The sequence below is a fragment of the Erythrolamprus reginae genome, chromosome 4 (assembly GCF_031021105.1).
Source record: "Erythrolamprus reginae isolate rEryReg1 chromosome 4, rEryReg1.hap1, whole genome shotgun sequence".
In the NCBI taxonomy this organism is placed as follows: domain Eukaryota; kingdom Metazoa; phylum Chordata; class Lepidosauria; order Squamata; family Dipsadidae; genus Erythrolamprus; species Erythrolamprus reginae.
The window spans coordinates 138,549,556-138,690,492 of NC_091953.1; the positions used below are offsets into that span (position 1 = coordinate 138,549,556).

At 47.6% G+C, this 140,937-nt stretch overlaps 5 protein-coding genes across 9 annotated transcripts in view; 3 read left to right on the top strand and 2 right to left on the bottom strand.

Moving 5' to 3' along the window:
* Nucleotides 1–1,125: 1,125 nt before the first annotated feature.
* On the bottom strand, nucleotides 1,126–28,060 carry LETM1 (leucine zipper and EF-hand containing transmembrane protein 1). 4 transcript variants are annotated; one of them, XM_070751454.1, is made up of 14 exons: nucleotides 27,824–28,060; nucleotides 24,177–24,234; nucleotides 18,845–19,271; nucleotides 15,848–15,991; nucleotides 14,793–14,930; nucleotides 14,408–14,611; nucleotides 14,065–14,184; nucleotides 12,720–12,851; nucleotides 11,690–11,860; nucleotides 11,331–11,471; nucleotides 6,795–6,929; nucleotides 5,081–5,250; nucleotides 4,164–4,302; nucleotides 1,126–4,010 (listed from the first exon to the last, which is right to left on the bottom strand). In XM_070751454.1, exons 1-14 carry the CDS (start codon nucleotides 28,020–28,022, stop codon nucleotides 3,861–3,863), a joined length of 2,328 nt encoding a protein of 775 aa, XP_070607555.1. In that variant the 5' UTR covers nucleotides 28,023–28,060; the 3' UTR covers nucleotides 1,126–3,860. The 4 variants fall into 4 exon arrangements, with proteins under 4 accessions (XP_070607555.1, XP_070607554.1, XP_070607557.1 ...); XM_070751453.1 differs by having other exon boundaries at nucleotides 4,164–4,320; XM_070751456.1 differs by lacking the exon at nucleotides 11,331–11,471.
* A 9,053-nt stretch (nucleotides 28,061–37,113) lies between these two features.
* On the top strand, nucleotides 37,114–92,502 carry NSD2 (nuclear receptor binding SET domain protein 2). Of its 2 annotated transcripts, XM_070751445.1 has the most exons (23): nucleotides 37,114–37,201; nucleotides 53,705–54,320; nucleotides 57,796–57,982; nucleotides 59,399–59,565; nucleotides 60,341–60,790; nucleotides 62,446–62,590; nucleotides 63,533–63,610; nucleotides 64,881–64,999; nucleotides 67,642–67,717; nucleotides 68,838–68,956; nucleotides 73,486–73,617; nucleotides 75,555–75,678; nucleotides 77,098–77,301; nucleotides 78,928–79,107; nucleotides 79,606–79,762; nucleotides 80,702–80,907; nucleotides 82,199–82,302; nucleotides 82,651–82,920; nucleotides 85,033–85,149; nucleotides 86,281–86,422; nucleotides 87,618–87,724; nucleotides 89,823–90,027; nucleotides 91,425–92,502. In XM_070751445.1, the coding sequence occupies exons 2-23, from the start codon at nucleotides 53,733–53,735 to the stop codon at nucleotides 91,679–91,681; spliced, it is 4,134 nt and encodes a 1,377-aa protein (XP_070607546.1). In that variant the 5' UTR covers nucleotides 37,114–37,201; nucleotides 53,705–53,732; the 3' UTR covers nucleotides 91,682–92,502. The 2 variants fall into 2 exon arrangements, with proteins under 2 accessions (XP_070607546.1, XP_070607547.1); XM_070751446.1 differs by lacking the exon at nucleotides 63,533–63,610.
* Nucleotides 92,503–95,046: 2,544 nt separating this feature from the next.
* On the bottom strand, nucleotides 95,047–116,769 carry NELFA (negative elongation factor complex member A). The gene is made up of 11 exons (XM_070751457.1): nucleotides 116,408–116,769; nucleotides 107,285–107,456; nucleotides 106,112–106,273; nucleotides 105,530–105,619; nucleotides 104,713–104,843; nucleotides 104,297–104,366; nucleotides 103,543–103,631; nucleotides 101,960–102,071; nucleotides 99,723–100,018; nucleotides 99,052–99,151; nucleotides 95,047–97,943 (listed from the first exon to the last, which is right to left on the bottom strand). Exons 1-11 carry the CDS (start codon nucleotides 116,615–116,617, stop codon nucleotides 97,759–97,761), a joined length of 1,617 nt encoding a protein of 538 aa, XP_070607558.1. The 5' UTR covers nucleotides 116,618–116,769; the 3' UTR covers nucleotides 95,047–97,758.
* Nucleotides 116,770–122,822: 6,053 nt separating this feature from the next.
* NICOL1 (NELL2 interacting cell ontogeny regulator 1) lies at nucleotides 122,823–128,984 on the top strand. The gene is made up of 3 exons (XM_070751459.1): nucleotides 122,823–123,030; nucleotides 123,777–123,865; nucleotides 127,758–128,984. Exons 1-3 carry the CDS (start codon nucleotides 122,910–122,912, stop codon nucleotides 127,827–127,829), a joined length of 282 nt encoding a protein of 93 aa, XP_070607560.1. The 5' UTR covers nucleotides 122,823–122,909; the 3' UTR covers nucleotides 127,830–128,984.
* An 8,659-nt stretch (nucleotides 128,985–137,643) lies between these two features.
* NAT8L (N-acetyltransferase 8 like) overlaps nucleotides 137,644–140,937 on the top strand; it is a 34,697-nt gene continuing 31,403 nt past the window's right edge. The window contains exon 1 of the mRNA XM_070751460.1: nucleotides 137,644–138,081. Coding sequence (XP_070607561.1) covers nucleotides 137,730–138,081 — 352 coding nt within the window. The 5' untranslated portion in view covers nucleotides 137,644–137,729. The remainder of the gene's footprint in view (nucleotides 138,082–140,937) is intronic.

Sequence of the window (140,937 nt, forward strand, 5' to 3'; positions counted from 1 at the left end):
CACGGACTGGTCACAGACAGCGGGCGGGCTGGATTTGGCCCGTGGGCCGCCGCTTGCCCAGGTCTGGTCTAACCTTTTTTTAAAAATCACAAAATGTACTCAGTGGTTGCTTTTTCTAGGACCCCTGGATGGGCGAGCCTATGGGACGCCTGCCACAGGTGGCATATGGGGCCCTATCGGAGGGCAGGTGAGGCGTTGCCCCGGGTCAGCTCCGGCACGCATGCGTGGACGCTAGCCAGCTGAGTGCAGGGGAGGCCTCACGGAGGGCGAAATGGAAGCTCTGAGAACCGGGCTGCTTGTCTCACTCTGGGGCTGCAGGAAGCGTCCGTGAAGGCTCCAGAGGGCGGAAAACAGCGCAACGGCCCGACCATAATCTTGCCCATTTTTGCCCCCTCCCAGGCATATGCGCGAGGATAGGGGGGGTGCACATGTGCAGGGGCAGCGCAGGGGGGTCACATGCATGGGGGGGAATGGGTCTGGGCACACGCCCACGCACCCCCTTTTGGCACGTGGAGCAAAAGAGGTCCACCCCCGTGTTCTGGGGCATCCTTGAACATTGATGGGATCATTCCGGCCCCCGACTCCGTAACGGAGGAAGGGAAGGGAACCCCTCTGGCTGGCTGGCAAAGAAACGGCGGCTGCAGACAGGAGGCGAGAATTTGGGTGCAGAAGTCTGTGAAAAGGTGGGGGAAGGGACGCCCTTAAGACTGCAGCCCCCTGGACTTCTTGGGGGGCTCTGCAGTGACCCCCAAGAGCTTTGGACGGCTGGGTTCAACCAGTGATGGGAAAAATGTAAGGAAATTCTACCTATCTATCCAAATACGGCCCAGAGACTCTGCTCTTCACCAGGAAAGGAGGGGCCTTGGGGATATCTGCCACTAAACAGTACAGTCTTTATTGTACATGTGAACTGGGGCAAATATTTATAATTTGATTACAGAAGATGAGGTACATTCAACTGTCCTGCAGGTGCCAAGCAATCCTTCCGTAATTCAGGGACTGAGATGACGCCTGGGACCTCCTCCCCCCTTCGGCCCCTTCCCCAGACGGAGGCTGCAGGAATAACACGGTGCCTTCTGGACAGAAATCAAAGCAAGTATTTTCGGAAATAAAGGGAGGGGGCAGTTTGCCATACGAAAATATCCAATGTTTAATATTCTGCATCTGAAGTTTAACATCAATCACCGCTTCTCAGATTTTATTTCTGAAAATTAATGTTTTATTGAAAATACCGCCTCTCTTTCCTCTTTCATGCCTTCAGCTCTCTAATCCTCTACAATTTTCCTTTTCAATCCAACTGACCTTCACCCTTATCCACCAGAAAGGGAGTGGGTGGGTGTCCATCCACATGTCCAAACTATACCTAATGGTATGTACATTTTCCTAACACCAATTTATCAGCCCATAAGTACAGAAAGTTTACCATTATCTGTCCACTGTCCCTTACGTATCCTAAACAAAGGCAGAAGCTGTGTTATATCGAGACAGGCGGTTAATTCATGTGAAGCTGTCAACAGTTTTAAAACAGAATCCTGGCCATTTCCATATGAGAAACAAGAAACCCACCACTTGCTCCCCTGTTTTTTTTTAAGAAAAAGATGTGCACCACCAGCTATAAAAAGTCCTTTGCTAAAGCTACAGAGGCCAGAACGAAAGAGAAGCCCACCTGGGACCAAGGGGACAATGTTTGAGAAGACACCTGATCTGCCTCCCTCTCTCTCTCTCCGCGATGGAAGGAAGAGGTCCCCATCGCTGGTAAAGGCACTGAAAGTCACCCGAAGGGACAGGAAGTCTTCTTCTCCCACCATAAATAGATTCCAAATCTCCTCTGAAGTTCATGCTCGTAAGCAACTAAGGGTCAGGAGTCTGAGTTGCAGCCGCCCCCGTCTCTTTTCCAAAAGATTAACTGGGTTACAAAGGCCGTCATGTTACAGCTTCCATCTCCCACCCCTTGCGTTGTTCACTACACACCATTGCAAAAATGAGAGCTCCTCACTGCATCCCTTGCTCCGTTCCTTCCTTCAGGATAGAGGTCAAGTGACACACAAGGTGAGCACCGGTCCTCAAGAATCTTAGTATCCACATTATGGACTTAAAAACCTGGACACGCCTCCGGACGTTGTGCATACACACCTAATCTTCCGGTCTGGAACAGGCAAGAGGGGTGTTGAGTTTAGGGGTGGCCTCCCACCTCCTCTGCAACAAGGCCAGGACACACAGGCTGGACCGATGTACTTTGTAGCCTGGCGTAAGCGCTTCAGCCTGACCTGCTGCGAGGTACAGCTGCAAGAGCCTTCAACCCTTCCTCTGCCCTCAAAGGAGGCACTTGGAGGGGCAGTGCACTTGGGGGCTTCCTTCTGCTAACTTGTGGCAGGAATAAACGGGCAATAAGAAAAGTGACGGCCACGGAAAAGGCTGATTTTCTAAGTTGCTGGGGAAGGTCTCCCCCTCCGATCCACATTCTCCGCACACCACGAAGCTGCCCGAAAGGAGCTCCCAACGTCAGCAGACGCGGCTTCAGTGGCGACCCCATAAAATCAACGCACATCACAGCTGGAAGAGGAGCGTGTAGGATTAAGGGGCAAAGGTGGGGACAAAATCCATCAATGGCCACGGTTCGCAATTCTACTTCCTCCAAACTGGCGTCCAAAATACATTTTCTGTCCATCCAAGAGGGCAAAGCTGGGAGGCCCAATCACGTTGCAGCTCAACTAAAGAGAAGGCCACACAAATGCCCCTTCTGAGCCCTGATAGCACCATAACTGAACTCAGAGCTGTTCCAGCTCACACCACCAGTTTCAACACGATGTGATCCTGGGAACAGACTTGGAATCACCTCCACCGGCTGCCAAACATAACACACACACACCCCTTCAGGGGGAATGCTATAAAGGGCTGCTTAAGAAACAACTACACAGCAGAAGGGACTAGGTCCAAAGCAGTAAGGAAGATACCTATGAGCGGCCTTTAATTGTCATGATTATATAGGCAACGTTTATGAAGTTTCCAGTATCTTGGATTGGTTATTTCATACCCGAGGTGAAAAAACCCTCTGATTAAACTACACCTATTATATAAACAGTGATTTTTTCTTTCTTTTACAATTTCAAAATCTCCTTGTAGCCAGTCTGATCTGCCCAACTCCAGGAGTCCAGTGGAACTGGGTAAATGGATCAAAATGGATGAAAGATTAATAAAGTTATAGAGAGGTGGGAGAATTTAAACCATTTTTAAACAGTGTGTATCGATAGCTAAATAGTGCAATATCTTTTTTCTCTTTTTTAAACACCAAGCCAAAATAAAAATGTTCAAGAAGGTTTTTGTTTTCTAAAATTATGGCTGAAGTGCAATTTTTACATACGTTAACATAAAATAATTACAAAACTTTCAGGAACCAATTTTCCTCTGGATTTGGCCATTTTTTGAGTGGTTTTAGTATCGGAGATTTTGCAGTAAAGATTTTCACTTTCCTCAAAAGAAAAACATTATTATCTCCGTGACAAGCAAATGTAACATCGTTTTAAAAGGAGCAGTGATTTCTTCTGCATTGCAAAGACTTTTCTGATTTGTATCACAACCGGGGGCCCAAGAGACCGAATCATCAAGGCCAACGGAGCAAAGGACCAACCTGACCGTAGGGGGCGGAGGGGGCTGGTCTCTTAGAAGACCCGAACGGTCTCTGTCGTGTCATGGAATGGTGGTCATTTGTCTCCCCAGGGCCCCAAAATGACTTCTTCTCTTGGATGAGTTGGAGAACTGCCAGGTGGCCTCACCTAACCCCTCCTACTAAGTGCTGACTGGGGGGCAGAGGAGGAGGAGGAGGCCTTCTTCCATCCGTCCAGCCAGCGTTGAAGCGGGGGCTAGTTCTTCACTTCCGCCGCTTCCTTCTCCGTGCTTCCTTTTGTCTTCTCCATCTCCTCCACCTTCTCTTCCTTCTGCAGCAGCGACACAATCTCGGCTACTTGCTTGGTGGAGATGTCAATGTCCTCCTTGTCAATCAGCTCAATCACCTAGGCAAGCAACCACAACAGTCCAAAGACAACTCACAGACGCATCCAAGCTTAAGGTTAAATCTGCCGCTACGCTGGCCACGGACGCTTCTGCCAGGCTCCCAGGGAGGTGAAAGCCGCCCCCCAGGTGGAACCGCCGCTCGGCAGACTCACCTTGACCACGTCATCGATGTTGATCTTGCCGTCCTTGTTCTCGTCCAGGGCCTCGGCCAGCTTGTTCAGCTTCCCTTCGGGGATCTCCTGGAGCTGCTTCATGGCGTGGATGAGGTCCTGGATGCTGATGAGGTTGTCCCTGGATGGGAAGCACAGCCTGCAGTGAAGCAAGTGGTTACTACCAAGGGTCAATCTCTGAGCGCGGGGTCTTTGTGTAACCCGATACATGGACTATACAGGACAGCCTGCTACCACGTACCTCCCAGTGGCTAATAAGGGCCCACAGAGTCGGCCTTCTCCAGGTCCTGTCCGTTGGCAGGGCCTCGGGGAAGGGCCTTCTCTGTGGTGGCTCCGATGCTCTGGAACCAACGGCCTCCGGAGATCTGTACCACCCCCACCTTATGGGCCTTCTGACAAGCCGTTAATACCTGGCTCTTCCCTTGACCCAGCCATGAATGGCTGTGAGATATGTTTGGTTTTTATCTAGGGTTATTCATGTTCCTAGAAACTGTATTAATTTGGGTTTTATTGTAGGCCACTCAGAGTCCAAGTGGAGTTAGGCAGCATATACAGTTTATAAACAGATAGAATAGATAGGATCAATAGATAGATAGATAGATAGATAGATAGATAGATAGATAGATAGATAGATAGATAGATAGATAGATAGATAGATGAGAGAGATAGAAGAAACAGGAGAGAGAGAGACTTAGATAGCCCACCTCTAACTCATTCCAGTTATTTGCCACCTGGGTTTTGTCAGGAGGAAGCCAAGAGCAACGGGGCCTCTCTGAGAGAGAGGAGGGGCCCCTTCGTGAGGCTGCCTACTTGTTCCTCCTCCTCCAAGCCTGCTCAACCAAACCCCCTCCCTCCCTTGAATGGACGTCCTCGTCCGCACAACCAGCCACCGCACTCACCCGCTCAGCTGTTCCCCAGCTGGTTTCTGGTCTGTCTCCAACTCCTGGATGATTTTGTCCATCTGCCCGATCATGCGGTTGACCCTCTTGGTCAGCCTCTTGCTGGCTTTGGACTCCTCCACAAGGTCTTCTGGCCCCTGCTTGGAGAGTTCCTTGATTTCTTGCAAATCCTACGGAGGGAAGAGGAACGGGGGAGTTTTTTACACCCTAAACCTTTGGATCTCCTAGGAGGGGCAGAGCTTGTGGGCAGCCCAGCCCAGCCCTGCCCACGCCACTGGGGCCCCTCAGCCTCCCCAGGAACAGCCTGCGGAGGCCGTTTGTGCCTGGGGCTGGGGCTCCACCTGCCTCTCAGCCCAGAAGCCCCGGTGGATCTCAATGAGGTGAGTAACTCAGGTGTGTATAGCTAGTTGGGTTTTCCAAGTAGTTATACATCGAAGGCATCAATGTAGGGTCAAAGGAATTGGCACACTACAGCTTTAAGAGCCGGTGTTGTGGTCAGCTCTAAGAGGGGGTCAGCGGCGTTTCTCTCTCTCGGAGCCCAGGGCTTTGAGACTCTCCCTGGTTTGTCTCTGGTGCTGGTTTGTCCATGGGACCATTCGGTTGTGGGAATTGCAGAGCTATGGGTTCTAATGTTGGTTTGTACATGTATTGAGAGAGGCTTGTAATATTGAATGTGTGTTGTGAATATTAACTGATGTAATTGTAAACGACTATGATATTTACCTAATGTAAATAAGAACCTAAGAAGAGCCCGGCTGAATCAGGCCAAAGCCCATTGAGTCCACCACTCTGTGTCCCACACAATGGCCCCCCAATTGTCCACGGGGATCTTGAGCAGAAATAGAAGGCAAGACCCTCCCTTTCCCTGGACCCCCAACACATGGGACCCAAGGGAATCCTGCCTGCCTCAACCAACACAGAGGTGGTATTTGGACATCCATTTCAATAACCACCCATGATAAACTTGGCCTCCATGAATCTGTCTCATCCTGCCTTGAAGCTCTCCAGGCTGTCACGACCTCTTCTGGAAGGGAATTCCGTCAACCCTCAAGGACCCTCTGGGTGAAGAAATATCTCCCTTTATTTGTCCTCGCTTTCTCACCTGTGAGCTTTAGGATGGGCCCCTCGTCCTAGTATTGTGTGATGGAGAAGAGAATTTTTCCCTATCCACCTTTTCTATCCCCTGCATGGTTTTATTCCCTTCGATCAAGTCCCCCCTTCAACGCTTCCGTCTCTCAAGGCTGAAGAGACCAAGGCCATGCTACCTGGTTTCATAAGGGAGGGGCTCTGTTTCCTTGACCATTCTCGTTGCCCCTTTTTGCACCTTTCCCAGTTCCATTATTTACACATTTAATGTATGTGGTCTGGTCATTTGGAATACTGCTCATATCCCTGGAATATTCGCTGGGCACCTGCCACCTCCACATTTTCCATTGCGCAGGGGGGACACAGCTTACTCCTTGTCACCTAACACAAGGCCCAGGGCTGAAGGGGATATAACAGAGCCAGTGGTTCTAGTCCACTCTGTGGTCTGAATTTCCAAGGCAGCTGCATTTTGAGCAAAAAGGCCACGGGAGCTGCCGGTCAAGATAACCGAGCAAAACCCGGCGTCTCTTGGGGCCGTGAATGGCCTCTGCTCCCGTCCATCCATAAGAGGGGCACCCGTCGGCAGCAACACCACCCAGGTGAGCGCCCCCTCCCCCTCCGCTCTCACCTCGCAGTACTCCTGCACGTCGTCCTTCAGCTCCTCCAGGTCCTCCTTCTCCTTGGTCAGCAACTTCTTCTGCCCCTTCAGTTTAGTGCAGGCATCGCTCAGCATGTCAATCTCTTCTTTTGTGATCTCTTCGCCCTGAATAAACGGAAAGGGAAGAAGAAAGTTGTGGAGCCTCCCTTGCCCTCCACATCCTCCTGCCCAGTAAAAGACATCGCGCCAGAGGCTCTACGGGACATTCCAGGGGTCAAGACAAGGTTTAAGGGCAAGGGATGCTACCGGGGGGGGGGGGGAGGCCCCTCATCCTGATGGATGCCGGTCCATGAATTCAGCAGCAATCCTCACCGTGCAACATTCATTTATATATGTTCATCCCATGCATGTTTCAATTCAGTGACTGTGGATGTACCAACCATGTCAGTAAAATAACATTTTCTCATGTTGCTTTTGATCTTCCCACCAACTCACCTCCGATTGTGTCCCCTTGTTCTTGTGTTCACTTTCCTATTGAAAACACTTCCCTCCTGAACCTCATTTAACCCTTTAACATATTTAAATGTTTCGGCCATGTCCCCCTTTTCCCTTCTGTCCTCCAGCTACTTCAGCTAACTGTAATTCAGCAGTTCGAATCTCGCCACCGGCTCAAGGTGGACTGAGCCTTCCGTCCTTCCGAGGTGGGTCAAGTGAGGCCCCAGATGGTTGGGGGCAAGAGGCTGGCTCTGTCAACCGCTTAGAGAGGGCTGCAAAAGCCCCAGGAAGCAGTATATAGGTCTAAATGCCACTGCTATTATGTATTCACTTCAACTGACCAATGGAAGTGCAGGTGGAAAAGGACCTCCGCCCCTTCCAGGAGAGGAAGGAAGCTCCCCGGAGGCCTTGGGGACGGCAAATGGCTTCCAAGGAACTGGGGGGGGGGGGGTGTTTCTGCTGTGGCTTTGGAAGGTGCCCTTGGCACAAACAGACAGAATGGAAGGGCCACTCCTGCTGGCCAAGATTATGAGCCACTTCCTGGGTCATTGAAGACCAGGCAGGGCAGCCTTGGAACAAAAAAAAAAGGTAGCAAAATAAGAGAAACTGAGAAAAAAACAGCAACAAGTACAGTTTTGTCAGAGTAAACTGAAGACCAGAAGGCAGCTGACTTATGAAATTTAGAGTCCACAAAACAATTTTTGTGGAAAGAGCGAATCGTCAAGTGAATATTAACAAAATTTCTCTTTGCCGACAAATATTATACAAATCTGGGTAAAGCTAAGTAAACACCTGGACCTTTGGTTAAATTGCAAATGTAGTTGACAAAGGTACTTTATGCTATGGCTACGTCCACCTACCTTCTGGCGCCTCTCCCACATCCTTCTGCACTACAAACTTTCACAGACTGAGTTACAACCTGGCTATCCTATGGGGTATGCTAGGCTATGAGGCAGATCACTAGGCAAGACAGGAAAAAGTTATAATAAAGTTTATCATTTGCTTACATTACATCCACTCTATCTGTGCCTGCAATATACACAGAAATATACAGCCAGCATTATAAGCACCAGTATAATTTTTTAGGACCCCAGGGGGGAAAAAAACCCCTGAGTATCACTGAAGGTACACCCAAATTAAGATGACGTAAAACAGCTTACAAAACAGAATTCTCACATCAACACTAGATGGCTGAATTTTTTAAAGGATATTTATGTTTTTAAAAAATTCATATCTTGCATATTCTTGATCTAGGTATCTGCATACCTAGATATACCTAGAATATGAATATCCTGCGTGTTCCATATCTAGATATCTTTAAAGTACACTGGTCAAAAAAAATAAAGGGAACCCTCCAAGAACAAACCCTAGATCTGAATGAACGAAATATTATAATTGAATACTTTGTTCTGTACAAAGTTGAATGTGCACAACAGCAAGTGAAATTGAGGGTCAATCAGTGTTGCTTCCTAAGTGGACAGTTGGATTTCACATAAATTGGATTGACTTGGAGTTATATTCTGTTGTTTAAGGGTTCCCTTTATTTATTTATTTTGAGCAGTGTACATATACATACATTCTATCATATTTCTTTCTCTCCTCTCTCTCTCTATCCATTAACAATCTATCTATCTATCTATCTATCTATCTATCTATCTATCGATCTATCTATCTATCTATCTAATCTCTATTTAATACCTATCATCTATCCATCCATCCATCCATCTATATATACTGCTCAAAAAAATAAAGGGAATACTAACACATCCTAGATCTGAATGAATGAAATATTCTCTTTGAATACAGTGATCCCCCGATTATCGCGAGGGTTCCGTTCCAAGACCCCTCGCGATAATCGATAACTCGCGATGTAGCGGCACGGAAGTAAAAACACCATCTGCGCATGCGCGTCCTGTTTTCCATGGCCGCACATGCGCAGATGGTGGAGTTTGCGTGTGGGCGGCGGGGAAGACCCCTTCGGCCGCCCAACAGCTGATCTGCTCCGCAGTGCGGCAGCAGCGAGGAGCCGAAGATGGGGTTTCCCCATTGCCCAGGCAAAGGGGAAACCCCAAGATCGCTTGCCGCTTGCCCGTTCGCCCGCCCGCCCGGCTCCTCGCTGCTGCGGCGCTGCAAGCGAGCAGCCGGGCGAACGGGCGAGCGGCAAGCGATCTTGGGGTTTCCCCTTTGCCCAAGCAAAGGGGAAACCCCAAGATCGCTTGCCTGTTCGCCCGCCCGCCCGGCTGCTCGCTTGCAGCGCCGCAGCAGCGAGGAGCCGAAGATGGGGTTTCCCCATCGCTGGAGAGCAAGAGGGGGAGAGATAGAGAAAGAGAGAGAAGGAAAGAAAGAGATGAGAGAGGGAGGAAGAGAGTGTGAGAGAGGAAGAAGCAAGATAGAGAAAGAGAGAGAGAAAGGAAGATGAGAAAGGAAGGGAGTGACGTCATCGGGTGGAAAAATCGCGATATAGCGATTCGCAATTATCGGGATCGCGAAACTCGGGGGATCACTGTACTTCGTTCTGTACAAAGTTGAATGCGCACAACGGTATGTGAAATGGATTGTCCATCAGTGTTGCTTCCTAAGTGGACAGTTGGATTTCACAGAAGTTGGATTGACTTGGAGTTATATTCTGTTGTTTAAGGGCTCCCTTTATTTTTTTGAGCAGTGTATTTTACCAAGAGGTGCTGACAAAATGAAGCGGAAAAAGTGAATCTGCATTAATTCTGAAAATATTCTACTTGGGTTTGTGAAACCACTCTAATAGGACAAATCCCCCCCCCCTTCCCTTCAACCTGATGTCCGATTCGCAGAGGCTGCCCTTCAGTGTTCTTCCAAAGGTTTTGCAAAAGACGGTTCGCCATTCCCTCCTTTGGGCAGGGGGGGGAGAGGGAGGGAAAGAAAGAAAGACACCCTGGCCCAAGATCACCCAGGCGGCTTTGGGCCTGAGATGGGACTCAGGACTGCCCGCTGATCCGCTTAGGGCGAGAGGCAGCCCCTCTGCATGTAGACTCCGCTTCCTGTGGCTAGCCCGTCCGCCCGGCCAAAGTCCCACAGCCAGGAGAGCTTTGGAGGCTCTGCTAGAGCAGATCAATTAAAGGGGGATTAAAGCCCAGATGATCCCCTGTCCAGAGAGAGGAAAAGGCTCACGCAGGAGGCATGGACGGGCTCCAGGGAGAAGCCAGCCTCGCTCCACAAACGGCCTGGGAGGGTTTCCCAGGAAAGGTTGCTGGCAGAAGAGCACAGGGCACTTATACACCCGGTGCCACTTGCAAATTCCTCCCTGAGAGAGATACAATCCTGCAAGAACAGGGATGGTTTTGCACCCATGGCTGTCAAATTACATGAAGCCATCGTATTTTTCAGTGTCTAAGACGCACATTTTCCCTCCCTAAAAGAGGCCGATCATTTGGGTGCATCTTATACTCTGAATGTAGCTTTTTTTTCCAGCCCTAAGTAGCTGCTAACGACCTTCCCTTGCAGGCTCTTTTGTTGTTTCTCTCTGCAAAGAAGAATGTTTTCCAAGCCCTGAGTTTTTGCAGGCTTTTTTTCATTGCTCTAACTTGCTCTGAGTAAGTTTCTTTCCAGCCCTGACCAGGTGCTAACGATGTTCCCAGCTCTTACCCGCTTGCAGGCTCTTTCATTGTTACTCTCTGCAAATAATATTTTCCAACCCTTAAGTCTTGGCAGGCTTTTTTTCACTGCTCTACTTGCTCTGATTGTTTCTTTCCAGGTGATAACAATGTTCCCAGCTCTTACCAGCTTGTGTATTTTTTTTCCCTTATATTGTGCTCCAAATTCTACCTTTTATTTCCTGGGGGTGCTGATACTTTTATGCAGCCCGGTTTTTTAATCTGCCAAAGGCTGCCCGGCCTTACTTTAAGTACCGGAACTGGAACCTTAAGTAACCGGCAGCTAATGAATTCAATAAGCCTGAGCTTGTATCTCCATCTCTCTTATAATTGGATGTACCAGCTCATCTGGACGGAGCCAGCGTGAACCGCTTCCCGATGGCCCTGGCAGCGTTGGTGCTGAGTTTCCCAGCGTGGTCAGTCTCCCTCCCGCCTAACCTTTTACCTTCGTGCCTTCCAATACCGGGGCCGTGTCTTTCAAGACCTCTGACTGCAGGGCTACCTTCATTTTTGCCGGCTCTCGTTCAGCAGGGGCCTCTAGAGAGACTCTGTTCAGGGCTGAAGGATCCAGATCTACTACCTCCTCCTTCCGGAACACAGGAAACACACAACAGTTAGGCACACTTCAGAGGCGGTTCCACATGTGGGGTGGCTAGGGGGACGCGTGGAGGAAGGGTCCCAAAGCCTTACTTAGCTTTCTCTCTCTTTGGCCCATTTGGAGGATTTATATCCTGCCCTTCCTCCGAGAGCTCAGCGTGGCAACCGCGTCGCTGCCTCCTCAAACCTTACGCCTTACTTACTCACCCTCTCCGGAGCCTCTTTGGCTTTTTCAGCCGCTTCGGAAAGCTTTTCCAGCTCTTTCTCGTGGTGTTCTTTCCTGATGGCCTCCTCTTCTTGAAGGGTTGCTTCCAACCTGGCTTTATTGTCAATCTTTTCTCCTTCCACTTCTGCTGCTTTCACCTGAGCCTCCTTGGCCTTTTTCATTTGGGGGAAAATAGATACATCAATAAAATGTGTACAGTGTCTTTCCAGCCCTAACCAGGTGCTAACAATGTCCCCAGCTCTTAGTGGCTTGCAAGCTCTTTCATTATTACTCTCTGCAAACAATAGTTTCCAAGCCCTAAGTCTTTGCAGGGTTTTTTCCCATTGCTCTACTTGCCCCAAATGTTTCTTTCCAGGTGCTAACGATGTTCCCAGCTCTTACTTGCAGGTTCTTTCACTGCTACTCTCTCTGAATAACGTTTTTTAAAGCCCTAACCAGGGGATAAAATAATGTCATGGCTAAGGACGCTAGCCAGAGGAATATCTGATAAGCAGATTCTTTTCCCTGTTTTCATCCCCAAAAATTAAGGTGTGTCTTATTCGCTTGTTTGTTTGTCTATCTGTCTGTTTCAGTTGGAAGGGACCTTGCAGGTCATCTAGTCGATTATACTACGGTGCGTTTTATGCTACAAAAAACACATTAATATCAGGGTTTGTCCAGCCCGTATTTTTAGTTCCCCCAGATCAGCTCTGCTAAACTTCAAGACAGACGCAGTTCCCTCACAGAAGGCTAAGCTTTCTTCCGTCCACTCTGTCTTGGGGCCTATGGCAAAGATACAGAAACGGCTCTTGGGGGGAGACACAGATGTCCCTCCACCAAACATGAAATAACGTGAAAACTTATTCCAAAATGACCAAAAGCATTTTAACACAGAAGTCAGAGGCAGGTGAGGACAGGTGAGGATATGGAATCCTGCAAAGGTGTACAATTCCCCAGGCTACAAATGGGCCACCTGCTTCCAAGGCCGCTATTTCGTAGAAAAAACAGCTAGCCAGGTAAAGCCAAGCGTACCACATTCTCAGGGAGGATTTGCAACGTGGTTTTCAGCTGGTCAGCCGGAGACAGAGTTTCTGGGAGGTAGAGGGCTCTGGATAATATAAGCAGCGAAGTTGGGATTTCTTGGTTCAGATGCAGGTCCAGCCACTGGAACCAAAAGATAAAATATCAGAAGCTTTTGATGCAGAGACCACCCGAAAGCAGTTACCCCCTTAAAAGAAGGTCTTTTGGGGAGAGGGGTTGAAATTAGATCGCAACCGGCAACACTGTTTCCAAGTGGGACACAACAAAATTGGAGAAACAATCATTCAGAACTGAAATACTGTAGAGCTACTGTATAATTTGCCTCAGAGCAAAACCTCTTCTCAAAATAAGGTATTTGGATAGCACAAGACCATGGCTGGAAAAATATTAGCAGTTATAATATACTACATAATGCAAATATTACTGAATATACTGAGTATTACAGTTAAAACTAAGCCTAGGGTAGCAAAAACTATGGCAATCTAAGTATTAAGTTGCTGGAAACACCATCATCTGGAGTGTTCCATTGTGTTTTTATAGATTTCATAAGTGAGTTTGTGAAAAGTTTCAGCATGCAATGCAAATTCCCAAAATTACTATTAGAGCTGACTCCTCTGATAAAAATCTCCTTCCAGATTTGATTAAAGGACGAGTGTCAAAATATAGATCGGAATTGTCAAGCAAAGAGACAGAATTATGTTCTGTGCATTAATTGTTCCCGTCAGGATAGAAACATAGAAGATTGACGGCAGAGAAAGACCTCCTGGTCCATCTCGTCTGCCCTTATGCTACTTCCTGTATTTTATCTTAGGATGGATCTATGTTTATCCCAGGCAGGTTTACATTCAGTTCCTGTGGATTGACCAACCACGTCTGCTGGAAGTTTGTTCCAAGCCTCATCTACTCTTTCAGTCAAATCATATGTTCTCACGTTACTTCTAATCTTTCCCCCAACTAACTTCAGTTTGTGTCCCCTTGTTCTTGTGTTCACTTTCCTATTAAAAACACTTCCCCCCTGGACCTTATTTAACCCTTTAATATATTTAAATGTTTCAATCACGTCCCCCCTTTCCCTTCTGTCCTCCAGACTAGACAGATGGAGTCCATGAAGTCTTTTCTGATACGTTTGATGCTTAAGACCTTCCAACATTTTTGTAGCCCATCTTTGGACCTGATCCATCTGATCCATCTCTTTTTGTAGGTGAGGTCTCCAGGACTGGTCACAGGATTCCACAGGATTCCAAATGGGGTCTCACCAGCGCTCTCTACAGCGGAATCCAATATGGGTTTTGGCCTAGTGACAGAAACCTTCCGATCCTCCTAGTGGATGACCCACCTGCTTCAGCTGGTCCTTCAACCGCTCTTCCGTGACGCCAAGGGCCCTCATGCCTCTCGCTCGGCAGGCTGCTTGCAACTCTTTCACCGTCAGGCTATCCGCGCCTTCCTCAGTTATCAGCTAGACAGAGCAAGAGATAAATATCTACAGCACATAGAAACCCATCCTCCAAATAGTATTCAGAAACAACTGTTACAATAAATAGCTCTATTGGTTTGGAACCCTTCTCCCCTTGAGCCCTCCTCCCTGGCTGGCCTTCCCCACCACATAGTGATTCTAAAATTAATTTTATTTTCTGCGACCGTTTCTTCAAATAAACTGCAAACCCAAAAGACCCCCTTACTTTATCATCTGCTTTGATGCTCCTCAGCCTCATTATGAGCTGAAAGCGGAGAAAGTTGTTTGTTCCAATCGACTGAAGCTCTAAAAGCCTGCACAGAGCCACCAGCTGAGGCCTGGTGAGGTTGTCCAGGGTCAGCTCATCCTCAAACAGTTTGGAGAACCGCAAAATCTCTTCGTTGCTCGGCCTCTCACCCGTCTCACGTATCTGAAAGTAGAAATGGTTGGCTAGTATAAAGCCTTAAGGATGCTGCTCTCCGTAATGTCGTCCTCAGAAGGGCAAGGGTTGGCTCCAACAAATGGTAACCGTTGCATCAGATGTGTCCATTGTTATCCGGAAACCTAAAAGTGCAGCAAGGGAATTTAAATTTCCGAGATAAATGAAATACCTTTTGAAAGAAGGTTGAGAAATCCTTGGTCGCATTCCCTTTAGCCGCTTTGTTTTTTAAGGCAATCTCCTCGATGGTATCTTGAAGGAATTTGGCCACCTCAAGCTTTACTCTCAGTTCTTTCTTCAACCTCTCTTCCTAATAAGGGAGAGAAAAAGGCATTTTAATAGGAAGGGGCTTCAGACAGAGGTTAAAAATTGATTTCCAGTTATCTCCGCTCTGGACCCTATTAAATATGGGAGGAATAAAAATATTTAGCAACATTCTTACAGAAGCTCTTCTAGCCTGGTAACAGTTACTGGGAACCAAGTCCAGATAAACGAAATGCCCTTATCCCCAATTAAGCCTCCAGCTTTGCATGTGACTATCTAAATAAATGAACCTCCGCTCTCCAACTGCTTCCTCAAGGTATTTTCTGAGCCCTCTAGCTAAAATTCAGTTCTTTCTCATTTAAGGTTGAAGGTTCTTCACATGCAAGTTTTCTGAAGCCAATCTCAGCCTAGGTCCAGGCCAGCAGTCACCAATTGGTTGTCCATGGACCTCTGGTGGTCCGTGAGAAAATTATTTCCATTTTTTATATATGGTGAGACCTCAGCTACAAAAAAAGATATTGATAAAATTGAAGGGGTCCAAAGAATGGAGGAAGGTCTTAAGCATCAAACTTATCAGTAGAGTCTGGAGGACAGAAGGGAAAGGGGGGACACGATCGAAACATTTACATATGTGAAAGAGTTAAATAAGGTGCAGGAGGGAAGTGTTTTGAATAGGAAAGTGAACACAGGAACAAGGGAACGACGATGAAGAAGTTAGTTGGGGGAAAGATCAGAAGCAGCGTGAGAAAATATTATTTGACTGAAAGAGCAGTAGATGCTTGGAACAAACTCCCAGCAGACGTGGTTGGTCAATCCACAGCCACTGAATGTAAACATGCCTGGGATAAACATTGATCCATCCTAAGATAAAATACAGGAAACACTATAAGGGCAGGCGAGATGGACCAGGGGGTCTTTTCCTGCTGTTTCTATGCTTCTACTTCTCGACATAACGGTGGTTACCTTCTTGGAGTTTGTCTCAAAGGTGGAAGGAAGCATGTTGGGGAACAACTTCAGAGCTACGGGAAGCAGGAACTCCATGAAGGGAACCACGATGAAGACGAGGAAAGGGACCAAGCGAAAGAGGTCGGCACAGATCCGAAGGAACTGCAAATAAAACAAACTTTTGTTTATCACAAGAGGAAAAGGAAGACAGGCCACAGCCTTGTTTTAAAGTGGTTTTAAAAGACTGACAGTCATATTATCATGCAACTAATTCTACAATATCTTTTTTGGAGCTTTTGACTATTAAAAAAAAACCATAATCAATTTTATCAAGCTTATTTCTTTTCAGACCAAGCGACACATCCTTCCTACTTTCAACAGAGAGAAAAACAGTATTAATAAGCTTGTCCCTTACTACAAATGGAAATTGCAATCTTTTTACACAGTCAATCGAAGACGTCTCTGAGCAGGCACAAAGAGCGCCATTAACCACAATCATCCCTGAGTAAAAGGGGATTTTTCTCTGCATTAAGAGAGAAATTGCAGGCTCTGTGCCTACGTGCGTCATTTTGTTCCATTTATGTTCGTGCCACAGCTGCAATTCTTGTTAAAAAACATGTTTTTCTTTGTAGTTTTCCAACCTGACATAAATTGGCTAGATTTTGCACTTTTGCAAGAGGTCTATTATGATGTTTAAAAAGCATGATTATAAAATCCATACAGATAGTCCTCGACTTACAACCAAAGTGGGGATCATGAAGTCTATTGCCACACCCAACCTTTTTGCCCATGGCTGTTAAGTGGTTCGCGTGGTCATTAAATAAATCCAGCTACCCCCATTGCTTCTCCTGGTCGGAAGCTACCTGGGAAGCTGCAAATGACCTGGGAAGCTGCAAATACATGCCAGGTGCCAAGCACAAGAATTTGGGTCATGTTATCATGGGGACGGCTCAGTGGTTGTAAGAACCTAAGAAGAGCCCTGCTGATTGGGGCCCAAGCCCATCGAGTCCAGCCTTCTGTGTCCCACAGTGGCCCACCAATTGAGCAGAAAGAGAAGGCCAGACCCTCCCTTTCCCCTGACCCCCAACCAATGGGACCCAAGGGAACCCTGCCTGCCTCAACCAACGGAGAGGTAGAACATGGACATCCGTTTCAATAACCACCTATGATACACTTGGCCTCCATGAATCTGAATCTGTACGTGTGAAGACCGGTTGAGGACTACCTGTATACGTGTAACATTTCAATCCCCGTGTTGCTGAATTATTCAGATCTGGTCATCTTTTTTTTTTAAACTAAATTAAAATTTTATCCTATTTATTTATTTATTTTATTTTATTTTTTATGCTGCCCCTCTCCGAGGACTCGGGGCGGATTAAACATATTTTTAAAAACACAATATACAGTACAAATATCTAAATCCAATTAACTTAACTAATTAAATTAAAAAACCCTAGTAGCATTTTAAAACCATTCATTCCCATTCAGAAACAGGCATTACCTACAGGGGCCTGAGCTCTAATCGCCCTAAGCCTGGTGGCCTAGATGAGTTTGAGACTCTTACGGAAGGCGAGGAGGGTGAAGGGGGGAGTTGATTCCAGAGGGCCGGGGCCCCCACAGAGAAGGCTCCTCCCCCAGGCCCCACCAAGCGACATTGTCTAGTTGACGGGACCTGGAGAAGGCCGACTCCGTGGGACATAACCGAACGCTGGGATTCATGCGGCAGAAGGCAGTCCTCCAATTAATCTACCCGATGCCATTTACTTTACTTGTCCTTTATATGTACGGAATAAGAATGTTCTGCAGGTTTTGTGTATAGAGAAACACACACACACCTTTATTCACTATTTCTTTGCATCTTTTAATTTCTTTACTGTTTAATGTTTCATTTATTCAGTATCAGAACTGAAGGTCTGAGGTTACTCTCTCTGAACATTATAATTACAGTGCTACCTCTACCTACGAACGCCTCTGCTTAGGAACTATTCTAGATAAGAACCAGGTGTTTGAGATTCTTTTGCCTCTTCTCAAGAACCATTTTCCACTTACAAAGCCGAGCCTCCGAAACTGTAACCGGAAAAGGCAGGGAGAAGCCTCCCTGGGGCCTCTCTAGGAATCTCCTGGGAGGAAACAAGACCAGAAAAGGCAGGGAGAAGCCTCCGTGGGGCCTCTCTAGGAATCTCCTGGGAGGAAACAAGACCAGAAAAGGCAGGGAGAAGCCTCCGTGGGGCCTCTCTAGGAATCTCCTGGGAGGAAACAAGGCCAGAAAAGGCAGGGAGAAGCCTCTGTGGAGCCTCTCTAGGAATCTCCTGGGAGGAAACAAGACCAGAAAAGGCAGGGAGAAGCCTCCCTGGGGCCTCTCTAGGAATCTCCTGGGAGGAAACAAGACCAGAAAAGGCAGGGAGAAGCCTCTGTGGAGCCTCTCTAGGAATCTCCTGGGAGGAAACAAGACCAGAAAAGGCAGGGAGAAGCCTCCGTGGGGTCCTCTCTAGGAATCTCCTGGGAGGAAACAGGGGCTCCCCCCTCCCTGTGGTTTCTCCAATTGCATGCCTTATTTGCTTTTACATTGATTCCTGTGGGAAAAATTGCTTCTTCTTACAAACTTTTCTACTTAAGAACCTGGTCATGGAACGAATGAAGTTCGTAAGTAGAGGTCCCACTGTATCTCCAATTGCCTGGTAATATTTTTGTTTGTTTCTTACTTTGACTTCTAGGCCGCCCTTAGCTCCTAAGACTTAGAGATTAAGATTTAAGATTAAGATTTAATTGGATTTGTATGCTGCCCCTCTCGGAGGACTCGGGGTGGCTCACAGCATGTACAGAAAAACAGGAAACAGGAAACATTTTTAAAAAATCTTTAAAACTCTAATTAAAAAACTGTGAGAGCGGCTTACGACATGGGTTCCAAGCAAAATGATTTATTTATTGTATCTTTCCACCAAAATGTTGTAAGCCTCCCGGAGTCCACAGAGAGGGGCGACACGTATGTAAATAGTGAATAAGCAGATGAGTTACCTGTCTGCGCTCCCGGCGGGAGAGGGAGCTGCCATGGAGGATCTGCCAGGTCATTCTGGCGGCAATGGTGGAGTCGATCCACAGCAAGCGGAAGCCGTGGTAGTAGTGCTTCACCTCGTCCACGATCCTCTGCCCGATGGACCTTTTGGCGACGGCCTCCTCCACGGTGGGACTGTACACGGGGCCCCCCTCCTCCAGCTTCTTGCTTTTGTCTTTCAGGGACTTCAGGGACTTTTCTATGACCGAGTCATCGTTCCTGGAGGCCGAGGAGTGCCAGTCCCTGACTGCGACCCAACACGGGCCCCGGGGGTCAAGGGCTCTCAGGGGTGGCCCCTGCCTTTTCTCCCAGCCCTTGGTCCACGTGTAGCTGTCCTTGGTACAGTAAACGTAAGGTGAGACACTAGTGCAATACTTGAACCGGGCAGGCCTGCAAGAGAGGGACATTCAAATATTAATACTTTTCATCCCATTCATTCCTACAACGACCAGAACTTCAGTGGGCCCATCCCAAAAACATTGTTATGTTACGTTCCCCACAAACCGAAGTGTCTTTCTTCACTAGCAGACTCTCATCCTGGGCGAATAAGAAAGGAGGGACTCTTTGCAGGGCATCTGGGAAAGTTCCCCACGAGATTCTGGTCTGCAAGCTCCAAAATAGGTGGAAACACAGCTGACCCCAAAATCTTTGTCCATGGCCCCTCATCAAACTTGAAGAGAAGGTATCACAACTTTCCATCCGGATAGAAATCCCATTCGACACAGGTATTAATCATTTGAGTGGGGAGGGGAAGGAAACATTCAGGCAGAAGCTTTAAGGTGTAACTGTTGAAGGAGCCTCACTTTACACTTCCATTCATTTGTTAGATTCCTCTGCCGCTCTTCTCTTGAGACTCAGGGCGGCTTACAACAAGGCAAATACAAAAGATTTGAGAAATCTAACATTTAAAATACCAAAAAACATCAAATCTGAAATGACGTAAAACTCTTAACAAGAATCATATTCTAAAACCACAATTCATTTAAAAACCAACCCTCCACGTTTCACACTGGCATTCTCTATTCAATCGTAGGCCGATTACCCTGCAATCTACTGGCTGGACTTGGCGGCCTCTGTCCAACTCTATGATTCACTCCCACACAACGCATGCATATAATTAGGTGTTCCTAAGCATAGGCACCACTGCTACACAACTGAGTCTGTGGAAACACAAAGTGCTAGGACAAAGGGGGGGGAAATGAAGAGCCAAGAGGGAAAAGGCAGCAACGCAAGAGGCCGCCCCAAAACCCTGAAGGAAAAGTGTGGGATGAGAAAACGAAAACGTTTGGGGGGAAAACTGATTCTTGTGTCTAGTTGTCTTGGTGTGCAGGGCTCGGTAGCCACTTTTTGAGGGTGGGAGTTGAAGCTGTTATATTTTCACAGCCCTGGGGGGGGGGGCAGGCTGGGGGAAAGGAAGCCCCTTGGCAGAAGCAGCGATGGCTTGGGAGACTGGTGTTGACTGGGCTTCCCCACTTCCCCAGGGGGGGCTGCCCGAAAGGGAAGAGAAGGGGGGGGACCCAATTTGTGAGCAGCAGCAGCAGAGAGACCACCTTCCCCCTAGAGCCATGCAGAGGATGGGAGAGAGGGCAGAAACCCCGGAGGAGTCCAGCCAGCCTTGAAGCCCCCTGGAGTCGCGTTCAGGGGTCAAGCAGAGCCGGGCCACTTTAGTGCTGCTGCTGCTGCTGCTGTGGAGCAGGGCCCGAGGGCTGCCATTTCCTCACGGGTTCTTCCTTGCATGACTCAATTCTTTCCTGGCCTTTTCTCCCGTCTCTTGGAAGAAGGCTTCTGGGATTTCCCACCAGTCTATCACTGCCTCTTTTGAGGCTGCAGGAAGAAGAAGAAGGAGGAAAAATAATAATTCTAGGGCTGGGCTCAGGATTATTGTCTCTTTTTTAAATAGGGCGTTGTGCCCAGGGCTCTTGTGGGCAGCCACACTGCTCTGCTGCTGCTGCTGCTGCTGGTGGGAATGAGGGGGAGGGGGGGGGAAACAGGGAGGAGGAGGAGGAGGAGAGAAGGGGCAGGGAGCCCTCAACCTACAACAGGTTATGAGCCGCCCCGAGTCTGCGGAGAGGGGCGGCATACAAATCTAAATAATAAATAAATAAATAAACAGTTCACTTAGTGGCTGTTCAAAGTTATGACGCTGAGAAATGGGACTTATTGGCTGCTTTTCAGAGTTAAGACCTTTGCAACAGTCTCATGGTCAGGTGATCAACATTCAGCCACATGGCAACTAGGTCATTGTTTATGACGGTTGCCGTATCCTAAGGTCACATGACAAGCAAAATCAACCACTTAACAACCATGTTACTAACTTAACAACCGCAATGATTCGTTTAAAATCTGGCACACAAGTTGCACAATGGGGCAAAACCCGCTTAACCAAATAATAACCTAGTAACAGAAAATCTGGGGGGGGGGTGTCAAATGTGGTTGTAAGTCGAGGACCACCTGCAAGGCCTTGGAAGTCATAGAGCAACACAAACATAAAGACCTTCACGGACTGTGACACAATTCAAAGGCACAAGCAGCCAAAACTGTACAAGAGCCCTCACTCTCTTTTTACTGTCAGGAAAGCTTGGGGGGGGACAGGGGGCATGGAATCTAAGAGAACTTATGCACAATTCATGTCATTAAACAACTAGGGGGCTTCCATTTGGGGCATGGGCAGAAGGAAAGCACGTAAATATGGACATTGAGCACATTTTTCAGAGTATAAGAAGCACTTTTTTTCCTACTAAAAGAGGCTGAAAATTTGGGTGGGTCTTATGCTCCGAATGTAGCCCCGCCCACTTGCCGGCCCCTCCCCTTTGGCCTCCACGGGTCCTCTTCCTGGCTGCAGAGACTGCCACGGACACCGGCTTGTGTTTTTGTGTGGAAGAGCCTTGGTGGCGCAGTGGTTGGAGTGCAGGGCTGCCGGCTCCTTCTGCTGCTCACCAGCTGCCAGCAGTTTCCTTCCTTCTTTCTTTCTTTCTTTCTTTCTTTCTTTCTTTCTTTCTTTCTTTCTTTCTTTCTTTCTTTCTTTCTTTCTGCCTGCCTGCCTGCCTGCCTGCCTGCCTGCCTGCCTATCTATCTATCTATCTATCTATCTATCTATCTATCTATCATGCAGCCCTGCAGGCTCCTTCAGCTAACTGCTAGCGGTCGTTCAGCAGTTCAAATCTCACCACCAGCTCCAGGTTGACTCAGCCTTCTGTCCTTCCCAGGTGGGTCAAATGAGGATCCAGATGGTTGGGGGCAAGAGGCTGACTTTCTGTAAACCCCTTAGAGAGGGCTTTAAAATCACTGGGAAGCGGTGGACAAGTCTACCTGCTAATGCTGTTATTTTTGGCCTCCACGTATTGCAATCTCCGCCTTCAAACACTCGTGCGGTGCCCACAATGGCTGCCCAGAGCAGCTGCTGCCTTCGCTGACCCCTTCCCTGCCTTGCCTGCCTTGGTCACCGGAGCTCCCTCCGAGGATTAGCTGAGCTTTAGACGCTGTTTGGCAGCCTCCACACGAGCTAAGTGCCCTCCCCTGCTTTGCCTCGCTTCTCCCTCCAAGGGGCAGCTGTGATTTTGAAGCATATCCCCCACCTCAAAACCAGGGAGCGAATGAGTTTGCTGAAGCTGACCAGACTAAGGACTAGCCAGGGGAATTCCCCCACCCCCTGACCTTCCTCTTTTCTTCCCCAAAAACTAAGGTGCGTCTTATACTCTGAAAAATACGGCGTGTTGCAACCATTTTTTAAAATTCTCTCTCTGCAGGGGTCTATCACTCCACAATTAAATCTCCACCTACTCCTAGCTGCTAGCCTGATAATTTGCATGAAAGAAATGTGTGGGTTTCTATGTTCTATCAACATCCTTCTCCTCTATTAGAAAGAAATAGGTTTTCTGTGATAGTAAACTATCCTCATAACTATGTGAACTTACATGTACATTTAAGATACACCGATCACAACCATTCATAAAACAGAGTAACCCTAACAGCTTATGTGAAATTAGTTTTTTTTCTTTCAACAAACTTTTTAAAAATATTCTTAAACTCACACTGGGAAAATGAAGATGTATAAATCTTACAAAATAATCGCTGTTCATTGTATTTTACTGTGGTTTTTCATTAATGTCCAATATGAACCTCTGCCTTCTATATGTTGGCTTTATCTTATGATATTTCTGTTATAGATGGTATAAGCAGGATAATAAACACTTTCTACTGAAAATAAACACACAGCTTTTTGTAAATTCCCTTCCAAAGAAGTGATCATGATTTCCACCCTTCCTATCCTCACAGAGAGGGGAAATCAGGGGGTCACTCTCGGATGCTCCTAGGCAAAGCACCAGGAACCCTTTAGTCCACCAATGACTGTGTAGGTCAAGAGGATGAAAGTCTGAAGTTGTAAAGATATAGAGAACCACTTTCATTGTCGGTGCTTTGCCCTTTCTTCTCTGGACTGGACTTTAGAAGGCACATTTCAAAACTGCTCTGCTTCTTACTTTCTTACTTCTGCTTTGCACTGCACATTAAGAAATACTTAAAAGTGTGACAACTGTTATTGTTCTAGTTTAAGCCGCTCTGTACTAAGTCAAAACAGACTTGCAACCTTAAGGCAGGCATCTTATTTACCCAAAATATATCCAGACCCCTTATGAAAAGATAAGCCAAATCCTGTGCAGGGCCTTCTCCTCCCCTTACCATCCAGCTGAGACCAATCCGGCAGAATTCCTCCTCTGGAATAAATGTTGGCACATCTCACACATCATCTGTGTGGGCCTATGAATATACGCATCTCCAAACAAACTTGCCAGAAGTTAAATTCCATCAAAGTTGAAACAAAAACCCCTAATTAAGTACACTAAACTGTGCTAGCTATAAAGTAAGGTATCTCTTCCATCTTAATAATAAACATTGTCAACACTGGCACACCCAATATCCAACACAAACAATAAAATAAAAATAATGGGAGAATAACGAGATAGGGAAGGAGAAGACTCCACTGAGAAGGGAGGAAACAAAACCTGATGAATATGGGAAGTTGTAACTGAACAGACGTGGCGAAGAAATTAAAGAGAAAGTATGTATTTTGGTACGGTAGAAAAGTAAAACAAACATCACCTCCTAATCAAAGACTCAACTTTAAACCACACAAAGAATGTTTCGGTCTTCTGTAATTTATTTCTTGCAAATACAGAGAGAGAGAGAGAGAGAGAGAGACCAACCCTTTATAAGACAGGGATAGTTTTCAGACACTTCCTCCAGTCCATAAACTGTCAAAATAAGTAGGTTACTGGTAATACAAAGATTCATACTTACAAGTCTTTTATTAGCCTCATGGAGGAACAGTTAAGACAAGCAAGGTTCTCCAAATGACCTACAAGCAGGAAAAAAGCAGTCTGGGTGGGCAGGCCAGAAATAGATAAGGACATTACACTTGCACCAGTCTGATATCAAAATAACTTTGTCCACACACGCTATTCAATGTTTCAGGAAGAAATAATGCCATCATTAATACCAAACACAAGAACCTGGGATAGGTTTTGTTAGAGCTTGCACAGCAACAGGCTACAGGCATTGCCTCAACCACAACCGTGACTGAACCCAATATTTTTGTTGCTGAGCGAGACATTTGTTAACGGGATTTTGGCCCATTTTACAACCTTTCTTGCCACAGTTGTTAAGTGAATCACTGCAGTTGTTCAGTTAATAACAGCAACTGAAGGCTACAGGCAATTCTCTCTCAGGGAATCTGACGTCCCCAGGGACTTTGCCTGTCAGGTGCCAAGCATCCAAATTTGACCACCGCAACAGTCTTGAAGTGGGAAAAATGGTCATACGTCAACTTTTCAAAGTTCCATTGTAACTTTAAACAGTCATTAATTGATTGATTGATTGATTGATTGATTGGATTTGTATGTCGCCCCTCTCTGAGGATTCGGGGCGGCTCACAACATATCAAAACGTACAAAACAGTATATGCATCTCAAGAAATCCAATTAATGTGACTAAAAGAACTTTAAAAATCCAACATAATTTGAAAAAACATTCATCATCATTCACTCCATAAATAAACTAAAACACTCATTGGTCAGGGGGCTAGAGTCCAATGGCCCCAGGCATGGTGGCATAAATAGGCCTTTAAACTTTTTCGGAAGGCGAGGAGGGTGGGGGCAGTGCAAATCTCCAGGGAGAGCGGATTCCAGAGGGTCAGGGGGGGCCCCACAGAGAAGGCTCTTCCCCTGGACCCCACCAAACGACATTGCCTTGTTGAGGGGACCCTGAGGAGGCTGACTCTGTGGGACCTGACTTCTCACTGGGACTCATGCGGCAGAAGGCGGTCTTGGCTTTGTAGATTATAAATCGAGGACTTCCTGAACTATAAAAATTCAGAGCTGAGCCTGATGAACTCATTTTAAAAAAAATCAAATTAACCAGAGTTGGACGGGACCTTCTAGGTCATCTAGTCCAACCCCCTGCCCAAGCAGCAGATGCTACAGACGTGATGGTACACCTGTGGCACGCCTGCCAGAGGTAGCACGCAGAGCCCTGTGGCCATGTGCACCATTGCCAGCTACCGGCAGCCAGTCAGCTGATCTTCACAGGTGTCAATAGCGCTGGAAAAAAGCCGGAAAATGCCTCAAAAATGGCCAAAAAACAGTACACACTGGCTGGCTTGTCTTTAGGTTTCCTCGGGCGCTTGCCCATGTGCACAAATGCTTGTGTGTTCCCGAAAAGGTTTGCCACCCCTGCCCTGCGCCCTTTCTGTCAGATGGCAGCCCAGCCTGTTTTGAAAGCCTCCTCTCATGAAGCTCCCACAACTTCCAAAATTAACAATAGCATTTAGCAAGAGCCCTGAGACTCACCTACTGCTTCCCAGCGCTTTCACAGGCCTCTCTAAGCGGTCTACAGAGAATCAGCCTCTTGCCCCCAACCATCTGGGTCCTCATTTGACCCACCTTGGAAAGATGGAAGGCTGAGTCAACCTGGAGCCAGTGGGGAGATTTGAACCGCTGAACTACAGCTAGCGGTTAATAGAAGGAGCCTGCAGGGCTGCACTCTAACCATTGGGCCAACTGGACTTACTAAATAGTTTTGAAATGTTTGAATAGGAAAGTAAAAAAAGACAAGTGTCTTCAAGCAACAAGTTTGTTCCTAAATCCTGCCTTATTTAAGCACAAAATAACAGAAAAAGCCGTGGTTGAAGAATGTCACAAGGCCTTTTCCAAAGGAACAGGCGCTTCCCACGAATGGATCTTGTTATTTGGGTTTGCTGAAGTCGCCTGCAGGGCTGCGCTCCAACCACTGCGCCACCCTGGCTTATGCACAGAAATTCTTTTCTGTGCCCAAGGACAATTTGTGGTGCCTGAATCCAATGGCAGACTGTGCAGGAAGGAAGGAATGCCGTCCTCACGGGCACCCTAAGAGCTGGCCGGGAATCCTTTTCCCCTGAAAGAGCTGAAGGGAAAGGCTGGTCTTTGCCAGTCCCTGGCATTAAAGCCAGAAGCAGCTCCAGGGCAGGCACCTCCGATGGGGGAAGGAGAAACCACGGAGAGAATATCTGCACGGCTGGTTCTTCTGCCAGGCAAAGATGACGGTGATTCACCTCTATGTTGATAATTCCTATGCAACTAGGCACTGGCTCTTCCACTTATATAGAGCCTGGGTGGCCCTGCAGTGGCCAGAGTGCAGTACTGCAGGCTACCTCTGCTGCTCACCGGCTGCCAGCAGTTTGGCAGATTGAATCTCACCAGGCTCCAGGTTGACTCAGACTTCCATCCTTCCAAGGGGGTCAAATGAGGACCCAGATTGTTGGGGGCAAGAGGCTGATTCTTTAAAGTGCTTAGAGAGGGCTGGAAAAGCACCACGAAGCGGTATATAAGTCTAAATGCTATTGCTCTTCCTTCCTTCCTCCCTCCCTCTCTTCCTTCCTTCCACCTAAGAGCCAGGGTAATGCAGTGGTTAGAGTGCAGCACTGCAGACTACTTCAGCTAACTGCTAGCTGTAGTTCAGCAGTTCAAATCTCACCACAGACTCAAGGTTGACTCAGCCTTCTGTCCTTCTAAGGTGGGTGAAGTGAAGACCCGGTTTGTTGGGGCAATAGGCTGATTCTGTAAACTGCACTGGGAAGCGGGATATAAGTATAAATGCTATTTCTAATGCTGCTATTCCTTCCTTCTTCCATCCCTCCAAGGTGGGTCAAATGGGGACGAGAGGCTGGCTCTGTCAACTGCTTAGAGAGGGCTGGAAAAGCCCTAGGAAGCAGTACATAAGTTTAAATGCTATTGCTCGTCGTTCCTTCCTTCCTTTCCTTCCACCCAAGAGCTGGGGGTGGTGCAGTGGTTAGAGTGCAGCCCTGCAGGCTAGTTCAACTGACTGCTAGCTGTATTCAGCAGTTCAAATCTCCCCACGGGCTCCAGGCGGACTCAGCCCTCGTCCTTCCCAGGTGGGTCAAATGAGGACCCCGATGGTTGGGGGTGAGAGGATGACTCTCTGTCAAGTGCTTCGAGAGGGCCGTCAAAGCACCAGGAAGCGGGATATACGTCTCCGTGATATTGCTATTAATGGCAAGAGAGGTCCGTCAGTGGCCGCCCCAATGGCCAAAACGTGGTCGTAGGTCGAGGACTGCCTGTGTGTGTCCGGGCCCGGCCTGGATCTAAGCCTCTCAGGGCGGCGTGCGGGACCTGGGCGGGCAGGCCGGGATTACCTCAGGAGACCCGGGGACATCCCATAATAGCCTCCCGGGAAGGGCGGGGGAGCAGCTTGGCCTCTCCCGGAGGGCCCCTCCGCCGCCCTCGCCCACCCGTCCCGCGCCCCCCTCCCTCCCTCCCTCACACACACACACGCACACCCAGGCGCTGCTTCCCCGGTTGGACTTCTGCCTGCCGGGGACCCGCCCTCCGCCCTCCCTCCCCCCCCCCGAGAAGGCCGCCCTCCTCCTCCTCCTCCCGGCCCTCCTTTCTCACCTGCCCCGCCGGCCTCTCCGCAGCAACCCGGCCTGGAGAGTCCCGGCGCCCGCCGCGCGCATCGCCTCAGCAGCACGAAGGCCGCCATGCCTGGGCCTGCCAGCCGGTCTCCTCTTGGGCTGGGGGGGAGGCGGAAGTGACCGCAGGGCACGCCGGGAGATGGAGTTTTCCGGGGAGGGAGGACCACGCGCTCCGGCATCCTGGGAGAGCGGAAAAAAGAAAAAAAACGAACAGAGCGCCGCTTCCGGCTGCCGAAGAAGGGACCTCGGAGGTCTTGGTGGTGTCTCTTCTATTTCCCCAATCGCTTGTGGGCTCTCTTTTTTTTTAACCTGAGTTTTAAGAAAACAGTACAGTCCTGAATTTGTCCCTTGCATTGACCTTGTGTCTCCTGACTGGATTTCCTGCCCTTGACCTAATGAAGAATTGCTGTAAAAAGAATCTTGCTTTTTCTGGATTCTTCTTTGTGAGAACTGTAGATCCAGACAATTATTTGGATTGCAATTGTGCTAATAAACTCTTCCAAGCTGGAGCCGAAATATGTGTCTCTGCTAAGCAAGTAATACACTGCTCAAAAAAATAAAGGGACCCCTCAAAGAACCCATCCTAGATCCGAATGAATGAAATATTCTCATGGAATACGTTGTTCTGTACAAAGTTAAATGTGCACAACAGCAGGTGAAGTTGATTGTCACTGTTGCTCCCTAAGTGGGCAGTTGGATTTCACAGAAGTTGGATTCACTTGGAGTTATATTGTGTTGTTTAAGGGTTCCCTTTAATTTTTTGAGCAGTATATTTCATGCACACATATAGCTATGTAGATATATGTGTGCCTGCACAACCCCCCTGTGAGGCTGTCTTTTGGGCCCTGAGCGAATGGGTTGCAAGTCCCGGGCTCCCTGCATCAATAGAAGCAGAATAAGAGAATCTTACATACAATTTGAGACAAGTGGGTGTCCAGCGAAGGAGCAAGCCAGGAGTTCCACTGATCAATTGATCTCCTTACTTCTTGGTTGGATCTGCCCTTGACCAGTTTCCATCTGTTGTTGCTTCTCCTCCTGCCTTCAAGTGTTTTGTGGCAGCCTCTCGAATATTGCAAAGCTGCCTCAGTGGGTGATGTAGAGGAGATAAAATGAAAATAATAACCTTTTTCCCCCTTCATTTTTAACAGAAGGGCAAGAATAAATATGCTAGGGTCTGGGCTATAAAGTTGCTAAATTGCAAGAAAGAGTTAAGAGCTGTTTTAAACTAAATGCTTCTGGATGCCAGGCTTATCTAGTAGTAATAACAACAGACATGGAATGGACCTTGGAGCAAGTTGGGGGTCTTCTAGTCCAGCCCCCTGCTTAAGCAAGAGACCCTACACTACTTCAGACAGATGGTATCCAACATCCACTGTTGGGGCATTCACAACTTCTGTTCCACTGATCGACTGTTCTGGCTGTCAGGAATTTTCTCCTTAGTTCTAAGTTGCTTCTCTCCTGGTTTAGTTTCCACCCATTGCTTCTGGTTCTACCCTCAGGTGCTTTGGAGAATAGCTTGACTCCTTCTTTGGGGCAATGCCTGAGATACTGGAAGACTGCTCTCATGTCTCCCCTGGCCCTTTTTTGCTCTAAATTAGACATTATTATTATTATTATTATTATTATTATTATTATTATTATTATTATTAATTAGATTTGTATGCCACCCCTCTCCAAAGACTCATACCCAATTTCTGCAAATGTTATTCATATAGGTCTTTCTTTCTTTCTTTCTTTCTTTCCTTCTCTCTCTCTCTCTCTCTCTCTCTCTCTTTCTTTCTTTCTTTGATTTATATGCTGCCCAACTCCCAAAGGACTCTGGACAGCTTACAACAAGAAAGAGACATCTAAAAAAGACAATTTAAAATAATTTGAAACCTCTTAAAAATCATACAATATTGTTTGGGGCCGGATCTAGAAAGTGTATCATTTGATCAATTTAATCATCTTAGCTGCTCTCCTTTGCACTTTTTATATCCAGAGTCTCGACCTCCTTTTTATATTGTGGTGATGACCAGTGTTCCCTCTAATTTTTTTTTTTGGGGGGGGGGCGGAAAAGTATAGTGTCTGAGCGGCAGTCCCTTCAGGACTGGACAGCACAGAAATAATAAATAAAGAAAGAAACAAACAAACAAACAAAAAACCCACCCTGTTTTGCCTCAGAGAATTTCAAAATAAAACACTGTACTGTGTGTCTATAAGAGTGAGCTCATAATAGGGCAACTCTATCAATATCAAAATGCCACTTAAATAGTTGAGCTAGTTTCAAACTAGATTTTGATTTTCTTTCTCTCTTCCTTACTCCCATTCTTTTTCTTTCTCTTTTCCTCCCTCTCTTTTTTCTATCTGTTTCTCTCTCTTCCTCTCTCTCTCCTTCCCTCTCACTCTTTCCCTCTCGGCTTCTGGGCAGGTTTGGAAAACTCTGAGTTGATGATGATTTTTAAGTGAGCGATTGCTCACTGCTCAGCTTAGAAGGAACTATGGTGATGACCAGAACTGGATGCAGAATTCCAGGTAGGGCCTTACCAAGGGGTTATAAAACACTGCTAATCATTCACCTGCTCTTGACTCTCCTCCCACTCTTAAATGCAGCGTAGGATTTGCGTCAGCTTTTTTGGCTGCTGCCCTGGGAATATAGAAGCCGCCTTTGGCTCTGCCGGAAGACCTGGGGGGCCACTAAACAACTAGTTCAGCCCTGGAGATATGAACGTTTGTTGGATGAATGTGATATTTTGGGAGTTCTTAATTGCTTGATTTTTATTATCTGTTATATTGTTTACTGTTTTGCATTTATATTGTAGTGCTTTGTTATAACTGTACGCCACCCAGAGTCCACAAGGAGTTGGGTGGCTTAAAAGTTGAGTAAATTAAATTAAATTACATGTGAGAGGCCTACATCCATTTGTTCAGTGACAATTCAAAGATGCCACAGCATTGAGAAAAGAGACACTGGTTTTCATGCTTCACGGCCATCGCAGCATCCCCGTAGTCACGTGATCAAAATTAACACGCTTGGCAATGGGCTCCTGTTAATGACGGTTGCAACTGTTTGACAAGCAAAGTCCACTGGGAGCCTGATTCGCTTACCGACCATGTCTATTCAATGAACTAGGATGATTCAGTAACCCGGCAAGGCCACATGGAGCAAAACTCACTTAACAACTTTCTTGCTTAGCAATGGAAATTTCATAAATGTAGTACCACCTAGATCGGGTCACAAAAAGATATGAATGGTTTTTATGGGGGGGGGGGGGGGGTTATGGGTTTTGAACTGTCTTTTTATATTGTTTTGAGATGTGAGCTGCCCAGAGTCCGGAATAAGTTGGGCATCCTATAAATCAATCAACCAATCAATTAAATTTGGGAGGAAATTGTATTAAGTTGAGGATTATTTATTTATTCATTCATTCATTCAACTTCTATGCCACTCAATCCAACTCAGAGCATCTTACAACAATAATAAAAATACAATTTCTAAAACTAAAACCCCATAAAAAGGGGGGGAATTGCCTAGTCTGTGAAGCCCCTTTACCCAGTCATTCTTCCAGAAGGCAGAAAATTCCTCCCCTCCCCCTTTATTTATTTATTTATTATTTATATTTTGCATTTTAATCTACCCAAATATCCTGGAAACTGGAAAGCTTTGCAAGTAATTTAGATGGCCTAGAAAAACTAGCCCTTGAACAGAGACAAGGCAGGCCACTTTACACTGTTGGAGGAGATCCTGACTTGATTTCTCTGGTTTATGATGATGAATTTGTAATTATCACCCTGGGGGAAAGGAAAAGCTCAAGGCATTCAATATTCCAAGTCAGTACAGGAAAAGAGGCCTCCAGTCCCTGCGCATTGATTAAGTCTCTGGTTTTTAAGCCTCATAATAAGCCATGATTTATTAACTACTGAGTGAGCTATAACTGGTTTCAGAAACAATTGTAAGAAACCAACAATTGGTTTTACGTAGCAAACCAAACATGTTAATCAAAGCACACACTGATTCAAAAGTAAATTATTTATTTACTTTTATTTGTCATGGAAACAAAACTTTGGAGGCTTAAGATAAAATTGCAACAAAGGATTGGATTATGAAAGTCAAAAGCGGAAATAAAGAAAATGATATGGAGAAGCAAAAAAAAAAAAGGAAAATCCAGAATTAAAGACATAGGCCTCATTTTGCACTAACACTGCTCTTCACTTCCGTGATATTTTATTTACACATTTTTATTAAACCAATTTTTTTCAGGGAGATTATTGTTTATCTATTTGTTTATAATTCTCATTGGCTATCCAAGGGAAAGTCTGGGAATCTTGGAGTTATAAAATGCCCACACATATACACTGCAATTAAAACAAATAATTAAAAAACTTGAAAACTGAAGGACACATGGGGAGGGCAGCGCACAGAAAAAGGAGCGACAAAGACTCCTCTGCCATGAAGTTGGAAAAGCCCCCCCCCCCCCAATAAGATAGATCAAGCACCCATGGTTAATTCTCTCTCCAAGCAGGCTTTGCAGCAAGATTAACTTTATGAGTAAACACCAAGTAAAGCTGGAGGTTATAAAATGTACTATGGGTTAGTCTCCGACTTATGGTTATAATGGCATTGAAAAGTGCCTTAGAGCCATTTTTCCCACTTGGGACCTTTCTTTCTTTCTTTCTTTCTTTCTTTCTTTCTTTCTTTCCTTCTTTCTTTCTTTTTCTTTTTTTCTTTTTCTTTTTTTCTTTCCTTCCTTCTTTCTCTTTCTTTCTTTCTTTTTATTTTTTTCTTTCCTTCCTTCTTTCCCGTTCTTTCTTTTTTCTTCCTTCCTTCCTTCCTTTCTCTTTCTTTATTTATCAATCTAATTTATATGCTTCCTAACTCCTCAAGGACTCTGGATGATTTGCAACAAATAACTTGACCCAAGCCCAGGGTCACGCCATTTACATGTGGATGCTATGCAACCAACTCACATTTATGACATGCAGGCTGAATGTCCAGGGTCATATTTTTGGCAACCTACTGACATGTGAAATTGATGGGGAAGTTAGATCAGAACCGGGTTTAAACAACTGCAGCAGTGACTCAAGAGAAGTTGTAAAATGGGGACAATACTCAACCCATTTCTCACTCAGCAACATAACATTTTGGGCTCAGTGGTGGCCCTAAATTGAAGCCTCCCTTGCAAACATGGGTTCTGTTCAGGGCCTGTCCCTAATCTCTGTGATCCCCTTGATCCACACCCCAGCTGATCCTGGAGACCCCAGCCTGGATCTTTTGTTCTTTTGTCTTCCTCTCCTGGCATTTAGACTTGGGGTTTAGATCACTTTTTAAATTTAGATTTCTTATTATACATTCTGGGTTTTTTTGTATTTTGTTATTTATCTTTGTTGTGAGCCGCCCTGAGTCTACGGAGAACCTGGGCGACATAGAAATCTAAATAATAAATAAATAAATAAATAATAAATTTTATCTGCCGCTCTTGCAGCTTAGAAGTCAAATCAATTAAAAATAAATTAAATTTCCTTTAGATGTCTCAACCCTCTTTCTTCTTTCTGGCTGTCGGAAGCTCCCCTGAACTCAGATCCCAAGGAACCCCACCCCCCTGTGATTGTGAGGGTGTATTTTTAATCGCAACCCTCGATTTTTAGAAGGGCCCAGAAGGGGCCTTCCTTGCAAAGCGTGGCTGCTGCTGAGACTTTGGCCCAGGTCCCCAAAAAGCCCTTAAAACCTGGCCTTCCTGGTGGGCTAAGCTGTCCCTTTGATGCGGCCGTGAATGATTGAGAGTATGTATGCTTTGTAGGGATGTTAGTGTATTTTTATAATGGTTTTATTCTTGTTTTACGATTGTAAACTAACTAGTAAACTAACTAACAGGGAACCAACCCCCTCCAGAGATTCGTACCGCCCCCCCCCCTCCTGGCCTTTCCTAAGGACTCAAAGACCCCTCTTTGCTGGCAGCCATAGGGAGTCACGAGGGCTAAGAACTAACTCCGGCACATGAATGGCTGACCCAACTGGATTTTTAAGATTTTGGGGGTTTTAAGATTTTTAGAATTTAAAAAAAATATTTATTTATTAAATTTTGCAAATTAAAAATATATACATCACAATAATTTTTATCCATTTCCTTATACTGTATTTCTTCTTATTGCAGTATTATGTACATTGTTTTTATTTCCATTTAAGAAGATAGATAGATGGATGGATATAAGGATATAGGTGCATAGATATAAATATATGAGTGTATAAACATGTAAAAATAGATATAAATGTATATACCGTAGGTAGCTAAATAGATAAGTAAATAGCCAAGTTTATACCCTGCTCAAAATAAATAAATAAATAAAGGGAACCCTTAAAAAACACAATATAACTCCAAGTCAATCCAACTTCTGTGGATTCAAACTGTCCACTTAGGAAGCAACACTGACAATCCATTTCACCTGCTGTTGTGCACATTCAACTTTGTACAGAACATATTCAATTACAGTATAATATTTCATTCATTCAGATGTATGATATATTATTTGAGTGTTCCCTTTATTTTTCTGAGCCGTATATAGCCATCCCTTTTTGGATGCCCTTACAATTTTTAGAATTTTAATATTAGATTTCTACATGCTGTATTTTCATTTTTATATTTATCTTTGTTGTAAGCCGCCCTGAATTGACTGAGAAGGGCGGCATAGAAATCTAATGAACAAACAAACAAACAAACAAGAGTCTGTTTGGAATTGGGTGGTGTATAAATGTGACTAATAAAATAAGCCAATAAATAAATTTACAACCCTCCCAGCTGGTCTCTTGGGCAGCTGTGGTAGTGGAGCTGACCAGCCCCACTTTCTGGGGGGCCAACCAGGCCCAGCCAGATTCAATTTAATTTAATTTAATAAACTTATAGGCTGCCCCACTCCTGATGGACTCTGGGCTGCCTACAAAAATAAAACAATAATAGTACATACTATAGATGTGGGATAGAAAAGTATATACGCGCGTGTGTGTGTATGTAAAGCTAGAAGAAGTAATATTGTGAAGTGTAAATATATCTGGAAATGAAATAGTGTAAAAGTGGTTAGTATTTTATTTGTTTATATTTCATGAATTTTTTAATTTGTTTATTTTTTCTGCATTTGTTTATTTGTTTACTTACTTACTTACTTACTTACTTACTTACTTACTTACTTACTTACTTACTTACTTATTACTTACTTATTTATCTGACTTCTCTGCCACCCAATCCCGTAGGACTCGGGGCAGCTTACAGCAATATAAAAGACAGTGAAATACAATAATAAAAGAAGTCAATATTAATACTAAAGACATTAAAATAATAAAAACAATAAAATCCTATAATAACGCACAGCAATCCAATCAACCAAACAAACAAACATACATGCCTATCCAATCAGGACATATGGTGTTTGTTTTTAACTTTAAAAAACTCAATAAACATTATCAAATACAAATGCAAAAAACAATAGACAGCTTGATTGAAAAGGCCCCATACTGAAAAGATTCATCTTGATACTGGGGGGGTGGGGGGTTTTCTCCCATGGCCTGGGCCCCTCCATGCTGCCCCCCAAATTAGAAGGACATGCAAGGGGGGGAGGCCGCAGGGGCTTCTCCATGTGTGGACAATGGGGGGGGGGTCTCTTGTGTCGAGATGGTGAAGAAAATGGGGAGTAAAATATCTTTTGCTCTGGTCAAGGTCTCTTCCCCCTGGTCTGGAGGACTTAGGAGGGGAAGAAAAATAGGCTCTGAGGGGGATTTTTTTTATTTTTTATTCATTCATTCATTTATTCATTTGTTTATTTGTATATTTATTTATTTATTTAGTCAGTCAGTCAAGTACGTATTAGTAGTAGACAAAGTCAGAATATACTGTGTATATACATACAATGACAGTAAAGTATTTATTTGTTTGTTTGTTTATTTGCATTGGAATTAAATGGGGGGGTCTTAGGAGGAGAAGAAAAATGGGCTCTGAGGGGGATTTCATTTGTTTGTTTGTTTATTTATTCAGTCAGTCAGTCAGTCAGTCAAATAGGTATTGGTAGCAAAGACAGAATAATGTTTATATACATTTGGGTATACTGTGTATACAATGACAATAGACCATTTATTTAGTTATTTATCTATCTCTATCTATCTATCTATCTATCTATCTATCTATCTATCTATCTATCTATCTATCTATCTATCTATCTATCTATGAATTAAATGGGGCGGCCTCTGAGCCATTTGTGTCGAGATAGTGAAGAAAATGGTAAAAGAATATTTTGCAGTGGTCAAGATTTCTTCCCCCTGGTCCACTATCCCTGAGCATTTCTGTGGAGGACTTAGGAGGAGACAAATAGGTTCTGTAGGGGTTTTTATTTATTTATTTATTTGTTTGTTTGTTTATTTTGTCAGTCAGTCAGTCAGTCAAGTAAGTATTGGTAGCAGACAAAGACAGAACAATGTTTACATACATTGGGTATACTGTGTATATATACAGTGACAATAAAGTACAGTATTTATTTATTTATGTAGGAATTAAACGGGGTGATCTCTGGGCCATTTGTGTCGATAGTGAAGGAAGTGGAAAAAGAATAAGAATATTTTGCAGTGGTCAAGGTTTCTCCTTTGTCTACTATCCCTAAGCTCTACTCTGAAGGACTTATGAGGAGAAAAATAGGCTCTGAGGGGGATTTTATCTTATCTGTCTTTCTGTCTAGTCAGTCAGTCAGTCAGTGAAGGACCTATCGGTATTAGACAAAAACAGAGCAATGTTTATAGGGAGACTCTGAGGGGGATTTATTTTGTTTGTTTGTATTTATTTATTTGCGCCTTGATAGTAGACAAAGACAGAAGAATGTTTATATACTGTACATGGTTATACACGTAGGAATTCAACGGGGGTCTCTGGGCCATTTTGTGTTGTGAGGGAAGGGGAGGCGGGGGCTGCCCTGCTGAGGCGAGAGGCCCATCCGGGGGCCCGCGGGCGCCAATCTCTCGGGGCCGGGGTGGGGGGCGCTGCAGGCGGGACCCCCCCAGACGGGCAGCCCTTCCCCGCAGGAGGAGGCCGCGGCGCCCGTGCCGGGGTTGGGCTTGGACTGAGGAGGCTCTGCCTGAGCGGCGGCGGCAGCGGCGAGTTTGAATGGGGCGCGGCGGGCCCGGCGGAGGCGCGAAGGCGGCGCGTCAGCCAATCACCGCGGCCCATTTTTCGCGCTGGTTTCGGCGGGCGGGCGGGCGAGGGGGACCACCGGGGGGCCTGAGGAGGCGGGTCCGCGGGGCGGTTGGGCGGCCGGCCGGGGCGGCGGCAGCGGCGGGAGAGGCAGCAGCGGAGGAGGCGGCGGCGGCGACACCCCCAGCTGGGCCACGCGACCCCCACCCACCCAGGTCAGTGCAGGGCCCCCCTCCCTTCCCCTCCCTGAGAGACCCCCGCCCGCGCCCCTTCTCCCCCTCCCTCTCCTCCCCGCTACCCGGCGTCTCATCCATCCTCCGCAGGCGGCGGGGGGCGAGGCGCTGGCGGGCGGGCGGCGGGGCAGCCATGATGGCTCCGGCCGAAGGGATGAATGGGAGGGAGGGAGGGTCGCCCTTGGATGGACCGGGGGGGGGGGGAGCTGGCCACGTGCAGCAACCGAGGCGCCTCTTTCTTCCAGCAGGCCCGCCTGGGGGGCAATGGAGGAGAGGGTCTCTCTTCCCGCGGGTGGGGGGGGGGAGGCAAGCGGCCACCCCAAGGCCCGCCGACCTCGGCCCAGGGTAGCCCGCCCGACCGCCTCGAGGGGTCCCCGGAGGGGGGGCGCTGCGTGCCGGGGAGCCCTTTCCGCGTGGCCCCCTGCCGCGTGTGTGTGTGGGGGGTTTTCTCCTCCTCCCCCTGGACACCCCCTTGGAGGTCCTTTGGATTCTGGGGTTCGCCCCCTCCGACGGATCCTCCTTGCGCGTGTCGGGAGGACGACGGAACTAGCCCGGGAGTTGCGCGGGTCTTTGTGTACGATGGATCGGGCGCTGCGCGGCTGTTGGGTTGAACCCTCCGGGGCTGCTCCGTGTGTTCCAGGGGTTGCAGGCGTCGTGGGGACGCGCGCACACACACAACCCCCTGAATGGCGCTGGGGTGGCCTTCCTGACCCAGTTCCTAAGAACTAAACCCCTTCTCTGCAACCGGGGGCCCGTGGGGGGTGGACCCCGAAGGAAGCCCCCTCCGCTGCCTTCTCTCTCGCTCTCTCTATCTACCTTATCTACCTATTTATCCTGTCTGCATATCCATCCTTCCTTCCTTCCTCTCCTCTCTTTTATCTATCCATCCATTTATTATCATCTATCATTTATATCCATCCATCTATCATTTATATCTACCTATGTTTCTATCTATATCTATCTGTATCTTTATCATCTATCTTATCTATCTCATCATTTATTATCTATCTCTAATTTATAGATACTAGATATATTCCTCTAATTTATACCTTTTGCTGTTCCTGGTGTAGTATGGAAGCCCATTGAATGCAAGCGGGGCTTTCTCAATGCAACTATGGGATGGACCACCCACCACAAGGCCCCCAGTGTGGAGCTGGCATCCTTTGGAGGCCCCTGTCCAGCTGGGCTCTGGTGAAAGATGCAGCTGCTTTCAAAAGACGGGGTTCATACATAGCTTGGGAGAGAGTTGGGGCTGCTTTCTGCCTAAGGGAGTGATAATGGGTAGCAGACCCCCAAATCTTCTCTTTGGAGGGCAGTAAGAGGGCTTGGGGGTCCCTGGAGGCCTCCAAACCACCCCAAAACTCTCCCCGTTTCAAATAAATATTTCCTTGGCGTGGCTATGACAGCAGGCCTCAGATTCTCTTTGCAATCCTTTGCAGTCCTTTGAATTCCCGCCGCCCGGTGTTGGAAGGATGCGTGAACCTAGCCCCTCACCCTCCTCTCCCTTTGTGAATTCTAGTTTAATGGTTTAACAGGTGTGACCCCTGAGCCCATGTGGCTGATCCAGCCTTTGTTTATTGATTGATGTGTCTCCAACCTGTGGTCAATGGCTTTAAGGGCCCATAAAAGTTTCAGAAATATCTCACAGGCATCTTTTTGTTCTCGTCGAGTGAGGGTCATCCAACATCCAACAAAAACACGAGTTTCTCCTCCAGTTGGTCTTGTAAGGAGACTGACAAAGAGCCCCGCAGCTTTATCCCCCAGGACTCGATTTATTGGTCCAGATTTTGGCCGTTAGCTTACTTAAAATTTTAAAACAAATGAATTTTTTTTGTTCTACCTATCAAAATTGGATTTCTCGCAACGCTTTTGATAAATGTTAAATCTCTGCTCATTAAAAAAAAAACAATTTGGAATTAATCTGTGCCTTGTCAGTAAAACTGGCTGATTTATTTATGTTGTTTATTAAATTCTTATGCTACCCTTCTCCCCAGGAAAGTGGGTTTTTATGAAGGGATTTTGTTTGTCAAATCAAGATACTGTTTCTCCTTAACAGTTAACTTTGGTGACTCGATCCCTTGAAAATGAGGAGCATTTTTTTTAGGTTTTGGAAATTCCTGAAAAAATATAAGTTACTTTAATTAGTGGTTTGGTCTAGGACATAGACACAAGCTTCGATTCACGTCTTATGAATCATTTGAAGCACATACGGTTCTCCGTGTATGCATCCAGATTATTAATTTTAAAAAATAGTGCAGGAGAGCATAGGACCCATGGCAAAATTGTGGTGGTGCCCTATTTGATGGCACTTCGGTTTCACGGGGATTGCCGAACGTGTGGATTGTAAACTCAGCTTTTAAATTATCCTTGTCATCTAACCAACAATCTGCTAAGGGATCAAGAAATAAGATGAGGTTGGCCTGAAAAAGATTTGTTCTGAATAACCCTCCCTGATTACTAACCATCACGACGTGATTTTTCAAGCTGTTAGGGATTAATTTCTTCCATGATCTGCAGATCATCAAATTGCTTTAATAATCTAGCCAGGGTTTCTCAATTTGGGTGACTTTAAGATGGTTACACTGGATTATTTACAGCACCGTCTCCTGCCTCCCATCTCCCAGAGACCGATGAGTACCCACAGAGTTGGCCTCGCCCAGATCCTGTCAGCCATGCGGTGCCAGTTGGCAGGACCATGGGGAAGGGCCTTCTTGGTGGTGGCTCTGGTGCTCTGGAATCAACTCCCCCGGGGAGCTTTAAAAACACAGGTTGGCAGCAGGCCTGGGGCTCTTGAGCAATAGCACTACTCCGGCCAGTAGTATGCTAGTAGTAATGGGTGAGTGAGTAGGAATGGATGAATGTCTTTTTTTTAAATGCATTTTAATATTTGAGGTTTTAAATTTTGTATTTTTGTTTTATTCTGCATGCCGCCCTGAGTCTATCAGGAGAATAAACTCCCAGAAGTCCCTGGCCACTTGGCTGGGGAATTCTGGGTGTTGAAGTCCACCCATCTTAAAAGTCCCCACAGTTTGTTGTGGTTTATCTGGTCCTAGAGATTTAGAAAGTGAACGGGTATTTCCTGATTGTGTTTTTCCTAAAGAAGATGGAGCCTTTTCCCCTCAGTTCTTCTCCCATTGATGCAACCCTTGCTCCAACATTCCTGCTGCCGCCATTTGCCCATCTTGAAACCTAAACGCTGTTCGCCTTTTGTTGCATTCTTGCTCTGCTTTCGGGAGGGGGAAGGTTTGAGGGAGATAAATTGGGAATTTCCTGAGAGGGGTGTTCCTCTGGATGTCGAGGTCATTCGTATCTTCCACAGGGGACCGATACGAGGGACACCAGCAACTCTACAGGGAGCCCTCCGCTCAACAGCCATTCGTTTACTAAAAATGTGACTTGTGACTGTTTTTCAACCTTGGGATCGTTGCAAGCACCCCGGTGGTCAAAATTTATGACAGTTGCAATTCCCTTTTGCTACCTTCTGACGAACAAAAGTCAATGGGGAAACCAGATTCACTTAATGGCCGTGTCACTCACTTAACTGCAATGATTTCATTTAACAGCTCTGAGAAGGCAGGTCGTAAAACAGGAGGGGAAACTCAATCTTGTTTTACAACGGAAATTTTGGTTTTGGTTGTGGTCGCAAACGGGGGACTACCTGTATTTCCTTTTTATATATTCCCTTCACTTATCTTAACCCCCGTGGAGTTCATCTGGTTTTTATTCCCTTGCAGAAAGTATGGATTTTTAAAAAAATATAGGCAGTTCTCATGAGGGTAATGGAGAGTTATATAAGTTGTAGAATGGGTTTAGCCACCTGAGGAAATCTCATTTCACAACTTTTGTGTGCACGTGGGGGTGGGTGGGTTGTTAAAGGAACGTCAGGGTTAAGTGAATTTGTTTTCTGCTGTGCCGAAAATCGGAAGCGTGAGTTAGTTTTCAGTAAAACATGGTCACGCGGCTAAAAATGGCGGTAAGTGCAGCCATGTTGCTGAGCTCTGGAAATGCGGTCACATGGTCTCAGGAGGGCCAACCGCCGGACCCTTTCAGTGGCAGAGTCTCCTTTTCTCAGGTAATTCATAAACTTGGACAGTTTGCTGAGCTGCTGGTTGTAAGATGAGGACTGCAGCTTCTCCCTTTTTTTGTCTTTCAGTTTGTTTCGGTAGGTTTTTTAAAAAAAATTCTGCTTCCGTTTCTTGCATCTCATCATGGGAGCCGTCCCATCGGAGGTTTCCATTTATGAAACCATCCTTGTTTTATGGTGCTGGAAGTCCGTCTTGCTGATGGCCTCTGACATTTTTATTTATTCACACAGAGGAAGGAAGCGCATGTTCTAGGCCCATGATGGTGAACGCATGGCGCTTGTGCCGCAGGTGGCACCCGGAGCAATAGTGGAGGTTGCGCAAGCCTTTGCCCTATGCCAGCTCCAGCGTCCATGCACGCACTAGCCAACTGATCTTCGGTCTTGGGGAAGGCCGTCTCGCCCTCCAAAGACTCCCAGGTTTGCCAAAAAAAACCCCAACCAACAGGCAGGCCGGAAGTTTAGAAAAAGAGGCTTCCAGTTTGTCCCTTGGGCTGTTTTCCCCACTCCAGAGGCTCCGGAGTGCAAAAAACAGCACAGCGAGCAAAACGGAAGTCTGTTTTTCCAAACTTCCATTTGCCCCTTTTTTCCACCATCCCAGGCTTCAATGAGGCCGGCTTCCATGCGCGGGGGCGGGAGGGGGTGGATTGTGTGCAGGGGGGCATGCGCATGCATGGGGGGAGGCAATGGGTGTGCGCATGCTCTACACACCTTTTGGCACGTGAACCAAAAAAAGGTTTGCCCTCCCTAGCCCCTTCCTCAGGCGCCTTCCAGGGTCTTTGTCTCTGAATAAAAAAGCATTTTTGTGTGTGTGTGGGGGGGGGCATTTTTATTTTTACTTTGCTAGTTCTTGGCGACGTCTCCCGAGTTCTGCCCCTCCGTCTGGAGGACGTGAATCAAGCGGGAAGGTCTCCTACCTGTTCACAGTCTACACCAGTGGTTCTCAACCTTTCTAATGTCGTGACCCCTTAATAAAGCTCCTCATATTGTGGTGACCCCCAACCATAAGCCTAGCGCCAATCCTCCCAACAGAGCTTTAAGCTGGTTGGCAGGAAGGTCAGAGGGACAACCTCACTGTAAACGCCTGATTGGTCGGATTGTAAAAATATGCTCCAAAGAGCCAGAATAGAAGCTATACTTCCTAACACCATGGGAAATTCGTCTTTTCTCATGGTCTTAGGCGACCCCTGCGAAATGGTCATTCGACCCCCCCAAAGGGGTCCCGATCCACAGGTTGAGAACCACTGGCCTACACAGTCTCATGTACCAATTAAAAGAGGATATTTGTAGTTCGGAGCTGAAGGGCGCAGTCCGAGGCACACTCTGGCAGGCCTTTCATGACCGGGCTAGATAACATCACCAGTGTTAGATGGTGTTGTCGTCATCTGGCTAGAACTGACAGTGTTGCCTAGTTTAGGTGAGACGCTTGCAAGAAACAACCAAGTGTTTCCGAGAGCACATGGGGACCTCTCGTTCTCTCAGGGAGTCCTCAACATACACCAGCGCTCTTTGTGACCGTTTGGAGTTACAGCACTGGAAAAAGTGACTCTCATTTATTTATTTATTTATTTATTTACTTATGACCGTTTATTTACTTAAGACCATTATTATTATTTATTATTATTTATTAGACTTGTATGCCGCCCCTTTCCGAGGACCCGGAGCGGCTCACAACATGCAATACAAACAATATGTATACAAATCTAATAATTAAAAAACGGTAACTAAAATCCCATTGTATAAAAATTATTATTATTATTATTATTATTATTATTATTATTTAGATTTGTATGCCTCCCCTCTCCGTCAATCTACTCAATCACATCCATACATAACATTTAACGGTCAGAGAAGAAGGGGGCATGATCTAGCTGCCCCGTGCCTGGTGACATAGATGGGTCTTCAGAGTCTTGCGGAAGGCAAAGAGGGTGGGGGCAGTGCGAATCTCTGGAGGGAGATGATTCCAGAGGGCCGGGGCCGCCACAGAGAAGGCTCTTCCTCTAGATCCGCCAGACAACTTTTTTGGTCGACGGGACCTGCAGAAGGCCGATTCTGGGGGACCTAATCGGTCGCTGGGGCGTATGCGGCAGAAGGCGGTCCCGGAAGTATTCATTGCAGTATCCCAGTGATCATGTGATTAAAATTCAGGCGCTTGGCAACCAACTCACATTTATGACAACGGGGGTCATGTGATTTTATGACTTTCTGTCCAGCAAAGGTCAGTAGGGAAAATAAATTCTCTTAACTGCAATTTAACAACTGCGGAGATTCACTTAACAAAGAAAAGTAGTAAAATGGGGCAAACCCCACTTAACAAATGTTCTCACTTTGGTTGTGGTCATAAGTTAAGGGCAGCTTAGCTACTTAGTTCTCTGGCTCCAGGCCTTTTCTTCCCTCTAGGACTCCAAAGCCCATGGTCCTTCACACTTGTGGTGCCTTTCTCTTGTGTGCCTATCGGAATTAGCAGGGAAGGAAAATTATTGGCAGGGGTTCAGTAAGTACTGGAAATTGTTTTGTCACATCCTTAATATTTGCTCCTGGCAAAGAGCGTGTTTCGCATACCGATGAATGTAGTTGGCACAGATTTTCGGTTGCTCACAGTTGTGAGTCACCAACGACCACAAACCTTCAAGTTGACTTGATGCAATTACAACTTTTCTGCCTGTCAGGGACCCGTCATCCTGTCTCCTGTTCTCATATTTGATATTTTTATCTCTTTTTCTTTATGAATGGGCCAAACGTGATTGCCTGTGTTCCTTAGGCTTTGCGGTGGTGTGTATGTTTTCTCCACACACATGCTCACCTCATAGTGAAATTAGGCCTTGGCTGGAAAGCTTTTAAAAATTTTCATTTGAGGCAATGCATTGTAAAAGGAAGATCTGTTCAGTTTTTATTTAAGATACATTAATAATGAAGTTTATTTAGCATGGGGCTTACAGTAGTTGTGCAGCCTGAGACTGTGTACAGTATTCTGCAATATTAGGACATTTGGTGAGTCAGCAGCAGGTCAGGAGAAGCAGCTGCGGGACAGAAATGGCAGTTGCTGTTTAAAAGTGGAGATTCATATCAAGTGGATCTAAATCAAGCCTTTTTACTCTTTTTTACTCTTATTCATTTCAATGAAACCCACCCTGGGATGTATCTATACAGCTGCAATCATGATATATGGACAGAGTTCATGAGGACATAACTGAAGATTAATATAATAAACTACAAAAGCATAATACAAATACAGAATACAGTGGCACCTCTGCTTAAGAACTTCATTGATTCCGTGACCAGGCTCTGAAGTAGAAACGTTTGTAAGTAGAAACATTTTTTCCCAATGTAAAAGCAAATAATGTGTGCAAACCCACTAGGAAAGAAATAAAAGCTTGGAATTTGGGTGGGAGGAGGAAGAAGAGGAGGAGGACAGTCGCTGCCGAAGGAAGAAGGGGAGGGGAGGTGAATAAAAAAAAATCCAAAATGTTAAGGCTTAAAAAAAAAGAGGGACTCTGAGGCGGCGAGGAGGAGCACGCGCTTCCCATACACCTGGCGTGAGGCTGCTTCCCATACACTGCGCCAGAGAGAGAAACCCAGGCGGGGAAAGAGGGGGGAACCTCCCGCTCCTTTGACCAAAAGTCTGCTGCTACCTGCTTCCTCTTCCTTCCCATGCTGAAGGGCTGCCCTCTTTTCTCGCTCGCTCGCTCGCTTTGTAGCCGGCGCCTTTCCTTCACTGTGCTGACTCCTCGGTTTGGCTGAAGCCCAGTTGATCTGTCCGGGGTGAAGCGCCCCTTTTTGTCTTTCCATGCCCAGACGCTCCAGGAGGCAACCTCACACCAGGTGTATGGGCGGCAGCGCAAGGGAGTCACCACAGCAAAGAGGTTTACTCCCTCTCCAAGCGCCCAGAGAAAGGAAAACGCTCCATTTGCTCTGGGCTGCCAAATCCTCCTTATGTGCCACCGAAAGGCTCCTCTGGCAGCCCAGAAAAGCCCGAGATGGCGGGATTAAAGGGGGAATGGCAGGAAACTGTCCGGGCCTTCGTACCGCTCTCAAATTTCCTGGGAAATTCTTCCGGGCTCGGGTTCTTAAGTAGAAAATGGTTCTTAAGAAGAGGCAAAAAAATCTTGACCACCCGGTTCTTATCTAGAAAAGTTCTTAAGTGGAGGCCTTCTTAGGTAGAGGGACCACTGTATACCCAATATACTAGATGGCATCACAATATGCTCAGACAACATAATGTTAGTCTCCTTTGTGGACTGGGCCTCGGTCACTCAGTTTTTAATACTCGGGAGGGGGCTGAGTCAGGAGGGGGCTGCTGCTACCGGTGCGCTGTGCATGTGGCTCTGCATCTCCAGCGTGCACACATCCAAGTGAGAATTTGCTTCTGCGCATGCTCAGAAGCAAAATATCAGCGACAATTTTTTTGGCTTCATGCGCATGAGCTGTTTGTGCAGTTCAGTTTTCACTACCGGTAGTAGCCCGCTACTGGGTTGAGCGAGTATTGAAGACTGTGTGAAGTGGTAGAGCGCCGAGGACCTGCAGAGGTCTTCCCAAAGGCTGGAAGAGGCCGATTCGAGTCCTTCCGCAAAGCCCGACCCGTGAGAGAACTCTCGAGTTAATTCAGGAGTTGCCAGGCAATGACTTGGCCAAGGAGAAGTCTTTTCGGACCAACCTTCTCTCGTATCTTGACCATGTCATTTCCTTAGTAGATTGTGGGAATGCTGTAGATGTCTTGACAAAGCACCCCGTTAACGGTTGGCTTAAGTGGTGGAAGAAGGGTGAGACGGGGGAAACACACCAAAACTTATTAATGGGCCTCCTTGTAAAGCTGGAGGAAAGACATTGAGTGGCTTAAAGTTGAGTCTTGGGCATCTTTGGTGATAAATGTAAAGGTACAGTTTGAATCCTGCATTCTTCAGTATTTTTTTGTTAAAAACTGATGTAAAGAAGCAGAAAGGAGCAAATTTAGATAGCGTAGCCAGTGATGTAGAAGACAAATAGCAATGTTTACAAAATTATAGTGGGCCGATCATCTTGGAATGAAGTTGAAGAGAGATTACCATATTTTTCAGTGTATAAGACGCACCTTAGTTTTGGGGGAGGAAAATAGGGAAAAGAATCTGCTTAGAAGGCATTCCTCTGGCCAGTGTCCTTAGTCTGGTCAACTGCAGCACATTATTTAATCCACTGGTTAGAGCTTTAAAAAACCTTATTTGGAGAGAGTAACAAAGAGCTTGCTAGCAGGTAAGAGCTGGGAACATCATTAGCACCTGGTTAGGGCTGGAAAGAAACTTACTCGGAGCAAGTCAGAGCAATGAAAAACAGCCTGCAAAGTCTTAGGGCTTGGAAAACATTCTTTGCAGAGAGAAACAATGTATGAGCCTGCAAGGTCAGAGCTGGGAAGATCATTAGCAACTAGTTAGAGCTGGGTGGGGGGGAAAACTACATACAGAGTATAAGACACACCTGAATTTTCATCCTCTATTAGGGAGGGAAAGGGTGAGTCTTATACTCCAAAAATACGGTAATTGCAGTAAGGAAACACGCCTCAAATGCAGAGGTATGGCGTTGCCGTACAGGTAGCTTTCACTTAGTGCCCCTAATTGGGACTAGGATTTTTGTCACTGAGAAAAGCGTTTATTGGGTGAATCGTCACATGACCCCGTTGCTTAGTGATGGCCGTTGTGGTTGCTAGGATCGCCTTCTCACCTCCGTGGCATCTCCCGCCCATCTATCTCACCCCACCTTTGCCAATTTAATTTAATTTAATTTAATTTAATTGACTTCTATACGGCCAATGCCGTGGGACTCGGGGCGGCTTCCAACAATAATTAATACAGTACAATGTTGCAATGTCACAAAAGTGAAATGTTTAATATAAAAATTTAAACTAAAACCCATTGCAGTGGTCCCTTGACTTTCGCGGCGGATGCGTTCCAAGACCGCCCACGAAAGCCAAATTTCCGCAAAGTAGAGATGCGATCCAATCAATCACAATCACAATCTGGCTGCCCTGAACTCTTGCACCACTACCACCACCCAGTCCATTTTGCCCATGTTAGGTTTCATGAGTAGAGATAATGGGGAATAAGTATATTTTATTTATTTATTATTTAGATTTGTATGCCGCCCCTCTCCGCACTGGTCAAGGTTTCTCCCTGAGTATTTGGTCTATCCATCCCTTAAGCATTGCTCTGAAGGATTGAGGAGAAGAGGAGGAGGAGGAGGAATCAAATAATATGAAGAGACATTGAGGGTGTTGGGCCTGTTCAATGGAGATATTAGGACAGTTCCTATGCCAAGAAATTTATTATTTATTTGATTTCTATGCTGCCCTTGTCGAGACGGCTATTGCAAGAAGTTGGTCAGAACTTTCATTGTTTGAGAGTGTAGTAGGAAATCAAAGCATGCTTTGAAGTTAGGAGAAAGCAGATGTCAGTGGAATATTATGGAGCACTTGGCTTCACTTATGGAACCTACTTTGCAAGAGAGATGCTGGGCTTCATTTTCCTTGGATATATATGCAGACCCTGGATAGCCATCAAGGTGGTGGGACCCTTGACTTTGGATTCTGCACCAAGCTGTGAGTTGGGTTCAATGGAAACTTAACAAAAAAACCTATGAACTTAGTTTTAGCTAGGTAGCCCATGGCTGCTTGGCTTATGGTTTCAGAGATACAGTGGTACCTCTACTTACGAACTTAATTCGTTCCGTGACCAGGTTCTTAAGTGGAAAAAATTTGTAAGTAGAAGCAATTTTCCCCATAGGAATCAATGTCAAAGCAAATAATGCATGCAAACCCATTAGGAAAGAAATAAAAGCTTGGAATTTGGGTGGGAGGAGAAGGAGGAAGAAGAGGAGGAGGAGGACAGTCGCTGTCGAAGGAAGAAGGGGAGGTGACGGGAATCAACCCCCCCAAAAACTTTAAGGAAAAAGAGGGACTCTGAGGCCGTGAGGAGGAGCACGCGCCTTTAATACACCCGGCGCGAGGCTGCCTCCCATACACTGCGCCAGAGAGGGAAACCCAGGGGGAAGGGCAGGAAACTGGCCGGGCCTTTGTGCCGCTCTCCAATTTCCTGGGAAATTTTTCCGGGCTCAGGTTCTTAAGTAGAAAATGGAACTTAAGAAGAGGCAAAAAAATCGTGAACCCCCAGTTCTTCTCTAGGAAAAGTTCTTAAGTGCAGGTATCCCTGTACTTCCTTATTCAGATTCCTCAAGGGCTTCAGACCAGAACAGGGCTTCTAGTGTCCGGCCTTGGGGTAGACCAGGTTGATCTGCAAAGCACAGTGAAACAGTGTGGAAAATGTATTTTATGATGTTTTATATTATGACCATGAACTGTTTTATGTAGTGTTTATGTTATTTATTTATTTATTTATTCATTCATTCATTCATTCATTCATTCATTCATTCATTCATTCATTCGATTTTTATCCCGCCCTTCTCCTTAGACTCAGGGCAGCTTACAACATGTTACCAATAGCCCTTTTTAACAGAGAATCAGCCTCTTGCCCCCACAATCCAGGTCCTCACTTGACCCACCTCGGAAGGATGGAAGGCTGAGTCAACCTTGAGCCGGTGATGAGATTTGAACCGCTGACCTTCAGACCTACAGTCAGCTTCAGTGGCCTGCAGTACAGCACTCTATAACATGTTCAATAAAACCAGGCACATTTCAGTTTGGATCCATATTGGGTATTGGACCCATTCTGAAAATCAACCCATTTGAGCCTCAATGGCGCAGTGGTTAGAGAGCAGTCCTGCAGGCTACTTCTGCTGACCACCGGTTGCCAGCAGTTTGACAGATCGAATCCCAGTAGGTTGACTCGTCCTTCCGTCCTTCCGTGGTGGGTCAAATGAGGATTGTTGGGGGGGGGGGGGAGAGACGGACAGACGGACTCTGTAAACCGCTTAGAGAGGGCTGTGGAAGCACCGTGGAGCGATTCATAAGTCTAAATGCTGCAGCGCTATTGAAGGCAAACCCGTGAGGCCCAGTTCTGCCTGGGGAAGCTTAGGGGAAGGGAATTGTCAGTAGTCTATGGATAAGTTACCATCAACAACGACAGCACTAGTTGCAATTAGATCCAGGTAACTTAGAACCTCTAATTAAAATCACAGCAAACCCACCATAATTGCACGTTGCATTGTTCCCTGAAGGGGCTTAGATTAGCGTCTCATGGCTTCATTCTCCAGTCAACATGGCCGTAACGTAGGAGCCTGGGATATAATCCACCTATCCAGGAGCTGCGGCAATTTAGGAAACACAGCTTTATATTCTACAGCTTCCCGTCCTTAGAGCATTTAATTCCTGGATTTCAAATGAAAAAAAATGCATTGAAGATGAACTTCCATTTTTTTTGGGGGGGGGGGTCTAGCTTGCAGTCAAAGGAGAGGCTGCTCTTTTATAAAGAAGAGATCTGAAGAGGGGGTCCCATCTGCGAGCGGAATGAATGGGAGGATTGTTAGCATCCTTTGAAACGCACTCCACCTTCTGTCAAGCTACCAAATTCAATGGGAGCCTTTTCACTTAAATAAAAATAATAATAATAATAAGTTCAGCTTCCACAGTTTTCAGTCCTGAACTTGTAATAATGTACCATTCCAACTAAATTGAAAAATGAGCCATTTTGTTTGAAGTTGGGATTACCCCATTATTGCAGCAAGTCTTTTTGCCCATTGTTAATTAGGCTAATTTAGAAACTGCTAAATTAAAACTCTAAAGCTAAATCCTAAGCTTTGGTTTCTTGGTTCCCAACTTCTCTGTTTAAATGTGTGTAGGGCCTTTTGCTAAGTTTTAGGCAGAAATTGTTTCTGTTTAGCTGGCAAACTTTGTCCGTTCACACACAATGATTTCTTGAAAAGTAGAATTGTGAAACCAATTGCAGAGTGAGGTCCTTCTGGCGTATTCATGGCAGTCAGATCAACAATTGTTTTCTGTTGGGGGAGACCACCTACACATTTTCCCCCTCCCTTGCTGGGCATTTTAGGCCTTTCTGGGACTTGGGATATTTTCTCTCAAATGGTTTCCAAGCATCTGATTTGGGTAGTGCATTTCAGATTGGCTATCCATATATATTCCATACATATTCCAAATACCTGGAATATTTAGCATTCCAAAGAGCTGCGGAGGAGTTTCCGTGAAGGGCTTTTGGGTGGGTGTAAGGGGCCCTTTTTCTGATTTGTGACAAGAATGGACTTGGTGACTTGATGAGGACAGGCGAGCATTGGGGAATATACATCGTGGTTTTTAGTACTGTACTAGTATTTTTATATTGTTGCAAGCCCCTCTGAGTCCTTCGGGGTTGGGTGGCATAGAAGTCAAATAAAATAAATATGGTAAATAAAATAACTAGATTTGTTGAATGGAATTTTAGAACTTTGATCATGAAAGCAGAGGTTGGCTCATTTTATCCCCGTGAGATAACATGGGGATAGATTTATCCCCATATAATATAATAATAATACTGTATTATTATTATTATTATTATTATTATTATTATTATTATTATTATTATTATTATTTTAGTATTATCAGTATTTATTTTTCTTTAAAAAACAACATTGGAAATTTGGAACTTTATAAAAAAAAGTAAAACCTTTCCGTGGGAAGAAATCAATCAAAAGCAAAGCTGTGTTTTTAAACTAGGAGGGTGAACGAGAAAGAGGCGGCATACAAATCCAATGAATAAAACCTGATTTATTGTGTAGCTGAAAGATAAATGTTGAAATCCCTTCCTAACTTGTACTCGGTTAGATCAACCTTTACTCATTATAAAGATACTACAGAATGCCAGCCTGTGTCATAAGATAGCTTGAGACTTTCATGCTTGTCTTTTCCCTGCATGTAGCTGTTGCAGCTCAGCAAAAGAAAAAAATATAATTTCATATTGTGTCCTGTTAGTAAAAGAATAGATACAAAATGATGCAGGTATGTAGACATTTTGCATGCTGAGATAATATCAGTAATGGTGGGTAGTTCATCTGGGAAGACCCTTTGGAGGGATTTGCAGGTTCAGAAATGTGTGTTTGTTTGTGTTACTTAAGCTTGTGGCCCTGGGCATGCCTGAACATTGTTGGGGTGTTTGCAAGCCTTCCCTTCCGTCGGGGCTACCTGCCATGCACACTTAGCGAAGAGTGTCGCTATGGACCCCTGCGTACCCAAACCCCTCATTGTCTGCGTAGACCGCCCGGCTTATCTGGCGCTCTGCTTTCTGCTTCAGCCTCTGCCGTCTGTCTGACTCCGTCCAAAAAGCCGTAGAGCAAGTAGGGATATGAGGAACCATTGGCCAACTCTCCCTAGCAGCGGACTGCCATGATAAATGTTTGTTTGTCTCTTTGCTTGTTGGATTTATATGCCGCCCCTCTCTGAGGACTCGAGGTGCTCACAACATATGCAGAATACAGTAGTTAAATCCAATTGATTAAACGCTAAACAAAGAATCTAAAATCCCCAGTTATGCTAAAAATCGGTCGTACCCATTCAAACAACACCCATACAAACAGAGTCTGCGGAGAGGGGCGGCATACAAATCCAATAAATAAATAAATAAAATAAATAATAAATTCGTCAGCCAGTGGGCGGAAACCTAATCGCAGGTGCAGGCGTCCGAGCAAGATTTGAATTCTGTGCATAGGCGGGAAGCCACATCTCGGGAGATGATGCGCACGTGTGTGAAATTTCCCTGATTTTCAGCTTCCCCACATGCGCATCCTCTCGCAAGATTTGGGAGGAGCCAAATCTCGCTTGGACACGTGCGCAGCTCCATTTTCGCTACTGTTGTGTTGGTGTCCACCTCACTGGAGCAACCCAATACTGGTGGCCTACAAGGCCCTTTCTAACTTAATCAAAGAGTATCAGTAGCACTTAGACGTAGGTACCACTTGATGGTGTTTTTACAGCCCCCTCTAAGCGGTTCACAGAGTCAGTATATATCACCCCCAACAATCTGGGTCCTCATTTGACAACCCCCCCCCTTGGAAGGACGGAAGGCTGAGTCCACCTGGAGCCAGTCGGGATCGAACTTCGTGGCTGTGGGCAGTGAATTAGCCTGCAGTACTGCATTCTAACCACTGTGCCACCTCAACATTTACGTACTGAAAATCTGCGAATTGTGCTTGTCTATCAAGTTGTAAATTGATTCCATTATGTGACCAACCTGATTTATGACCGACTTAGTCATAATTCGAGGCCTATCCATCCACCCAGTGTCCCAAATGCAAACCATCACTCAATCGTCCTGAATTTGCACCTTTCCATTTGTCTTGGATATTTTGCTCCAAGGAACCTCATTTAAGGAACCTCTTGTAAGCACTAGATAAGTCTAAATGCTACTGCTACTAACTGGGCTGCCTGGTTTCCAAATCCTAGCAGTTACGTTCGATACAACTGGCACTTCTGTAGCTTTTGTGCTTCAAAAAAAGAGAATGACTCATTTCTATCCCACATCCTTTAACTTCCTGTCAAGATCTGCCTCCTGCTTAGTTGGAGCTTATTTGCTGCCTTGGATGGATTCAGATGGAGCCCTTGTTGTTCGTCATCGCCCTTCGCTCCCATGCTTTCCTGGGCCTTGGGCTCTTTCCTGGGTCTCTTATGGTTTTTGCTCTAATGCATCTCTCGAAAGTGCCCGGCCACAACACTGCCTGGGTAGCATGAGTAGCCGTTCTCCCCTCTCTCCCCAAACAGCATCGGAATAAAGTAAAAACAGCTCAGGATAATACTGTCCATCCTTCCACTGCTCTCTTACTGGTGGCCGGCCGTTGTCAGGCTGCAAAATAGCAAAACGTTCGTACTTTTGCTTTCTTCCAAAAGGCCTTTTGTCGCGTTCTGAAAATCAGCTAGACAAATTCGGTGTGGGTTTTTTAAAAGTAGGGAACGTGAATATTTTATCTTGGAAGCCGTCTCAGATGTAAGGTTTGCTTCATATTTTGGTAACATGTTTTGGAAATATTAGTTTTCCTCATAGGCTCAGGGTGACTTACAAGAATAAAAATAGACAAGAGAGAAGAGACAGGCAAAAGTAAAATACTATGTAAACTTTAAAAAGTAGATAAAACCTGAAATAAAAACAATCGGTCATCCCTCATTCATACTACTGGCCGGAGCGGAAACTATTGCTCAGGGTCCCCAGGCCTGCCCGCATAGATGTGTTTTTAACGCCTTCTGGAAGGTGGGGGGGAGGGGCGGTATGAATCTCCAGGGGGAGTTGGTTCCAGAGGACTGGGGTCGCCACAGAGAAGGCTCTCCCCTGCGGACCCGCCAGTCAGCACTATTGGGCCGACAGGACCCGGAGGAGGCTGACTCTGCGCGACCTAACTGATTGCTGGGACATGTGAGGCAGACGACGGTCCCGTAAATATGCTCAGGATGTATCCTCCGTGACTAACAATAACGATTTTTGTGGCTTTGTTCCTTTATTGTGCAGAAATATAAACGAACCGGGAACCTCCGCAATGGATTTCAAAAGCAACTCACTGTTGCTGCCCAAGAAAGGTGCCAACCACATCAAAATGAAGGCCGTCCCGGAGATCCTGGGGGGTCCCACCGTAAACGCCCCTAGGTGCGAAGTGAGCCGGGAGTGTTCTGTTTACCTGGGCAAGCCCCACCTCTCGGCCGCCACACTACAGGACGAGGTCATGGCGAAATACAACGGCCACGACGCCCTGCCCTTCATCCCCGTGGAGAAGCTCCAGGACTTCACCTCTCGCGTCTTCAACGGGGAATCGGGAACGCCGGACGCCAAGCCGCGTTTCGAGTCCCAGGACGTCAGGGAAGCCGGGACGCCCCCCAACACTACGCCGGCCAAGAACGGCTCTCCGGAAATCAAACTGAAAATCACTAAGACCTACATGAACGGGAAGCCGCTCTTTGAGTCCTCCATTTGTGGGGACAAGGTGCTGGAGGCCGGCCAGGCGGAGCCAACCCCGGGAAGCCAGGAGAAGCGGAGTAGGAAGAGGAGCATCAAGTACGACTCCCTGCTGGAAGGAGGCTTTGTGGAAGCGGCGCTCCTGTCCAGTTCGTCCGGTTCCTCTGACGAAAAGGTAGCCTTGCTCCCCTCGGGCCGCGGTTGACCAGAATCCGTGCTTTGTTTGAAGCTGGGGTTTCAAGGTCTTTGCTCCAAGGAACCCTGGCTCAGATTAAGAGGAGGTTTCTGAGAATGTAAAGATATTCCTGAGCTTTGCTGACTGCAGAGTCCATGTAATCTTTGACTCGCTATGGTTCATTTACTGACTGTTCAAAATTAGTATTATTGATGAGATGTCTACGCCGCCCTTCTCGAGGGGATTCAGGGTGGCCACAGGACTGAAAATGGCCACTTACGATTGTTTCCATAGTGACGACTTTTGCGGTATCCCCACAAAGGTCATGGGGTGAATATTCAGACCCTTGGCAACTGGTTCACATCATGACAGTTGGCAGAGTCCTGGGGTCACGTAGCCTCCTTTTGTGACCCTTCAACAAGCAAAGTCTCTTACACAAACCAGATGATTTGGTCGACTGCAGTGCTTCCTTTCAGCCGCCCTGGGTCCCCTTGTGTTCTTGCTTATAAAGAACGGAATTTCAATACAACTATGTCAGTATGAGAAAGTGTGAAGGGACACTGTGGGACCAAATAGATATGGCAGGGGAGGAAGAGCCCAGAGGGTTCGTCTGGAGGTCCCGGCCCCCCCAGCCTGGCAGCCAGAGATAACGAGAGCTGTGGTTGCGTTCAGTCTGGGATGCTTACTCAGCTGAACCACACAAGGAGTCGGTCAATGGCTCTGATTGAACGCATGGCTCCCGAGGCCATAGAGCAGGGAGGGCGAAATGGGTTTGGTTCGCGTGCCAAAAGGGTGTGTGTGTGTGTGTGCTAGCATGCGCACATGTGCCCACACAATTCCCTCCCCCACGCATATGTACTGCCCCTGCGCACCGAAGCCTGGGATGGTGAAAAAATGGCCAAACCGGAAGTCCAGAAAAACAGACTACCGTTTTGGCCATTATGCTGTTTTTCGCACCCCGGAGCCTTCAAGGAAGCTTCCTGAAACCCCAGAGGGTGAAAAACATCCCAGTGGGCAAACTGGAAGTTTGGGAAATGGACTTCCAGTTTTCCCCTTGTGCTGTTTCTCACACTCCAGAGCCTTCAGGGAAGCACAACAGCCTCCCCCCAAGGTGGGAACTCAGCTGGCTAGTGCGTGTGTGCTTGCTGGAGCTGACATGGGGCAACACCTCACGTGCCCTCTGACATGGCTCCGTGTGCTACCTTCGGCACATGTGCCATGTGTTCGCCATCATGGCCATAGAGTATTAAATGCATGAGGATACGGAATATTCAATACAGTGATACCTTGTCTTACAAACTTAATTGGTTCCGGGACGAGGTTCTTAAGGTGAAAAGTTTGTAAGACAAAACAATGTTTCCCATAGGAATCAATGGAAAAGTGATTATTGCGTGCAAGCACAAAACTCACCCCTTTTGCCAGCCGACGTGAACGTTTTTGTGCTGCTGGGATTCCCCTGAGGCTCCCCTCCATGGGAAACCCCACCTCCGGACTTCTGTGTTTTTGTGATGCTGCAGGGGAATCCCAGCATCACCAAAACGGGCGCTTCGCTGGCAACGGAAGTCTGGAGGTGGGGTTTCCCATGGAGGGGAACCTAAGGGGAATCCCAGCAGTGCAAAAACGGGCGCTTCGCTGAAGTCCGGAGGCGGGGCATCCCAGCGGCGGCGGTGGGTTTGTAAGATGAAAATAGTTTGTAAGAAGAGGCAAAAAAACTTAAACTCCAGGTTTGTATCTCAAAAAGTTTGTAAGACGAGGTATCACTGTATGTGAGGGATACATGAGTAGACTAGAAGATCTCTAAGGTCCCTTACAGCTCTACTCTGGTCGAAGGTACCTTTGTCTTCAGGACAGGGACCAGTCAGACTCCCCAGCCTTCCACCCCATTGACGTGGGCGTGTTTGATGTGTTTTTTTAAATTTTGAGTCGCTCAAATGTCGGACAAAGCAGAATGTTCCTCAAGTGCCCTCTGAGGTTGAGAACCCCCTCTTCTACATTTTCTTTTATCCAAGGGGGGCTTTGTCCGAAAGGTGCTTTTTAGAAAACGCAACTGGGCTTTGGGGGTCTCGACTGAAGCAAGAAGGTCCATCTTCTTTTTGGAAAAAGAAAACTGAGACCCTCTGTAGAGAAAACAGGGCTTGAACTTTGTGTAAAACTGAGTTCCGAGGTTTCCCCTCGTGCTTTTTATCCCAGAAATCATCTCTCTAAAGGCCCAAATACACACAGAGCCCAACAGGACAAGTCCAGACCTCATTTCTGTCTAAGGAGAGCTCCTTATAATGCTAGACATATCATAATATGTGTCTGCATAGGTTTATATTGGGATAAAAGGTGTTTTGGTTAGTTAAATGACGGACTCAAAGCAATTGGATGGAGGAGGAAGTGTCATTCTCCCACTTCTAGGTAGTTTAGTAAAACTGGATTTTAAGAACAGTTTCCTAATGATTTGAGGTTTTCTCTGTGAGACCCTCTCCAGCAGGTGTTGTTCTCTTGGACTCCTAAAATGACGGCCCACTCCCCTTTCACACGGGACGCACCCCATCCCACGCGCTCCTCACCCTCTCCCGAAACGGTTCTCTGGGCTACAGATGGGGGTTGGCGTGTCTCGAATTAAGTTCACGAGCCCCTCTGGGTAGCCGATTCCACGGAAGCCCCATGCATGCTCTTGAGTCCCAGGAGAAGGGTGGCGTAGAAATTTGATTGATAGATACGATTTACAACCATGTACAAATTTTACAAACTGCAAACTCGACAGCTTTAAGACTCCAGTGGATTCCAGCTTCCAAAATCCCTCCTCCAGTCATGCTAGGTGGGATAATTAGAAGGCAAAAACACCCCTGTTCTGCGAAAAATGGCCCGTTTTTTTAATGAAAAGGGGGAGATTTTTGCCCGTCCCCAGGAGCTGTGCAGGTTCCCCTGACCCTTTGCCCACCCCATTATTGTGAAAATAACACGTGAAAAGCTGCCAGTTTCCCCCCAAACAAGGGCATTTTCCCCCTTTCCCCAGCACCCCATTGTATTCACCCCATTTTTGTGAAAAAGAAGCCCATTTTTCACAAAAAAATGGGACAGAGGGGTGGAGTTTTGGGACAGCAAAATTGGCTGTATTCGGTGTATAAGACGCACCGACATTTCCACCCTCTTTGGGGGGTGGGGGGTGGGGGACAGGTACATCTGTACTCTGAAAAATCCAGGAATTTAAAGCCACCTTGGCAGTTCCTGGAATCGGAAGCAAAAGTAGCTCTTTCCCTCTTGCTGATTGGTCCTCATTCGAAGGACGGGTCAACCTTGAGCTGGTCAGGATCAAACTGCTGGCAGTTGGCAGATTTAGCCTGCACTCCTGCATCCTGCAGCACGGCTCTTAATCAAGGCTGAAGCCCGTCACTCTGATCTCCATAAATAAGTCACGGAGCCTCGTGCTTGTTCTCCTTGCTAGAATTTGGGTGTGTGTTTCCTTCCCCCCTCGCCCTCCCTAAAGATCTCTGCTGCAGAGGAAGAGGAGGAGGAGGAGGAAGACCGTGCTCTGGCGACGGGGAAAGAGGACAAGGGGCTGCTCCTGAAGTACAGCGTGGGGGACGTGGTCTGGTCCAAGGTCTCCGGATACCCCTGGTGGCCCTGCATGATCTCCAGTGACCCTCTTCTCCACACCTTCACCAAACTCAACGGTAGGTCCTCTGGAGGGCGGTGGGTAGAACAAGGGAAGTCCACAAATCCTCCTTTACTTGAAACCTTTGCATATGGAATCCTGTGTCCAGTTCTGGAGACCTCACCTACAAAAAGATATTGACAAAATTGAAGGGGTCCAAAGAGGGGCTACAAGAATGGTGGGAGGTCTTAAGCATAAAACGTATCAGGAAAGACTTCATGAACTCCATCTGTAGAGTCTGGAGGACAGAAGGAAAAGGGGGGACATGATCGAAACATTTAAATATGTGAAAGGGTTAAATAAGGTCCAGGAGGGAAGTGTTTTTAATAGGAAAGTGAACACAAGAACAAGGGGGCACAATCTGAGGTCAGTTGGGGGAAAGATCAAAAGCAACATGAGAAAATATTATTTTACTGAAAGAGGAGTAGATTCTTGGAACAAACTTCCAGCAGACGTGGTAGATAAATCCACAGTCACTGAATGTAAACCTGCCTGGGATAAACACAGATCCATCTTAAGATAAAATACAGGAAATGGTACAAGGGCAGAGGAGATGGACCAGGGGGTCTTTTTCTGCCGCCAGTCTTCTATATCTACCGCTTCACGGTGCTTTCACAGCCCTCTCTAGTCAGTGAACAGAGAGTCAGCCTCTTGCCCCCAACCATCTGGGTCTTCCTTTGACCCACCTCGGAAGGATGGAAGCTGAGTCAACCTGGAGCCTGGTGAGATTTGAACTTCTGACCTACAGCTAGCGGTGAGCTGAAGGGGCCTAAAGGCCTGCACACTAACCACTGCGCCACCAAGGCTCATACGATGCAGAATGGGTGCAACACTTAATGTCCAGAATTTGGGACCAGAGTTTTGGTCATATGTTGTCGTGGTCATAATTTGAGGCACCCACACAACCAGACCTGATCTTCCAACCACACTTACAGCAGTTATTAATAGCAATAGCGTTTAGACGTCCCGTTAGCTAAGCAATGCCAGCTGGTGGGACCATGGGGAAGAGCCTTCCCTGTTGTGGCCCCAGTCCTCTGGAACCCACTCCTCTCCCCCCGGAGGTTTGTGCCGCCCCCACTCTCCTCACCTTCCGAAAGGCATTAAAAACACACTTATGCCGGCAGTTTTTGCTCTGGCCAGTCACATGAATAAAAGATGGTCAAATGTTATTTACACTGAGTTTCCTTTTCCAACTCGTCTTTATCCTACGTATTGGAGCATTTTAATCTTTGTTACTATTTGTTATTGGCCTGTGTCCCCTAGGAGAAGGGCAGCCTATAAATTTTAACAAAAGAAATAATTTTTTAAAAAACCTCAGAAAAAGTATTGGGAAAATTTTAAACTTCACGCGGTCAAACGCTATTTCACCTTTGCCTGTGGCCTTTGCTAAGCTGAAGCTCTGGATTGGTTGAACGCTGCCGCCTGTATTTTTCAGGGCAGAAAAAGAGTTTCCGCCAGTACCACGTGCAGTTTTTTGGGGACGCGCCAGAACGAGCCTGGGTCTTTGAAAAAAGCCTTGCGGCGTTTAAAGGAGAGGAGCAGTTTGAGCAACTGTGCCAGGAAAGTGCCAAGCATTCCATTAGCAAAGCCGAGAAAATAAAGGTAACGCTCCTGGGGGCTGTTTTATCCGCTTGCTAGTGGTGTTTTGTTATGCATTGATACAACGGGAGAAAACTGTTTCAACTGACCCCCCCCAAGGTTCTTGGGGAGGGCTCCTACCACGCAGCTCCCAGCGACCGGTACGAGCCCAGAGGGTTGATCTTCTCTGGGTCCCCTCAGCTAAGCAGTGTCGGCTGGTGGGTCCCCAGGGGGAGAGGGGGAGCAGCTACCTACAGAGCTCCACACTACCCCAGCCTCATTGGCCTTCCAGAAAGCTTTTACAGCAGGCCTGGGGCCATGGATCCGATGGTGGTGACCATTGAGATCCAGCCATAAATGGGTTTCACTGTTTTGTTTTGTTTTGTTTTGTTTTTAAACTGTTTTATATGTCTTAGTATTATACGGATGCTATATTTTTGGTTGCAAGCCGCCCAGAGTCCCTAACCAGTTGGGTGGTATAAAAATTGATGGATGGATGGATGGATGGATGGATGGAAGGAAGGAAGGAAGGAAGGAAGGAAGGAAGGAAGGGGGTGAGCAGAGGCAGCAGGGAGAGGTTGATGGTGATAGCAGGAACGAGAAATTAATGCCCAGGAAATGAGCAGAAACAGAAATGAGGAAGTGTCAATAGTTAGGATGGGAGAAGTGGAAAAAAGGGAGGGAGGAAGGAGGATTGGAATAAGGAAAGAAAGAAAGAAAGATTGATTGATTGATTGGCTGGGTAGAGCTTCTCTGTCCTTGCCCTCCATCACCTCTTTTTCTCGCTGTTTTCCGGCAGCTGCTGAAGCCAGTCTCAGGAAAGCTGCGTCCCCAGTGGGAGATGGGGGTCAAGCAGTCCAAAGACGCCCTCTCCCTGTCGGTGGAGGAAAGGAAAGCCAAGTACACCTTCATTTACGTCCGGGGCAGGCCGGTCCTCAACCCCCAAGTGGCGAAGGAGGCCGGACTCGTGGTGAAGTCGTTGGAAGAGATGGATAGAATTTATTCGGAGGAAGACCTTTCCCAGAGCCTGAAATCCAGCAAAGAGCACGACGTCCCGGCCAAGAGGGGCAGAAGGACCAAGTCGCTTTGCACGAGTGAATCGGAAGACTTCGGCTCCCCTCCCGAAAGAGGAGCCACAGGGGGGGTGTCCCCTTTCGGGAGGAAAAAGGTGGTTCCCTACGCTCCCCGGAATCGGAAAAGCGACGGAGTCCCTCAGTTCCTGGTCTTTTGCCAGAAGCACCGAGACGAGGTTGGTGTCCTCGGAATCCCTGTTCCTGTGAACCTTCTCTCCGCTTCTTTTTCAGGTCCCCTCGGGGCCACAGAGCGCCCTGTAAAAACCACAGACACCCCCCCCCCCCCCCGAGACATGGTTTCTTGACTAATGCTTTGTCCAGCTTGGAAATATCTCCCTGGGATGAGCAGCTTCGTGGTTTGAAGCTCTCTCTCTCTTGTTCTCTCTCTGGACTTGCCAGTTTATTATTTACAACCAGTCTCTTGTGTATACAAATATAAAGTGTTAATTCTCTACCTAGTTGCAGTGCAAATGGTTTAATAAGTAACATGGAGCATGCAGGTATAATCCTGCCAGGGCTGGATGGCTAAACACACAGAAGAGTATTTAATTAGTTTTTGCCAGAAGGGTTTTAATTACTTTAGGTAAACGGAAGCCTAACTGAATAATTATTTCCTGAAACTAATCAAAGGAGTGGGTTGCCTTCAACCAGGCACGTAGATTTAATCCTATCATACCCACAGAGGGCATTCCACATTAACCCATAGTGTGGACCCCCTTTGCCTCCTTCGCAGGCTCTTTCCTCTCACCTGGGGCCTAGGAAGCCTTGCAATAACCCGTCTTCTGAAGAGAGATGACAAGTTTCACAGTTTACTTTAAATATAGGAGATTGACAGCTGTCAACACTGGCAGTCACATGATTGGGGGGAAGGCAGCCCTCATAATTTTGGAACTATGGAATAGGAGAGAAGTGATGGAATGGAATGGGGTTAGGGGTAGGGTAAAATAGAACGGAACCGAACAGAAGAGAATAGAATAGAATAGGAGGAATAAAGAATAGAATAAAATAGAACAGAAAGAAGGAATGAAGAATAGAATAGAATAGATATTAGAATAGAATAGAACAGGAGGAATGGAATGGAATAATACAACAGAACAGAAGAAGAGACAGACTAGAATAACTTTATTGTCAGTTTGAATGTACGAGGGTTATCCGGAAAGTCAGGTTACAAGGCCCGTAGCTCTCGCGGGGAATGTTCCTGGGGGAAGTTGGTGTTATTATCATGTAGCGGGAAGCCAGCGGAAGAGACCAAGCAGTGCCCCAGGGGTCAGTAGATCATCGACTGGCGTTGTGGGGAAGGTTAGAGAGATCCTCCTCATTCCGTTGCCCTCCAAGGGTGAAGTGCGCGCTGTCATGCGCTACCTGAATGCAAAGGGCAGGAACGCTGCTGCGATGTGGCCCAAGATGCTTATTTGAAGCGCACAACATTGACAGAGTCGGTGCCGCCCGGTAATTTCTTGACCATTTCAAGATTGAAGGCAAGGCTCTTCTCAACTGTAGAGTGACAGGAGATGAAACCTGGACTTATCTCCATACCCCAAAGAGTCTCAGAATGGCAGCATATAAATAAAATAAATAAATAAATAACAAGTAAAGAAATGTCAGTCAATGCCGTAGCGCCATGCCCATTCTCCTTCAGCCAAAAAAGAAAGTTCGGGCAGAAAAATCTTGGGTGCGCAAATCATGCGCATAAGCAAAAAAATTGGGGGGGGGGACTCAAGAGATTTTTGAGCGTGGGGGTTTTGGGGATTTTTTTGAAGCTGGGGTGGGTGGGGGTTCCTGGGCTCTTGACCCTCTCTCCCTCTCATATTCCGGTCTCTGTTCCTGCCAGGTGGTGGCTGAGCACCCGGATGCCTCGTGTGACGAAATCGAAGAGCTCCTGGAGTCACAGTGGAACATGCTTAGTGAGAAACAGAAAACACGCTATAACACAAAATTTGCCCTAGTGACCTCTCCCAAATGTGAAGAAGACACTGGTAAACGTAAAACTGTGCTAGTATACTCTAACTGAAAAGTTTTTAATATGTGTAGTCATGTTTAATTAAGCACACGGTGGTCAGCCAGTAGGGGAGGTCAGCAACTTCTCACTGTTTTCCGTTTCTAATTTTTTGGGGATCTTGTGTTGAGAAAAGCAGTGAATGCTGTCCCTTTTTTTCCCCTTCTTTTTTCCCCCTTTTTAAAAATTTAAACCAGAAGAGTCAAAATCATGTCTACATTTCTTGGTCATTGTTCTGCGGAGTTGCTCTCTGTGTAAATCTATTGTAGATACGCCGGTGTCCTCATTCCCTTCCTGTCTCTAAGCAGCCGCCACCTGTATCGCTGTCGACAAAATTAGAATTCATGGAGATTAGAAAGAAGTGAAGCGAGGGATTTTAAAATTTAAGAGCGTAACTCTTGTATTTAAAGTCGAAGTGGAGGCTGGATCGGGGCCCCTGGGTTTGCAGTAATTAAGATCTGTGGATGTGCAGGAACAGCCAAGGTAGCAGTGGAGAACCTGCTTAGAATCTGCAGGAACCTGGTGGCCAGAACTCCATTTTTATAACGTATTTAGCTTAAATATCCTGATGAGCTACAGGTTTGGAAGAGCGGAGGGGCCTAAAGGCCAAAAATAAATAAATAAAAAGAAGCCATATTTTTGTTTCTCAGTATTAATATTATAGTCTGTATAACGTTGTTGACGATGACAAGAAATTTTAAGATATCCGGTTGCTGCTTTGGACAATGAGAAGAATGAGAGTGTGTTGGAAAGGTTTCGCAATTTTGGACAATATGTATTAAAAACTATAGTCAGTTTTGTTATCTGTGTGTGAAATGACAACTTGTGGGGAAAGTTGGATGCTTTGTCTCAATGTATAAACATATGTGGTGTCGGTTCTAAAAAAACAAACAAGACTACACAACATTCTGTATCTCTCAAGGTTCAGCCCAGCGGAGTTTCATCCAGGCCAAACCTAAAGTGTTTCAAGGATCACGTAAAAGAAGACCAAGATCCAGAAGTAATTTAACTTTGTGCTGTGTAATACTGATTTTAAACTTTTAAGCAACCCTTACTTAAGTGTGCCTTTCATGTAACTGCTCAATCATATCTTTTCCTCAAATGTTGTGCTCCTTCAGTTTTAGCGTTTTTATGGATCTTGAATTAAATATTTGAGTGCTGTAGTACAAAATCCTGTCCAGCTTTATGGGAGTTTCTTCTTACGGTCCAATTAAAGTGAATCTTGCTTTCTCAGTTTGTTATACCTATATATAAGGGGACTGTCAGACGGGGGCACGTTTAGGGACCTGGGAAAGAGCGTTTTTGCATGTCGGTATAGTTGACCTCAAAATCGTGACTGACCTCATAGCTTCTCCCAATAAATTTAAACTTCACCATTGATTGGCATGTGGGGAAACGAACAACTGTCCACACATATATATTTTAAAAGAAATGTCTTATAGGATAGTTCAGGCTTGAAAATGTAATTTACCAGCAGAAGAATCTTGACACCCCCACCCCCCCAAAAGCATTTGAATGAAGCTCCGTGGCTCCAAATTAAGTGATAGAAATTTGACCCAAGGCTAAAAAGTATAATTGAGGGATAATAAAGCAGTCATTGGAAAGTTTTGGTATACTCGAATAGAGAATTTGGGGGATAGAGAACAGAATTTTTACATGCAAAGTAGAAATAGCAAAGTAGGTTGTATCAAGTAGTTGTGATCCTCTGAAAGTTTGCAACATGGAACTTTATTATTTCAATTGGGTTTTACTCAGACCCCCTGGTTTCAGGTATAAATGTGAAAGGTTCTTAAAAGTCTTTTTTTCACGCTCTCTATTAAAAATGTCCCTCTTCTCTTGGTCTGTATATACAGTAAAACAAATCCACTTAACATGTGTATTCCTTTATGTCTTCCCAGCCTTAGGGTGATGTTCTTCTGGTAATAATACCAGAAAATGGGGTAATTGCTTTGTACAGCATTAGCCTGCTTCTTAAAAGAAGTTTCTGCAAAGCAAAACTTCTGGTTGCAGATCCAGTACAAATTGAAACAAGAAATTAATATTAAATGTACGGATAGGCGTAGGATGATTTTGTATATAATAAGATCAGCTGTGGTCTGTGTCTGCTGCAAAGCTAGTTTTAATCAGAGCAGTTGGGAGTCCCCAGATGTTTAGGGTTAATAAACACGACGCGGCTGTATTTGAAGAGTAACGTAACTGCTTTGGCTCGAGATAATTTCCAAATGAGCTTCAGACTTTTTTCATGTGAGTCTCCCCATCCCTACTCCAAGGTAACTTGTATGGAAATAAAAGGAAACCTGTAAAGCGGACAAGGAAACCCACGGAAGAGTTCGGGGTTCAAGAAGCACCTAGGAAAAGGCTGAGAGCGGAGAAGAAGAATTGTCCAAAGGTAATTATGCTCTTGGCTTATTTGGGAAACCAGCCTGGTCATGGCTTGACTTTGTCCTATCAAAATAGCCGCCTGCTTCATTGGAGCGGGTGATCGGTGGATGGATTGGCCCATTAAGTGAGTGGTTAAAACATTGCACTATATACAGTGTGCACCTCTTCATATCTCGCCTTTGTGGGTCTTTCTTCTGACTCTTTCTTCCCCAATGGTAGCAGAGGTACAAGTGAGCAGTAAGAGCGAAAAGCAGCTGCCCCTCGGAACCCCTGGGAATAAAATGCTCTTTCCAGATGCCCAGTCAGGCTCTTGAAATTATTATTTAATTATTGTTATTTTTCATGTACCATTTGCATTCAACACTTCACATATTTAGGTTCAAATAAATGGATGAACAGTTGTGGAAGCAACAATCGTGCGTGCAGCAATGTTAAGAGATCCAACAGAATCGCGTCGTTGTAGGTATTCTCCTTTGAATGCCTCTGTTGTGAGCTCACACGCAACATTATTAGCCCTTTAAAATGTTGTGTTTTTCTTTTCCTTACCCCTTCGCCACATGATAGACAGGTAAGGAGTGCCAACGGTTGTTAAAAGAAACATGAAACGTTGGGTCTTAAAAGATGATAAAATAGTTGCGTTGAGCACCTTGTATTGACCTCCTCACCGTTTGGGTGTCAATTTCAGTGAATTCCTGCGTAGAGGACAGCTTCCATTCTGCGCATTCACTTTGATCCGTGGAAAGAAACCTCCACGCCCACCTGTCCATCATCCCGTGTGTCTCTCAGAGATACCCGATTTCTTAACAGGGTTCTCGTGGAGGCCGTTTCCTTATGTCTTCTAGCAAAGCAACGGAAACGAGATAGTTTGGCAGGGACCCTGAGACAGCTCCTTCTTGTGAAGAGTCACAGATTTAGTCAAAGACAACTGGACATTTTGCCTTTTCTTTGAGGATGTTTCCCTCCTTGTCCAAGAAGCGTCTTCAGCTCTGACTGGATGGTGGGGAATGAAACCATCCAGCCAGAAGGAGAAGGAGAAATTTCTTGGATGAGAAGCAAAACTTCTTCAAAGGGAAAAACCCAGCACCTTTGGGACAACCACGAACCTGGATGACTGAGAAGCTTCCTAGACATCACAGACTTAGGTTGTTTTGTACAGAAGGTGACCTGGTGGAACTGCTTTTACAGGTAAGTTACCTGTCCATATGTCTCTACGAATTCATGGGGTTTACAAAAACCGCTTTGCACCACCCTCAGAGGAGCCTTTGATAAGGTTAAGAGATAAGGTGACGCAGTGGTCAGAGTGCAGCCCTGCAGGCTCCTTCCGCTAACTGCTAGCTGTCGTTCAGCAGTTCAAATCTCTCCACTGGCTCCAGGTGGACTCAGCCTTCCGTCCTTCCCAGGTGGGTCGAATGAGGACCCCGATGGTTGGGGGCAAGAGGCTGAGTCTGTCAACCGCTTAGAGAGGGCTGTCAAAGCACCAGGAAGCGGTAGATAAGTCTAAACGCTACTGCTATAACAACACTAGCTTTCTACATGCGGTCCTCGACCTACACCTGCTTTTGGGAACAGAAATTCAGTTGCAAGTTGAACCACCCACGTGACCAGACCCAAGTTTACAACTGACAAACCACAGTCCCGTGATCGCGGGATGCTGCAGCTAGTTGTCAACGTGAGCTGGTTGCCAAGCGGCCAAAATGCAGCCACCGGTCTGGCAGGGTGAGGCCTGACCTTTCGAAAGACAGGAATGCGATGAAGAGGGTCGAAGGCTTGGGTCAGGGATGGCGAGCCTTTTTTGGCTCGGGTGCCAAATGTGTGTGTACTATGATGCACGCACATGCCCACACCCATGCCTTTCCCCCCCACACGCATGTGGGGTGCCCCTGCGCATGCGCACAATCCCCTCCCCATCCCGCACATGTACACCGGCCTCACAGAAACCTGGGACAGTGAAAAATGTCCAATCTGGGAGTTTGGAAAAGCGGACTTCCGATTTGCTTGTTGTGCTGTTTTTCGCACTACGAAGCCTCCAGGAAGCCTCCAGAGTGCCAAAAACAGCACAACAGGCAGACTGGAGGTCCGTTTTTCTGAGCTCCCGGTTTTTCACTCTTTGGATCTTTGGGAAGCTTCCCTGAAGCCTCCCGAGGGCGAAATGGCCTCCCCCAAAACCAGCTGGCCAGCACATGGATGCGTGCTGGAGCTGAGACAGGGCTATGCCTCACGTGCCTTACAACATGGCTCCATGCGCCGCCTATGGTGCGGTGGCCGTCGTTTTCAGTTGGAAGTGCTGCTATTAAATTTGTTTTTTAACCTTCAAATAAAACTTCATGTTTGCTTAGTAACCTGTTTTCCAAACTTACACCCGATTAACTAACTAAACATTTATGTTGGAGAAAACGACACGGTTCCCCAGCAGGAGTTTCACATGAAAGTTCTAATTGGTCCTGTCACAGAAGTCTTAAAAGTCCTAACTTTATGATTTTAGAATTGAATGGCTGTTCTAAAGATAATATTTTTATTTAGAGTCTGTTTCAATGAGGTGATTGTTTTGTTCCCCTGTTTTCTTTCTATATCTGAATTAGGAAGGCTCTTATTCATTTATTTTTATATATTTCATTTTCTCTTCCCCCCTCCCCCCGTTTTCCATAACAGAGGGAGAGAAGCGGTGAGAAAACAGCGAAAACAACCTCTCCTAAAGTCACAGAAACCTCACAAAAGAAGCAGACAGGTAATGGAGTCAGAACAAGCATGACGCGTCTTCTAGCGCTGACAAGGTCCGACAGTCCGTTCTTTAACGTGGCTGCTGAAATTTGGGAACGTGAGCCATGGAGGTGTAAGCGCCAGAAGCAGGACCCGCCTTCTGTTTGTTGAAGGTGGGGGGCCCTACATTGTTCCCCCTTTAGCCTCCCACACCAACTGAAGCATTGACCGCATTGAGAGGACCAATCAGGAAGGAATGGGAAAACCTTGTGGGATTCTTAGAATTGGTAAATGGAATCATCTTCTGTAACCGGATGGAAGGCACAGGGGGAGAAAAGAGAGAGAGAGAGAGAGATGTTATTGGTGGATGATAGAGATAGAGGAAGATGGATATATAGACAGAAACAGATACATAGAGACAGACATAAGCAGAGACAGATGGATAGAGATAAAGAAACAGGTACCAGAGATCAGTGGTTCTCAACCTAGGGGTCAGGACCCCTTTGGGAGTCAAACGACCATTTCATAGGGGTCACCTAAGGCCATGGAAAAAAGACAAATTTCCCCTGGTGTTAGGAACTAAAGCTTCTATTCTGGCACCTTGGAACATATTTTTACAATCCTCTGTGGGGCCTCTCTAGGAATCTCCTGGGGGGAAACAGGGGCTCCACCCTCCCTGTGGTTTCCCCAATCGCCCGCATTCTTTGCTTTGACATGAATTCCTATGGGGAAAATGGCTCCTTCTTACAAACCTTTCTACTTAAGAACCTGGTCACGGGACGAATGAAGCTCCTAAGTAGAGGGACCACTGTAGTTTTGGTCCCCGTGAGTATTTAGAGAGTTCTGACCTTGTAAAAATTGTTTTGCAAATTACTGCAGAAACATCAATAGCAAATTATTGACCAAATCCATCCATGTCTCATCTTTAGGAAAAGGAATGCTAGATTGCAAGCATTATTTCTTAACTATTCTTAATTGTGTCTATATTTGCTTCTCTACATTTCTAATTCTACCCTGTGGGCATCCCAAAAGAATATTGTAAATTCCCGATCCATCAGTCAGGCGATGTGGCCTTCTGACTTCAAGGAAAGTCCCTGGGACCCTTTAAGCTCTCTTTCTAAACCCTAATTGTTTTACCACAACGACAGGTCTTTCCGACGCCTGTAAGCCCCTGAAGAAACGCAACCGGGCCTCGGGACCAGACTCTTCATCGCATCTTCCTTATAGCAAAAGTTCCTCTCCTTCTGCATCCTTAACTGAGAACGAGGTAAACTGCGGATGAACAGTGGAAGGCAGATTTTAAAAAATGATGCAAGCGATTTAAATTCCCTTCCTTTAAGCGATGGGAGAAATAATGGTGGAAACAAGGTGAATGTGGCTCATAAACACCTTTCCTTTCCGTTCGCCTTTCTCTTTAAATCCAACATGGTAAGTTTATCTCTGCCGGGGAAAGGTGGGGGAAGTGCAGCTGTGGTTCTTTGCTGGAGTCCGATGAGCTCATTCCAGCGTTCCTGAATTTGGTTCCCTGTGTCATTATGGCATTAAAGTTGGGTGTTCCAACGGAAGCGGTTGGCTGCAAGTATTTCAAGTATGGGACAGACCAGGAAGACCCGGAGCTCTCCAGCTCTCTTGGATGCCAACTCTGAATGGGTGGTGCTGGCTGGGACTACTTCGGACTCTCCAAAAAGCAGCTTAATCCCAAATATTGCAACCAAAACTTTCCTTAAAATGCTTAGGAAGAAGAAGGGCTTCCACTGGAAAAAATATATATAAAACAGAAGTCAAAGCAGGCTTTATTGGCCGCAATTAAAGCAAGATGAAAACATGTTCAGTTCAACTCGGGTCACCAGCGAGATAAAAGGAGAGGAGAAGTACATTGTCCTGGTTGTTGAGGTTGTTTTCTCTCATTCCTAAAATGCAACTAAGCCTGTGCAGGAATTGAGAGGGAAAAGAGGGGGGGAAAGGCTTTGGGGCGTGCAGGTGACAACCCCCTGGTGTGAAGGAGCCCCACAGAGCCCTGTTCTGCAGGCCTTCAGGTTGTGCATTGTATCCAGCCACCTCACAACTCAGAGCAATAACAATTGCAAAATGCCCTCCGAGCATGTCTAGAGGGAGTCCCCAGCGGATGCTTAGCTACCATTCAAAGGTACAACAAACAAACAGGGCAAAAAAGACATTTAGGACCGGGATTTGGCATCCTGATGGCCGGGCACCTCCACCCTGAGAGTCACCTAAGCACATTTTAGGAGTTTGCCAGCTGTCCCCCATATTTATTTATTTATTTATATTATTTATTTATTTATTTATCCATCCTGCTCACTCCAAATGGACTCCGAGCAGCTAACGGAATAAATACAACAACAATAAAAAGAGTTAAAATCTAATAATAAAAATCAATAATAACAATAATATAAAAAACATACATACTTACAATCAGCCTAATTCCAGGCCTGCTGGAAAAGTCAGGTCTTAACAACTTTCCTGAAGACAATTTAATTTAATTTTAATGTAATTTAATTGACTTCTGTGCCGCCCGATCCCATGGGACTCAGGGTGACTCATTCCATTACATGACCCGAATTGACTACCTTTTGTCTGGAAACTTGAGTTTATTTCCCATTTTCAGCAAAAACAAAAACCCCATAATAAACAATGGGCTCACTTAATGACCGTTGTAAAACCATCATGAGATCTGGTTAGCATGAATCCACCATCTCCTCTTCGTGACCATTGCTAACAAATGTGGATTAGGGCAACGGGACTCTTAGCCCTGCTGTTCTTGCCACAGCTGCGTGCAATTCTTTCACTTTATATATAGGTTAGCCTGACAAATCAGAATTTCTGGACTCTCTTGAGCATTGGCATACTACTTTGAACATTTCTGAACCTAATGAAATGAAAAATGAAATGAAAAAAATGGATTTTGCAGGCTAATCTATCTATAAATTGAAAAAATTGCACACAGCCCGGGGGGGGGCTTTCTGAGTAAAATAAACAAATAAGCATTAATTCTTTCACTTCAGTTTCCATTTCATTGTGTTCAGAAATGTTCAAATTAGTATGCTAGCGAAAAAAGTATTCAAAAAAACAATTCAAGTAGCTAAAAACAACCATTTTTTAGTCCGGGTCAATATGACCCGGAGGAGTACAAGTGTAACATTTTTTTGCCCAGCAAAAACTAAACACACACACAAAAACCCACCACCCTTAGAAAGAACCCCTCAAATGAGACAAAGTCGTGTAATTTCAAGTTTCAGATATGCAGGGAACATTTTTTACAGGGTCTCAAATTTCATTTTGGGTCAGGATTTACCCAAGGAGAACAGCAGGGTTAATCAAATAGCAGTTTCTGCTATGGTATGTTTCCATCAGATTTAATTTAATTTAATTTCTTTCACTTTTAAGCCACCCAACTCCTTGTGGACTCTGGGCGGCATACAGTAATGAAGATAGTCTAATATAAAGGCAATATAAACAGTAATAAACATCATAATTAAACAATAGCAACATAAAATCCCCAAATACAACAATCATTCAAGAAACTTTCACACTTCTTGGGCCAGGCTAGTTGGTCTCGCTTTTCGACATTGTCCAAGAGAACGCAGCAATCAGTTCAAAAAAGCTGATTGACAGCGAAGCGTAGAGGCAGTCCTCAATTTGCGTAGTGAGGTGGTCGTCCCAGGTGGTCATCTCTACATACTCAGGTCTTGGCACACCTTCAAATTCTCGCTTTGTTGAGTGTCCAGCCTCCAGACCTCCCACCCGTTAGGGAAACTGAGGGAGAATTAATAACTTTGACTGGACAGGCCAAAGTGAGTCTCGGCTGGAATAGGTCCCAGGAGGAGCTGCTGGTCAGACAAGGAAGTCACACCCAAGGGAGCAGCCCCTTCTCTAGAAATTATCCCATGTTGGGATTAATTAAAATGCTTGATGTAAGCAATATAATTATTAATAAAATATTAGATAGTAAAATACTTATATGAAATAAGAGGAAATGATACGGATGAAATGAATGGAACGTATTGGAACATAACGGAAGAACGGTTGCAGGAACTGGGCCTAGCTGGTTGAATGGAAAGAAGAACCAGGGGAGACGTGAGAGCAGCCTTCCAATATTCTTCATGTGCCACAAAGGAGTCAAGCTGTTTTCCAAAGCCCCTGAGGGTAGAACAAGAAGCAATGGGTGGAAACTAAACAAGGAGAGGAAACAACTTACAACTAAGGAGAAATTTCCTGACAGTCAGAACGGTTGATCAGTGGCACAGAAGTGGCCTCCAGAAGTTGTGAAGGCCCCAACACTGGAAGGTTTTAAGAAGACGTTGGATAACCATCTGTCTGAAGCAGTGGAGGGTTTCCTGCCTAAGCAGGGGGTTGGACTAGATGACCTCAAAGGCCCCTTCCAACTCTGTCTTTATATTAAAGGGATATAAATTTATATAATTGATTAAACTTAAAAAAGATAAATATATTTCGATCATTAGAAGAAAGACTGACTATAAATAAAACAAATGTTATAAGGAACATAAGGATATGTAACCTGGAAAATGAATATTAATTGGGTCTGGATGAAATTGCCACCAAAACTAAGATGGGTTAAGAGACTGGGATAAATATGGAATTTGTCCCCTGTTATTTTTTAAGATGGTACAAATTGAACATTAAATATGTGGATCCACAATTGGAGGAAGGTTTTTAGTTATCAAGAAAGTAAAATTATTATTACCTTTCATGCTGCCTCTCTCCAAGGACTTGGGGCGGCTTGCAACATACAAAAAAACAATGTACATCAAGATCCAATTAATTAAAGTTAAAAATCTAAACACCTGAAAAGCCGTTTAAAATGCACTCCTAGCCATCCAGTCCACAAACCCACCCTACACCCATCGTCCAGTGTCTAAGGACCCCTAGCCTGGCGGCATAGAGGAGTCCAGAGACTCTTGTGGAAGGTGAGGAGGGTGGGGGCAACACGAATCTCCAGGGGGAGCTGGTTCCAAAGGGCAGTTGTCTGGTTGACGGGACCCAGAGTCTCTGGGACTCATGCAGCAGAAGGTGGTCCCGGAGGTCATCTGGCCCGATGCCATGTAGGGCTTGATAGGTCATAACCAACACTTTGAATTAAATAAGGATGAGAAGGAGATATTACAGCTTGGACTTGAGAAGCAAAAAATATCTTTTTAAGCACAGGAAGGAAGGTATACTAGCAGTAAATTGGAATAGAGGATAATTGGTTTGTCTGGATGACAAAATCAGAAAAGGAGGTAGCATGAGATAAATGATGTGTAGCCCAGAGTAAATAGATATGGAATGAAGAATGATTATATGTGGTGGTTAATATATGCTTATGGTATTGTATGGTAGTGAAGGTATATGATGCTCTGTGTGTATAGAAGGAAGAAGCTTTTCTGGAGAATTAATTCATCCCCCGAATGTGCAGCAGGCAGGTCACAAATGAAAGTGGATGAAGGACATCTAAGGGCTTCCTCTTTCAGGGCCTGGTTGGGGATGATGGGGTCTGTAGTTCAGCAACTCCTGGAGAGCTGAAGGGGTTAATAAATCTCATCATTTTCACAGAAGCTATGCTAAATCAGAATGCACACAAAAAGTTAGGCAACACATACCGGAGGGTAAGATAGCACAGAATGGATGTGTGATTCTTTCATTTCCTAAATGGTGTTCAAGGCGAGAGATGTTGAAGCCACAGTGAGGAAGGTCTGTAGATGTTGGGAGATGTTTTGATTGTGGAGAAGAAGAAAAAAATAATGCACAGCAGCTCTTAACTCACCCTGTGGTGTTTAGGTTTCAGATGGTCCAGGAGACGAACGCTCGGAGTCTCCTTACGAGAGTGCCGATGAGGGCCTGGGAGAGGTCTCTCAGCTGTCCAAGAAGTCTGACCGAGGGGCCACCACCAGGAAGGAGTATGTCTGCCAGGTAAGAAAGGAGGATTCCTTGTCCAGCCAATTCCCTTTCCAAAAGCTATGGGAAAGAGCCAGCTAGGGGGAGACTCTCATGGGGGAAAGAAACGGGTCTCTTATGTGCTCACGAAGACTCATCCCGGGTGTTCTGCCGCTTATGACACAAGCCTTCCATTAAAGGTAAACATAGCCAAAACAGACACACACACACACAGGAATATGCAACAAGAATGTCTTTATCCGAAACAAAATAGAAGCAAAACTCCCTTTCTACATTCAAAGGGATTTCTTGTAAAAACAAAGCATCCTTGAATGCAGTAAGATCATAAAGGCAAGAAAAACTCCAGTCAATTAACTAGTAACTGTGAAATGCGTCACTGCCACTACTCTTCAGACGTTGTAAAACTCACAATGATTCATGGCCAAAGTCCTGAAATCCAAATAGAGTCCTGAGAACAAATCCTGAAAGGGCAAGTCGAGGTCCAACAAGTACGATCCGATAATCTCCCACACTGCAAGGCCGGCACGCTGACCATTGAACAGCAGCCCTAATTACTTGGACCCCTTAGTGCCTGTCATACTTTTGAAGCTGTTCTCTCCTAGGCATAGCTCTACGCACACGTGGCTCTATCATTGTTTCCTCATCAGAGTCTATGGAAGATAAAAAGAGGGCTGGCTTCTCCCTGGGCTGTCTGCCAAGCCCCCCCCTCTTCCATCTCACTGACCCTTCCTTCTTCAGAGGATAATTCCCTGGCCGCCTCTGTTGGCAGCAAAACAGGCCTGTGACATTTGGATGTCCCCCCCCCCCTCCACCTCCGCAGCCCTTGGGGCAGGAGCTGGGCCAGAGCTGACCACAACACCTCGACCTGATAGAAGACAGTTGTGGAGGCATAATTCTGTTCATAATTCAAGCTCTCAATGTAAAAGTGGAAAGGAAGAGTTTTTAATCAAAGGCAAACCCATAAAATACCCTTGGGCCTCCTGGTTCACCACCAAAGTATGCATGTGAAGAAAAGAGCTCCTCTCCTAACCATGAAAGCGTTGTGAGCAAGGGGGCACCTAATGCTCCATCACGTGTGTGCGGTAATGTCTGTATGACTGGACTTTGAAACATACGAAAGGGGGCCTCTGATCGGTTTTTTTTCTTCTTCAAGGGACCCCTTGCCTTTAAAAACACGAGAGCATCTTTCGCATCTTTATTTAGGGACTCAGTAGATTAAATAGACTAAATAAATCCCAGCACACGATTAGGTCCCCCAGAGTTGGCCTTCTCCAGGTCGCGTCCACCAAACAATGTTGTCTGGCAGGGCCTAGGGGAAGAGCCTTCTCTGTGGCGGCCCCGGCCATCTGGAATCAGCTCCCCCCAGAGATTCGAACTGCTCCCACCCTCCTTGCCTTTCGCAAGAGCCTGAAGACCCATCTATGTCGCCAGGCATGCAGTAACTAGTGTATCCCCCCCCTCTGACCATTGAAAGTTATGACAGGGTAGTATCCATTGTTTTTAAGAGAATGGGTTTTAGTTATAGTTTTTAATTATTAGATTTGTTTCTGTGTTTTATTGTTGTGAGCCGCCCCGATTCTTTGGAGAGGGGCGGCATACAAGTCTAATATATTATTATCAACATCATCATCATCATCATTATTATTATTATTATTATTATTATTATTATTATTATTATTATTATTAAATAATACAGAATATGCTGTGAAACCTGGAACAAATGGTGTAACTGGACTGAAAATAAAATAAAAACGGAAGCATGTGAATATAAAAGATGATAATGCACATGATAAAATCGATACAAGGGAAGAGCTCTAGGCCTGTGTTAAATTGTTGTGATGTCTTAAAAATTAATGAGTAGAGCATTTTTTTTAAAAAGGGTGGGGGCCTGGAGGGAGAGGAAGCGTTGCCCTCCTGGCGCCCTCGTAAGTTCCGCGTCTTCCCTCCTGCAGGTGTGTGAGAAGCCCGGGGAGCTGATGCTGTGCGAGGGTCCCTGCCTGGGGGCCTTCCACGCCAGCTGCGGCGGCCTCTCCGGGGGGCCCAAGGAACACTTTGTGTGTGGCCAGTGCGCTTCAGGCAAGTCTCCTTCCGCGGGGGGGGGGGATCGGGGGGGGCCCTTGGGCTGCTTCTTTTGGCCTCACGCTCCAGGCGCCTCCTTCCCCCAAAAGCAGCGATGGAAGATCCTGAGCGGTGGAGAGGTGAAATGCCGAGGGAATAAAGGTGGTGGCCCCGTGCCTCTTGCTTTCCTTGTTCCCCTGTTTGGCATAGGGGGCCCTCAGCTTGCAACCCTCATGCAAAGGAAGTTTGGGCACTAGGGACGGTCGTTAAGCAGACCCTCATGATGTCAAGCCGGTGCAGAAACGGGATAAATCAACTGCTTGCCACACTATAGAAGCCCTGATGTCGATGGGAACATTTAAAGATGTTCAAGGGTTAAATAAGGTTCAGGAGGGACATGTCTCTAATAGGAAAGTGAACCCAAGAACAAGGGGGCACAATCTGAGGTTAGATCAGAAGCAACGGGAGAAAATATTATTTGATTGAAAGAGGAGTAGATGCTTGGAACAAACTTCCAGCACGCGTGGTTGGTCAATCCACAGTGACTGAATTGAAACCTGCCTGGGATAAACCTAGATCCACCCTAAGATAAAATACAGGAAGTAGCATAAGGGCAGACGAGATGGACCCTGAGGTCTTTTTCTGCCGTCCATCTTCTAGGTTTCTATGGAACTTGGGAGGGGGGGGCCTCAGGAAAGAGCAGATGCAGCCACAGAGCCGTCTTTCTTTGAGGGGTTCAAGGCCATCCTTTGCCCAGCCCCTGGGCAGAAGTGGAAGGAGGACTGGCCACGCTGGCACAACCTGAGTGGGCAACAATGCAAGTTTGTGGGTGGGGGGACACAAGGGAGAGGGGGACTTTCAAGTGGGTGGGAACCTCAGATTCAGGTGCGGCTGCTCGGATGGCTCCGGAAATAAGTTGGAACTTCCAGGAGCATTTTGACCCGGATCCTGATTTACTTTGGATGTTACCTGGAACTTTGACACACCACTCATGACCTCTAAGGCAAAAGTCCTAAGAATTCTGCCAGATCTAAGAAGGGGGTGACCAAAGTTGAGCATTTCGGTTCCTTGGTCAAGTGAGCTGGGGAGACCTTGAGGTCTGCCATCCGTTCCATCGCTGGCTAAGCCCTGGTCTCCCACGAGTGAAAAGGCTGCAGGTTTATTTCCTGCCAACCATAACTTGAACCGTCCTGCAGTCACCATTCCCTCCCCCCAAATCTCCTTCCTTACCATTCCCTAAGAGAGATTTGCAAGCGTAGACGTTTCACGCTGGGAGACGGAGGCTTTGGCTCAGTGAGATTGGACCCACAAGGAATTTGTCTCTGGTGCCGCTGCTTTAAGTCCAGGTGCTTAATAAGCTCCTGTTAAAAACAAAGCTGGTTCTGTTCTATTGGTGAGAGAAACGCTTGTTAAATGTTGCTTTAAATTTCCGCGTAGGTATTCACACCTGTTTTGTCTGCAAGGAGATGCAGTCGGAAATCAAGCGCTGCGTCGTGTCTCACTGCGGGAAGTTTTACCATGAAGCCTGCGTGAAAAAATCCCCCCTCACCGTGGTTGTTGGGAACCGGGGCTTTCGGTGCCCCCTGCACGGCTGCGAGAGTTGCCACGTGGCCAATCCCTCAAGCCCCAAAGTGTCTAAAGGTATTTCCTTCCCCCCGAGTCTCTCGTGGGCCTCCCGGAGCCCCCACGGCACCCTGGTTTATTATTCTATCCATCCATCCATCCATCTATCTGTCTGTCTTTTGGGGGGAGTATAATTTCTTTATTTTTCTCAATCTTAAAACATACATAAATTGCATCAATACCTAACATTGTATATGTCTAAAATCTTATCTAATACATACTTAATAGAGCAGCTTGACTTTCTTTCTTCATTTAAACAATCTTAACTTCCTCCCTCCAACATTTAAACTAATTAGCGATTAAAAAATGTTTAAATTGTAGAAATACAAATTACCACTTCAATGCCTAACTGTGTTTGCTGAATTGAAAATGAAGGGAGACTAGTATAGATCTATTTCAAGTTTTTTTTCTCTCTCATCAGCTAGCCATACCCTTACTGGGATTTGATCCTGCAGCCTCTGCTTTAGTAAGACAGAGAATTAACCTTTACGTCCCAGGATCTCATCCTTTCAGCTTCGTACCAGGGAAGTGTGATAGGGTTTTTTTTGTCAAATCACCCCAGCATACCCAAATATGGGAGGAGCGTAATGCTCCCTTTTTATTTATATATATATCGTTTTGCCCCGTGTAACATTTTGAGTGTCTATGCGACGTTTCAGTGAAATCACATTCACCATCATCAGGCTGAAGTTGTAAGCTTTGTGCTGCTGTAGATATAGTTTTTAACATTTCTATAGATATAGTTAAATGTACAGTATAGCAGCACGAAGCTTACAACTTCAGCCTGATGATGGTGAATGTTATTTCACCGAAACGTCGCATAGACACTCAAAATATTACACGGGGCAAAACCCGAACTCAGAACAATCTACATACATACATACACACACATATCCCTCATTCCGTTTCCCTCCAAGGGCAAAGTGTGCACTATAATACGCTACCTGAATACTAAGGGCCTGGACGCTGCTGCGATGGGGGCCAAGAGGCTGACGGAAGGGCGGGGTCAGTGCCGCCCGAGAATTTCTTGCCCATTTCAAGATTGAAGGCAAGGCTTTTGTCAACTGTAGAGTGACCGGAGATGAAACTTGGACTTATCACCATGCTCCAGAGAGCAAACGTCAATCAATGCAGTGGCGCCATGCCCACTCTCCTTCAGTCAAAGAATTAAAAAACTCTTGGGCACCCACCGCGCACCAATCTTGGGCCCCCATCGCAGCAGTGTTTGTGCTCTTAGCATTCAGGCACCGTATTAAAGCACAAACTTCGCATTTGCAGAGAAACGGAATGAGGACCCCCCTCTCTAACCTTCCCCACAACACCAGTCGATGATCTGACCACTGGCACCGCTTGTTCCCCTCCGCTCGCTGGCTTCCACTACACAATGGTCCAGCTTCCTCCATGCACACTCCCCACGAGAGCTATGCGCCTTGTATCTTTACTTTCCGTATAGCCCTCGTAGTTATGGGTTTTGATACGCTCTGATTCTTTCTTAAAGTTCCCAAGCTTGCTTGTTTGATTGATTGATTGATTGATTTCTATGTCGCCCTTCTCCGCAGACTCAGGGTGGCTCACAACAAAAATAAATACAATAATACAATTTTGACAAAAGCGTTGTGTGCATTTTTTTTTCTTTGTAACCAGGAAAAATGATACGGTGTGTTCGCTGTCCGGTGGCTTACCACGCAGGGGACAGTTGTGTGGCAGCTGGTTGCGCCATGCTTTCCTCCAGCAGCATTGTGTGCACCAACCACTTTACTGCCACGAAAGGGAAAAGCCACCATTCCCACGTGAACGTCAGCTGGTGTTTTGTCTGCTCAAAAGGTAAACAACCCACTTAGTTTGATTGGAGCCGTTCTTCAGTGTCTACAGCAGGTATTGGCTCTTTATGAAGTCCAAAGCCCCCTTTATTTCTTTGGGGGTTGCAAAGCTTTATGAAAAATAATAATTTGGTTCTGCAATGGAACTGAAGTATTTGCATGTCTAAAATTAAGAATGGAAAGAATTCTTTTATACAACAAAGTGAGCAGATGGAAGAAAGGGCACAACTCCTGCTTTTCATTCCTCAAATCTGCTCCAAAGAATTCTCCTTTTGATACTGTCCAACAAACACGATTCCAGTGGGTGCGTCCAGCTTTCCTGGGTCACGAAGGGAGGGGTTGGTAGTCGGCCCATCCCCCAGAGTTCCTTCTGCTGCTGTTCTCACAGATAGACCTTGGCAAACACCGACAGGTGAGGATTTGAAGGCTTAAAATAAAGCTCTTCCCCCCACCCACCCACTTGTCCTGTTGTTGAGGGTTGTTTTGTGCCTTTTGGTTGCAGGGGGGAGCCTGTTGTGTTGTGAGTCTTGTCCTGCCGCCTTCCATCCCGACTGTTTAAACATTGAAATGCCAGACGGAAGCTGGTTTTGCAACGACTGCAAAGCAGGGAAGAAAATCCATTTTCAAGATATTATTTGGGTCAAACTGGGAAATTACAGGTTTGGATTTATAAACATAATTTCAATATTTGGGGGGAGGGGGAAACCCCATCTTTGTTGGTATCATATGTGTTGTGAGTGGTCCACGACCGGGTCACTTAGTGAGAGATTCTGAGGGGGAGGAGGAACCGGGTCAGTCTTGGTGCTCTAGGTCTGTGTCAGAGAGTGAGAGTGAGGGAGAGCTGGAACCTGAGGAACCTCCAGAGACTGTAGAAACCCCAATGATGGTAATGTCTGAGTCAGGAGAAGAGGGGGATATTGGGGACCAGGAGCCCCTATTAGATGCCCGGGTCAGGGCCACGAAGCAGACAGGAATTTCTTTATGGAGGAGGTTTCAGAAAGTGAGTCTATGAAAGAAAGTCCACACAGTTCTCTCTCTAGGAAACAGTTGACCACACCCAGACCGTAGATAAAGGAGGGTTTCTGGGTAAAGGGGTGGAGGTCCTAGATTCAGGGGTTCCAGAAATGCCTCGCTGGCAACCTGCTCTTATCCTTCTAAACTCATCGGACAGAGATGCAGCTGTCTGGGGAAAACCTGGAGGCCCATGAGTGTGTGTGTGTGGCCGGAGCAACACAATCTCACTGAGGAAGGTTACTTAGCTTTGACCCTCGGCTGCTGCCAGAACCTTTATTCTCTCAGCCAATTTAACCGGGAAAGCTGCCAAGATGGACTGAAACCCCTGAATTTGCTTGTATATAACTCCTTTTTTTCATATAAAAGTGTTTGATTTGGAATCTCAGCGGGTGGATTCCCCCTTTTTTCTGGTCCGAGTAGGCGGAGGCAGAACGACATGATTGTGTCTCCCTCCTCCTTGGAGCTGAGAAAAAGGGGGAGTTTGTGCCTGGAAAGATCTTGTGTAGCAAAACCTCTGGGAGGCGGTGGTGGCCCGTGACGGTAGCGCTTAATGTCTCCCTCTGGTTGGGTTGTCTCCGTGGCAGGTGGTGGCCGGCCGAAGTCTGCCATCCCAAAAACGTGCCCCCGAACATCCAGAAAATGAAGCATGAGATTGGAGAGTTCCCTGTCTTCTTCTTCGGCTCCAAAGACTACTACTGGACCCACCAGGCTCGTGTCTTCCCCTACATGGAGGGAGACCGGGGGAGTCGATACCAGGCCATCAAAGGCATCGGGAAAGTCTTCAAAAACGGTAAAGTATTCTCCCCTCTCAGCTCCTGCTGCGTGGCCAGTTGCTCTCGCGTAGAATCAGAAGGCCCTGCATGAGTTGGGACTTGAGTCTTTTGTGAACGTGCCCAGCTAAACCTGGCTGATTCCCGAAAAGCTAAGCAGGATCCGTGAGGCCGGAGGCGATAATTACAGGCAGGTGATCCTTGACTCGTGGCCAGTCATTTAGCAAACGTTGGAAGCCACAACAGACTCACTGGGGGCAAATGTTTCCCCAGTGTCACCTGGTCAGGCGTTGGGGGCTCTGTGTTAGACGATAAGGAGTAAGCAGTGCTACTCTTAAGTTACAAAGGATATACAGAGGAAAACGTGAAGGTAGAACATATCCAGCTAATAACCCAGAGATATGAGTATTGCTACATATAACCAGACCAGATAGCTTGAGTATATGAATATTATTATGTTTATCAAATATCGCAGTCAGTAACAATCCTGGTCATTCACAAATACAGTGGTACCTCGTCTTACGAACTTAATTCGTTCCCTGATGAGGTTCGTAAGGTAAAAGGTTCGTAAGATGAAGCAATGTTTCCCATAGGAATCAATGTAAAAGCGAATAATGCGTCCAATCCCAAGACTCACCCCTTTTGCCTTACGCCGCTGGGAATCCCCGCCTCCGTACTTATGTTGCCAGCCGAAGCGCACGTTTATTGCGCTGCTGGGATTCCCCAGAGGCTCCCCTCCCTGGGAAACCCCATCTCCGGACTTCCGTGTTTTTGTGATGCTGGGATTCTCCTGAGGCTCCCCTCGCTGGGATTCCCTTCATTTTTGCCAGTGCTGCTTTGAATTCCAGCGAGAGGAGCCTCAGGGGAATCCCAGCATCGCAGAATCATGGAAGTCTAGAGGTGGGGCATCCCAGTGGCGGCAGCTTGGGTTCGTAAAGTGAAAATTGTTTGGAAGAAGAGGCAAAAAAATCTTAAACACCGGGCTCGTATCTTGCAAAGTTCATTAGAAGAAGTGTTTGTAAGAAGAGGTACCACTGTACATCAATCAATCTTCTCAATACATATACAAACCAACATGAGAGCACACAGTTCTTACTGCATATAGAAGGGCTTACAATTCTGCCCCAAGAGAGATGCTGTTGACTCCCTCTTATGGGTTTACTGCATCACCGGCTCTTAAAACAACAATGTACTAAACCTGCTTTGATTTTAATATACATTACTTAATATAAATTATTGTTTTTTACAAAATGAGAGGCCTCTTCGCTTAGGAGATGTGTGCAGTTGTAACTTTAATAACTTTTTTTAAAGCTTTGCAAGACGCAGAAATGCGCTTCCGAGAGATAAAGTTTCAACGGGAAGCCAAAGAAACTCAGGAAAATGAACGCAAGCCTCCTCCCTACAAACACATCAAGGTGAGTTGCTTTGACCCCCTAGTCAGTCAGTCTGGGGATGGGCCCAGGGGGCGGGGGGTTGGGTTAGCCCTATTTGGCAAGCCGAATGATAACAACAAAGTATTTGGTGACCACTGGTCACCCAGAGTTGTGCGTGCAGCTCCATTTCCGCTGCCAGGATGCCATCCCGCTCTCCGCGGCCCTGGTAGGGAGCCAGTGCTGCTGAGGCCCCATAACAGCAGAGGGAGCAGTGGGGAGAGTAAGAGAGGTGGGGGAACACACGCCAGGGTGAAGGGCTCACGTGGGTCGGGGCCCTGTGGGCCTGTTTGAGGGGGAACGTCCAGCAGCTCCGTCTCTCCGACGTGCCAGGTCAACAAGCCCTTCGGGAAGGTCCAGATCTACACGGCGGATATTTCGGAGATCCCCAAGTGCAACTGCAAACCCTCGGACGAAAACCCCTGCGGCCTGGACTCCGAATGCCTCAACCGGATGCTGATGTACGAGTGCCACCCGCAGGTGTGCCCGGCCGGGGAGCGGTGCCAGAACCAGTGCTTCACCAAGCGCCAGTACCCGGAGACCAAGATCATCCGGACCGAGGGCAAAGGCTGGGGCTTGGTGGCCAAGAGGGACATCAGAAAGGTATGGCCAGCTCGGGACATAACAGTCACCCCTCGCTACTTCTTTGCGGTTCATCTTTGGCGGATTCGCTACTCCACGGGTTTTTTCAAAGGGGGCTTAAATCCATTCAATCCATTGAAAATCCATGAAATCCTTCTACAGTCCTACTGTCCTCTGTTAAAGAAAGTGGTAGGACATCCTGTGTAGTTCCATCTGAGGAACATTATAGAATGGCTGTTTCATGCAAAGGGTGGGGTTTAAAAGTCCATAATACTCTTTAAATGCATAAAAAAATATCTTTCCTCTACTTCACGGAAATTCCCTTTTCATGGGTGGTCTTGGAACGCATCACCCACGAAAAACGAGGGATCCCTGTACATTTGGCCGACTTGGAGAGGACCTGGAATATAGATTTGTATTTGTATTATTTGTATTTATTAGATTTGTATGCCGCCCCTCTCCGATGACTCGGGGTGGCTAACAACAATATAAAAAGACAATGTAAGCAAATCTAATATTAAAACAGTCTAAAAGCCCCAATTTAAAGAACCACTCATACATACCAGCATACCATGTACACATTCTATAGGCCTAGGGGGAAGATTGTGAAATAACTAAATCTGCAGCATATAAAGAAAATGATTAGAAAATGTTCTACCGGTGGCACTGGGCTCCCTCAAGATTGGCTGAAATGGACCCAAAGGCTCATTCGGTTGGTTAGGAAGGTAAAAGAGTTTGGCACCTTCTTTCTTTCGTGTGTGGTGGACATGCCCCAAAAGGAAAGGCCACTGGGAAAAAGTCTATGGTTACAGGCAATTATGGAAAGAACAATGGGATTTACCCCTGAATTTATTTTTTTGCTGAGTATAATGAGGAAACGGCACACCCAAAATAGGCAATATTTAACGATACGTAGTATAATGGCAGCGAGGATAACATGTGCTCCATTCTGGAAGAATAACCAAACTCCACCCGAGAATATATTGATGGGGAAAAATATAGGTGTGCAGAGATGGACAGACTGTCCCTTGAACTTAGAGGTCAAAATAACTCGGAATACTATGAAACATGAAATAGATGGTACAGTTGGACCAAGAAAGAACAGTGAAACAATGTGAAAATGACGAAAATATGGAACTCTGTAGACATATTTAAATGTGTAATTGTTATCTTAGATTTTAATTATTAGATTTGTCAATATATATTGTTTTTGTCACTGTTGTGAGCCACCCTGAGTCTGCGGAGAGGGGCGGCATACAAATCTAATTAATAATAATAATAGTAATAGTAATAGTAATAATAATAATAATAATATGAAAGGGATGTATGTCGCATAAAGCATATTATTAAGTAGTAATAACCTTAACGGGTGTAGAACTGTGTTAACTTTTTGGGATGTTTAAAGATGAAAAACAATTTAGAAAATTGAAAAAGAAATGAAAAGGCCAAGCCTTATGGGAGTTGGAGTAGCTCCCGGGAGAGGTGGAGCCCTGGAGAACTCCTCCCAAAGTCTTTTTAGGGGCTTCATTCCGTCTTGTGTTTTACGTGTCATCTCGGCCCCCCCTGGTGGTTCAGAATGTAACTACAGAGGGTCCTCTACTTAGAACAGTTTAGTGACCAATTGGAAGGATTAGAGAAAAAAACCAGGAATGTTTTTCACACTTAACGACCGTTACAGCATCGTTGTGGTCAGGTGGTCCAAACTCCAGACGCTTGGCAACTGACTGGTACTTATGACGGTCGCACTGTCCCAGAGCCCCCTGACCCCCCCCCCTCTTGCAACCTTCCGCCAAGCAGTGGGGAAGTCCAGGTTCCCTTAACAACCGGGGGACTGGTTCAGTAACTGCAGGGATTCGCTTAACAGCCGTGGCAAGGGAGTCCATAGAAAGGGGACAGAACTCCCTTAGCAACATAGCGCTTTGGCTTCTGTTGTGGTCGGGGGTCAAGGACCATCTCTCCAGGACATATAACGGCCAGGACAAAGGGACTTGGGCAAAGCCCCAGATGTGCAGCCTCCGGGTTCTGACCGGATCGTTCTCAGCAGAGAAACTGGCCAGGTTTGGCCTCTGCGCCTCCCGTTTCCCTTCCGGTGAGGATGATGATGATGAGCAGCTGAGGTTTTGTGTCTTGCAGGGGGAGTTTGTGAACGAGTACGTTGGGGAGGTGATTGATGAGGGAGAGTGCATGGCACGCATCAAATACGCCCACGAAAATGACATCACCCACTTCTACATGCTCACCATCGACAAGGTATGGTATTCCCACACGGCTGAGCTTGGCTCCCCTGGCTGGCCCTAAATCATCATCCTGACACCCACACACTTGTTATGTCATTCAGCAAGAGCAAGACCCCCGTTCTCTCTTGGGAGGGGGGGGGGAGCTATCTCAAAAACTCCCAGAAATAATCATTACCCATCTAGAAATAATCAGAAGCAAAGAGACCCCGGAATAACCTTTGAAGGTCAGAGTCCTTCGGAAGAGAAGGATTGAGGGGTGGTGATTTCTGACAGTCTCCAAAGGGGTGAGCAGTGTGGTCAGGTGGTAGGGAAAGCAAGTAGAATGCTTGGCTGCATAGCTAGAGGTATCACAAGCAGGAAGAGGGAGATGGTGATCCCGCTGGAATAATATTGTGTTCAGTCCTGGAGACCTCACCTGCAAAAAGATATGGATCAAATTGAAGGGGTCCAAAGACGGGCTACAAGAATGGTGGAAGGTCTTAAGCATAAAACGTATCAGGAAAGACTTCATGAACTCCATCTGTAGAGTCTGGAGGACAGAAGGAAAAGGGGGGACATGATCGAAACATTTAAATATATTAAAGAGTTAAATAAGGTCCAGGAGGGAAGTGTTTTTAATAGGAAAGTGAAGCCAAGGACAAGGGGGCACAATCTGAAGTTAGTTGGGGGAAAGATCAGAAGCAACGTGAGAAAATATGATTTGACTGGAAGAATAGTAGATGCTTGGAACAAACTTCCAGCAGACGTGGTTGGTAAATCCACAGGAACTGAATTTAAACATGCCTGGGATGAACATAGATCCACCCTAAGATAAAATACAGGAAATAGTAGAAGGGCAGATGAGATGGACCAGGGGGTCTTTTCCTGCTGTCAATCTTCTAGGTTTCTATATTTCTGACCCTTTCTTGGTATGTTTCCCAGGGGTCTTAATTTAGCTATAGGTGGTGTGACACTTCTGTCAGGCAAAATTAGCTGAATCGGAAGTGTTGAGCTCTGACATTCTAGACTTCTCTGGAAGGATGCTTTCTTTTAGGGGAGATAAAATTTACGCGGACCACATAAAATGTCCGTTGGTCAAGGACCCTTTCTGTTGGGAGGGTGCTGCCGCTGAGCAGGTTTCTGCTTGAACCCCATTGGTTTCCAGGACCGCATCATCGACGCTGGGCCGAAAGGGAACTACTCCCGCTTCATGAACCACAGCTGCCAGCCCAACTGCGAGACCCTGAAGTGGACGGTGCACGGAGACACCCGCGTGGGCTTGTTTGCCATCTGCGACGTCCCTGCAGGTACCAGCGCCTCTGCCCCCCTCTCCCCACACCCCCCACGCTCCCCCTTTCCCTCTTGAACTAAGCCCCCTTTCGGGCCGTCCAGCCTTTGGAGACCCAGATGAGCTTGGGGTGGTTTTTATAACCGCTCAGCTGGAGACCTTTCCCCACAGCTAGCGGTGCAAAGCCACCCACATTCACTGCTCAAGCAACAAAGAGGTGAAGGTTTAAAATATATTTTTTTTAAAAAAATTCTCTACCATAAAAACATACATACATAACAACACATGCACATTTTCAATGAATAACTATATACTTAGACTTATATAAAACCTTTTAAAAAAATCCTAAATCTCATTTCCAATCCCAAATTATTCAGTCTAAGGGGGAAGGGAACCTACCGTATTTTTCAGAGTATAAGATGCCCTTTAGTTTTTGGGAGGGAAAATAGGGGAAAGAGCCTGCTTACCAGGTGTTCCTGCGTCCTTAGTCTGGTCAGCTTCAGCACATTATTTTATCCCCTGGTTAGAGCTTTAAAAAAACCTCATTTGGGGAGAGTAACGGTGAAAGAATGTGCAAGCCGGAAAGAGCTGGGAACATCGTTAGCACCTGGTTAGAGCTGGAAAGAAACTTACTCAGAGCAAGTCAGAGCAATGAATAAAAGCCTGCACAGACTTAGGGCTTGGAAAACATTCTTTGCAGAGAGAAGCAGTGGAAGAGCCTGCAAGGGGAGAGCAGCTAGTTAGGGCTGGGAGGGGGGGGGAGGCTACATTCAGAATATAAGACGCACCTGAATTTTCAGCCTCTTGGGGAGGAGAAAGGTGAGTCTTATACTCCGAAAAACACGGTATGTCTAATTTTAGCTTAAGGATCAATAGACTGAAGAATGTTTCAGTTCTAACAATCAAATTCTTAGCTCTTCAATTCCGTTTTCTGCTTGGAAAAATGCTACGTTCAGCGTAGAAGAAAGAAGCGTCTCACGATCCACAAATACGGCCGTCTGCTGGTTTTGGGCCCTCTCTGTCCCTTGCCTGGGCCTTCACAAAACAGCTTCTGAAGCCCAGCTGACCCTTGGAGAGGGAAGCAGGGAGAGAAGCAGGCAGAGCGGGATGACCGCTCCCCTCCGAGGGCTGGGAAAAAGCTGCTTTGGGGAATGAGCCAGGGTCCCTGTTGTAGTGGCGGCTGCCATTAAACGTTTCCTCTCGTTTCCCCCCAGGGACCGAATTAACCTTCAATTACAACCTCGACTGCCTGGGCAATGAAAAGACGGCGTGTAAATGTGGCGCTCCAAACTGCAGCGGCTTCCTTGGAGACCGGCCAAAGGTAGGAGGAGGGGGCCACCCCCTGTCAGGCTCTTGAGAGTCAGAGTGGCACAGTGGTTAAGAGCACAAACACTGCAGGCTCCTTCAGCTAACTGCTAGCTGGGAGTTTAGCAGTTCAAATCTCACCACCGGCTCCAGGTTGACTCAGCCTCCCGTCCTTCCGAGGGGGGTCAAATGAGGACCCAGATGGTTGGGGGCAAATGGGCTGAGTCTGTAAACCGCTTAGAGGGGGCTGGAAAGCTCTAGAAAGTGGTGTTTAAGTCTAAATGCCACTGCTCTTTATGGGATGTCGTAAGTCCAGCCTGTGGCAGGAACCAACAGAGTCCTCGGTACCAACTAACTTACAGAATGTGCCCAAAATCTGGAACCACTTCACTGCCAATAAAATTTGGCGAATTTTAAAAAACATTTTGTGATGTAAAAAGAAAAAAATTGCCGTAAAACTATTTTATGATGTAATGCAATATGTCATAAAGACATTTCCTGTGGGGAGGTCAACTCTTGATGTTTGACACTACAGCGCGTGTGGTCCTTGTCGTTAACCAAAACATTTGTTAAGTGAGTTTTGCCCCCTTTTTATGACACTTCCTGCCCCAAGCTTACTTTAAGGGAAGGGCTGCAGTTGTTAAATTAATCCCTCGGTGGCTTAAGTGAACCTGGACTCCCCCATTGACCTTGGTCATCGGAAAAAGGGGGTCGCATAAGCCCAGCACACACCGACACCGTCACAAATGTCAGAAATAAGTTCATTTCTGCAGGCAATATCCCAATGCAAGTCTATGGTTTGTAACTACGGGAGAGGCTGATGGGAGCCATAATCAGCATGTAATCATGGATTTGCTAATTGTGCTGCAACCTGATTGGCTGTATGCCATATAAGGAGGAACCACACCCTTGCATGGGTTTGGTGGTTTTGATACAGAGGGGTTGGTGTAGAGTTCGTTGTAGTGTAGTGCAGTGGTTTCCCAACCGTGGCAACTTGAAGATATTTGGACTTCAACTCCCAGAGTTGCCACGGTTGGGAAACACTGGTTTAGTGGTCAGTGCTTAGTGGTCGCAGTGGTGGAATTTAACAAGAGTTATATGAAAGCAGTTTGATAAAAGAGAAATAAAATTCATGTTTACAAGGAAGCCTCCTCCTGCTGTGTTTCATTGAAGACGTCAGTTAGGTAGAGTGGTTAAACTGTGACCACTTGGGAGGTTCACTTCTGTGTGCGTAAAACTCTCTCTGCCCAACACGTTATGGACCGAGTAGCTCTGCCCAACATAGTTTCTGAATTGTGATCACATGACAACCCCCCCCCCCCCCGGGCATAAGTGTGAAAAATGGTCATAAGCCACTTTTGTCAGCGCTGTTGTAACTTCTAACAGTGACTCCGTCAAGGTTCCAGGTAGCGTCTGAAATCAGAGTCTGAGTCCAAGTGCTCCTCAAAGTTCCAGTTTATATCCGAGCCATCCTGGCCCCTACGCAGGGAAGCCTGGATCGGAGTTTCCCACTCAGTTGAAAGTCCATCTCCCTTGTCCCCCTACCCACAAACTTGTCATGTTGCCCAGTTATGATTGTGCCAGCGTGGCCAGTCCTCCTTCCACTTCCGCCCAGGTGGGTGGGCATAGGATGGCCTTGAACCCCTCGAAGAAAGAATGCTCTGTGGCTGCGTCTGTTCCCTCATGAAAATCCCCCCTCCCAAGTCCCCATCAACCACACCAGGGCTTCTGGAGAGAGTGTGGCAAGCGGTTGATTCGTCACCAACTTCTGCAACGCTTTGTTTAACGACCGTTCATATTGGCCAAACTAGTTCTCTTGTCCATTTCAGTGCACCTGTATATTTTTTCTATCAACATATTTCCCAATGGAGCTTTGTCATCGTTCTGATGCTGACCATAGGCAATTCTTGCTGCTGTGATAATGTGTAATGTTAAATATTGTATACTTTTTAGGTGTTGTTTCCTTATTCTTCCTAAACGTTCTGGAGTATATTCTATTGGTCTTCCTGTGATCTGTTGCAGCCAATGATGGACCTTTTTCCAATAACATTTTGCTTCGATGCAAAACAAAACATAACAAAATAATTCGTCTTATTATTATTTTTATAATTAAGAATTCCTCCTCCAACGCCTCCGAAGAGAAAAGGAAGAAGACCAAACGAAGAGCCAGAAGGCGTAAAACGAAAAGCGAAGCCAGGAAAAAGACGGAGGATTACTGTTTCCGCTGCTCGGATGGGGGGCAACTTGTCCTGTGTGACCGGAAGTCTTGCACCAAAGCTTACCACCTCTCTTGCCTTGATTTGGTGAAACGGCCTTTCGGTGAGTAAGAAAGGAAGCATGAAGATAAAAGCCTCAACTCCGTAGAGAGGATTCTGGATCCTTAAGGATCGTAATAATCAAACCAACGTACAAGTTTAGGAGCTTTTCCTACGGTTGAGTGTGGACTCCGGTGTTTAAAATGCAGCTGACATATTCCAGCAAAGACCCGGGAATGACTCCCCAGGGAGAGCAGTGAGGAGGGGGACGAGGCTGGGGAGGTTTTATGATGGGACGTGGAAGGACCCTTTAGCCTCTTCTGAAGGGGGCTGCCAGGAGTAAGTGGGTGGGCAGGAGGAGGAGGGGGATTAAGCATTAAGACCAAGAGAGCCACCCCTGTTCACCTGTCTTATTTCCTGTAGCAGGGAGAGGCAGGGAGTTTTCAGGAGTTATTGTCCTTGCAGATTTATTTATTACTACTTTTTATAGCAATAAGCCGCCCTGAGTCCCTGGGGATTGAGTGGCATAGAAGTCTAAAGAAACAACCTGCCCAACTCCAGATGGACTCTGGGCGGCTTATAAGGAATAAAATCAGAAGAAAAACCAGTATAAAAACATACTAAAGTGGTATAAAACAGTAAGCCATTAATAAACCTAACCAACGTAGACACTGCCGGTCGCGTTCCTACTGATCCAGGGTTCCATCCATTCAAACGCATAAGCAGAGACTCGCAGAGAGGAAACCAGGCTCCATAGCTGAACCGTACATTGTTAAGCTAATCGCAGTCTATTCAGCGGGAAGGGAAAGGCATTAAAGAGCCCCCCCCCCTCCAAGTGTGTTCATGTACAGCTTTAAGCACTTTTTTAAAATAAGGTGCTTATTAGTTGTGTGGAATGTCCTCTCGTCCTCTCCTTTGAGAACGGTCCTATAGTCAGGGAGATAAAGGAACATGTGGACCAGTGAAGGACGGCCGTCTTCGGGGCTTCCGTTGGGCCCTCTGAGGTTGTTGCGCGCATGCACACGAGATTTGGCTTTTCCACATGTACAGCAAGTGAAACCTTGCGTGAAGATGCTCATGTGAGACTTCAGCAATTTTCACCAATGTTTTTGCTTATGCGCAGAAGCAAAAAAAAAAATCTGCGAAAATTGCCAAAATCTCACATGAGCATCTTCACGCAAGATTTCACTTGCTGTGCGTGTGCAAAAGCCAAATCAGGCACGGGGGTGCGTTGGGGGTGTGCAAATATGTGCGCATCCTGAAAATGGCTTCTGGAGTGGAGGAATCTGACCCAATTCCGGTAGCAGTGGTGTGGACGGTTCAGTTTGTTGGCTGCCCTCTTTCCTTTCCCCCGTTTGTTCAAGGTGGCGGAAGGGAAGGGTGTGAGCGGACGCGGAGCCCCGGTCCTGGCCGGTGTGTTTCCCTGCTGACCTTTTCTCCTCTCCCCCCCCCCCCCGGCAGGCAAATGGGAATGCCCCTGGCACCACTGCGACGTGTGTGGCAAGCCCTCGGTCTCCTTCTGCCACTTCTGCCCCAACTCCTTCTGCAAGGACCACCAAGAGGAGGCCGAGCTGGAGTGCAACTGGAGCGGACAGTTGTTTTGCCCCGACCACAGCGGGGAGAACTTCGCCGAGAAGAAAGCCAGGCGGCCTCCTCGGAAACTCTCTTCCGCCAGATGCAAAGGGCAAAGGAACACGTGGAAGAAGAAGAGGACATAATAGCGAGAGGAGCCGACGTTTCCTCCCCACCAGCCCCGCTTGCCCAAGGCCGTCTTGTAAATACGTTGTGAATAGGGTCAGGGAAGGACACACTTTCACACGCCTTGCGCAAGGACAGGGGTTGGGGGGGCGGGAGGGGGGCCGTTTTTATAAACCCACTGAGCCAACCGCGGCAGGGCGCCTGCTGCATCTGCACTGATCATGAACTCTGGCCTGACAAGTTCAGACGTTTTTTCAGGACAAACCAGGTTTCTCTCCAGAGAAGGCTTGCAAACTGTTAGTAGGAAGGGAACAGTTCTTTCCCCGCCGCTTCCTCAGACGGGAGGCAGGTCAATTTCCGACCGGCGTCTTGTGGACAGTCTCTTTTTTGGGTAGCTTTTGAGATAGTAGCCGCTGCCGCCACTCGGAAGGAAGCGTTTCGATAAGAGGGAGGGAGACGGAGAGACCTTGATTTTAGCTTTGGGAGCCCAGCGTGGCGGCGAGATCCGCGTGGCAGGATCGCATTAAACGAGGGGGAGGTGGGGGTGGGAGGGAGTGTCGTACCATGGCTTTGGATTTTGTTTTGTGGTTTTAATTGTGATAACATTCTTCGATCAAGACAAGGGAAGCAGCAGAACCTCTAGAACCCGTGGCAAAGCTTCGGAGGAAGAAGAAGAAGAAGAGTCCGGTCACCTTGTGCCTCAGGTCAACTGTTTTCTTGTTCCAATAATTAAGCAAAAAAAAAATTGCATTACCAGTGTCCTCTTTTAAATGGATATTAAAAATCTGTGCCCAATTTTTTTAGATCGTATTTGCATAATAAAAAGTATTTCAAAATCAAACCTGTTGTGAGTGGTCCACATCCAGCTCAGCTGGTCACGGATTTTGAGGACCAGGAGACGGAGGAGTACCAGCATTGCAGGCCAGTGTTCTTGCCATCTGAGAGTGAGTAAGAGTTAGGGACTGAGGAACCACCAGAGACTGTAGAATCCCCAGTTAGGGTAATGTCTGAGTCAGAGGACGATGGGGACTTGGAGGATCAGGACCCCACGTTAGATGTAAGAGTACGGAGGATGAGATCCAGGCATGAACATCTCTCTAGAAGGGGGGGCCCTTGGCATTGATTAGATCTACGGGACCCTTGGCCACACCCCTTGCCAGTGTTTAAGGGACAGGCTGATGGGAAAGGCGATGTGGCAAACACTCATTCCTCAGGGAGGACGGTTGCATCGGAGCCGACTTTTCCATCCCCCTGGATTTCGATTCCTGCTTTTGGCTTGAGCTGTAAAATCCCCCTGGACTGTGAGTAGTTAATTAAAGAAGACACGTCAGAAGCGGAGATTTAGGACTCCATCCTGACTGGCATCCCGGACTCTCCTTATCGTCCACTAATGAGGGAAACGAACACGGACATCGCATTCCTCGCGCTAACTCCTGTGTTGCAGAATTTGTTTTTCCAAGAGACTTGAACCAAAGTGTCAGAGGGTCTTTATTCCCGGTGATTGATCTGGCCAGACGGAACAAAACCCACCCGAAGTTTCTTTTGTGCAGGAGACCGGAATAAGCCTCGAGACGATGGTGGGAGCCAACAGGACTCTTCAGACGGCCTTTCCCTCGCTGGGGTTTTCCCCCCCATCCATCGTCTGGCTAAAAAGGGGACTTGAAGCCCAACGGAAAGAGACATTTTTAGTGAGCAGGAAGTGGGTGCGATAGAGCCGCCACTGGCATCCACATCTGCTCCTGGTTGCTCCTGATCCCATCCTGGTCTGTTTTCAAGTTGCTGTCTTGATGGGCAGGATGAGTGAATCCCAACTTGCTTTATATATTTTTCAAGCTGTTGCAAAGATAAGAAGAGAAGTAATCATAAGAAGAGAAGTAATACTACGTGTTTCCCGGAGTGGATTTTGATAAAATCCTTCAAGGTTTCCTGATTAGAAATTGTAGGAGCGCCAAGTTCTTGGAGTGGGTATCGTATTTTTCGGAGTATAAGACGCCCCTTAGGAAAATAGGGAAGAAAGACAAAAGAATCTGCTTATCATGTATCCATTTGGCTAGCATCCTTGGCCACACTGTTTTCTCCCCTGGTTAGGGCTTAAAAATATATTTGGAGAGAGTAACAATGAAAGAGCTTGCAAGCCGGAAAGGGCTGGGAACATTGTTAGCACCTGGTTAGGGCTGGAAAGAAACAGTTGGAGCAGGTAGAGCAATGGAAAAACCCTGCAAAGACTTAGGACTTGGAAAACATTCTTCACAGAGAGTAACAATGAAAGAGCTTGTAAACCAAGAGCTGGCAACCTCGTTAGTACCTGGTTAGGGCTGGAAACATCCAGAGCAAGTAAAGCATTGACCCCCCCTCCCCACAGACAGGGTTTGGAAAACATTCTTTGCGGAGAGTAACAATGAAAGAGCTTGCAAGCTGATAAGAGCTGCTAACATTGTGAGCACCTGGTTAGGTCTGGAAAGAAACTTCTTCAGAGCAAGTTAGAGCAATGGAAAAAACCCTGCAAAGACTTAGGGCTTGGAAACCATTCTTGGCCGAGAGAAACAATGAAAGAGCCTGCAAGGTCAGAGCTGGGAAGATCGTTAGCACCTAGTCGTGGGTGGGGTGGGTGGGCGGGGGAGCTACATTCAGAGTGTAAGATGCACCCTAATTATCAGCATCTATAAGGGAGGAATAGGGTGCGTCTTCTACTCTGAAAAAACACGGTAAAGGTAAAATACAGTTTGTCTTTTGAGATTACAAATTTTGTTTGGAAACCACCCGAGCATCTCGGTCCCCAAAGTACCTGGAGTGGTGGAATAGGGGGCAGAGGCGCCCTTACCTCGTGAACGCGATATTTAAACTCTGCCCCTTCTGAATTGCCAGCAGTCTCTTGCCAGCCAGGCCTTCCACTCGCCCAGCCTGTTCAGTGGAATAATAGGGTCTAAAGAGAACTGCCCCTCAGCACATCACTTGGGCTCTCCCTCGGGAGTCAGGCCGAGGATTATTAATAGTAGTAGTAGGTATTGTTATTAGTATTGATATACTGCTCAAAAAAATAAAGGGAACAATTACGCAGCACAATATATCTCCAAGTGAATCCAACTTCTGTGGAATCCAACTGTCCACTTAGGAAGCAACACTGACTGACCCTCAATTTCACCTGCTGTTGGGCATCTTCAACTTTATACAGAACAAAGGATTCCATAAGAATATTTCGTCCATTCAGATCTATTCTTTGAGTATTGCCTTTACTTTTTTGAGCAGTGTAGTATTATTATTATTATTATTATTATTTAGATTTCTATGCTGCCCGTAAGTGACCTCAGGGCAGCTTACAACGGAATAAACACGATTACAATAAGGAGGCCAAAGAATAACACTGCGGTTGCCTTGATGAAAAATGTACTTAGAAAAATCTGAACTTTATTACAGATATTATGCCGAAAATACGTACTCGAGGACATTGAGGTTTTTGCATTTACATCTGTACAAAAAAACTAAAAACAAAATAGATAGAAAACATCTGGCCGGCTCTACTAGATAGGCAACGTTTTACAAAACCAACATTCTGCTTGTCCGAAAGGTACCAGGATTCCCAGAGGCCTTGGGGGCTCCGTCCCTAGCCTGGCCTGTTCTCTTCCGCTGGGTGGTCGAGGTTTGGGGCTGGAGGGGCACAGCGAGGAAAGGCTGCCCAGGGCTTCTGGGGGGCCCCTTTGGCTAAGTGGGAAGCTGCGTGTTTCAACAATCACCCTCCCGCTTGCCTGATGCTCGTGGCCGTTGGATACGAAGAAATAATCTTCAAGCTAGAACTAAATTCTAAAAGATCTTTTCCTCCCCCTCCCTCCCTGGGAAAAAAGGACCAGAACTCAGGGCAGGGTTGGCCGTTGGGTCTTTTTCGGCCGGAATTCCAAATGGGGGGTCCTCCTAGGCCAAGCCTGACAACCGATGGAGACTCTGGCTGCTCTGCTCTGTTAAGATGGGGGCGCCTGCTGTCCCCCCACCCTGGCCCCTCCGGTGTCCCCTTCCAGCCTCCCTGGGCGGGGCTTAAGGGGCAGGCGTATTTTATGTATTATTTGTCTTTATATGCCGCCCACTCTGCACAGGACGAGGGAGGCGGGGGGTCTGGCATGGGGGAAGTTCTCCCTGGACAGAGAGGTGCCTCAATTTACAGTGTTGGTACAAATCGGATTTTTCAAAAACCGGAGGCGGAACCCCCCCCCCCCCCTGCTTGGCAAAGAGGAGGGTCTAGGTGAGGATGTCTTTGGAGGACGCCCGTAGGGTTCTCAGGAGCTTCCCACCCTTCTCTGCAAGGACTCTGGACGAAGGCGGCTTCTGACTCCACTCAACGCTCTGGCGGGGGAGGCCAAACCCTCCCAGATACGCAGCTTCGCCACACAAGCCGCCTTACTCATTGGAATCCACCCAGGGGAATCCCACCCCGGAAGGGGGCGTGGCCGCCACGGCTTCTAATAGGGGAGGGGGGGCGTCTTGTGACTTGTTCAGACACCAACTGGGCTCCCCCACCCACCCCGGCTAAATACTATAGAAGGGAGGGGAGGGGATGAGACCTCCCTTAATTTAAGAGCAGAACCACTAACATCTGCTGGAAACCTGGTTTGAAGTTAAAGACCGTGGTTTTCCATAGAATCCAAGTCTCCACAAGGATTCTACAGAAAATTGCCCCATCTTTTAACTTCAAACCAGGTTTCTGGCTCAAAGAGGAATTGTAATGTACCCCATGTTCCAACAAACAGTAAATAATAATGCCTTCGCGCGTGAACATGCTCTTGACACATCACGCTACATGCCAACAGAAGGGGGGAGAAGGCTTCTAAGGTTAAGAAAGAACGTGGCCTGTTAAAATAACCCGAACAAGCCATGTTGATGCTGCATAAAACCGAACATGGTTAAAAGGAATCCTGTTCGTCCACATCCTGCTTCTAGGGTCAGGCCTGTCTGAAATGTTAAACCCAACGAAGCTGCGCAAGAACCTCTGGTGGGACTTTTCCCCTTGCTGGTTGGCCCACCGGGAAGAATTGAGAAACAAGAGACCCCCTCCGGCTACTGGTTAAAGGAAAACCTGGAAGGCCGCCCCCCCTCCCCTCTTTTGGGCCCCCGAGTCTGCAGAGGGGGCTCAGGATTTTGTTTCCGGAGGCAGTTTGGCCAAGCCCCAATTCTTAGTCCTCCCCTTTGACCTTCCGCTTATGGGAAAGGACCCTACCCTCCGCCTACAAGGCCGACCACGAAGAGAGAGAGCCCTCCCTCCTCCAGACTCTCCCTCTGCACAAAGGACTGAACTCTTCAGCCGGCAATTCAAAGGGCTGACTACGAGGGAGCGGAGGGAGCGCGGAAAACTAAGGAAACCTTCCTAAGGGGCTGCCCACAACTCCAGGGGGGAGGGAGGGAGACCTCAGCGAGGACGATGCCCCCCCCCCCAGCCCTGCCTCATCAACTGAACCATTTTGGTTCAATTCCAAGGTTGCCCATTCAACTTCCAACGCAAGGGAAGCTACCTCCACCCCCCTGCACCACAGAAACTGTTAAGCTTTGGGGTGGGGGGTTGGCCCCTTTTTTAACAGGTTAAAAGGTTTATGTGACTATTGCATGGACGTCCACTCGGAGGGGAGGGAAAGGGGGGCTGTTTTATTATTGTGACTCCTACGGGCTTTTTCCTGGTCCCCCAAGTGACAAGCGCTACTTGCAAGGCAACTACCAAAAAAAAAAAAAGGGGGGGGGGGTGAGGAGAACAGAAAGGTCCAAAGTAGCAGGGCCTTTTTCTAAACCAGAGAACTGAGAAAGCCAACGGAGGTCGGTCCCTTGCTGGAAAAATCGGCCACACTGCCCTTTTCTCAGAGAAGGCGGGCAAACCAGGAGTCCCCCCCCCCCCCGGTCTGCCCTGAGCCGCCACAACCCTGCGAGCAATGAGAGAGGCCGGCGTTGCCGTTTCCTTTCTTTTGTCTTCCTACTTTGGCCAAGCGTAGCCGGGACGCGGGCTGATTGACAAGGAGTCCTACGCGGGAATGTCGTTCTGCCGCAGTCGACACGCAACGCACTCGCTCCGGCTTCATTTGAGGGTCTTGTTTGGTCTGCGTCTCCCCGTCGCGGGATCCTTTTCCTAAGAAACGTTTGTCATGGGGTTGTACTTGGTCAGGCGGCTCCACTCGCCGGTGGCATAGTTCATCTCGAAGATGGTGTCCACCAGCATGGTGGTGCTCCCGGTCCCGTCGGCGTTTGGCATCACCTCCATGTGCTCGCTCAGCTTGATCTGGATCACGTCGCCCTGCTCCTGGCACGGGTTTTCTGGGGGGGAGGAGAAGTCGGGGGTTTCGAAATCAGGCCCCTCCCAAGAATGGAGCAGTGTCCGAAACATCACTTAGGACAAAACCTGAGGAGGAAACCAGCCCCTTCCCTTCTAGCCCCCCCCCAGCCGTATGTTTCCCAGCCACTTTGTTTAAACTAAGTTTGCCTATCGGGGATTCCATGACCCCTGTCGACACCACTGGCGTCCGTCAGTCTCGAAAGACCACGCTGGATCATTGGGTGGACACCACACATCAAGTAAAAGTAAATCATCTTCACTGCCGAGTTCTGATCGCATGCCTGAAAAACTTTGGCAGCTCAACTCTTTTCTCAGAGATCTTTGTTTAGTGGAACTCCAGGAGAAGACACCCTGGCCACTTGCCTTCCAGTAGAAGGACAAAGCACCACAATGCTCTATGATAAATCGATGTATAAGACACCTACACTTTTTCCCAATCTAGGTCTACATCTAAAAGTTGTACAAAAAAAGACCACTAAATATTATTTTAGGTAAAAGTTATAGATTATCCTTATTCCCAATCAATCAGATTATTTAGCAACTGGGCAGCGTCTGGGCGTCAGAGGAGCTTAGTGGCCTGTGTAGCATCAGTCAAGCATTGGCACCACAAAACTCTGGTTGCCACAGGAGCCACCTAAGAGGAGGAGGAGGAGGACCTCCAAAAGGTCACCAGCCTCAGAAGATGAGCAGCTGGGCTGGGCCACGCAGCTATCGTGAAACTCCACTGACGCGCCCCCCCCCCCTTGTGGTGCTCTCAACGCCTTCAAAGCGGGAAGTCTGGCGGCCACTGAGGTCCACAAATATCCCGTCAAAGTCCTCCAGGAAAGCCTGGGCCTTAACAGATTGACCTGGTTGCTTGTCCATGACCCGCCCAAAAGCAGGTACGACCCCCGATCCCTCCTCCTCCCCCTCCCCCTCCTCCCAGCCTCCCACCAGCAAATCATGAAACCCCCCTGGAAAAGGACTCAAGGGGCTCAGATCCACCCACCCACCGGAACCCGGCATCGAGGCAACCAATCAGAGGCCGGCACTCCAAAAACCACCCAGCCACAAAAGCCTCTTCCGGTGTTGGCTTAGCAATGTACCCACCTCTGGATCCCGCCATGAATCCGAGGATGAGCGCCTTCTCACGCCTGGTGACTTTGTTGGCCATCTGGAATATTTCATGGGCTGCAAACAGCTGCTCCTTCTGCAAGGAGTTCCAAGGGAACATTCCATTGAAAACAACAGGGGGGGAGGGGGAAACCTTCCACAGAGCTGAAACTCTGGCCACCTTCCCCATTTTTCTATTTCACACACACACACACACACACACACACACACACACACACACAGTCATGGCACTGCCTGTTTTCCTATCAATTCCTATCAATTAGAACATTTTAATACTTTTGGGCCCGTGGAGGCATCTATGGACAGGGGTGGCATACAAAATTAATAAATAATAATATTAATATTAATAATATTAATAATAATCCGAAGATGCCGGACCGCTAGTGACGCATTTAAATGAGGTTTGTTTCTTGTATGTCTTCCTCACTCTCTGACCGGGACCACTCCCCCATTCTCCCACCATCGCCCTCTGGTGGTTTCTCAGGCTCCCTCGCGCTCTCTGCATCAGCCGGTGACCCACCCTGGCCAAGGGTACCCAGAGGGGCCTGGCTCACCCCCCTCAGAATCCGACATGACCAGAGGGGGACCAGGAGCATCCACCACCTGTGACTACCCACCGCGAGGGGAGGGGGGCACGAGATGCTTACCGTGAGAGAGAGGCCCTTCTTGGCCGGGACGTCCTGAAGAACGGCTGGTGGTCCCTGCGTGGCCGTAGAGGTCGCCGGAGGAGAGACCGGGGACTCTGCGGTTGGGGCTGCCGCCGTTGCTGCTGCTGCTGATGCCGTCGTGCTGGAGGCAGTCAGGTTCAAGTGGCTATTGTACATGGGCGTCCGCTGCTTAAACTGAGCCCCCGGGAGAGCAGGCGGGGTGGCGGCGGCGGTGGTGGTGGTGGCGGCCGAGGCAGCTTCTTCCTTAGCTTGCAGGGGGTCCCAGGCGGAGCCAGCTGGATGTCAGGACAAACAGGCTGTGAGAGTAGAAGGGCTCATTAAGGCATACCTGTCCGCATCCCCTCCCTGCCCCTCCCCCTCCTCCCTCTGAACCTTTGAAGACCAACGTTACGCACGGGCTTCTTCATGCAGCGCAAAATGCCCACGGCCACCACAAACATCATCATCATTATTATTATTATTATTATTTAGACTTGTATGCCACCCCTCTCCGAGGGCCCCACGTGTGTCATTCTTCCTTAATCTGAATTTTCTTGGGGTGACCTGGGGGGGAGGGGGGGGCAGGGCTTTTATTTTGGGGCACAGAATTCTGAGCTGCAAACAGCTGCACGGAACAAACCTACAGGAAAGCCACCCACATGCATTCAGGCCCCTATGGGTCATTCAGCTCAACGGGGGTTTTGCTGCTTAATAGTGGACTTTCATTTCTTTACTGCGCTATTGTTGTAAGCCGCCCTGAGGCATAGAAGGCAAACAAATAAACACACACGCGTATATTTAAATAAATTTAATACATTAAATAAACTAACTAGCTAACTAAACCAAGGGAGCAAGAGCTAGGACCCTCCCAGCAAACACCAAGAAGAGGCACAAGGTATTTCAGTCAAGGAAGATCATGAAGAGGTGGACTCGGCCTTCCATCCTTCCGAGGGGAGGGGGGGGGTCAAGTGAGGACCTGGATTGTGTGTGTGGGGGGGGGGGGGGGGCAATAGGCCGGCTCTGTTTTAAAAAGGGCTGTTGCTAATATGTTGTAAGCCGCCCTGAGTCTAAGGAGAAGAAAGGCATAAAAATCAAATGGATAAGTAAATAAATAAACAAGAGCCCGGGTGGCCCAGTGGTTAGAGTGCCAGCTACTTCTGATCCCCAGCTGCCAGCAGTTTGGCCGATTGAATCTCGCCAGGCTCCAACTGGACTCAGTCTTCCATCCTTCCAAGGTGGGTCAAAGGAGGATTGTTGGGGTCAAGGGGCTGATTCTGTCAACCGCTAAAGGCACCGTGAAGCAATAGATCAGTCTAAATGCTATTTCACATTGTGCTATTGACATATTCCCATATGTTTTATGTAGGGCGTGTTTGTGTGTATGCTTTTTAAATAATGGGGTTTTTTAGGCTTTTAATGTTAAATTCTTATTTTAGACTATTAATATTAGATTTGTTATTGTATATTGTTTTATCACTGCTGTGAGCCGCCCCGAGTCTGTGGAGAGGGGCGGCATACAAATCTAATAAATAATAATGATAACAACAACAACAACAATAATAATAGCCCCTCTACTTATATGCCGCTTCCCAGAGCTTTGACAGCGCTCTGAAGTGAGTTGGGGGAAAGATCAAAAGCAACGTGGGAAAATATTATTTTACTGAAAGAGTAGTAGATCCTTGGAACAAACTTCCAGCAGACGTGGTAGGTAAATCCACAGTGACTGAATGTAAACATGCCTGGGATAAACATATATCCATCCTAAGATAAAACACAGGAAATAGTATAAGGGCAGACTACATGGACCACGAGGTCTTTTCCTGCCCTCAGTCTTCTGTGTTTCTAAGCAGTTGACAGAATCTGCCTCTTGCCCCCAACAACCTGGGCCCTCATTTGACCCACCTGGGAAGGACGGGAGGCAGAGTCAACCCGAATAGCCGGCAGAGGTCGCCTGCAGTGCTGCCCTCTGACCCCTGCGCCTCCACAGCTCCTGGCCCCAAGGGGCAACACAAGAGCATCTGCCTCCTTTTCCTCCTCCGGGTTTTTCTCCTTCCTCAACTGCCACTTTCATGTTTATGAGAATTTTTCCCTTTGGGACAGAACGTCCTTCTTCAAAGGCAGCAGCCTCCACACACGCACTCTGAGCCACAATCCCTTCGCACAACCCTGTGTTGACGCCCTCACTTAAACCACCCGCCCAGAGGCAGAGTGACCCAAGGCGGGGGGGGGTGACTGACCTGGCTGGGAGTCAGAGCCGGGCACGTAAGAGGAGGACGGCACCGCGCTGGGCGCTGCAGGCAGGTAGCTAGTGGAAGCGAGCGCCGGGTCGTTGTTCAGCGAAGCCAGTTTCTGCAAGAGGACCACACGGATGGACACACACACACACACAAAATCCCCTTCCAGAGTGGGGAAACGGCACTTCCGCTCTGCTCACCCGTCTGTCTATTCAAGTGACTAGACCAGGGATGGCCAACCTTTTCCCCTCAGGTGCAGAAAGAGCACGGGCGCATTCTATCCAACATGCGCGAGGGCCCACCCCCAGCTTCCCCCACCCCCTGGAGGCCGGAAACGGCCTGTTCCCCAACTTCTGGTGGGCCCAGGAGGCCGGTATTTCGCCCTCCCCAGGCTCCCACGGCTTCCCTTGGGCCAGAGGAGAGTCAAAACGCCCATCCCCCCGGCCTGGAAGCCCAAAACGCCCTCTCGGAACCTCTGGCTGAGCCAAAAATTAGCTGGCTGACACACAAATGCATGTTGCAGCTCAGCTAAGGCAACGGCTTGTGTGCCACCAGATATGGCTCCACATGCTACCTGTGGCACCTATGCCAGAGGTTTGCCCTCACTGGACTAGACTAAGACAAAAACTCATAATGACACCAGCATTATCAAACTAGTAAATTTAAATATCATTTGAGAACCATACAAGGAAGAACCCCATCCAGAAAGAGTTAGATTTAAAAACAGCCTCAAATATATCAAAGAGCCTGAAGTGCTGAACATTGTTCTAAAGACATGACACCTGTTAGCTGAACATCCCTCCACAAACAGGCCGGGAAGGTTTAAGTTCCCGAAAGGAAACCCTGGCATTTCTTGAATGTAGAATGAATGTTTTTTTTATATTCTGGGGTTTGTTGTGCTAATAGTTTTAAATTGTGGTAGGCCACCCAGAGTCTGTAAAGCGTTGGGCGGGTTGGAAATTCAACTAATAAGTGAATGGTGGTAATTTAAAAAATATATGAATGTGCAGAAATGGACCTACTATCTATGGAATTAAACCATCAAAAGGACTCAGGTTATTATTCAACCTGGAGAAAGTGGGACAAATGGACACAGAAAAAAAAAGAATTGCAAATTCACAGTAAGAGATGGAACATTACACAGAATTGTGTACAAATGTATAAGCATATATTGATATGAATGTAAATATATGGGTGTTGACCCACCTGAAAGTGCAAAGATGTAAATATTCAAAAAATTCAAAGACGGTTTGAAGTTACTCACTCGCCCTATTAATTGGGGAGGAGCTTAAATATTGTCATTGTATGTGTATACACAGTATACACCTACAACGAAAGAGACCAGTCCCGCCACACATAACAATCCAATAAATAAATAAATAAAATAAATAAAATAAATAAATAAATAAAACAAAAATGCCCTGCCCACCCCCCATGCTCCACCCTGAACCACCCAAACACCTACACAACACACCAAGTAATAACCGCTCAGTGAGGGTGACCCCTCAGTGTAGCTCTGGAGCAAGAGCTCTTCAGAGAACGTAGGCTCCGAGTTCTAATGGTTCTGAGACACACGAAGGCCCTACCTGGGTGGACACAAGGCCCGCAGCATAATCGGGCGTGGCGTTTTCTACCACGGTCTCCTCCTTCGCCTGCTTTGCCACCACGTCCGTATCTAGAGGGTGGAAAAAATGCAGGAGAATTCCATGGCTGAGGGGGGGGGGGGTTTCGAGTGGATCGCTCCGACCCAAGTCCAACCCCTGGGTTCTTCTAGGAAAGGCCCACGCGGAGGGAGGGCTCCCTTTCTCCCCTGGCTGGTCACAAAAACGGGACGTGGCCTGCAGACAGGCGACCCTCAACTTACAAGAGTTTGTTTAGCGACCAGAGTTACGACGGCGGTGAAAAAAAGGGGACCCGGGGCCATTTTTCACACCCATGACCTGGCTTCTGTTTGTGACAGTCGCAGCGTTTCAGGGGTTGCCCCGGACCTTGCCCCAAAGCCCAGGGGGAGGCCGGGTCCGTTCAACGGCCGTGAGACTAAACTAGGCTGCCGTGATTCACTTCACGACTGTGGCCAGAAAGGTTGTAGCGTGGGGCAAAGCTCCCTTGACCAGAGTCTCCCCTAGGAGCAGGAATTCCGGGCCCATTGTAAGTCCAGGATTGTACACAATCGCACTCTGATTGCACAACATGACATGCCCTGCGTTCCTGATGGTGGGATCCTTTTTTGGGGGGGGAGAAGAAGCCCTTCCCCGTTTCTGGGCCTCCCCCGCAAGCAGCCCCCCCCACCCCCAGCGATCCCCCCACTCCAACCCCCCCCAGCCGATCCACTCAACGCACCTAAAGTCTTCCTTCTTCTTTTCGCCTCCCGCCCAGAATCCACAGCCTTCAGCTCTTTGATGTCGAGGTACTACAAAGACAGGGAGGGGAGGGTCACTCTCTCACTTGTGGCACAGCCAGAGGGTTTGGCCCAGTGGCTCCTCCGTGGGTCCCTTGATCTGCTCTTTCAGGCCGGGCTCGACAAAGCTTGGGAGGCCTTGAGCCACGGCGTTAATGCTCCCCTGGTGCTTGGAACGACCGAACGGATCAGCTTCTAAACCTGCAACCCCCGAGAACCCGACTGGGTGTTTGTAAGGAGACGCCCCAGGGGCTGCAAGCGAGGGGGCTGGGCTGTTTCTGGGCCCAGACTGCCCCCAGGGAAGCCAAGCCCTTCGCAGCTGAAGAGGAGAGGTCCACCCTCCAAGACGCGCAGGTACCTTGACGCCTCTCTCCTTGCACAGGGGGACCTTGGTGGAGAGGATGGTGGTCCGGTTCCCGGTCGGGCTGAAGACGACAGGGGCGGTGGGGGTCCTGAAGGGAGCTTGGTTTGGGATCCCTTTGAGGGGAGCTGAAAGACAGGCAGGACAGGGGCCTCAGAGGCCGATTCCAGGGGAGGAGACTGACATGTTTTTAAATACTGAGCTTTAAGCCACTCGACCGAACCAGGGCAGCAAAAGCCCAAAGTGGCCACGAAACGCAGGTGAAACGCCTCAGACCGCGCTTGGAAAAAAGAAAAACGTAGATGTCAGCCGCCCGTCTTCTGAGGGACTCAAGGCAGCGCGCCCACTCCTCCCGTCCCTCACTGGGACCCCCGGGGAAAGGAGATGCCGGCTGGCAACCCCTGGGCACCTCCCGGGCTTCACCCAAAAGCTGGCAAACTCTCTGAGGCCCCTGGCTTTCTCCAGCAGCCTTGACCATACACCTCCCACCTACGTTACACCCACCCAGGAACCCCTGGGGGGGGCAGTTTTTTTGTATGGCCAACTTAGCATTATAGCATTTAGACTCACGCACCCCTTCCCCAGTGCTCTTGCAGCCCCCTCGAAGCAGTTGACAGAGAGGGTCAGCCTCTTGCCCCCAACCCTCGGGGTCCTCCTGTCACCCACCCCGGGAGGAGGGAAGGTTTGGTCAACCTGGAGCTGCTGGTCAGATTCCCTCTGCCCAAGGGCTGGCAGCAGGGGGGGGGTCAGCCGGAGGGGCCTGCAGGGCTGCACTCCAACCACATCAAAGGGGGGGAGGAGAAGGAGAACCTACTGGTTGTGTCAATCTTCTTCACCAGGCCTCTTCCTTTGGCATGGAAAGCCACTCCGGCCGTCTTCTTCAGCTGTTGCGCCGTCTCAGCAGCTGGAGAGATGATACAAATCTGATTTAGCATCCAACTTAGAAAGAAAGAAAGAAAGAAAGAAAGAAAGAAAGAAAGAAAGAAAGAAAGAAAGAAAGAAAGAAAGAAAGAAAGAAAGAAAGAAAGAAAGAAAGAAAGAAAGAAAGAAAGAAAGAAAGAAAACCCCCACATATTAATTTCAAGCTTTGGAGGCTTTTGAGTCTCTCCCAGAAGAAGACATTCACACCACGGGATGGAGCACAACCTTCCCAGGAGAGCCAGGTGCAAACGAGGGAGAATTTCTTCACTTCAGAGGTTTTGTGAAAGAAATCAAACACTTGTTATTTCTTCTTGAAATCTCCTCCCTGCTGCGTTGGGGTCCCGCCCTCCGTCACAAGCCCCTGTCTTTACTTCTGGTCCCTAGAGGAACCCCTGCCGCTGCTACGCCGAGGGCTGCGTGCCTGCTCCTCCTCTGCTCCTGGGAGTAGAGCCAGCGGGGGCTTGTGGCTACTTACACTTCTGCAGGAGCTCGGCCCTCAGGGTGGCGCTCTTGGGCTTCCGCTTCAGCTGGAAGTGCTTGACGGGCGGCGTGAAGGGCCCGGCCAAGGTGGTCAAGGCGTTCTTGTTTAAGTACTGGCACTCCAAGGGCAACATGGCGGAGGATTCACAGTCGCTCACTGGATCAAAGACACAGGGGGCGTCAATCGGGAGGGGCCCTTTCCTCCAGCGCCAGAGAAGAAGAGGAGAGGGGGGGGGGACATTTAAATATGTGAAAGGGTTAAATAAGGTTCAGGAGGGAAGAGGTTTTCATAGGTAGGTGAGCTGCTCAAGGGAAGCGCTTTGCACACGACAAACTGCCGTATTTTCCGGAGTATAAGATGCGCCTTCCCACCACGCCCCCACAGGAGGGGGAGGGAATGTCCGTGTGTCTCTTATACACCGAACGTGGCCACTGTGGCTGCCCTTCCCCCGCCTGCAGAGAGTTCTTGGGTGCTGGGGAAGGGCAGAAATGCCCCAATTGCAAAAAGGGATCATTTTTGGGGCCCCCCCCTTTTCTTTGCAAAAATGGAGGGGGGAGGAAGGGTCTGGGGAGCCTGCTGGCAGCTCCTGGGGACTGGGAGATGGCAAAAATTTATTTTATTTATTTTATTTATTTATTAGATTTGTATGCCGCCCCTCTCCGTAGACTCGGGGCGGCATACAAATCTAATAAATAAATAAAACAATTTTTCACAAAAAACGGGGGCATTTTTACCATTTCCCAGCCCCCAAAATGTATCCGCAGGCTCCCCGGGCCCTTTTTCCACCCCATTTTTGCAAAGAAATTGGGGGGAAATGGCCCTTTCTCCACCCAAACAGGCGTGGTTTTGCTTTCTAATTTCCCCATGGAGTTCTGGGAATCGGAGTCCACTGGTCTGAAAGGCGTCAGGTTTGAAAGTTGTAAAAAGTCTTCTGCTGCAGTGGGTTTTTTAATTAAATAATATATTGCTACACCATTTGGTTGAGGATACTTTTCCCCCTTGTTTTCCACGTCTAAATTCTATGCGCGTCTTATACTCTGGAAAAATACTGGGTGTCTTTTAATAATCCATTGACCTTCCCTCGGAAACAAGGTCTTCCTGCGAAGGGTCAACGCTGGGGTTTGGGCCAAGACCGCTCCGGCGCTGGGCAAGGGGAAAGCGGTTTACCTTTCTCTCGCAGTTCTCCCAAGATCTCCTGAACGTTGGGGTTCTGCTCCTCCAGGTCAAGGTTAAGGGAGCCGATATCCGGGAAGGACTTCAAAATGTCAGCCACCATTAAGACCCAGGGGTCTGGATCCAAAGTGGCCAGCTGGATAATTTCGGTCAGGGCGCTTTTCATCTGATGAGAGAGAGAGAGAGAGAGAAATTAAGAATGGGAAATTCAAAATTGCTTGGAACTTTGAGACTCGGCCCGTAGCCCCTCAATTAGTGAGGAAGGCGGCCGTCCAGAGACGCAGAAGCGTGGCCGGCCCTGGTCCCTTCTCAGCCCTCATGCACTGGGAACACCCCCCCCCCCGGAAAAAGCACCTGCACCCCAATAAAGCTCCTGTCCAACAGAACCCCCATGTTTTCAATGTGCGACTCAAACACTGGAACTGCAGCTTTATAACGGATGCTGCAATCTTATTTTCAAAGTAATACACACACAATGCTGCATAAAATCCATTGAACTATTTTGAGTCCTCTCGTGGTCAGCTGCAGGACTCCAGAATCCTGACTAGACATAGACACCTACAAGACTGATGGCAGGAAAAGACCTCCTGGCCCATCTCGTCTGCCCTGATACTGTTTCCTGTATTTAATGTTAGGATGGATCTCTGTTTATCCCAGGCAGGTTTCCATTCAGTGACTCTGGATTGACCAACCACGTCTGCTGGAAGTTTGTTCCAAACCTCTAAGACTCTTTCAGTCAAATCATATTTTCTCCCGTTGCTTCTGATCTTTCTCCCAACTAACCTCAGACTGGGGCCCCTAGACAAGGCTTTCATTGTGGGAACCTCCTTTTTGAGAACCCAAGAATTGAATCCGGGAGATTTATCAGTAAATTATGCTCTGTGAGAAGCCGAGTGGAGCCCGTTATTTGCTTAAAGGACCGGTTCCCCCCCAACAGAAAAGTGTCGGATTAGATATGAAACCTATGAAAATTACTATGCATCATTAGCTACAATGCAACTGTTCACGGAAATGAAACTGAGCTTTTCATAGCTGGCATGTTTTGGTGGGTAACCAAGAAAATTCATCTCAGAGAAAGGCATCACCTGGACTTCATCAAACTCTTATTTAACTCAGGCAAATCCAGGGGATGAAAGGCATCCAAATTCTATATAAATGCTTATCATGGTATAATCATTATTAGGTTTAGCTGTCTGCAAAATGTCATTTTTATGCCTTTATTTCTTTCTGGAATTGATTCTTCCCCAATTCACAGGGATAAATACATATTCAGCATCTGGTTAATCTATCCTTTCAAAGTTTTAAGTCTTTAACTGTCTTCCTCCTCCTCTTCTTTTATCCCTTAGAGCAGTGTTTCCCAACCTTGGCAACTTGAAGACATCTGGACTTCAACTCCCAGAATTCCCCAGCCACCATTCGCTGGCTGGGGAATTCTGGGAGTTGAAGTCCAGCTATCTTCAAATTGCCAAGGTTGGGAAACACTGCCTTAAAAGGTATTGTTTGGAGAAAGATGCAAGTAATCTACCATGGTAATCAAAATTATCTTTTTTTTAAAAAAAATTGAGGATGGATCGAATTAAGGCACAAATTAAAAAGTTGCTTTTCCCAAAACAACCCAAGGTGAGAGAGTTTTACCTGCTTTCTCCACTTTGGCTACAAATGCAGATGACAATAATGTCATAACACAAAGAAGGAAAACATTTGAGAATTGTAAAATATTTTACACATTTGGCAATCCCACAATCAGTGTTCCCTCTAATTTTTGGGGGGGTGGGCAGAAAAGTATAGTGTCTGAGCGGCAGTCTCTTCGGGACTGGGCGGCACAGAAATAATAAACAAACAAACAAACAAATAAAAACCCACCCTGTTTTGCCTCAGAGAATTTCAAAATAAAATACTGTACTGTGTGTCTATAAGAGTGAGCTCATAATAGGGCAACTCTATCAATATCAAAATGCCACTTAAATAGTTGAGCTAGTTTCAAACTAGATTTTGATTTTCTTTCTCTCTTCCTTACTCCCATTCTTTTTCTTTCTCTTTTCCTTCCTCTCTTTTTTCTATCTGTTTCTCTCTCTTCCTCTCTCTCTCCTTCCCTCTCACTCTTTCCCTCTCGGCTTCTGGGCAGGTTTGGAAAACTATGAGTTGATGATGATTTTTAAGTGAGCGATTGCTCACTGCTCAGCTCAGAGGGAACTATGCCCACAATACAATATTTCCACTTCTGCTCCCACTATCTTTCATAATGAATAATTTGAAAATTTCTTATTTACTGTACAGCATAATCCAGTTGGATTTCAAGGTTCTAAAATTCAGAACATTGACTGGCAACCAAATGAGATCTGTCTAAATTTTATTTATCTGGTACATTTAAAAAAAGCAAGTCACACAAATAATACAAAGCGCACAGCAGCTGAGCATGGTGAAATGACCGTCCACAAAGAGGCATCACGCTTCCGCGGCCTGGCAGGAGCCCAGGTTTTCGGGGCCTCTGCAAAAGACCGGCAGATCCGGAGCTGGACTAATCCCAGGCGGGAGGCCTCGCGGGCAAGGATTCAGCAGGGCCTTCTCTCCAAAGATATCCGGGAGGCTCCACCTGGGTCTTAGCAGTGGGATTATAGGGAGACCTCCTCCTCCTCCTCCTCCTGAAGGAGCTCAGTTTATACTCTGATAAAATGGAAATGATGTATATTGAATACGATTGGAAGATAAACGTCATTTATATTTGTAGGTGGCCTGTTGATGGCGATGGTTGGAGTGCCGGGCTCCCAGAAATTCTGTGGTGTTTTGGGGGGCTTCATTTGATCTAGAAGGCTCCCCGTCTCCTCCTCCCAGGTGAAATCTGTCTATATCCTGTGCAATTAATAATATGTATCTCTACTTAAGAACTTAATTCGCTCCGTGACCAGGTTCTTAAGTAGAAACGTTTGTAAGTAGAAGCCATGTTTCCCATAGGAATCAATGTAAAAGCAAATAATGTGTGCAAACCCCTTAGGAAAGAAATAAAAGCTCGGAATTTGGGGGGAAGGAGGAAGAAGAGGAGGAGGAGAGTCGCTGCTGAAGGAAGAAGGGGAGGGGAATCAAAAAAATCCAAAATTTTAAGGCTTAAAAGAAAGAGGGACTGTGAGGTGGAAGGAGGAGCATGTGCCTCCCATACACTCCTCCCTCTGAGGAAGAGAAACCCAGGCAGGCGAGAGGGGGGGACCTCCTGCTCCATTGACCAAAAGGCGGCGGCTGCTGCTGCTGCTCCCTGCTTCCTCTTCCTCCCCATGCTGAAGGGCTGCCCTCTCCTCTCGCTCGCTCGCTCTGTAGCTGATGCCTTTCCTTCGCTCTGGTGACTCCTCAGTTTGGCTGAAGCTGAGTTGATCTGGCCAGGGCGAAGGGCCCCCTGTTGCCTTTCCACACCCAGATGCTCCAGGAAGCAACCTCGTGCTGGGTGTATGGAAGGCAGTGTGAGAGACTCACCACAGCAAAGTGGTTTATTCCCTCTCCAAGAGCCCAGAGAAAGGAAAACGCTCCGTTCGCTCTGGGCTGCCAAATCCTCCTTACGTGCCACCGAAAGGCTCCTCTGGCAGCCCAGAAAAGCCCCAGATGTCCAGGATTAAAGGGGGAATGGCAGGAAACTGGCCAGGCCTTCGTGCCGCTCTCAAATTTCCTGGGAGATTTTTCCGGGCTTGGGTTCTTAAGTGGAAAATGGTTCTTGAGAAGAGGCAAAAAAATCTTGAACACCCGGTTCTTGATCTAGAAAAGTCCTTCAGTGGAGTCGTTCTTAGGCAGAGGGGCCACTGTCCATCTTCAATCCCATCTTCTGGCTGCTGGCGGGTGTGTGTGGATGCACTCGGCTGTTGTAGCCTTTGCACTTACGTTGTAGGTGGTGGCTTTTTCCTATCTCCTTAGGGCAGCGGCTCTTCTGGTTCACGTTAACATGTTTTGGAGAAGTTCAGTCTTTGGGGCGTGTGTGGTTTTTTCCTGATGTGCAGCATTAGCCTTTCCTCAGCCTGGTGCAAGAGATGCTGCTGCTGTGGGTCGAAGCCAGGGCCCTTTTAGAAGAAGCTGTGGCTGCACAGGGGTCTTTTTTCCTTCTCCTGGTGGGCTGCGATGCCCTTGAACCCGTCCGAACAACGTTCTTACCCGGCACCTGTTGAGGGAAGCTGAGGTGTCACTTTGGCCAAGGTGCACCTGGGAGTTTTGAAACATTCCTCATCTGCTGTTGCTTCTTCAGGGGATGAAGGCATCCAGGAAAGGCCCTGTGTGGTGGTTGTTTTCTTCTTTCCTTCCTGGTGAATGTTACTCCTTGCGCTACCATTGCTTATTCCTTCTTCTACAATGATGAAGGCGTCACCTACATGATGGATCCACACTGTGAGCTACCTATGTGGGAGGGCCACGGTTTCTAGACCAGCATTTCTCAAGCTTGCCAACTTTAGCAAGCAGAAATTTCCAGTGAGAGCAATTAACCTGTGGAACAGAAGTTGCCTCCAGAAGTTGTGAAGGCCCCAACAGGGGAAGTTTTGAAGCAGATGTTGGATAACCATCTGTCTGAAGTAGTGGAGGGTTTCCGGCCTAGGCAGGGGGCTGGACTAGAAGACCTCCAAGGTCCCTTCCAACTCTATTATTATTGTTATTGTTATATACAGGACCCAATACTGCACCTGTCTACCTTAGGGCTCCCACCCTTAGCAAGGTGGAGAGATGCTGGGGTCCTCCTCCTGCTAACCCCCCCCCCCCCAACCTCTTGGCTCTCCCCCTCCCTCCTCCTGACCACCAGCTCCCAATGCCCTTTGAGCTGGCTTGTGTCCTGGATGACCAATCAATCAGCGGCCACTGCACTGCCCCTCCTGCTCCTCACATCTCAGCAGACCTCTCCCCCCAGGAGAAGCCACACGCTCCTGCTCTCGTTCAAGCCTGACGGCCTTTCCCCCAAATACCACTGGGGATCCGCTTCCTGCAAATCCTCCACTCACATTTTCCTGGGACTGCGTGGCTAATTCACCCGAGCCCAGAAAATGTATTTTTAAAAAAGAGAGAAAAAAAAGTGTGCCTTGAGAGCTCTCCCAGCCTCTTTCAAATCCTTTCTGTCTTTCTGCCTTGTATCCAAATAGCTGCACCCCCCTCACTCAAACAGTTTTTAAAGCAAAATATGCACTTTCAGGGGGAGAGAGACGGATTCTCAACACTGGCAAGGCCACAACGGCTGTTTCCAAGCAACCTACAGGTGGAGGCTGAGCGCCCCCCCCCCTAGAGCACCTGGGAAGATCACGAGAGCTGCGCGGCCTTCATTCGCCCACCTGGAAGCTTCCCATGTGGAAGGGAAAGTACTCGTTGCGACTCTTCCATCTTTCCACTGATAAAAGTTGCCAGTCCGTGCTCAGAAGATTTGGCTTCCAGGCCAGGTTTCTGCCAGAGAAGCTGGACATAAATTGCGCCTGCTGATGTGCAATTCATTAGGTAGGAAAGAAGCACAGTGGTTCTCGGTTTTCTTTTTCAAGGGTCACTTTAGAATTCTAAGCACTAGGCAAGAACTATCCATTCTTCCAGGCCTTTAAACCCAGTTTGATATTTATCCCACCTGCTTCTTAGTTAGGAGGGTAAAACGACTCCCTGGATATTTATGCTCTCCATTTCCTCTGTGGATATTCAGGAGGATAAAGATTGGAGGCTGCAAAACAGAATCCCCAGGCCAATGCTTCAAGGACACCTAGAGCAGCCTCCCCTAATCTACGCATCCCCACCAAAGGCAATACAACGACCCCCATTTTCCCAAGCCAGAATATCAATTTTCATGAAGACCTATGGAGACAAATCCAGAGAGGAAGACTTTTAAGGAGGCGGCTTTAATCAGCCTGCCGAGGGTCCAAGGCAGGGCCGGGTGCTGGAACAGGAGAAACAGACAGAAAGCCAATCATTTTCCTTGAATGCAAAGGGAAGTATGACCACCCAGACGCGTCCACCTCACTTCTGTGCCAAGAGCAAAGGTGTTTGCAAGCAGAGGTCTGTGGTATTTATCTGGCCCTGTAGCAGGAAATGGGCTTTGTCTAGTTCCAGGCTGAGCAAACACCAAGGAGCAAGTTACAGCCGGTGGACTCGTGTCAGGCTTGTAAATACACAAAGAAGCGACATCACACCTGCTACCTTTGTGCAGCTAGCCAGAAATCCAGTCCGGAGCCTCAGCTCCGGAGGCAGGCGGGAGCACCAGGAAGCCAGGGCAGCCTCGGTCCAAGATCGAGTGAGGCCGAGAGGCAAGCGGGAGGGCTCAGACCCCTCCCCCCCCTTAGACAACTAGTAGAAAGTTCCATACGCTGCTCTGGGTTGCAAAACTGAGAACCAACGAGGAGAAGAGGAGGAGGAGGCAAACCACGCAGGAGTAGAAGGGAGTCATTTCCAACAGAGACTCCTGTCGGGGGGCTACTCAAGCAGCCCAGCCAGAGGGGAGGGGCACTGACGCCTTCGCTTCCCAAGGAATGAAGCAGGTCCCTCCTTTGTTTGGGGGTCGGAAGCCACTGCCCCATCTTGGAAACGGGCCTCCTGCCAGGATCTGGCCCCTCACCACCCGCGAGGAGTTGATACCTCACCTATTTGCTCCTGAGCCAGGCAACCTGACGAAGCTTTCTTGATGGGCGTCCTCGTCTCCCGGAGCTATTTCTCAGCATCGCAGTCTAACCTGGGGCGTTTCCTGGTGGCCTCCCCTCCACGGAGGAGGCAGGGGGTCCAACCTTCAGGAGGTTCTCCAAAATCAAGGGGAACAGCTGGGCACTGCCGTCCCTCTGAGGGTCCCTGCTCCAAGTTCCCTCCGCAAAGCAGATCGTCCCACAAAACGAGGAACAGCCCAGAAGACAGTGATCTGCTGAACCAGGGTGGCACAGTGGTTAGAGGGCAGCACTGCAGGCTCCTTTCAGCTAACTGCCGGCTGTAGTTCAGCGGTTCCGACCTCACCCCCGGCTCCAGGTGGACTCAGCCGTCCGTCCTTCCGGGGTGGGTCAAATGAGGACCCGGATTGTTGGGGGCAAGAGGCGGATTCTGTCAACCGCTTAGAGAGGGCTGGAAAAACACTGGGAAGCAGTAGAGAAGTCTAGATGCTGTTGCTATCCTTACCCTCCTTCTTTTCAGCCAGACCCTGAAGCCCAGCGACCCCCAGATCTTCCCCCGGCCACCCCCTTCACAAAGTCCTTCAAAGACCACCACCACAGCCTTTGGAGGGCCCCATCAACACTTGGGGGCTTCCACATTTACACAGTGAGTCCTTGACTTACAAGCCCAAAATGTCTCCATTCCTTAAGAAAGACTTTCATTAAGTGAACTCTGCCCCATTTTATGAACCCTTCTCGCCACGGTTGTTAAGTGAATCAGTGCAGTTAGTCACACGATTGTGATTAAGCCCATCGGGCTTTCTCCACTGACTTCGCTGGCCAAAAGATCAGCAAAAAGAGCAGCTTGACCATCATAAATAGGAGTGTCCCAATTTTGACCACGTGACCTGGGTGGGTGGTTGTGTGGGGGCTACAACGGTCACTGAGTTTTCAAACAAGCACCGTTGCAACTTTGAACCATCATCAACAGACGGTTGTAATTCTTTTTTCCCCCCTCCACTTTCTCACCTACAAATCAACATGTACATACATTCCAATATTACAAACAACATACATAATTACACATTTTTATCCATTGTTCCAAGATCCATATCTTATTCTGCCCTTATCTTAACCAACACCAACCTGCCCCTCTTCTTGTTCTTTCTTGCCCTCCCCTCCATCTCTCTCTCTCTCTCCTCCTACCTACCTACTCCTTGACTCCTCCTCTACCTCTCTCTCTTCCTCCCCCACTACTTCCTTGTCAACCCTCTTTTATGAATGAATGTCTGAATGTTATTAATAGGGTTTATTGAACTGATTTTTTAATATTTTATGCTACTATTGTAATCTTTTATATTGTTTTTTAATTAAATTTATTTATTTTATTAATTTATCCCAATCCCATGGGACTCAGGGCAGATTACAACAATAAATAATACAATACATTGATAAAAGTCAAATATTAAATGATAAAAACAGTAAAAAACCTATTATAAAACCCAAGGTTTTTATATGTTGTTAGCCCCACAGTCCATTGGAATTAGGTGGCATACAACTCTTGTAAAGTATTAAACTATATTTTACCTTACCCAGAGTGTCTCCCACCCTAACTCACCCCGTAATTAGCAGACTGATGCTATATTCAGATTTAAAGCTACCCAAAGGCTCTTCCAAAAAAAATTCTTATTGTTTTTAACATTTACTCCTAAAAAGAAAAAATTCTTTATTCTAGATCCATGCAATCATACTATCTTAGACATACCTATATGTATGTATGTATGTATGTATGTATGTATGTATGTATGTATGTGATAGTATGATTGCATGGACTAAGATTTTAAGGGTTTTAAATTGATATTAACGTTATTAATTTATTTTACACTGTTTCATACTGTTTTATAGTTGTGAGCCGCCCTAAGTCTTTCGGGATTGGGCAGCATACAAGTCAAATAAATAGACAGACAGGCAGACAGATAGAGATATGAAAGGTAGATAGATGGATATGAAGGATAGATAGATAGATAGATAGATAGATAGATAGATAGATAGATAGATAGATAGGAAGGATGGATAGATTGAGATAGATATGAAAGAGATAGATCTGAAATATAGATAGACAGATATAAATAGATAGATATGGATGGATAGATAAATATGAAGGATAGATAGATAGATAGAAATAAACAATAAATAATAAATATTGCCAAAAGAAAAAAACCACCCCCAGTAAAAAAAAAAAACAATCTAGTTTTGCCTTCTGGGTTCCCTTGTCAAAATTCATCCAAAATTGAACTCCCAACCTTTAATCACTGCGGGCTTAAAATTTCCCAAATACTTTTGTTATGTCTTGTGCCTTTAAAAAAAAAATTTTTTTTTTGAGGGCCTGTTGCTAACGGACGGTCGTAAGTCGAGGACTGCCTCGATCCCCCCAGAAGACAGCCCCCTCCCCCACCCCGAGACCAGCTCCTCGACCCCCACCAGAGCCCCCCCCCCGCCCCCCCCCCAAAAGAGAGAATTCCCTCAGGTGGGGCGTCCTGAGGCGGCCGCTCACCTCGTCAACGGCGCGGCGGGGCAGGTGGAGGACGCCCAGGAGCAGCTTGAGCTTGACGGGCGACGAGAGGCCGTGGAAGCAGAGGCGGATGTTGTCGATGACCGAGGCGGTGAGCAGCGAGCCGATGCTGGGAGGCGCCCACAGCTCGTCGGCCGAGCCCAGCTTGTTGTGCAGCCACAGGCCGGTGTCGCTCTCCCGCATCGACGCCATCTTGGGGCCCAGCCGAGGCGCGCGGCGGGCATTTTATGAAGACACCTAAAAGGGGGGGAGGGGAGGGGGGCGACGACGAGGAGCGAGCGAGGCCCCGGCCCTCCGAAGGGGGAACGGACGACGTCCGTAACGCAAGATGGCGGCGCGCGCGCGAGGGAGGGAGAAAAGGACGAAAATGGCCGATTTAGGAGGAGGCGTGGCGTGCGCGCCTGCGCGCGTGGGCGGTCTGTCGTATGGCAAGATGGCGGGGTCCTTGTCGGGTTTTTTCTCGTTTTTTCCTGAACTGCTGCCGATGGGCGAAAAAAGCCGGTCTTGCGAGAGATACGGACGAGTCGGGTTCTCGGAAGGGGGATGTGGGCTCTCGGCGGAGGGCGGGGGACGTTTATCCGCCGAAAGAGCCCCTCCCCAGGCCTCCCCAGGAGGGAAATGGCGTTTCCTCCATCTGGGCCTGCGATGCTCGGGGCTTTGCGAGGCTTTTGTGAGGGAAAACTGGCGGGGGAAAGCCCCCAGGGTAAAGGGGAGAGGCCGAGGAAGGCTCCCAAGGCCAGCCACAGCCTCCTTTTGGGAAGAAGCACCGCCGTCCTCATCCTCAGCAGATTGACAGAGTGGGAAGGGACCTTGAAGGTCATCTAGTCCAACCCGCTGCCCAAGCAGGAGGCTCTACATCGGCCTCTACCTACAAACAATGGTGGCCATGCCCAATGCCTGTCCCCCATCAGACTTGGCTTCTGCGCAACAGGCAAAATATTTTGTGAGGACACTTGCACTAGCGAGATTTCGGTGATTTTGTTTTGCTTCTGCGCATGCGCGGAAGCAAAAATATTTGTGAAAATCACCACAATCTTGCTCACGTGCGTGTCCTCGTGCAAGATTTCACTTGCTGTGCATACACAGAAGCTAAATCCTGCGCCAATGGGCGAGTGCATGCCTGACAGGCCGGCCCGAGTCTATGGAGAGGGGCGGCATACAAATCTATTAAATAATAATAATAATAATAATAATAATAATAATAATAATAATAATAATAATATGCATGCTCGTGATGGCCTCAGAGGGCGCACCGCTAGCGCCAAAGACAAGCGGCCTTTCACCACCTGCCATCGAACTCAACCTCCTGATTGTGAGGCAAGTGCGCCACCGCTGGGCCACATCAGCTGGCGGAAGGAAGGAAGGAAAAGGAAGGAAGGAAAGAAGGGGAAGGGAGGAAGGGAGGAAGGGGCTGAATGTCCCTGCGGAGCAGTATCGGGTTCAATATTGGGCTAATAAATGGAGAGGGCAGGGACGCCGCTCCGGTAACGAAAATGGAGCTGCCTGTGCAGTTCCGGGTGACCAGTGGGCAGCCATGCGTGTCGGAGTGAGATTTGGCTCCTGCGCATGCACGGAAGCCAAGAAACACTGAAATCCCATGCATGCGCAGGAAGCCAAATCTTGTGACGGGACACGCATGCCCGATTTTGGCAGTCTTTCGCTTCCTCACATGTGCGGAAGCAAAACAAATTGCTGAAATCTCGCATGTGCCCTTGTCTTCTCGTGAGATTTTGCTTCCCGCCTGCTGGTGGCCCAAAGCTGCGTGTGCATCACTGCGGTCAGTAGCAACGCCCGCCTGCTGCAGAGCGGAAAAATGGTCCCTGTGGAGTTGGGCAGCATATTTATTTATTTATTTATTTATTTGTCAAACAAGTATAGTATTATAGTACATATTAACATAACATAAGTAGAACGTAATAATAGAAAGGATATTAAGACAGTAGGCCAGGGACATTAGGCACATAAGTGCACTTATGCACGCCCCTTACAGACCTCTTAGAAAAGGGGAGAGATCAATTAGACTGTAAATTAGACTAATAAATAAATAAATCCTCCATCAGAGCCAGGGGGGCTCTAGACTTTTAAGCCATAAATTTATACTGGGGGTCCTCGACTTACCGCAGTTCACTTATACTGACTGTTCATTTGTTGCAAGTACAAATGAAAAACATAACTTACGACCCTTTTTCACCCGGCGTTGCAGCTGCCCAATGGTCACATGGTCAAAATTCAGACACTCGGGCAACTGATTCCTACTTATGATGGTCGCAACGTCCCGCCAGGGTCACATGATCCTCTTTGGGGACCTCCTGACACGCAAAGACAGTGGGGAAGTTGGATTCGCTTAACAACCATGTTACCAACTGATTGACTGCCATGGTTTACTTAGCCATTGGGAGAACGAAGGTGGGTAAAGTGAGGCTAAACCAATGTCTCGCTTAACAACGTCAGTTTTAGGCTCAGTTGAGGGCTGCCTGTTTGGAGAAACAGCAACAGCATTTAGACTTCCTTCCTCCCTCCCTTCTTACATAACCCTTAGACTCACATACCGCTTCACAGGGCTTTTACGGTTTGCGGAGAGTCAGCCTCTTGCCCCCAACAATCTGGGTCCTCATTTGACCCACCTAGGAAGGACGGAAGGCTGAGTCGTGCTGAAGCCAGTGGTGAGGTTGGGAATCTGCCCCTGGTTATGTGGGTTCCCCCAAGACCTGCCTGTTGCTTCCCACCTGCTGGACCCTGGACCGGTCCAAGCTTCCAGATGCAGCAGGTCCTGATGTCAATTGTGGTCCCGTATCTATTATGACAATAAAGTGACATGGCCATTCCTACTAGAGGGAAGTGTCCACGCCTGCTCGCTTGTCCTCATCAACTTCTTCGTGTTGGGAAAAATCACATTCAAAAGAGTAAATCAGTCATCCAGTCATTCTGCAATCGAGTGGCTTATTCTTTGGAAAGAAGGCGAAAATTCCATTGAAAAGAATTTAGTTGGAGCTTTAATGGAGTAAAAAAAATCAATTAAATTAATTACATTTATAGGCCGCCCAACTCCATACAGATTCTTGGCAGCGTATAACAAATAACCAGTTGGTTAATTTAAGGCTCCTTGTCCCATCGTATTACATTTTAATCAGGCCGAGAATGTCTTGTCACTGAACTGATATAACCTCTAATATTAGTTATAGCGAACTCCTGGTGGTCTCCATCTGCATCTGGAGAAGCGATCTGTCACAAAAGCATGTGCCTTGCCTTCTCTGGAAGAGAAGAGCCTCTGTGGGGGGCCCAGCCCTCTGGAATTAGCTCCCCCGAGAGATTCGTACTGCCCCCATCCTCCTCGCCGTCCGTCCGTAAGAACTTGAAAACCCATCTATGCCACTAGGCTTGAGGTCACTAGACTCTGGCCTCTAGCCAACGAGTGTGTGGTGTGTTGGTGGTTTGAATCTGAATGAATGATTTTTAATGTCCCAGGGGTTTTAGAGTAGTTAGTATATTAATTGGATTTTAGACTTTGATATTGTATACTGTCTTTATTATGTTGCGACCCACCCCGAGTCCTCAGAGAGAGGCGGCATACAAATCCAATTAATAATAAATAAATATGCGTCATGCACATGTTTGCCACAATATTTTTTTTAACGCTGCGCACTATAGGACTTAAGGGATGGACCAAAAGCTGTGCCTTTCCTATAGCATCAGAGGGAAATCCAGGCCCTTGTTGTGAGTCTGGGGCTCTGTGTGGTTGCCATGGCAGATCCTTTAGGAAAGGATAAAGAGCAGCTGCTGTGCGCCTGCTCGGAAGCATCCCTGCGCATCTTGTGTGGCCAGCCGCGGCAGCCATTCAGAGCAGCCACCACAAAGACAAGCGGGAGAGAGAGAGCGCGAGAGAGAGCAGGTATCTTTGTCTTTATGGGAATTCCCTGAGGTTGCGATCCAGCTGCCCAGAGGCCGTGCCCTGCGATAGTGGCCATGTAGCGTCCCCTCGGCTGCGGTGCGCGCTTGGGACCCCAAAGCAGGGGTCTGGGTGGAGAACAGGTGGTATTTCTCACACCCTTTTGTGGACGAGGGGCTATTCTGCCGTTGCTTTGGGGGAAGAAAGGGGAGGCCCTGGTCTCCCTTGAGCAAGAGGGAAGCCGGCAGAAGGAAGGTTCCTGCTTGCACGGCTGCCACAAAGGCAGGAGTGTCGGGTCTCTGCAGATCCTTCTGATCTGGGCATTTTGAACGCATTTAAAAGCCCCTTTTGATCCCCACACCTGAATGCAGCGTCCACAGGTGGACACTTGGGAGGGAACAGAATGGTGGGCGTTGATAAGACCTCTTGTTTTTAAGCAGAAAACAGTTTTTGCTGTTATTGGTGCTTTGGTAAATGCATCTTTATTTATTATTTATTTATTTATTGGACTTTCATCCCATGGAATGGTGGACCAAAGGTGTTTTGTTCAGGTGTCGCAATTTTGACTGACATGGGAGAAGTGGAATGGGGCTGTTTTCTCCCGGTGCATATTTAGCCTGCGTTCTTAATGTAATAATTCCTTTAGTGGTTCATTGCCCTCCGCTCGTATCCGCACTCTCTCTAGCAATGGTTCCTGGTTTACGGCTATGAAACCCCACAGCTACATAACCTCCCTCCCTTGCAGGGTGGCTGGATCGAACTCAAAAGCTTGCGATTAGGCAATGGATGTCACATTATCTTGAAAACATCGCAAGGCGTCACAGCATTCAGCTGAAATTCTGGGCCTGGATGGCTTGGTGTATGTCGTTCCTCCCCCTGGCATTTTTACCCTCCTCCCTGCTGCAATCTATTCTCATGTAGAACCAAGTAGCGGATGGACATAATTTGGAATAATACTGTATCCAGTTCTGGAGACCTCACCTACAATTTGTATGCTGCCCCGAGTCTTCGGAGAGGGGCGGCATACAAATCTAATAAACTAAACTAAACTAAACTAAAAGGATATTGATAAAATTGAAAGGGTCCAAAGACGGGCTATAAAAATGGTGGAAGGTCTAAAGTATAAAACTTATCAGGAAAGACTTCATGAATTCCATCTATATAGTCTGGAAGATAGAAGGGAAAATGGGAACAGGATCCAAGAACAAGGGGGCACAATCTGAGGTTAGTTGGGGGAAGGATCAGAAGCAACATGAGAAAATATTATTTTACTGAAAGAATAGTAGATCCTTGGAACAAACTTCCAGCAGATGGGGTTGGTAAATCCACAGTAACTCCAATTGAAACATGCCTGGGATAAACCTAGATCCATCCTAAGATAAAATACAGGAAATAGTATCAGGGCAGCCTAGATGGACCAAGAGGTCTTTTTCTGCCGTCCATCTTCTATGTTTCTATAAATACAGACGTTGACCCAAAATACTCTGCAGCAGAATTCCTGCCTTGGGAGCCATCTCTTTTGGGCCAAGAACCAGCTTTGGGGGTTGAGATGTGGTTCGCGTGTGCAGGCAGGGTGGCCATCTTGACCTTTTTGACCCTGCCACTATAGATGTTCCTGGGACACTGCTGCTCTTAGGACCTGTAGTGTTACAGTTTGAAACGATCCCTTCCCTTGACAGTGGTATCCATATCTGTGGATTTTTTTCTCATCATTCCTATCACCCATTTCCTCCCACTTATGCCTGTATGGCTGTAACTTGTTGCTTAAGATTTTTATGAATATTGATTGTTTCCTGATTGCTTATTTGACACCTATGACCATCATTAAGTGTTGTACCACATGATTCTTGACAAATATATATTTTCTTTTTATGAAAGCATCTGCACCAAAGACAAATCCCTTGTGTGTCCCATCACACTTGGCCAATAAAGAATCCTATTCTATTCTATTCTATTCTATTGCATGTAGAGAGAGTATAATGGAAATATTACAGTCCTAAGGAAAATATTTCACCCCTTTTAAGAAACCTCTTGGTATTTTTACTTCTTGCTTAGATTTATCTAATAACATTCTGTTTATTATTACTTCATTTATTATTTGAATTTCTAGGCTGCCCTTCTCCGTAGATTCATGGTGACTTACAACATAAGTAAATACAAATACAAATAGAACATAAATCCCTACTTAAAATCTAATCTAAATCCCCAATTATTAAAATAGTTCATCCGCATCCATTCATCACAACCATCCATTCGGCCAGGGTCAGATGCCAATGGACCCAAGCCCGCCAGCAAAGGTGAGTTTTTAAAACCTTACGAAAGAGGGTTTTTAATTATTTTGATATTATTATGTTCTTGTTTTCTATTTCTACCAATTGCACAGGTTTCATGAGAAAAGGTGCAGCTAGAGATGGCAGTTTAATTAGTTGTGTCTGATAGTAAGAATGTGGTATTGATTTATGACTTCTTCATTTTCTAGTGTGGACTCAACGTGGATTTCTGGAGGGGGGGATCTCACTCAGCCCAATTCCATGCTTCAGAAGGTCTCTGTTCCCTCTCCCCTCTCCCCTTTCCTCCTAGGAAGGCTTCACTAGCAAGATGCTCACTCTTTGCACGAGGAAGATGGTACTTTTGGCCCTTCTACTTCTGCTGATGGGCCTGATGCCTACGAAGGCCACTGCGGCTGAGGAAGAGTCAGGAACAGCGATTCCTCCTGAAAGTAAGCCTTCCTCTCTCCCGTCCAAGCAAGGCATCAGCTGTGGGCCCTGGGTTCTGGGGTCAACCTCGGTCCTTCTAAACAAGCCCACATCGATGGCCCACCTTCCTTCCTTCCCTCTCTCCTTCCTTCCTTCCTTCCTTCCTCTCTTCCTCCCTCCTTTCCTTCCTTCCTCCTTCCCTCTCTCCTTCCTTCCTCTCTTCCTCCCTCCTTTCCTTCCTCCCTCCTTCCTTCCTCTCTTCCTCCCTCCTTTCCTTCCTCCCTCCTTCCCTCTCTCCTTCCTTCCTCTCTCCCTCCCTCCCTCCTTTCCTTCCTCCCTCCTTCCCTCTCTCCTTCCTTCCTCTCTTCCTCCCTCCCTCCTTTCCTTCCTCCCTCCTTCCCTCTCTCCTTCCTTCCTCCCTCCTTTCCTTCCTCCCTCCTTCCCTCTCTCCTTCCTTCCTTCCTCCCTCCCTCCTTTCCTCCCTCCCTCCTTCCCTCTCTCCTTCCTTCCTCTCTTCCTCCCTCCCTCCTTTCCTTCCTCCCTCCTTCCCTCTCTTCCTCCCTCCTTCCCTCCCTCCCTCCTTCCTCCCTCTCAAGAAACCGTGGTGGGCTTCAGAAGGGCTGGGGCCTCCTTCTGACCCAGAGCTTAGCCAAACGCCACCCCATGTGGAAGGCGGATGGGTTGACTTCCTGGGCTTGCTGGGCACCCTTTGCACACATTCCTTAATATTTCACATTTTTAAAACGTGTCCATTAAAACCCACTTGCAGGCCGTCCCTGCGTCGACTGCCACGCCTTTGAATTCATGCAGAGGGCTTTGCAAGATTTGAAGAAGACGGCCTACAACTTAGACTCACGGGTAAGACGGTGGCTTATTATTTCATTCACTGGCTGCTGCCCGTCTTGTTCGAAGCGACTTTCCTCGCGGTCAACGCACCGAGGCACAGCGACCGCCAAGAGGGGGCCACCTCCCCTCCTCGATAAGGGCTGCAGGGAATGCGACGAGTGTCAGGGCTGGTGGGAGATGGGCGAGCGTGTCCTTCCTCTTCCCCACCCCCAGGGAGGCTGCAATAGAAGAAACATCTTTCAGCTGTGGCGAGGGGGACGTTTGCCCAGGTTCGCCTTGTGCACCAGTTGCGACCCTACTTGGACCGGGAGTCACTGCTCACAGTCACTCACACCCTCATCACCTCGAGGCTCGACTACTGTAACGCTCTCTACATGGGGCTACCTTTGAAAAATGTTCGGAAACTTCAGATCGTGCAGAATGCAGCTGCGAGAGCAATCACGGGCTTTCCCAAAAAGGCCCATGTTACACCAACACTCCGCAGTCTGCATTGGCTGCCGATCAGTTTCCGGTCACAATTCAAAGTGTTGGTTATGACCTATAAAGCCCTTCATGGCACCGGACCAGATTACCTCAGGGACCGCCTTCTGCTGCATGAATCCCAGCGACCAGTTAGGTCCCACAGAGTGGATCTTCTCCGGGTCCCGTCAACTAAGCAATGTCGCCTGGTGGGACCCAGGGGAAGAGCCTTCTCTGTGGCGGCCCCAGCCCTCTGGAACCAACTCCCCCCAGAGATTAGAACTGCCCCCACCCTCCTTGCCTTTCGTAAACAACTTAAAACCCACCTCTGCCACCAGGCATGGGGGAATTGAGATCCTCTTTCCCCCTAGGCCTTTACAATTCTATGCATGGTATGTATGTATGTATGTTTGGTTTTTATATTAATGGGTTTTTAATCATCAATACCAAATTACTATTGTACACTGTTTTATTGTTGCTGTTAGCCGCCCCGAGTCTCTGGAGAGGGGCGGCATACAAATCCAATAAAGAAATAAATAAATAAATAAATAGGGGCAGGGGGCGGTGTGGATGCAACCTTTGTTTTGCCAGGGCAGGAGCTCCATGGAGCCCGGGTGAAACACACACACACACACACACAATCCTCTGTTTGCAGCTCAGGTTTGTGCAATCAAATTCCCAAGAGTAAAGGTCGTTCACCGGGGCTCATCTTCCCAAACCTCAAGACACCAGGACATTTTTGCTGTCTGGTTTTAAAGAAGTGAACTCTATGTTCATAGTTCCCTCCTCAGCTTGACCGCCTGAGTCATTCCATGTCAAGTGGACCCGTGGTCCCCACCTCGCCACCTCAGATTTTGATGAAATTTGGCACATATTTTCTTTATGATAGAAAACTGCTGTGCAAAATTTTAGTTCAAAAGACTAAAAATTGGGAGACCTCAAGTGATGGGTGGCAAAATATTGAGTCGGCAAAAATGACCTTTTGGGCCAACTTCCAGAAGCTGTAAACGCGGCAATTTCAGTAGTATGTTGGAGATATTTAGACAACCTGCACTCCTCGTAAGGCTTTATAAACTGGCAAAACCCCATGTACCTAGTCCTCTTACTTTTTACATGGTTCAGGCTCAAACTTTGCCAAAAAACCCCCCCTCAAAAATGAATTTACAGCAATCTTCAGGCTGCTGGAGTTTCAAAACTACCTGGTCTTTCAGGTTGACTTTTGCAGGTGTACTAGGTACACAGCTGCAATGAGGACTTCCAATTTGTAGCACTTTCCTTCGAGTTGTTGAAAAAATATAAGGGTTCAAAGTTGGTATTTAATGGGGTTTTTTTTTCCAGATTTTGGCTATCTTTGATGCCCTGTATTTGATCCTGTGGGACAGCTTCAATCTTCTTCACTTTTGCTCCATTAGAAAGAGCCGATTCTTTTCCCTGTGAATATATTGTTTTAATTTTGGTGTCTCTTCATATAAGGATTGAAAAAATGTCCTCAGCCGTTTGTGACAGCCTGTGACTTCTGCACTGCACCCTTGATACGAGTGCAGTAAAATCTCACTGGGGCGACACATTCACAACAGCAACACAAATATGCACACGCATTGCACCGGTAACGGCCGTTAAGTAGCAAACCCCGCCTGGACCTGGCGGCTGTTTCCTGCCGTCTCCGGGTCGAGCGCGATGCCGATGGATCTCCCCGTCCGGCTGTGACTTGGCGTGAACTTCAGATGGTTTAATAAAGCCTCCCGTTCAATATCGGGGTTTTAAATTTTGTATTTGTGTTTTTAATTGTTGGATAAAACTGGGAAGCGAAACCCTCGCGGGGGTCATTGCAACTCAGCCGTTAGAAGCTGTGCCCAGTGTTGCAGGGGAGATTCTGTGCAGTGGACTGGAAGGGGCTGGGGGGAGTTTCACAGCTTTTCAGCCGTCTCCCCACCCCAACGGGAAAGGAGCAATTAGGCAGTGGTTCTGCTGCATTGTTAGGTAACCGGAGTTAAAATAAGGACAGCCAGATTCTTTTGGGCAGGACGGCAGAGATTCCTCTTCAACTGAGCATAAGTCGGAATGTTAAAATCATGTCACTTGCCCTTTCTTTCTTTTTCTCCTTCTCTCTTTTGGCATTTGGTGGGTATGGTTGGTTTGTTATTAATACTGGGTTTTATAGATTAGTACACTTAGTTTTAAATTAATTGGATTTAGACGACTACAGTGGTACCTCTACTTAAGAACTTAATTTGTTCTGTGACCAGGTTCTTAAATATTTTTTTTATTTTTTTTATTACATTTTTTAATTGATTTTAAAATATAGCATATAAAACACACACACAGCATACAACAAGTGCTCTGTGATTGGTACCCACCACCAGACAGACATTCACGCCCCACCACCAAATTGGGGGTTCTTAAGAAGAAAAGTTTGTAAGTGGAAGCCATGTTTCCCATAGGAATCAATGTCAAAGCAAATGATGCGTGCAAACCCCTTAGGGAAGAAATAAAAGCTCGGAATTTGTGTGGGAGGAGGGGGAGGAAGAAGAGGACGGTCACTGCTGAAGGAAGAAGGGGAGGTGAGGGCTGACTTTAAGGCTTAAAAAAAAAAGAGGGACTCTGAGGTGGCGAGGAGGAGCACGCGCTTCCCATACACCTGGCGTGAGGCTGCCTCCCATACACTGTGCCAGAGAGAGAAACCCAGGTGGGCGAGAGGGGGGAACCTCCCGCTCCTTTGACCAAAAGGCTGCTGCTCCCTGCTTCCTCTTCCTCCCCATGCTGAAGGGCTGCCCTCTCTGCTCGATTGCTTTGTAGCCAGTGCCTTTCCTTCACTGTGCTGGCTCCTCGGTTTGGCTGAAGCCTAGTTGATCTGGCTGGGGTGAAGTGCCCCCTTTTGTCTTTCTGCTCCCAGACCCTCCGGGAGGCAACCTCACGCCAGGTGTGTGGGAGGCAGCGCAAGGGAGTCACCACAACGAAGTGGTTTATTCCCTCTCTGAGCGCCCATAGAAAGGAAAACGCTCTGTTCGCTCTGGGCTGCCAAAGCCTCCTTAAGCGCCACCCAAAGGCTCCTCTGGCAGCCCAGAACAGCCCGAGATGGCCGGGATTAAAGAGGGAATGGCAGGACACTGGCCGGGCCTTCGTGCTGCTCTCAAATTTCCTGGGAGATTTTTCTGGGCTCGGGTTCTTAAGTAGAAAATGGTTCTTAAGAAGAGGCAAAAAAATCTTGAGCACCTGGTTCTTCTCTAGAAAGGTTCTTAGGTAAAGGTGTTCCTAAGTAGAGGCACCACTGTATATTGTATGGTTCTTCCTTTATATGTGTTGTGAGCCGCCCTGGGTCTCTGGAGAGGAGCAGCATATAAATGCAGTTAAATGAATAAATGTGGTTCTGTTTGCCTTTGTAAGCAGGAGAGACTGTAATGAGCGATGGGCTCAGCTGCCTGGTGCCTTTTTTTCCTTTCCCCAGACGGAGACGCTGCTCTTCAAAGTGGAGAAGAGACTCCTGTGCGACTGTTTAGCCACCAATGCCCTCAACTGAGTCCGGCACGAAACCACACACAGAGAGAGAGAGAGAGAGGAACCCTGGGAGGACCTTCCACAGGGCTTGTGAGGAGGAAATAAGACTGCTTTTGACACCAAGGGGAGAAGGTGGGCGTGAGATTGTTGTGCCTGAATTCAGAATGTTTTTTGTTTTCTGTGCCCCCCACCCCACCCCCGACCTCACAAGTTGTGTCCTCAGGAGTTGCCAGAGAATTCCCAGAGAAAAGGAGAGGGGGGAATGGAGGGGCCACGATGGACCTTTGCAAAACATGGGAAGTTTTGTTTTCAGAAGTTTTCTTTTTCAATCCCATATCCACCCCCCCCAACCCACAGCAAAAGGAACCTAAAATTAAAATTAATTCGTGAAAACCCCAGCAGGGAATTCCAGGGAGTCTCATGTCATGTGTGTTTTTAGAAGGAATTGGACATTTATACCAAGTGACGTATACAAAGCAAAATAAGATTGTGAGAATCTTTTGCAAAAGATGCAACAAGATCCAATTGGAGGCTGAGACATTAAACGGTTTTAATTATCAAAGAATATGAATTAACTGGACAGGGGAACCGTTTTGAAAATGACCCCCAGCCATGCAGTTGGACTTCTCCTTGATTTGAGGGGACAAGATGTCACTTGGATGAAACTTCTAGACAGGGGCTGTCAATCAGATGCATTATGCACGGCAGATGTCTCCGAACTTGGCAACTTTAAGACTTGTGGACTTCAACTCCCAGAATTCCGGGAGTTGAAGTCCACAAGTCTTAAAGTTTCCAGGTTCGGAGCCCCCTGATGCCCTGGCCATGCTCACACCCAGTTTAGGGGAGGGGGGGACACACGCTATGACCTTGAAACCCCTGTTCCAGAGGCTGGTGACCAAGGCCTGGGAAAGGTTTGAGTTTCCACCTTCTCATTACTGACCTGTGGAAGTCCACCTCCTTCGCTCTTCTGCCTCCGTTGCCCTGAGCCATTTGTAATTCATCCCCCAAGCATTTCAGCTGAAGTGTGTTCGTCCATCATCAGCGCACCACAACACATTATCCGTGCATTGTTCCTTTTTGAAGAAATGGGCCTGGGTTGTGTGGTTATGTGTGTAAATGTATAAACGCTCCAGTACGGATGAAATACACTTTTTGAAATAAAGATCTGAGATCCTGACTTTGTGTTGCGGTGTTCCAATTCATACATGGTTTTTTTTGGAGAAGCATGGATATTTTATGAATTCTTAATATTTCCACGTCAATGTTTATTGGCCCGATTGTGACTTTAGCAATTTTTTTTAGACAGTGAAGGGCTGCAAAAAGTTTTACTACCACATTGTGGGTGTGGCTTATTTTGTGGGTGTGGCCTGCCAGCCATGTAACCAGGTGAGAGTGGCTTGATGGCCATGTGACCAGGGGCTGGCTTAAAGGTCATATGACTGGTCATAAAGGTGGTCACTCAGAGTTTGGGTTAGGGTGCCCAGCCTCTCCATGCCTCACAGAGATACAATTTCCCTATTTCTCTATTTACTACTACTGAACAGCCAAAATATAATCTTTAATTCGATGTATATATGCCATGTATATATATGTACATACATATTACACACAGGCACACAAAAATATACATTATCTGTTATATAAATTATGTATGTATGTACACACGCACATTCAACCTCATTTACTGCGATAGGAAAAACACCCAGAGCCCCAAAGAGAAAAAAAGAAAAAAATTCAATTTTTTTCTACCGGTTCTGCGTGCCTGACCCTGCCTGTAGGAGCCCATCACTCTTCTATTATTACTACAATATTCTCAAAAGTCCCAGTCCAGGTGAATGCCCATTTTCCCTTTTGAAGGTTTTAAAAAAAACCCTCATGTGTCTAAGTTGATTGCAGGCCAAAGAAAAAACCTTGAAAGCCTGCAAGAAATGAAAGTTGCATTTTGGGCGCCACATCAGACCTGCAAAGACCTGGGGATCCAAAATACCAGGGTTTTCTTTGGGGCTCCAATCCGGGTATAGCTTGCCTGGCCCTTTTATTTATTTTTAATCCTCTGTAGTAGTAATCTGCCTTTGCTTGTATCTGCAAAATAACATCCCCATTTTCACAAGAAAGGGGCTGTGGGGGCTGCATATGGGGGCAATTCTGTTTTTGGAAATAGAAAACGGAGGTCAAATACTTGGATAATTGCTGCTCCTCTGCAAGAAAGGGGGAAATTCAGCCAGAATTTTCAGATCAGCGTGAGAAGGAAGGGAAAATCGGGATGGAACCTTTTAGCGACTCTTCCAGGGAAATTGCAGATCAAGGAAGGGTTAAAAAAAGGGGGAGTGGGCTCCTCCCCCTCCCAATAACTCAACTACTAGGGGGTTGAATAGAACTTAGTTCCCCCCCCCCCCTGTAACAAGGCTGCAGCTATTAAAAGCAGGAACCACCAGCTTGTTTAAAGGGATCTTAAATGCAGTTTATTTAAAACGTTGCCAGAAAAGTAAGTCTTGCCCAATTGGTTCATTTCTTCGGTGGGTCCAGATTTCTCCCCCTAATTGGATTGAGTGCAAATCAATTGACCTCTCCTCTTTTCTAAGAGGTCTGTAAGGGGCGCGCATAAATGCACTTATGCACCTAATGTCCCTGTCCTACTGTCTTACTATCCTTTCTATTACTACGTTCTACTTATGTTAATATGTACTATAATACTATACTTGTTTGACAAATAAATAAATAAATGGGTGGGGGATGTTTTAAAACAAGGGTTTTTTTAAATGGCCTCTGCATAGCAGGAGGGGTGTCAATCAGCCCTTCCACCTCCATCAAGGGAGAGGAGAAACTCAGCCAGGCTTAACTAGGCAGCTAATAGCAATAGATTTATCTACCACTTCCAGTGCTTTTCCAGCCCTCTTAAGTGGTTGACAGACTCAGCCTCTTGCCCCCCAACCATCTGGGTCCTCATTTGACCCACCTGGGAAAGACGGAAGGCTGAGTCCACCTGGAGCCGGTGGTGAGATTTGAACTGCTGAACTACAGACAGATTCTTCCAAGACCCCCCGGACTATCCAATCGGATCCTAGAAGAGCAATAAAATAAAAGCGAAAATAAAAAGGCGCAATAGCCCTTGGTCATGTTTCCATTGATGGTGGCGAGCATCGATCCAGCCACTGTGTCTCGCTTTCCACAAGAGGTTTCCTTTTAGAAGAAGAAGAAGAAGGGACCAAAGAAAAGAGGTGAGTCATTCTGCCTAACAGATTCTTTATTTGGAACTTCTAAAAAAAACATTTTGGGGCTTTTCTACCCTTTGCTAATCTTTCATTCTGCATTTTAGCTTTTAAAGATATATACAATCTATAATCAGAACTGCAGAAAAAACAATGGCTGCCAACCAGCCTTCCCCATTGAGGACCTGTAGACTGCACAACTCAAAAAGACAAATATTTACTGACCCCTCACATCCTGGACACAAACTGTTTCAACTCCCACCCTCAAAACGTCCCTACAGAGTATTGCCCACCAAGACAACTAGACACAAGAAGAGTTTCCCCCCGAATGCCATCACTCTGCTAAACAAATAATTCCCTCAACACTGTCAAACTATTTACTAAGTCAGCACTACTATTACTAGTTTTTTCTCATCATTCCTATCACCCATTTCCTCCAACTTAGGACTGTGTGACAGTAACTTGTGGCTTGTATCCTTAAGATTTTTATTAATATTGATTGTTTCTTCATTTGACCCCTATGACAATCCTTAAGTGTTGGACATCCAGATTCTTGACAAATGTGTCTTTTTCTTTTATGTCCACTGAGAGCATCTGCACCAAAGACAAATTCCTTGTGTGTCCAATCATACTTGGCCAATCAAGAATTCTATTCTTCTATACAATATATAGGTAGTCCTGAACCTATGACCATAATAGAGCCCCAAATTTCTATTGCTAAGCAAAATATTTATCAAGTGAATTTTCCCCTATTTTACGAGCTTTCCTGCCACAGTTCTTAAATGAATCACAGCAGTCGATAAGTTAGTAACCCCGTTGTTAAGCGTGTCTGGTTTCCATGTTGACTTTGAAAATACAGTAGCTCCCTATTGCTCTGTCCCATAGGAAAATCCTCCCTTACTGTTTGGCTCTGGCCCAGCTCCTGCCCCAAGGAATGTGGAGGTGGATGTGGGGGAAACATCCACATGCCACAGGCCTGTTTTGCTCCTGATAGAAATGCCCGACAAAGGCTCCTTTGATGAAGGAAGCGTGAGTAGCAGGGAAGAGGGGAGTTTGGCAGACAGCCCAGGAGGAGATCAATCATCCTTATCATCCCTGGATTCTGAACAAGAACTTATGACGGACCCACGCATGCGTAGAGTGATGCATAGGAGAGAACAACTGAAGGATTATTACAGGAGATAAGTGAGGCCACCTGTGGTTGGGTGGGGCTGCTGTAATTAGTGCTACAGATAAAAAGAGCAGCGTGCTGGTTTAGCCTCGTGGAAGTTTATCTGCTTCATAGTTTCGTCAAGATCGTGGTTTTTGCTGTTTCCTTGTTCAAGACTGTGTGTGGACTTTCTGGACTTTGGAATTTGGACTCAATTTCCCAGTTACTGGGTGAGAAATTGGATTGCATTTAACCTGTGCCTTGTGTGTACCAGAAAATCCCTTTGACATTTAAAAAGGGAGTTTTTTCTGCTTTTCTGTTGATAAAGACTTTTGGTTTTCCTTCTATTGTGTGGTGTGTGTCTGTTTGGGACTAATTACCCTGTAATTACGGGCGGTTGGGACATGCTGGCAGAACATTTACCAGATTTCAGAAGAGGAATCAGGGCTGCCAAAGCGAAGGAACGATTTCTGTTTTAAGTGCATCGATCCAAAAATGGCAGCAACCTTTCCACGTAGCCGAATCCACGTCACGCTCTCGGCCTCAGAGACTGTGTTCGAATTCAGACTGGTGATTGATACCAATGTCCTAATTGAAACCCTTTGGGCCACAGTTCAATAGCATCTCCCAGTCGCTTGTACTGTACATAAATGAAACCTCTACCGCCCCGAGTGCTTGTTAGTCTCCGTGTCATTTTAGAAGCACAAACGATCCTATTGATAGTTGGAACCAATAATTTCACAGCCGGTTACATCCTGAGTTCCCTCCGAGGCAATGCCGGTCTAAACCTTGCTTGATGGGCAGAGTTGTTTGCAATTCCCACAACTGGTGCAGGAGGTAGTATGAGTTGGCCTGGCATGCAGTCGGTTATTAGCCGTTATCGATCGTTCGACGCAAAAGATCACGTCCAATTAAACTGGTTTATTGCAAAAACGGCCTGTGCATAGGTATCTGGAGGCCTAGAAATGTGAAGAAGTAAATAAATCTTCTCAACTAGCAGTTGGCAGCTGCTTGGAGGGAAGGCTCAGCAGAATTGAAGGACAGTTGTGGCCACATAGGGACTTTGGGCCTTGACCCTGTTTTGTTTTAATTTAATAATTTAATTTATAATTTAATTCAATTGAATTTAATTTATAAGCTGTCCATCTCCTTTTGGATTCTGGGCGGTGTACAGCAATAGTAACAATGTAAGAACAGTTAAAACCGCAAAATTAAAGCAGTCATACAACAAAACCTCCTTCTTGTTTTGACTCCACGCGCCATCGTCTGCCCACGTCTGCCTATCCTGTTGCTTTCTTCTGATTTTGCCCCCTTAAGTCAAGACATTATGTCTGTTGTGCCCCCAGCGGGACAGAACTAGTCAGTGAAGGGCTGCAAAAAAAACTACTACCACACTGAAATTTTTGGCAGAGAGAGGGAAGGAGAGAGAGAAAGAGAAAAAGAAATTAGAATGAGAAAGACAGACAGACAGAAAGAAAGAAAGAGAATGAAAAGAGAGAGAAAGAAAGAAAGAACAAAAATTCATGTCAAGCAATAAGCAATGGCTCATAAGTTACAATGCCCAAGTTCACGCATTACGAGAAGCCTCAAACACCCAAACTTATATTGATGTATGCTGAATAATGCCACTCTGAGAGTGAGGTGGCAGTCTGTAAATTTGATAAATAAAGGAAAATTGGAATTTAGTTTAAAAAAAAAGGAATTGTGGTGACAGCTTCTTCTAGATGGCACTGATTTCCCATAGAAGGTAATTGAATTTGGATGAAATCCTAGATGTTATTTGGCTCAGGATGTGAAGCTTCAACTGCAAACCAGAATATGCCGTTTATTTGGCATAATGAAGAGCTGGCTGTTAATTCTGGTTTTATATTAACGTGGCCCGTGTGCCTCCCTTGTGCCTTAGAAGAGCTTGGGATGGAGCTCGGCTCAGTGTCAATCAAGAGGCATAAGGATAAAATGTGTGTTGTGATATTGTATGCCGTCCCGAGTCTACGGAGAGGGGCGGCATACAAATCTAAATAATAATAATAATAATAATAATAATAACAACAACAACAACAACAACAACAATAATAATAATAGGTTTGCATCTTTGTGTGGCTGTTAAGTGTTAAGGAGTGTGCAGAGTAACCTCTGAGTAGTCAAAAATACACCTACCCAGAGGAAACCTGCAGGTGGCAGATATGCAGCTGATAGACCAGAGATACTAGTAATAATTCAGCAATACAATCCAGACACATTCAGTATGTAAAATATTATTTACTTTGGCAACTAGCTGAGTCAAGAACACTCCTGGTCATACACAATTACATCAGTCATAACTCTCAATACATATACAATACTATGAGCCTTACCCGTTCAGCTTACAAATACATTAAACCGGCATTTGAACACGCAGTTCTTACTACAGCATAGTCGGAAAGATTCGCCCAGCGCAGAAATGGTTTCATGAGCAGAACCAGGAGGGGGACCGACAGGGCCTGCATGTCCTTGTGTCTCCCTGGAGGGAGGCCATAGAACGGGACGGAGATGACGTGAGAAAATAGGGAGTGTAGAAGAAACATCCTTCTTTCTTGTGTGTAAGTTTCATTGTGTTCAATAAATAACTGTTGAAGAAAAAAAACGTAGTGCAATACTTTCTGGGCGACCCAAGATGTAACTGGCTCAGTTCACATGACAAACCCAAACGGATCCGGCAGCTTTATTGCAAGTTATAAAGACCCCAGAAAGTGCGATTTCAGCTCTGCTCAAGGGCACATCTGGCTCACCTGCCTGCCAGGAGAGAGTGAGGTTGGCAGGGGCTGAGCTTGGCCAGAGTGACCGCTCCGTGGGGCAGCTGCCTGCTCTGTGCACCAATGTGAACTCAAGTCCAAAGAGGGTTTTCTTCCATGCAAAGCACCAGGAAGCCGTATAGAAGTCTCAATGCTGATGCTGGACAAGAGAGAAATATAGACAGATGGATGGATCATAGGTGTGGACAGAGAGACAGAAGTAATGGACGATTGGATGACAGACACAGACAGACAATGCTTTTTCCTGAGTGGCATCTTGAGCTGATGGGGGGGGAGTTCTGAGTGCGAAATACTCCTCCCTCTCCACCAGCCCCAGAGAGAGGGGGGGGGGGGGCTCTGAAAACATCAATTTCTATTCATGTTGCAAGAGCCTTGGTGGCGCAGTGGTAGAGTGCAGTCCTGCAAGCTGCTTCTGCATATCGCTGGCTGCCAGCAGTTTGGCAGATCAAATCTCAGTAGGCTCCAGGTTGACACAGGCTTCCTTCCTTCCTTCCTTCCTTCCTTCCTTCCTTCCTTCCTTCCTTCCTTCCTTCCTTCCTTCCTTCCTTCCTTCCATCCATCATGCAACACTGCAGCCTCCTTCAGCTAACTGCTAGCTGTGGTTCAGCAGTTCGAATCTCACCACCAGCTCCAGGTGGACTCAGCCTTCTGTCCTTCCGGGCTGGGTCAAATGAGGACCCCGATTGTTGGGGGCAAGAGGCTGAGTCTGTCAACCGCTTGGAGAGGGCTGGGAAAACACTAGGGAGAGGTCTATAAGTCTACATGCTGCTCTTCTGCTGCTCAACCCCCTTCTCCCCCGGGGCAGAGTCCGGGGCTGGCCGAGAGGGGAGGGGGAAGGGGCGCTGCAGGGCAAGTCAGCCAGAGGAGCCCCAGAGGCGGCCGAGGGAAACGGGAGAGCCCGCCAGGCGCGAGGAAGAGGGGGCGGAGGGTCGGGCGCCGCCGTGGCTGCTTCCCGGCCTTTGCAACGCGGCTTGCGAGGCTGCGCAGCGCCCGCGCATCTCCCTGGCGCCGCCACGCGGCATCCTCGCCCGCTCGCCCAGGCTCTCCAGCGCTGCTCCCTGGGCGAGGGCGGGGGGGAGGAGAAGCCGAGGGCCCTGAGTCCCTCCCCCTCGGGGCTTCTCCACCTGGACCCTCCTGGCTCCGCCCCCTCCGCTCCTGTCGGTGGGGAGGGGGCGTACGTTTCCCTCCGTGATTGGGCAGCGTGGGCCCAATGACGTCTCTCTCTGCCCCCTCCTCCTCAGACGCCCCCCTGCTCTTCCCTTCCGAGGGGGCGGGGCCATTCCTGCGCTGATGGGGGAGGGCGGGGGGAGTCCGTCCCGTCTGCCATGGAGGGGGGGAGGGAGCCCCGCTGTCTGCCCCCCCCAGGAAGACCCAGGCCCCCTTTGGACCCCGGGAGCAACCCAGCCGCCCTGCCCTCGGGGGTCGGGGAAGGGGGCAAATTCAGGCCGCTCAACACCCTCCCCCACCCCGTCCAAAGGGTCCCAGCGGCGCCTCTCCAGCTTGGGCCCCCTACTCTTCCGTCCCCCGTTGCAGTAGAGTCGGTTGTGGCCGTCGCAAAGCGGGGCTCCCTCCGGAGGGATGAGGGCGCATGGCGTGGGGGGGAGCGGGGCTGCGCTTCCCTCCACCGTCCCGGCGCTCCAACCCCGAAGCCCCGCTTCCCTCCTCGGCAGGCTGGAGGGGTCCTGAGGGTGCCCCACTGCTTGGGCCGGGAGGGGGCAGGTCCCGCGGGAGGCCATGGGGGTCCCAGCCGGTGCCTCCCTCTCCCCTCAGGGGCCAGAGGGGCCGCGCTCTGCACTCGGGCTGGAGCCGGGCGGGGAGAAGGGGCTGCGGGTGGACACGGGGCGGCTGCAGGCAGCCAGGACTCCTCCGGCCCCGCGGAGGCGGAGTGGGGTCGGGAGCGAACAGAGCTCCTCTGCCGGGCGGCTGGCTGGCTCGGCCGGGGCCCCGAAGTAGGCGGGCTGGCGGGCGTCGGGGAAGCCTGCGCGGGACTGCGGCACCCAGGCAGGCAAAGTTTCTGCCGTGTCATCCGAAGGGGCCTCCGGTCGGACTCCGAAGGCGGCTGAGCTGGGCCGCCAATAGTTACACACACACACACACACAGAGAGAGAGAGAGAGAGAGAGAGACCCGCTTGGCCCAGCCGGCTAGGAGCCCCGGGCCACAGACGCTTGGCCCAAAGGGGACCCAGCCACCTGCACTGACGGGCGGGCCGCCCCCGGGCTCTGCCGCCGACCCCAGTCGCCCCGCGCCGCCCCGCTCGGGGGGTGAAGCTTGGAGGCTCCCTTGGCCCCGTCAGCCCCCGATCTCCCCCTCTATCCCTCGTCCTTCTCCCCCTCCCTTTCCTCTCTGCCCCTCTCCTCCCCTCGCTCCCCCGCCCACTCTCCCCCTTTCCCCCTCACTCCCCCCTTTCCTCCCCTCTCTCCCCTGCCCACTCTCACCCTTACTCCCCCCTCTCCCCCCCAGTGCCTCTCGGCCGGCCAGGAGAGCGAGCAAGGAAGCGCGGCGTTGGGGAACCCACCCCCCTCCGCCAAGCCCTTCCCTCCCGCGGCCGTCGGGCGGATGCAGGGCGGCGCGTGGCCCTCTTGCCCAATGAGCGGCGGCGCTAGGACCCGGGAGGGGGGCAGGGGGGGAAGAAGGCCGGCCCGAAACTGCAGCAGCGCCGCCGCCGCCTTATAAAGTCGCCCCGACTGCGGCGGAGCCTCTTTTCCGCCTCCTCCGCTGCCGCCCCCGCCGCCGCCCGCCTGGCCTCCCCCCCCGCCCGCGGCCCGTTTGCATGCATTGCCCGCCTCCCGCGGAGATGGTGTGCGAGACGAAGATCGTGGCGGCGGAGGAGCGAGGGGCGCTCGGGGGGGCCGCCGCCAAGGAGGCCCGCCTGCTCGGAGCCCCCGCCGCCGCCGCCCCGCCGATGTGGCCGCCCGGGCCCGCCGCCGCCTGCCCGCCGCCGGGGCCCTCGTGCGGCGCGGGGGCGGGGGCGGCGGGCCTCTCCATCCGTCCCTTCCACCCGGCCGAGGGCGAGGCGGCGCGGCGCATCTTCTACGAGGGCATCCTGGAGCGCATCCCCAACACCGCCTTCCGCGGCCTCAAGGACCAGCCGCTCGCCCAGCTCCTCTACGCCGCCCTGGCCGGTGAGTCCGCCGAGCGCCCGCCCGCCCGCCCGCCCCCGCTGGGGGAGCCTCGGGACCCCCGCCGCCCTCGGCTCGCCCGCCCCACGACCCTCCCAGGCCCCAGACGGCGGCGGGAGCGGCCTTCGCATTGCAGCAGGCGCGGGAGGCGGGAGGCGGAACCGGCCGGCGGACCGCCACGTGCTGGCCGAGGAAGGCGGCCGGCCGGCGGGAGGAAGGCGGGGAGGCAGCCGGGGGTGGAGGGTCGAGGGGGGCTTCGGGAGGCTCCTCCGGCGGGGCTTTCGGGCAGCGGCGGCGCCTGGAGACCTTGGCCGGCGGGGAGCCGACGCCTTCAGCACCCTGGACAGCGGCCTCCTAAGTCCCCGCCGGGCCATTAGCCGCAGCGCTTAGACTTATAGGCCGCTTCCTGGTGCTTTGACAGCCCTCGCTCAGCGCTTGACAGACGCAGCCCCTGGCCCCCAACACTCTGGGTCCTCGTTTGGCCCACCTGGGAAGGACGGAAGGCTGAGTCAACCTTGACATAGGCAGGCAGGCAGACAGACAGACAGCATTTAGACTTATATACCGCTTTGCAGTGCTTTTACAGCCCTCTCTAAGCAGTTTACAGAGTCAGCCTCTTTTCCCCCAACAACTTGGACCCTCATTTGACCCACCTTGGAAGGGCGGAAGGCTGAGTCAACCTTAAGCTGGTCAGAATCAAACTGGTGTCAGAGGGCTCAATTTGCCTGCAATGCTGCATTTGAAAAAAGGAAGGAAGGGAAAGGAATAGCAATGGCTCTTAGACCTATATACCGCTTCGTAGTGCTTTGACAGCCCTCTCTAAGCACTTTAAAGAATCAGCCTCTTGCCCCCAACACTCTGGGTCCTCATTTGACCCACCTGAGAAGGAAGAAAGCCTGAGTCAACCTTGAATTCCCAGGGCCAGTGAAGGATTCTAGGTCTTGAGGTCCAACCCATCGTGAAGCTGCCAAGATGGAGCAATGGTGGTCTCCTCACTCTGAGCTGATCTTGCCCCATAGAGCCAGAACCTCCCCTCGATGCCCTAGAGCAGGGATAGGCAAAGTTGGCTCTTCTATGACTTGTGGACTTCAACTCCCAGAATTCCTGAGCCAGTCATGTTACCTCTAGAATTCTGGGAGTTGAAGTCCGCATGTCACAGAAGAGCCAACATTGCCTATCCCTAGGTAAGCTCTTCTATGACATGTGGACTTCAACTCTCAGAATTCCTGAGTCAATCATGCTAGCTCAGGAATTCTGGGAGTTGAAGTCTACATATCATAGAAGAGCCAATTTTGCCTACCCCTGTCCTGGTGTCCAACAGCCCCCTGGAGAGCATCATCTCCAGTCTCAGCCTCCCCAGGTTCAAGAGGGGCTGCTGGGAGTTGAAGTTGCGGAGGTGGAGATTAAATTATGGTACTTAGGGATCTTAGATGATGCTCTGGAGCACAGTTGGTGGATTTACGGCAGTGGTTCTCAACCTTTCCAATGCCGCAACCCCTTAATACAGTTCCTCGTGTTGTGGTGACCCCCAACCATAAGCCTAGCACCAATTCTCCCAACAGAGCTTGAAGCTGATTGGCAGGGAGGTCAGAGGGACACCCCCCACTGTATGTGCCTGAATGGTTGGATTGTAAAAATATGTTCCAAGGCGCCAGAATATAAGCTTTATTTCCTAACACCATGGGAAATTTGTCTTCCCCCCCAAGGGTCTTAGGCGACCCCTGTGAAACGGCCGTTCCACCCCCAAAGGGGTCCTGACCCCCAGGTTGACAAGCACTTGTTTACAGGAAAGTTGACATTTTGCCCAACCCCCCTTTCAAACCACGCGCCTGCCACAAATTCTCAGCCCAAGGCACGTACTTAATGGGCAAGAAAGACCATTAATGGTTACCAGTTAAAAATTAAATGTGGATGAGATGCTTTGTGGGTTATTTGCATTGCCATCAGGGTCCCATGAACATTTAGCTAAAGTCTTAGAACCTCCAAAAGCCCAGAAGGTTATTTAGTTTGGTTTTATTACCTTACTTACTGTTTTATTACATTAGTCTTAACCATTTGGGACAGTTTTCAGTGGGTTCTGCTGATAAATTACTTAGGGATCTGCAGTAAAGTTTTGGCCCAGGTTTTACATTACAAGAAAAGGGAAAGAAATTAAAATGAACGCTCTGTTTTGTTTTTTCTTAAGCCATAAAGCTTGCAAACCCAAGAAGGGAGGGAATCATGTCGTATTCCAGGGAGTTTGTCCTGAAATAAATGATATTTGGAGGAGGCAACCAGAAGTCTCCAATATTGCCCTGAACTCTTTTTTTGTAACTTTAGCACAAGTGGCTGAACTGTTTAAAGCAGGGGGGCCACCAACCTTGGCAACTTTTAAGACTTGTGGACTTCAACTCCCAGAATTCCTCAGCCAGCTTTGTTCATTCCAGCAATTCCTCAGAGGAATTCTGGGAGTTGAAGTCCATGAGTCTTAAAGTTGCCAACTAACTTAATTTGTTCCGTGATGTAGAAAAGTTTATAAGAAGAAGCAATTTTTCCCATAGGAATCAATGTAAAAGCAAATAATGTAAAAGCAAATAATGCGATTGGGGAAACCACAGGGAGGGTGGAGGCCCTGTCTCCTTTCAGGAGATTCCTAGAGAGGCCCCACAGAGGCTTCTCCCTGCCTTTTCTGGCCCTGTTTCCTGCCAGGAGATTCCTAGAGAGGCCCCACAGAGACTCCTCCCCACCTTTTCCAGTTACAGTTTTGGAGGCTGGGGTTTGTAAGTGGAAAATGGTTCTTGAGAAGAGGCAAAAGAATCTTGAACACCCGGTTCTTATCTAGAAAAGTTCGTAAGTAGAGGCGTTTGTAGGTAGAGGCAC

Bases quoted from the DNA above. Each gene is read 5' to 3' on its own strand.
- LETM1 (XM_070751453.1), bottom strand. From the start codon at position 28,022: ATGCCGGAGCGCGTGGTCCTCCCTCCCCGGAAAACTCCATCTCCCGGC. The intron at 12,852-14,064 runs GTGGGTCATCCA...TTTTGGTTCCAG, and splicing joins TGAAGGACCAGCTGAAGCAG to TGGCTGGACCTGCATCTGAA. The intron at 11,861-12,719 runs GTACGCTTGGCT...CAAATGAAAAAG, and splicing joins AAATCCTCCCTGAGAATGTG to GCCAAGGAGGCTCAGGTGAA.
- NSD2 (XM_070751445.1), top strand. From the start codon at position 53,733: ATGGATTTCAAAAGCAACTCACTGTTGCTGCCCAAGAAAGGTGCCAAC. The intron at 63,611-64,880 runs GTAATTTAACTT...CCCTACTCCAAG, and splicing joins AAGAAGACCAAGATCCAGAA to GTAACTTGTATGGAAATAAA. The intron at 68,957-73,485 runs GTAAACTGCGGA...TGTGGTGTTTAG, and splicing joins CATCCTTAACTGAGAACGAG to GTTTCAGATGGTCCAGGAGA.
- NELFA (XM_070751457.1), bottom strand. From the start codon at position 116,617: ATGGCGTCGATGCGGGAGAGCGACACCGGCCTGTGGCTGCACAACAAG. The intron at 104,367-104,712 runs GTACCTGCGCGT...CTGTCTTTGTAG, and splicing joins GCAAGGAGAGAGGCGTCAAG to TACCTCGACATCAAAGAGCT. The intron at 100,019-101,959 runs GTCAGTCACCCC...CCTGACATCCAG, and splicing joins CGGCTCTGACTCCCAGCCAG to CTGGCTCCGCCTGGGACCCC.
- NICOL1 (XM_070751459.1), top strand. From the start codon at position 122,910: ATGCTCACTCTTTGCACGAGGAAGATGGTACTTTTGGCCCTTCTACTT. The intron at 123,031-123,776 runs GTAAGCCTTCCT...ACCCACTTGCAG, and splicing joins AACAGCGATTCCTCCTGAAA to GCCGTCCCTGCGTCGACTGC. The intron at 123,866-127,757 runs GTAAGACGGTGG...TCCTTTCCCCAG, and splicing joins CCTACAACTTAGACTCACGG to ACGGAGACGCTGCTCTTCAA.